Source organism: Neoarius graeffei, chromosome 7 (genome assembly GCF_027579695.1).
Source record: "Neoarius graeffei isolate fNeoGra1 chromosome 7, fNeoGra1.pri, whole genome shotgun sequence".
NCBI classification, from domain to species: domain Eukaryota; kingdom Metazoa; phylum Chordata; class Actinopteri; order Siluriformes; family Ariidae; genus Neoarius; species Neoarius graeffei.
In genome coordinates, this window is record NC_083575.1 from 296,109 (window position 1) to 440,287 (window position 144,179).

General features: G+C 43.3%; 5 protein-coding genes across 5 annotated transcripts; 3 read left to right on the forward strand and 2 right to left on the reverse strand.

Annotated features, from left to right (window-relative positions):
• The first annotated feature begins 7,868 nt into the window (after nucleotides 1–7,868).
• LOC132888987 (zinc finger protein ZFP2-like) lies at nucleotides 7,869–92,399 on the forward strand. Its single transcript, XM_060925084.1, has 6 exons — nucleotides 7,869–8,617; nucleotides 33,693–33,864; nucleotides 37,473–37,744; nucleotides 73,034–73,101; nucleotides 73,272–73,450; nucleotides 88,938–92,399. Exons 1-6 carry the CDS (start codon nucleotides 8,408–8,410, stop codon nucleotides 90,344–90,346), a joined length of 2,310 nt encoding a protein of 769 aa, XP_060781067.1. The 5' UTR covers nucleotides 7,869–8,407; the 3' UTR covers nucleotides 90,347–92,399.
• On the forward strand, nucleotides 28,404–30,204 carry LOC132888515 (zinc finger BED domain-containing protein 4-like). Its single transcript, XM_060924538.1, has 2 exons — nucleotides 28,404–29,064; nucleotides 29,425–30,204. The coding sequence occupies exons 1-2, from the start codon at nucleotides 28,451–28,453 to the stop codon at nucleotides 29,969–29,971; spliced, it is 1,161 nt and encodes a 386-aa protein (XP_060780521.1). The 5' UTR covers nucleotides 28,404–28,450; the 3' UTR covers nucleotides 29,972–30,204.
• Nucleotides 92,400–127,594: 35,195 nt separating the features above from the next.
• LOC132888991 (uncharacterized) lies at nucleotides 127,595–129,302 on the forward strand. The gene is made up of 2 exons (XM_060925087.1): nucleotides 127,595–128,445; nucleotides 128,706–129,302. Exons 1-2 carry the CDS (start codon nucleotides 127,612–127,614, stop codon nucleotides 129,036–129,038), a joined length of 1,167 nt encoding a protein of 388 aa, XP_060781070.1. The 5' UTR covers nucleotides 127,595–127,611; the 3' UTR covers nucleotides 129,039–129,302.
• A 226-nt stretch (nucleotides 129,303–129,528) lies between these two features.
• Nucleotides 129,529–132,124, reverse strand: LOC132888990 (uncharacterized). Its single transcript, XM_060925086.1, has 3 exons — nucleotides 131,710–132,124; nucleotides 131,087–131,182; nucleotides 129,529–130,888 (listed from the first exon to the last, which is right to left on the reverse strand). Exons 1-3 carry the CDS (start codon nucleotides 132,085–132,087, stop codon nucleotides 129,812–129,814), a joined length of 1,551 nt encoding a protein of 516 aa, XP_060781069.1. The 5' UTR covers nucleotides 132,088–132,124; the 3' UTR covers nucleotides 129,529–129,811.
• A 147-nt stretch (nucleotides 132,125–132,271) lies between these two features.
• LOC132888551 (uncharacterized) lies at nucleotides 132,272–137,556 on the reverse strand. Its single transcript, XM_060924596.1, has 3 exons — nucleotides 137,119–137,556; nucleotides 135,507–136,232; nucleotides 132,272–132,322 (listed from the first exon to the last, which is right to left on the reverse strand). Exons 1-3 carry the CDS (start codon nucleotides 137,194–137,196, stop codon nucleotides 132,272–132,274), a joined length of 855 nt encoding a protein of 284 aa, XP_060780579.1. The 5' UTR covers nucleotides 137,197–137,556.
• Between the last annotated feature and the right edge of the window lie 6,623 nt (nucleotides 137,557–144,179).

Genomic DNA, 144,179 nt, shown 5'->3' on the forward strand with positions numbered 1-144,179 from the left:
ACAATGATACCACACACAAGAAAAAAAAACAAAAACAGTCAGGCTACTCAACAACCAACCTGGCAGCAGCAGTCATTGTCATGTAAACACAACACTTCGGATATGCAAATGCTTCCCGTTACACACGATTGCTATGTCAATAAGCATCATTTTGCCAATATTTTAGAGACCCCCCAACATTTCCCAAATCATGTTTTCAAAGGATCTCATGTCTGTTTCAGGGGATCTCGGATCCCCCGAGTAACAAGACAGTGTTGTGAACATAGCCTACTTTGTACTGTTTCAAACTGCTAGGGTCATCCTTCATCAAACTGTTGACTTCTGTCGACAACCTTGGCTCCATACCAAGGCTGGGTACAGTGTTTGTGATAAAAGACAGATCCAATTTAACACGAATCACAGCTTACTTTCTTGTTAAAATGTGCAAAGGTCTCCACCATCTCATACTGCCTTGCACTGAAGGACTTAAGCGTGCCGTCCAAAATGGCTGCATCACGTGACTTGGTCACGTGGGTGAAATACCTCAATTGCATAGCTAGGGTTACAGTGGGGGGCTAGTCATCTGGTAACCACAAGAGTTTAACTCCCCACTTGCATCTGTATTGCAGCGTGCCTTGCCAGATGGTAGTAGGTACCATTTTTATGATGGTCTTTGGTATGACCCGACCATGAATAGAACTCCCGATCTCCCGATCGAGAGGTGGACACACTACCACTAGCCGGTAGTATAAATTGTAGTATGTAATTATTTAATGTAGCCAAACACAGTAAGGTGCAGAGTGTGAGTCCAAGTCCAGATCAAGCCTCCAGCAAAGCTTTTACAGCCCTAGGGAAGAAGCTATTTTGGTGTCTTGCTGTTTGTGACTTTCTAACCCTAAGCCTTCCGGGAAGGGTGTCAAAAAGACATTGTCCGGGGTGAGTGCAGTCAGTCCTAATCTTTGTGCCTCTGTTTCTCAGCCTGGCAGAGTAGATCTGTTCCAGGGATTGGAGAGGGGTACCAATGATTTTAGATGCAGTCCTGATGATCCACTGCAGATCTTTCCTCTCCTCTGAGGTGCAACTGGAGAACCACACTATGCATCCATAGCTCAGAACACTTTGTATGGTGCACTGGTAGAAGTTGGTGAGCACAATCCGGATCTGGGACGGGACTTCCATCTTGCTGGCATTCATCCTGGACCATGTCTACAGCAACATGAGAAATGGCTACAAGGCTGTGCCCCGCCCCCACTTTGGACAGTCTGACCACATCTCTGTGTTCCTCTACCCAGCTTACAAGGCCTTTCTCAAACAAGCCCCCCCAGTGAGTAAAACTGTTAAAGTTTGGAATGAAGAGACTGATCTGGTGCTCGAGGACTGCTTCAGTTCTACAAACTGGGATGTGTTTAAGACTGCTGCTTTGAGAGAAGACTGTTCTGTGGATTTAGAGGAATATGCATCTGTGGTCACCAGTGACATCAATACGTGTATTAATGACATTGTCCCCACTAAGCGCTGCAAAATATATCATAACCAAAAACCTTGGATTAACAGTGAAGTACGCTCCATGCTACATGCACGCTCCACCGCTTTTGCCTCTGGTGATGCAGATGGATATAAAAAGGCCAGATATGACCTACGCAGATCTATCAGGGAAGCCAAGAGGCAGTACAGACTGAAGCTGGAAGGATATTACAACACCTCAGACTCCAGATGCATGTGGCAGGGCCTGCCACACATCACCAACTTCCAGCAGAAGAACAGCAGGGTCACAGCCAACCACAACACATCACCAGATGAGCTGAACGAGTTCTATGCTCGCTTTGACACCCTCAACACCAACCAACACAGAGGGATTCTACCAACAGAGGCAGCACAGAGCTCTTCACCTATTGTGACCATAACCGAGGTGAGCAAGGTCTTCAGGAGGACTAACCCCCGAAAGGCAGCCGGCCCTGACAACATCCCCGGCCGTGCTTTGAGGGCCTGCTCCACACAGTTAGCAGAGGTCTTCACAGACATTTTCAACCTGTCCCTCTCAATGTCTTCTGTGCCCACATACTTCAAGACCACCACCATAGTGCCCCTCCCAAAGAAAAACAATATAACATGCCTGAATGACTATCGCCCAATTGCACTCACTTCAGTTGTAATGAAGTGTTTTGAGAGGACAGTCATGTCATACATCAAAAAGGGCATCCCAGACACAATAGACCCCCTTCAATTTGCATATCGTCAGAACCGTTCAACTGATGATGCCGTCAATGCAGCCATCCACACAGCCTTGTCACACCTGGAACACAGGGACACCTATGTTCGAATGCTGTTTGTGGACTATAGTTCAGCCTTCAACACTGTCATCCCCAAAAGACTGACAGAGAAGCTCTCCACCATTGGACTGACATCCTCCCTCTGCTGCTGGGTCCTGGACTTTCTCACAAACAGACCCCAGGCTGTCAGAGTCGGTACCAGAACATCCAGCACCAAGACAGTGAGCACAGGGACCCCCCAAGGCTGTGTGCTCAGTCCACTCCTGTACATCCTCTTCACCTATGACTGCATCCCCACCCAGAGTAACACTTCCATCATCAAGTTTGCTGACGACACCACTGTCATTGGGCTGATGACCGGCAGAGATGAGATATCCTACAGGGAGGAGGTGGCTCAGCTGGTCTCCTGGTGCCAGGAAAATAACCTCTCCTTGAATGCTGAGAAGACCAAGGAGATGATTATTGACCCGAGGAAGAGGAGGAGAGACCAGCACGCCTCGCTGCACATCAACGGGACACAGGTGGAGAGGGTGAAAACATTTAAATTCCTCGGAACTCACATTAGTGAGGATCTCACCTGGACACACAACCCACAGCAGACCATCAAGAAGGCTCAACAGAGACTCTTCTTCCTGAGGAAGCTGAGGAAATTTGGACTGTCCACCAAACTCCTCAGCAAGTTCTACAGGTGCACAGTGGAGAGTGTCCTGACAAATTCCATCACTGTGTGGTACGGGAACTGCACAACTCAGGACAGAAAGGCTCTGCAGCATGTCATTAAAATGGCACAGTTCATCTGTGGAGCTGTCCTCCCCCCACTACAGGACATTTACAACACCCGGGTCACAAAAAGGGCACAGAGCATCATCAGGGACCAAACACACCCACAACACAGACTATTCACGCTCCTACCATCTGGCAGATGCTACAGGAGTGTGAAAGCAAGGACTACTAGACTGACAAACAGTTTTTACCCCCAGGCCATCAGGCTTTGAACCACGGATTATAATCACCATCTACTTCTATATTTCCATCAGGCTTTGAACCACGGATTATATTAGCAATTTTGCACAAGACATTGCACAGTATATCTACCTCTATGTTTGCACATTTTTTGTTTGCCTCTCCTTTTTTTTAATGTTATCTTCATTTTTCATTCTACTTTTATATTTTGCATTCCATATGCACTTTATATTTTATATTTCATATTTTATATATGGGGCGGCATGGTGGTGTAGTGGTTAGTGCTGTGGCCTCACAGCAAGAAGGTCCGGGTTCGAGCCCCGTGGCTGACGAGGGCCTTTCTAAGCGGAGTTTGCATGTTCTCCCCGTGTCCGTGTGGGTTTCCTCCAGGTGCTCCGGTTTCCCCCACAGTCCAAAGACATGCAGGTTAGGTTAACTGGTGACTCTAAATTGACCGTAGGTGTGAATGTGAGTGTGAATGGTTGTCTGTGTCTGTGTCAGCCCTGTGATGACTTGGTGACTTGTCCAGGGTGTACCCCGCCTTTCGCCCGTAGTCAGCTGGGATAGGCTCCAGCTTGCCTGCGACCCTGTACAACAGGATAAAGTGGCTAGAGATAATGAGATGAGATGAGAGATTTTATATATATATTTCTTTTTATATTGGTAAGCATAGTTTGGTCGGGCAGTTGCAAAATAAGAATTTCATTACCCCATAATAAACCGCTGTGTCTGTTATTGTGTATATGACAAATAAACATCTTGAATCTTGAATCAGGTCCTTGAATATGCAACTGAAACAAAAGACCTTGGTGTTACTGTGTCAAGTGACCAGAAATGGAACAAGCACATCGAGGATAAGTGTGCGAAGGCAAATAAGACCCTAGGACTGGTGAAGGGAACTTGTGGAAGACACATTAAAGAGGTGGCAATGAGGAAGACTTTATATTACTCGCTGGTAAGATGGCAGCTTGAGTACGCCTCCAGTATATGGTCACCATACACTGTGAAACATCTCATCTCATCTCATTATCTCTAGCCGCTTTATCCTTCTACAGGGTCGCAGGCAAGCTGGAGCCTATCCCAGCTGACTACGGGCGAAAGGCGGGGTACACCCTGGACAAGTCGCCAGGTCATCACAGGGCTGACACATAGACACAGACAACCATTCACACTCACATTCACACCTACGGTCAATTTAGAGTCACCAGTTAACCTAACCTGCATGTCTTTGGACTGTGGGGGAAACCGGAGCACCCGGAGGAAACCCACGCGGACACGGGGAGAACATGCAAACTCCACACAGAAAGGCCCTCGCCGGCCCCGGGGCTCGAACCCAGGACCTTCTTGCTGTGAGGCGACAGCGCTAACCACTACACCACCGTGCCGCCCACTGTGAAACATATCAAGCTAATTGAAGATATTCAACGTAGGGCAACAAAGTTTATTCTGAACTATCTAGAAGACATATGCTACACTGAAAGACTCTGTGTACTTGAGCTTCAATCATTGGAGCATAGAAGAAACATCACTGACCTTATTCTCCTATACAAGATAAGAAACAACTTAATTGACACTGACCTCAAACAGCACCTCCTACCTTCTGTATCCTCCTACAACACAAGGAACTTTGACAGAAATAACTATATTCAGCTCAACACCACAAGCAAACCTACTACAGAGCCACCTTCCTCCCAAGAACAGTTGGTCTCTGGAATAAGCTTCCAACTGACGCTAAGTCAACGAAATTGAGACTATCGCAATTTAAGAAACATGCAATTAGCTACTATCATAATCAACTGTCACAGTACAAACCTCATTAACTCTTTACTTGACTATTGAACCCTATTTTATAGCCCATAAACTTTGATAATTTTGAAGAATAAGATCAAATTATATAAAGACTTATATATATATTTTTTTAATTTATAGCAGAAAAGTTTATCAATTGGGACAAAAGTCCTGTAGCTTCCACCTGTCACAAGATTTAGTTTTAGAAGTTTTATCATTTCCTGCTTCTCGTTTCATTTTATTGTAACTGTATTTATATATTGTGACAAATAAATAATAATAAAAAAAAGATGCTGGCTTTATGTGCCTCAGAGGAGTCTTTATTATTCCAGCCCCATAGAATTTTAGCTTCTGGCAGAAAACAAACAAACAAAAAAACCCAATCCAGACATGTTCAGAACAACCAAATGGGTCCAGGCATGCAACATTACACTTTTTAAAATTACATTATAATTGTTATTAGTAGAAGTGTGTGAGGGTTAAGTCAGTATCTCACTGGGCTGCGACACACTGCGACTAGTTGGAGACACAACAATTGTGATAAAATATAGGAATTAGCGACAATTGTCACTTGGAATCACACTGAATTGATATTCACATATTTTATCGCAATTGCTGTGTCTCCAACTAGCCGCAGGCTGTCGCAGCCCAGTGAGATACTGGCTGAAGAACTCGCACTTCCTGTCTCACGGAAACTGACTTGAGAAGGGTTCGTGACAGCTTTGCGACACCAGCAATGCATTTGCGGCTATTTTGAGAGAAATTTTGTCGCACTAATTTTTTGGAACATGTTCAAAATATTAGCGATGAAGGAGCGACACTTTGCGACTCATGCGAGGAAATTGAGAAGCCCCGCGAATGTTTCAAGACACTTTTGAAACTCTCTCGCGCATGACGTTCACAATTTGTCGCAGCCCAGTGAGATACTGGCTTTTGGGTTCGGCTGGGATAGGCGTCCTCCACCCTGAAACTCGGCTCCAGTCCAGGTGGTGGCGGTAACGCGTCCAGTAGCTGCTTCTCCAACCGCCAGAAAACACTGGAGAAGAAAAAACCGCTGCTCGCCTGAGCCGCTTTAGCCCCTCGAGTTATAAAAATAAAAACACGTTACTGTGTCTGGCTCTGAGGATTTAAAACCCTGAGGTAAGTTAAACTGAAGGTGTGGTCAAATCCCAAATATATCTCCACTTTACTGTTTTACGAACTCCGTTCAGTATGAAATAATGCTGTGTGCACCCTAGATAGTGCACTATTTATCCACTCAGGAGAGAGTTGTAGTTTGGCTAACCTGCTTAGTTGTATATTGAAAGTATTTAAATCTTCACTTCAAGTTTATTTCCATCACGGGTTGTTTTTTTTTCTCTTTCTCTAAATTGCGACTTCCTCTCAATTCCAACTTTATATTTCTCAAAATTTCAACTTGATTTCTCACAGACTTTTTTTTTTCCTCGGGGTTTTTATTTATTTTTTAAAATTATTATTATTTATTATTATTATTATTATTATTATTATTATTAAGCTAATCAGGCAGAATCACCCCCTCTGCAGTGTGTTGAGCAGAAAGCTTTACACACTGAAAATGAAAATGGATGAAATCATAGGGGACTGTTTTAGGCATGGTTTCCTGAACCGGGAGGTCTTGCTGTTGGAAGAATCGTATGGTGTTGAGCTCGAAGCCTCTGATCCCTGGAGAGAGAGAACTGTGTCTAACAATTAGCTCTGGCAGCAATGAAACCTCTTACTTTAACTCAGGGCTGGTTTTATACGCAGGGCTTTATTAGGCACTGCAAACTCCTTTTCTTCTGCGTGTTTCTTCTTCTTAAACTTATTCATCTTCCATACAAATTTCGATTTCGAATAACCCAATAACCGTACATCGCACACAAACAATACATCAAAATGTGCGGCTCGATCGGACACGCTGTGCTATTACTTTGTTCAGCATTCTATGATTTTTTTCGCGACATAGTCGTGAAAAAATCACGCAAAATTTCCCATTCATTTCTATGGGAATAAATGTAAAAAAGATCTCATATTTTCAATGTTTTTCAAACATCCGCTGCTCTGGCATGCTTTCACCTAGAGACATGATTCAAACTTTAAAATGGAGACAATCTTCTCCTGTGTGGATCTGGCATTCAACTTTTTTGCTAGGTTCTATACTTTTTGATCAGTCACAGATCAATCACCATGATCGAATCTGGTGAAATTCAGACTTTATAATGGGTGTCTATGCAGTTGAGCTAGAGTGTACACAGCTTTTAAAAAATGCTCTACATTTCTCATTAAAACTGTGTTTTCAGCCACAAATTTCACTCTACCAGAGCATTTTTTAACATTCTCCCAGTGGCCAGATTTGGTCTCCTAGTCAATGCCAAACCAGCTTCACTGGGAGACCAAATTTTAAACCAAGTTATGTCTTATCATTTGGTTAAATCAGTTGCAATTAGGGGCGGCACGGTGGTGTAGTGGTTAGCGCTGTCGCCTCACAGCAAGAAGGTCCTGGGTTCAAGCCCCATGGCCGGCGAGGGCCTTTCTGTGCGGAGTTTGCATGTTCTCCCCGTGTCCGCGTGGGTTTCCTCCGGGTGCTCCGGTTTCCCCCACAGTCCAAAGACATGCAGGTTAGGTTAACTGGTGACTCTAAATTGACCGTAGGTGTGAATGTGAGTGTGAATGGTTGTCTGTGTCTATGTGTCAGCCCTGTGATGACCTGGCGACTTGTCCAGGGTGTACCCCGCCTTTCGCCCGTAGTCAGCTGGGATAGGCTCCAGCTTGCCTGCGACCCTGTAGAAGGATAAAGCGGCTAGAGATAATGAGATGAGATGAGTTGCAATTAATTAACCAAGTACCATGTAAGTATACATTTAACAAGGAAAACGAGGATCTATGTTATAAGATATACACAAGATCATGTTGGTTAAGAAAAACAAAACTAAAATTTGGTTACTGAGATGGCTGATGTCAGAATCCGATGTCATTACTGTGTAACTTTGAGTGTCTTTGACATAACACAAGGGCAAATACAGCCCCAATTACATACCGTATAACGGCGCCCAAATTATGGGCTTGTCAAAAGGCCCAAAATAGAACATACGAAAATCGCCCAAATTGGAAGAAAATATCCTGTTTCATAAGGGTGGAGAACCCAAAATATTTTTAAATTATTGTTAAATGTCTTTTTTTGGCATATATATTTCAATTTGTTGTTCAGTCGCTTCATAACATGAAGTGAACATGAAATGTGTCTAGCGATTACCGTAAACCATTTCTGAGTCTCTGACGTCTGAATGTCGTAAAATATACTTCCTTTGTTTATGTTGTGAAATTCTAAACGATTCATGATAACACGTGGCTGTTGGTTTGTGATACTGTTGATAGTATAGATTGACAAGTGGTCGTCATGCCGGGTCATGGTAGACCTAAGACAACTGGTAAATCACATAAGAACAGCAGTTCATATATTCATGGAAAACGCACAATCGATGGCATTATTAAGTCTACAGGCGGGGGAATGGGGAGGTTTATCACACGACAGAACAGTCAGAAGACATCAGACGATATTGTTGACAAGGTCAAGGTCATTGACTTGTCGTCTGCAACAGCTGCTTTACAGTTGCCAGGTACGCTATGGATTTTTATTACATATTTTATGTGAGACTTTTATGTAATCTGCTTTGTACCAGCTTATTTTTAAACTTGAGTGAAAATTATTTTTATCCCATTTATGCCCAAATTAATTTATACCAAATTATATTGGAAGTTGAAATAGATGTGTGCCCAAATAGATGCTGTGATCATAATTAGGCTTACAAAATATAGCATAAGCTATTATATCTAGTACTTGATTTTTTTACTTTTCATGTTTAAAAACATGGCTTAACTCATACATTTAATTGTAATAATAATTATTCTTTATTATTCTTTAAGGGCTGCACACAATTAAAAATCCAGTTATTAGTTTATTTATTTTTGATATTTTGATTGTTCTAGATCATTATTGTTTCACTGTTTGAGATTTTAAAGTTCTCTGCTGCCCATACTCTTGTGCAAATAGATTGATATTACATATTGTTTCCCATTTTTCATGCATATAAAAAAATTCATGAACTATTTTTATCTTTTTTATTTATTCAGAATGTTGGAGAAAACTTGACTTTTTAGATACAGCACTACTTTATACTTGCACATGATTATGTAATTTCTATTATTTTTATTGCTCGATATATTTATAATTGGTTAAAAAAATTACTAAAAATGTGTAATGGAAATTTCTAATAAACACTTCAGAACGCTTAACAGTTGTCTTTTCAGTCATTTATTATAGTAGATCATATAAAAGATATATAAAAAAGGAAAGAATAGAAGAAGACGACGACATCACTTCTGATGATGCCGAGAGTACGCGCACTCTGAGTTGTGTTTTAGGAATGTTATCTATTATACTCTGAAAGCATTCGCTCACTGCTTGTGTCTTCACGTGATTGGCTCAAGATTTTCTATGAAGCTTTGTTAAAGCGTGCACCTGGCGTGCTCTGGTATGTGCAGGCGGATGCGAGTTAGGGAGAGCTCAAGCTCCCTGCTTATCACCACCGAGGTCAGGAAAGGTGGTTACATCATGAGAAGATGCGTAGTTAGGACAAACTCAAGCACCCTGCTCATTACCACCAAGGCCACAGAAAAGCGATTACAGCATGTGGAAAAACATCTCTTCTCAGTAACTAAGCCACTTTAGTTCAACATACAGAAACACAGAAAATAGGAATGTTCATCCATTAAAATTCCCTCACATTCCCCCCTTTTTTATCCTATAGGATAATAATTGCTAAAAGGAAAGAAAAGAACTGTACACAGTTTCAGTGATAAGAGTTCTCAGAGAGATTTGACTTAACACGTCATTGAGTGTACAGGGATAATGCTAAGGCTGTTTTTATAAGACATAGACATCTTAAATGAATGCTAGCAAGCCATATACATAGATCAGGAATAATAGAACAGGAAACAATCATAATGAAAGTGTTTTAAGTTAGGACTAGTTTCATGTCAACTGTGCTGATGTCATCGAATGGTGGGTTATAGTCTTCATGTGAGTTTGGAGGCCAGTCAGGCAAGTCATCGGAGTCTATTTTCACCATCTGGTAACCGATATTTGTCAGCTGCCTCTGAAACACAGACATACAACATTGACAGAGAACAGGGAGCAAACATAACATCACAATCACTAAGCCCAGGACCGGTATGGTGGATAGAATTAGAGTCTTCCATCCACTGAACTAACACCATCAGCTGTCTTCAACTCCTCCATGTTCATCTGCTCATAATTGTTCAGCAACCATGCGCATCTTGTTCAGTGCCTTAGTGATGTTACCGAGTTAACCCTTGCCCTTCTTGACGTGTATTGGTGCTCAGAGGGCCGGCACGCCCTATCAGCCCTCGTCCCACCTCACCGGGACTTGGAGGAAACTCGAAACCCTAAGACTTGTCTGTCGGCTAGACACTGAAATACTCTTCCCTATTGAGGGTGTGTGCGTGATTGATGTGATACTTGCACTGTTCCATGTAGTGATGCCTTTCTTCCTCACGAGCTTTAGTCAGCGTCTGGGTCACTTAGGCCTTCTTTTCCTCCTGGTCAGCCAGTTCAGGAACCCTCCTGCAGTGGCTAGCGTGGATCCACATCACTCTGCCTGTGACCTTCACTGCCATTGGGGTTGTGAGTAGGACCTGGAATGGGCCATTCCACCGTGGCTTGTTTCACTTGGTTCGTCGGAAGTCCTTCACCACGATCCAATCCCTTGGTTGTAGATCCCTCAGCGGGTTTGGGAAGTGCTTCTTTTACCTGTTTATGGATAGATTTCAAAGCGGAGGACAACGTTGCACAGTAATTCAACATTGCATCAACTTTTGTCCATCCTAGCCCTGTTTCTGCACAAGCTTTGCTTAGTTTATTTTTAAGGGACCCATTTTCCCTCTCTACTGCTCCCGCAATGGCAGGATGGTAGGCACAATGTTGTTTCAGGTCTATCCCTAGGAATGCTCCTATTTTCTTTAGGGCTGCATTAACAAAGGGTGTTCCATTGTCACTTGAGATTTTGCTAGGTATACCCCACCTAGGAATTACATCTCTCAGGAGTGCTTTGACTACCGCCTCTGAGTCTTGTTTAGCTGTGGGGAATACTTCAACCCATTTTGAAAACATGTCAACTATTACCAGGCAATACCTTTTCCCTTCACTAGGTGTCAGTTCAATGAAGTCCATTTGGAGGTGATCAAATGGTTTGTCTGGTATTGGGTGTGCTGCTTGAGTTAGTCTGATACCTTGACCTGCATTATGTTGTGCACATGTCAAGCATTGCTTGCAAAATTTCGCAGCATAATTTGAAAACCCCTTTGTGAACCATCTCTTTGTTACTTCTGCTACCGTCCCCCCTTTTGACACATGGGTGAGCCCATGTGTCAGTTTTGCATAGAAAGGGAACATGTATTTTGGTAGACAGGGATGGCCCGAGGGACAAACCCAGACAGAGTTTGCAAGGATACAGCCTGCCTGTTTCCAGACTCGTCTCTCGTCCTGGGTGGCAGTGCTCTGAAGGTCTGCTAGCTGTAAACAAGGGGTAGAAACCTGAGGAAAAGCAAGGTTAGAGGGTGAACTGGAAGCTGAGGCTGCACACTTAGCTGCTGCGTCCACCCTGGCATTCCCTTGAGACCCAAGATCAGTATTGTTAGTATGGGCAGCACACTTACACACAGCAATGGCTCTAGGGAGTAGAATAGCATCCAACAACTCAGACCAGTTTATGATGTGCAATGGGAGATCCTGTGCTAGTGAGAATTTCTATGTTTCAAATGGTGCCAAAATCGTGCACAATGCCAAATGCATACCTACTGTCTGTAAAAATATGACAGATTGCCCTGCCGCCAATTTGCATGCCTCAATGAGGGCACAGAGCTCTGCAGCCTGCACCGACAGGTTCGAGGACAGACACGACGCCTTGAGGACCTCGTGATCTGAGACTACAGCAAAACCTACTTTCTTCTTTCCTGTCTCTGAGTCTCTGGAGGCTGAACCATCCACATAGAGGGCCATGTCTGGATTTTCCAAAGGGTCGCTCTTTAAGTCTGCTCTGGGGGAACAAAAATCATTAGTGAGAGCAACACAGTCGTGTGGCTCTCCATCGTCCTCTGTAGGGAGAAGAGAGGCAGGATTCAGAACAGTACAACGTTTCACAGTGATGTTAGGCATATCAAGTATGACTGTGTTATACTTCAATCATCTCTGTGCTGACAAATGTGACGTCTTTTTCTCCAACAGAAGCAGGGAGACAGCATGTGGGACCAAAAGGGTGAGGTTAGAATACCCCGCAATATTTCTGGAGGCAGTTACCGCCTTTTCAGCTGCAGCAACTGCACGCAGGCAAACAGGAAGTCCAGCCGCCACTGGATCCAGCCTGCTGGAGAAGTAAGCTACAGGTCTCAGTCTATCCCCGTGTTTCTGCAAAAGAATGGAGGTCATAAAACCCTTTTCATCTACAGTTTGAACAAATGGTTTATTGGGGTCAGGCAGTCCCAGAGTGGGTGTGGTCTGCAGAGCGCTCTTTAGGGACGTCAGGCGCATGGGACAGCCGCAGCATTGACTGCTTGCAGATCTTGGACAAACCTCCACTCATTGGGCTGGGACGGTTTTCTTGCCTTCTTAACTGGAAAAAATAGGAGTGCGCACTGGAAAGTCCTGGCAAGGGACAATTACATCTGCCTTCAACAATGACTCAAAGACTGGTTTTATACCTGCAATTGCTTCTGGTTTGAGTGGGTACTGGGTCTGTTTAGGCCTGAAATCTGATTTGGGGGTGATCACCACTGGTTCAGCATTCTTTATTAGGCCCATATCATGTTTACCCTTTGCCCAAACGGAATTTGGAACTCCCGCCAATTTGGGGTGCACCTCTGCTGGAGTTATGCCTGTGAAAACAGAGACAAACAGGCCACTGTGGCCAGGGTCCCCAGGACCCTGGTCATCAGTGGCTAATATTACGCTGCGCTTAACATGCGCGCGCACACAGCCTGACTTTGCTTGTAGACCCCAAGCCTTTGACAAAACAACACACTAGGGTCCTCTGTTAGGGACCATTCATTGTCATTGGCTGCACACTTCTTGACCCACTTCTCCACGTCTTTCCAATGGGTGGCTTGTGGCCTTGCTAATGAGACATGGGGAATAGAATTAACGATGTCAAAGAAAGTCATGCTGGCAGCAGTCAACCTCAGAGTCCTCTGTCATGAGGCCGTGTATAACATGTTTGAGAACACTGCGATGAGCATTGATGCAGCTGTTTGGACAACGAGTAAAATGGACCTGCACAGCACAATAATGTTTAGACCAATATGTAGTTTTGAGGGTCAGTCTTTCACGTGTGTGGGGGTCTGCAAACCAAGCCTTTTCAAACTCTACCTCTTGCCCTTGGTGAACATGTGCTGTACAATGCAAATCTTCCTCTTTCATATAATCTGTGTCAACTGATGAGGTGTTCAAGTATGCGAGCTGTACAAGGTGTTTGGGAGTTTGGGAGAGTTGATCTGAGCAGAGCTGCCAGATATACACATACAGGGGGCTTCCAAACCCATACTGCACACCGCACATTTCACTTACTTCATTAGTTAGTCCATCTGGAGTGGATGTGAGATTTACTTCTAATTTGCACATTAAATCACATGCTAACAAATTTACTGGACATGTATGTGAGATGAGGAATGAGTGGGATGTAACTATTCCTCCCTCGCTTTTACACGGGAGGTTGACTGAGAAAGTTTCGGTTACAGGTCATCCTGAGATGCCCATTGTCTGAATAGAATTTGAGCTGAGCGGTGGGTCTACTGGAAGTACCCCATGTTGTGTCACTGGGTATCCTGCTCCGGAATCTACTAAAAAGGTTAACGCATGCCCACATACAGTGAGGGGCATACAAGGGAGTTTAGAGAAGGGAGTAGTTGTGTATTTTAACAAACTTAATGCAACTTCAGGTGTATCTATTTGGACTGGTGTATCGGGCGTTTCTGTGTAGTCTTGCTGTTGCATGCAGGTGCTGCTACTAATGTGTTTAACATTATGTGAATGCTCCTGTCCATGTGTATGTGTATCATCAGGTGTGTGTGTGTGTGTTACCTCCCCTGTTCTCTGTGTGGGGCCCATTCCCGGAGTCCGCCCATCAGTCTGCTTTGCTGTACTCCTCACAGGGCTTCTGGCTGCTTCTGTGGAGACAATTTCGAGCAATGTGTCCCTTCTGATTGCAGTTGTAGCAGGTTGCACCCTTTATCCAGGACGAGTAACTCCGGGTCGTCCTGTCTCGGCCCCTACTTCGACCTCTTCCTCCTTGTCCAGGCTGAACAGTCTGTAAAAGAGTGAGAGTGGCGGCGTGTAGGTCTTGGTCTCTTTGTGCAGACTTTGTCTTCTCCTTCTCTTTCAGCAGCTTTTCTGCATGCACAGCGTACTGCTCGATCTTGGTGAGGCTCAGGAGTGCCCTCCACTGCAGCCAGGTTCACGGGTCTGGTCAGGCCACTGTGTTTTTTTTTTTTTTTCCCCCCCTCATGCGTGGCGGTGAGACGGGCGAGAAACGCTGACACCACATCATCTTGCTTACACATACTGATCTTAGTCATGTCTATGTTCAAAGGAAAAGCACTGTCCAGACAAGCACAGAGACCAGTGACGGTATCTCTATACTCACTATTGCCAGCCGCGCTCCAGTCTGGTGTAGTCATTCGCTGGTCAGCTTCCGGCCACTCTTTGGAAACTTTGTTCCAATCTATACCCATCTTGATCATGAGTAGGCGGCAAAGTTCATGGGTGGTCGGTCGGAATTCTCTGCAAAATATCAACAGCTCATTACCAAATGTCTTTCCTCCTACCTCTCTCACATTGGGAAGAGAAGCCATGCTTTCCTTCATGTCAGCTGTCGTCCAGGGTCTGTGAACTAAAAGCACGCTGTCAGCTCCAGCCACTTCCACCATTGGAAGATGAAGGACTTCAGACTTTAGATTATGGCCTTGTGGACCCACTGGTGAGCATGTGGTCAGGTCCAGGAGGGTGTCTCTTCCATCGCCATATGCAAGACCGGATCTCGTGTGTGATGGAGAGGCGCTGATGCTGGAGGCAGCTGGTAGGCTGGGAGAGATTCCAGAGGCTCAGTTTTTTTTCTTCATCTCAACTTCTCCCCTTCTCTGTGGGTGAGGCGCTTGTGGGAATGATGCTCCGCCTTGCTGAGGAGGCAGTGTGTGTCGGGGTGGTGGGGCAGACTCCAGGTCAGGGTCCATCTGAAATTTCAAACACTGAGAAGAGGGTGAGAGCCCTGCCTGTCGTTTCTCTCTTTTGTACTCTCAAGTGTTTCTTCTTTCCATGCAGAAAACGCCCTCCAGTCCCCTAAGAACTTAACATTATCTGCAGACTCTTCTTTTTCCTTCTGTTTCAACTTTTCTTCTAACTGTCCTATCTGCCTGGGACTAAAACTGCCATTCTCAGGGAATTCTAAGTCCTTTACCCATATATCAAACTGTGCCAAATAATCCTCGCCATACGAGGTTTTCATAAACTGGATGTTCGGGTTGTCATAGAAACATCCAATTCTTATTATAGCACATGTAGCTTCACACTTTTGGCCCTTTTCCACTACCCTTTTTCAGCTCACTTCAGCTCACTTCAGCCTGACACAGCTCGCATTTCGACTACCTCAGAGCAGCACGACTCAGCTCGCTTCAGCCCTACTCAGCACCCAAAACTCGCACGGTTTTGGAGTAGGGCTGAAGCGAGCCGAGCTGAGTGGGGCTAGGGGCGTGAGGAGACACTCCCCTGTGCACTGATTGGTGAGGAGGAGTGTCCTCACATGCCCACACACGCCCCGCGAGCACGCTGGGATCTGTAAACACCTTAAACCCGGAAGAATAATAATTTTGAATTACGAGAATTTCTGAAGCCTTATGCGCCTCGCCTCATCTATACGCTCTTGCCAGTATCTGTTGGCGTTGTCGGTGACAACAAGCCACAGCACCAAGACCAGCAACACTAACGACTCCATGTCCTCCATGTTTATTGTTTACTATCCGGGTCGTGAGACTACCGCTTAAAAGGTCACTGATGTCGCTGTTTGCGCCGCCTAACGACATCACATGACATCCACCCACTTTCGCTAACTCCACCCAATGTGTCCACCCACTTCCAGCCAGCACGGTTCAGCGCGGTTGTAGTCGAAATGCAACTCCGACAGCCCCACTCAGCTCGACTCAGCCCAACTCAGCCGCGTTGGTAGTGGAAAAGTGGCATTACTTGCTTTTTCTTTTCTTTCCCTAACTTGCTGTTTCTGTTCCTCATTGTACACTGTTACTGTACTACTGTATATCAATAGGTTATGAAAACAATGGCTGAGTTTTTATTAGGATCACAAGAAGAGCAGGTTGGACTATGTCCAAAAATGCGACACAATAATCCTTTAGGTGTGTTCTTATTAGTAAACAATTTATCTGACATTTGCCTTAAATTAAAGCAGGTATCATTTAGCACAACAACCTCAAAGACAACTCGCGCATATGTACAAAATCTATTTCTCTGTTTCAGAATTTGGAGGAGGACAGTACTCTGTTAATTCATCAATATTTTGCGTGCACACCGGTGTGTCTTTGCGACTTCGTGATCGAACCTCTCTATCCCGTTCCTCCGACAGGCCAGTTGTTCACACAGAACAAAGGGAGCAAGATTCAATACTTTCCCAGTTACGAATCGCTGAACGTGAGTCCGTCGAGACACGCACCCGTACTTCCTTCGCTCAAGTAGGTGAGCCGTTACCCAGTCGTCACTTGGGCGGATAATTCTCTTGCACAACCCAATAAACTACTCACGGTTTATTGTCTCAAAATTGTCTTTATCCGTTTCGGCAAACATATTGATGGTACCACAGCTTAGCAGTCCTCCTGGGCTCGGACAAACTTCTGTCCGTCTCTTATATCAGTCTTCATTGACTAGGACAATTTCTGTCCATTTCTTGTATCATTCTTTAAATACTGTTTCTACTAATTTCTTTACACAAGAATGCAAAGTTATCACTTACTGGTTCGGTGAGCCCTGATGGCCTGGTCTCTCGTCCGAGTTTTCAGCTCCGCACCGTAGCCTTGGGAGTGTTCCGTCGTCCGAGGATCAGACGCATAGGGCCCACCCAGGGACGCCAAATTGTAATGGAAATTTCTAATAAACACTTCAGAACGCTTAACAGTTGTCTCTTCAGTCATTTATTATAGTGGATCATATAAAAGATATATAAAATAGGAAAGGAAAGAATAGAAGAAGACATCACTTCTGATGATGCCGAGAGTACGCACACTCTGAGTTGTGTTTTAGGAATGTTTTCTATTATACTCTGAAAGTATTCGCTCACTGCTTGTGTCTTTACGTGATTGGCTCAAGATTTTCTATGAAGCTTTGTTAAAGCGTGCACCTGGCGTGCTCTGGTATGTGCAGGCGGATGCGAGTTAGGGAGAGCTCAAGCTCTCTGCTTATCACCACCGAGGTCAGGAAAGGTGGTTACATCATGAGAAGATGCGTAGTTAGGACGAACTCAAGCACCCTGCTCATTACCACCAAGGCCACAGAAAAGCGATTACAGCATGTGGAAAAACATCTCTTCTCAGTAATTAAGACACTTTAGTTCAACATACAGAAACACAGAAAATAGGAATGTTCATCCATTAAAATTCCCTCACAAATGATACGTCAAAAATTTTCAGCACGCTACGCACAAAAATAGTAAAAAAAAAATTTTTACGCTCGCTACACTTGCCATGGTGCCCAAATTAAAAACCTGTCTTTGCCCCTGCACCTCTTCCCTGTAGACTCTCTCATCTCCGCAGGTGATCAGCCCAATGACAGTGGTGTCGTCAGCGAACTTGATGATGGAAGTGTTAGGGTTAGGCCCTCAAAGCACGGCCGGGGATGTTGTCAGGGCCGGCTGCCTTTCGGGGGTTAGTCCTCCTGAAGACCTTGCTCACCTTGGTTATGGTCACAATAGGTGAAGAGCTCTGTGCTGCCTCTGTTGGTAGAATCCCTCTGTGTTGGTTGGTGTTGAGGGTGTCGAAGTGAGCATAGAACTCGTTCAGCTCATCTGGTGATGTGTTGTGGTTGGCTGTGACCCTGCTGTTCTTCTGCTGGAAGTTGATGTGTTGCAGGCCCTGCCACATGCATCTGGAGTCTGAGGTGTTGTAATATCCTTCCAGCTTCAGTCTGTACTGCCTCTTGGCTTCCCTGATGGATCTGCGTAGGTCATATCTGGCCTTTTTATATCCATCTGCGTCACCAGAGGCAAAAGCGGTGGAGCGTGCATGTAGCATGGAGCGTACTTCGCTGTTAATCCAAGGTTTTTGGTTATGATATATTTTGCAGCGCTTGGTGGGGACAATGTCATTAATACACGTACTGATGTAGCTGGTGACCACAGATGCATATTCCTCTAAATCCACAGAACAGTCTTCTCTCAAAGCAGCAGTCTTAAACACATCCCAGTTTGTAGAACTGAAGCAGTCCTGGAGCACCAGATCAGTCTCTTCATTCCAAACTTTAACAGTTTTACTCACTAGGGGGGCTTGTTTGAGAGGCCTTGTAAGCTGGGTAGAGGAACACAGAGATGTGGTCAGACTGTCCAAAGTGGGGGCGGGGCACAGCCTTGTAGCCATTTCTCACGTTGTTGTAGACATGGTCCAGGATGATGATGTCCCTTTTTGGAAAGCTCACGTGTTGATGGTACTTTGGTAGCACAGTCCTGAGGTTGCAGTGATTAAAATCCCCAGCCACGATGAACACAGCATCTGGGTGTGTGGTCTCGTATTTGCCGATGATGTCATGTAGTAGTCCTAGCGCTGTAGTGTGGTTGGCCCGCGGTGGGATGTAAACAGCCAGCATAAACACAGCAATGATCTCCTTCGGTAGATAAAAGGGTCTGCACTTCACCATCAGCACTTCAATTTAGGGGTGGGCGATATGGGCAAAAAATAATATCTCTATTTTTTAGGATTTTAACGATAACGATATTTTGACGATATTTAAAAAAAAAAACACTTGCTTAAAGATTACAATAATTACAATGACTAAAAGAATCATTGCAGTGACACAAGTATTTAAGGAAAAGCCATATTTATTTTCTTAAACAACTTTAAATTAATAAAAATTAATAATTCAATTGACAGTTCGTAACGGCAGCAAACATTCTAATCAACCGTCTCTGACGGCAGTACGGGTCTGCAAATATCCCACCTGTTCCGCTGCCAACAACCAATCATATGTCGATCTGAACCAACAGCTTTCCAATCATCTTGCAGCTTCATGCTCCGCTGTCCCTCTCCTGCCGTTATAGAAGTACTGCGCCTGCGCAGTGTCAAAATAATCCACGAGAAAAGTGGATTTTAAAGCTTTTTCTGAGTCATGAGAACCAACCTAACACTCAAGTATAATCAACTTTTCATGGCGATTTCAATCATATGCTCTTCTTGACCGTTAGTTTTCACAGAGTCCAGTATTGATATCTCCCCATTCATGTTCAGAGGGTCTGGTCTCACTAATCCGAAAAAGATGCCTGAAAGTGGCCGGCGAGTGACAGCACTTAGCCTGATAGGAGCCCGTCACAGCTGCTTCTTTGGTTTTTTTTTTTTTCCCCCCTCAAAAAAAAAAAACGTAAACTGCAAGTCAAAGTTTTTCAGTATAACAATAATAAAGAAAATGTGCTCAATTTAAAATGTATTGAAACTATTCAAAATCGGCTGATCGGTTCATTCATTATTATCCGTGAGTACAGAAACACTAGTAATAATTTCTGGATCATTGCTATGAACGTGGACTAATATTTCTTGGGAACCAATGGGTTAATGACATGGAATGAACCAACCGACCAATCGCATTTTTTCTTCAGATGGTATCTGGGTAAATGAGCAGCTGTCTCAGCCAATCACATTTTATTGCTGGACGGGATCATATCACGACATCTTCCGATAGATACCCGAAATCAGCTTTGTGCGTTGTGAGGCCAGCGGAGCAAAAAAAAAAAAACTTTTAATATGCTGAGCAATGTTTGATACATTTTGGAAAGTTGTTTTGGTTGCTTTATAGGTTTCTTAGAATATTTAACTCGTCACATCTGTGCTGCTCTCCTGGGTTGCTAGAAACAGTTGTGTTGCCCTGGCTTGGCGTATAAAATGTGTGCCCCCCCCCCCCCCCCCCCAAGCAATTCAAGGCCCGTCCGTCAGTCCGTGTCTGGCGCCGGGTCTGCTCCGCTCTGTATTGATTTTTGGCGGCTTAATTAAAAAAACTCGATAATGCAAAATTACACATCATCAAAACAACATTCACGATGACATCGCAGACGATACATATCGCCCACCCCTACTTCAATGTCTGCACAACAGTGTTTTTCAACCACATGTACATCTGTACACCATCTGTTGTTAACATAAACACACACACCGCCACCTTTGTTTTTACCGGAAGCAGATGTGTGGTCTCCACGGTGCATGGAGTGGGTCTGTAGTTCAATGGCCGGGTCTGGCAAGCTTGCAGTAGTCCAGGTTTCCGTAAAAATCAGGGCACAACACTCTCTGATCTCACGTTGAGATGTTATCCTGGTTCGCAGCTCATCCATCTCATTCTCGAGCGAGCGAACGTTAGCTAGCAGAAGGCTAGGTAGTGGTGGTCTTGTAGCTCTAGCCTTTAGCCTACCGTGTAGCCCGCCTCTCTTACCGCGCCTCCGTTTTGGGTGTGTGGATCGTCGGCCGTTTCGCCTACTCGAGTCTGGTGATGATGCGGCCCGTCGGATGGTGTCGGTGTAGCTTCGGTCGCTGTCAGCGATGAGAAGTAAGCTACAGTCCAGAAGGACTGGACTGGGCCCGTGGTGAATTTTACCAATGTCCAGAATAGGGGTGTGCGATCTGACGATATAAAATTGTTAAGAATAAGAACGAGTAGAAGATCACAGACGATCTGCCAAAGTGGAGAAATCGTATAGATCGCCTTGGCCAATGAGCGCAATAACTTTTTTTTTTTCCCCCCTTTGGGTACAATAACTTGACGTTCTATGCTGGTTCCTGCTGACGTGGCAGACGTAAGACGTCCTTAACCTGACCGACCAATCATAGCGAAATGTGGGTAGTGACACACTTTCTTACACGCCTCCATGTTATGTGTGGAAAAAGCAGCGTGGAGAGCCATGGCTGACAGCCAAGCCGAGGAGTTGGTCACAAAGAAAAAATGCACCTCCATTATCTGGAATTGGTTTGGCTTTTCTCCTACTGACGAAGCCCAAACATCAGCAATATGCAAAGTGTGCACAGAACCTGTGAAAGCGTCGGATGGCAATACTACAAACTTGTTCAACCACTTGAGACGAAGGCATCCCAAGGAGTATGCCGAAAGCGAAACCATACGGGCAGCGGGGGCAGCCACATCACAACCACCAGTGGCCTCGGGGGCAAAGCAGAAGCAAACAACGGTAGCCCAGGCATTTGAAAGAGGCACCCTGTATGAGAAGTCCAGTAAGCGGTGGAGAGAGGTAACGGATGCTGTTACTTATTATCTCGCTAAGGACATGATTCCTTTCAGGGCAGTGGAAGACGAGGGGTTAAAATGCCTACTGAAAGTAGTTGACCCCCGGTACGAGCTACCCAACAGAAAATTCTTTTCAAACACTGCAATGCCACGTCTCTACACCGAATGCAGAGAGAAGCTGGAACGCCAAATTCAGAAAGTGCAGTTTTTTGCAGCTACTAGTGATCTGTGGTCTAGTCGCACATCAGAGCCGTATTTAAGCCTGACCATCCATTATATTGATAACTGGAAGCTCTGCAGTGCGACTCTGCAAGCAACATACTTCCCAGATGATCACACGGGGGAGATCATAGCGCAAGGGCTGAGAGACGCACTTGAAAGTTGGGGACTGAAAGAGGAAAACATGACCTGCATGACCACAGACAGTGGAACAAACATGGTGAAGGCCCTCGAACTAAACAACTGGACTTGTCTGCCCTGCTTTGGGCATAGGCTGCACCTAGCCATTGGTGAGTAAACTTTAATAAATTAATATAATGCATTTCTGTAAAGATGGTTTGAGGTTTAACTAATCTGGAACAGATTATTTAAAAAAAAAGCAATGGAGTCTATGATTATTAAATAATGTTTCATAATAATAATAATAATAATAATAATATGAACAAATGTAGCATTGTAACACTTGTAATGTTAACAATTAATGACAGATTAAAATGTACATTTTGTTGATGTTGGTTTATTTCTGTCATTGCATCTAGCTAATGAAATATACCATGCTCTTCTTTTATAGAAAACAGTGCCAAAGACCATCGAGTTGTTCGCGTGACCTCGGTCTGCAAAAAAGTGGTCGGTGCATTCTCCTTCAGCTGGAAGAAGAAGAGGGATTTGGCTCAAGCTCAAACAGAGCTGAAACTCCTGCAAAAAAACCTCAAAACGGAGTCGCCAACCAGGTGAGGTTCCAGACTTGCCATGATTGAGTGAGTGTTGGAGCAAGAAAATGCCATCTCACAGGTCCTGAGAGCTGACAAGAAGACAAGGCAGTTGGCACCATCATGGCAAGATATCGAGGTAATGGAGTGCATTAAGAAGGCCCTCTGAGAGATTTCACTGGTGCACTTTCTGGGGAGGACTATGAGTGTCTCATATGTCAAGCCAGTCCTGCACCTGTTGAAAGTCAACCTCCTTGAGCTCAGTGATGAAGATATTGAGCTCACCAACACAATGAGGACAACAATCCTCAACTATCTCACTGAAAAGTACCAGGATCCCACCACTGATGCCCTGCTCGACATGGCTTCGCTTTTGGATCCAAGGTTCAAGAGCCAGTACATTGACAGTGACAAGACAGAGGAAGTACGTGTCTGAGCTGGAGTCCTTCTTGAGCACAGCACAGCATTCACTGCCCCTCCCTCCACTTCAGAGTGATCCTGTGGCAGAATACGAATCCCCACCAAAGAAAGCAAAGAAGAAAACATTAGCCAGCCTTTTGAAAATCTCAGGTGCTGTATCTGCAGCTGGCACAACAGCTTCCATCCCATCTCTAAGAGGGGCAATAGAGGGGGAAATGAAGGCCTATCTTTCCACCCCACATGCAGACAGTGAGATAGATTCTCTGGAATGGTGGAAAGTCCACGAGGGAAACTTTCCATGAGTTAGCCAACTAGCTCAGAAGTATCTGTGCATTCCAGCAACAAGCGCTCCCTCAGAACGAGTCTTCAGCACAGGTGGCAACATAGTAACTTGCCAAAGGGCTACTCTCAAGCCAGATAAGGTGGACAAATTGGTTTTTCTGGCTAAAAATCTGTGATGGGGAACTGTCAATGTCTCCTTTTAAAAGGAGCAGTTTGATATTTCATTGTTAAAAATTGTTGCACTAATACAGGCCCACAGTTACCTCAGTTTGCTCTGGACCATTTTCAAAAAGCTGTTTGGTGTTTTGATACTTAAATCATTTTAAAATAACCGAAGACTGTGTGTTATTCAACATTTCATATTTTACTTTCTTTTTTTATATTCTAAGAATGCACTTTATCAGAGTGATGTTCACTTAGTGTTGTTGTCTTCACAACCAATAGTGCACTTTATCAGTGTTATCAGTGTGTTTACAATGTTTGCACATGCAAAATTGCTACTATTCATTAAAATCTGTTCAGAAAGGTTTGTAGCCCCAAAATGCCTGTTTTTGTTTTTTTGGGTTTTTTTGATGGAAGATTGTGATAAAAAATCAAAATCGAGATTTTATGTTAAAAAATCGTGATGTGACATTTTTGCCATATCGCCCACCCCTAGTCCAGAAGTGTGTCTTTGCTGTAGGTGATCCTAGTGTACAAGCACTGAGCATTTGTCACAATCAAAATTACTAAAACAATAAAGACAATTGGTGTCGGGAGCGTGTCGCAAACACGTTCGCCACGGGGGGCGCCATTGTGCAGCTATGGTGGTGATATTGCGGTCGCGGTAGAGTGTTCCATTAACATAAAGCTTGTCAATAGACAGTGTAGCTCGTTTACCTTCTTGCCCGAGTTGTTTGATTATAGGCAAGAGGGCTCTTCTTTCCTGGATTTCTCGTGGGAATTGGTCGTTTAGTCCATATGATGTGCCTTTCAGTTCTTTTCCTTTGCTTTTAATAAGTTCTTTGTGCTTGTAGTGTTCGAATTTGGCTATTATCGGAGGTGGCTTTTTATTGTCTTTGGAAGTGAGACGGTGGACTCGGATGAAAGGTAATCCTGTTGACTGCCTCTGATGGGATTTTCAGAGACGGCTGCATGAATTCTTTCACAGCTTTCTCAGGATCATCAGGTATAGTTGTTGATAGTGGGATTCCTGAAAAAATGAGGTTGTCGCGCATGCTGCGGCATTGGAGGTCTAGTATTTTTTTTCTTTCATGATTTCTATTTTCGCTAGTGAGATGAGTTACCTGGTTGGATAAGTTTGTGGCATTTCCTTTTAGTTCACTGTTTTCTAATACGAGTGTGTCGATCTGTGATTGAGAGAATGCGAGACTGGCTTTTAATTTGAGGTGACGATGTTACACTGAGTCTATCGCGAGACTTTGGGTGAGATCCAACATGGCGGCGCGCTGAATACCGTTTGTAAACACAGGATTACAGGAATATTATTTTCCTTCTGTTTAAACTGTTTATTACTTCTCAACAAGAACCGGCCAATCTGTTTACCTTTTCCGACGGCCACTTCTTCATTCCGGACACTGACATCTGAACCCAGCAAGAAACACCCAACACGTGACTGGTCAACTGAGACAGACGAGGCTCCAGAGACTAGGGGTGGGCGATACTGGGAATTTGGGTATCGATCCGATACCAAGTAAATACAGGGCTAGCATTGCCGATACCGATAGCGATACTTTTTACTTGAAATGTTATGATCATTGAATAATTTTGTGATTTTGCCTTTTTTTTAGTTGATTGAGTATGATAAAACAGGACAAAGATTTTAGGCAAATAAAAATGTTTTTTATTAACTAACTACAGCAATATAAAACAGTGTAACAGTATATTAATAATAAAATAATTCCCTTATCACCTTCTACTACACAAAATTGTTTAAGAAAAAAGTCACTAGTGCAAAATAACACAAAAGCAACAATGTAACAAATATAAATATAACAATGTCAACAACACCACAAAAAATGCCTTCCATTGCACGCAAATATTTGTGAAAAATAAAGTCAGTAATAAAGTAACAAAGTCAGTAGTGCAAAATAAGTAAGCAAAAGCAACAATGTTATAAATATAACAATATAAACAACACCACCACAACAACAAAAAAACCTTCCATTGCACGCATATCTGTGTGAAAAATACAGTAGTGCAAATCAGGTGTAAACTACAAGTGGCTTGTAACCTTTGGCTCTTACGCACAAAGCCCTCCAAGGAAGTATCCCTTGAGGTGCCCTTTTGGCTCTGTTCCCATGTTGATAACAGATTTAAAGGTTTTTGTTCAGGAACAGTAACATGTTTACATTCTTCCCTTTTATTGCACTTCTCTGAGTTATTAACTGTCCCGCCTTGGAGAAAATCCTTTCTTTCTCAGTCAGTGCTCTGACTCTCCGCTGTCCGACAAAGCAGGGAGGGGGAGGGGCAAGGTGTGAGCGGCAGAGAGAGAGGTGCGCTGTTTACACAGACAGATTTAGAGAGAAACTACGCTCGCATGAACTGAGTAAATTCGGGTAATTTACTGGACGTATTGAAGAGAAACTGTGACGAAAGTATCGATCTCATCATGCTAGTATCGATTCCATTCCGATACTCACCTTGGTATCGCTACTCGGATCGATACGCCCACTCCTGCCAGAGACTTCCCCCGCTATCGGTACCGCCAAGGTCACATCCATCGAGGTCAGTTTACTGGAATCCATAAACAACAAACTTGATATACTTGAACACCTTCATGAGGACATCAAGGAATTCAAAGCCAGTCTCGCATTCTCTCAATCACAGATATGAATACATCCTTAACAAAAGTGAGATTATTGAAGCTAGATATCACTCTCTGGTGATTTTACGGTAGGTTTGTTTCTATACGAGAACATTAAGCCGAGCTAAAAAGCTAACGATGCTAACTGCTTTTAGACGGAGCTAGGCAAACGGCACGAAAAGCCGCCATTGCTCTCACCGACCGCTAGCAGCCTGAACTGTACTGACAAGCAAACAAGCTTAAACAAAATTCAAATCATTGAAGGTAGACATTACTCTCATGATTTGGGGGTAGAGGTTTTTTTTAACTGTTGGTGTATTTCTAAACAAGAAGATTAAAGATGAAAGCTATATATTTATCTATCTATTCAGACTACATTGTTACATTCTCCTTCTGTCCAGGGAAAACCACATTTCTCCATGTTTGTTTGATTGTTTGTGATAAACTGTGATTAAATGTCTCTGTATGGACTTAGAAAGAAATTACATTTAAATGTAATATATGATTTAACAACCTACATTGATTAAATAGAAAAGCTGCATCACTCTCACGATTTCCCACAGGGGAATTGTCTAGTTAAACTTATTCATTCAGGGATGTGTTGTCTCTCCCTTACTTTTTATCCTTTATACAGATATGTGCAAGAGTGTCTATGAAAACAGGCACATTTAAAAATTTGCAGATGATACCGTCATTGTAAGTTTGTTACACAATAATGAATACAGCCGTGGTCCAGTCTTGGAGGATTTTATTAGGTGGTGTGATCTTTCTTTCTTGGTGCTTAATACATCCAAAACAAAGGACATGATTATTGATTTTAGAAATCAGGCTCCAAACCATGATCCCACAGTCATCAAAGGCCAATCTGTTGAACGCATGGATAATTACAAGTATCTTGGGATTGTCATTGATGATAAATTGACTTTTAACAAGAACTGCGAAGCAGTATGCAAGAGGGGGCATCAGCGGTTGTTTTATCTTCGGAAATTGTTCCGTTTTAACATTGATAAAACTATGCTGGCCCTATTTTATCGTGCTTTTACTGAGTCATTGTTATCTTTTGCCTTCGTGTCTTGGTTTGGTAATCTGTCACTACAGGACAAAAACTCCCTGAACCAAATAAATGGGCTGGGTGACTAATTGGGAAGCCTCAACCCACCATGTCTTCTCTTTATGACATACAGTTACAACGTAAAGCTACCTGTATTCTTAAAGATGGCTCACACCCTTTGCATGGGGAGTTCCAGCTCCTTCGCTCTGGTCGTCGTTTTGGGGTCCCTAAGGGAAGGACAAAACGGTACAGAAAGAGTTTTGTACCAACAGCAATTGTATTGCTGAACAGTAAGGCCCAGAGGTGAATAATTTTGTTCATACTGAACAATTGATGATGAAGCACTTTTTAAAGATCACACTTTTAAGGATTGTATATTAGGTTGTCCCGATCCGATATTAGGATCGGATCGGCCGCCGATATCAGCAAAAAATGCGCATCGGGATTGGATTGGCAGGCGCGGAAAAATTCCGATCCAGACTCCCGATCCATTTTTAAAAAAAAGTCCGCTCCGGGTTTTCCAGCGCACCGATTTAGATAATCCATTCCAGTTTTTTGCTCTGGTTTCCTCAAAATCCGGTCTGCATTTTCCAGCACACCTTCAGCACCAGAATTAGCATCTTACAATTTACCTCAGTGGCATCTTCTACATTATCACGGCGATATAAATTTAGCAGTAGTTTAACGGTAAAGATGTCAGCTGTGTGGGATCATTTTACCCTAAAGGACGACAAAGACGAAGAGGTGGAGTGCAACATATGCCACAATAAAGTCAGGCGTGGTGGTAAAGCTGTAAGAAGTTTTAATACAACCAACTTAATAAAGCATTTAGCAAAATACCACCATAAAGAACACGAAGAGTATCTTAAAAAAACTGCAGACAAAAAGAAAGGTCCTACACAACTAACACTAGCAGAAACTTTTGCTCAGCGTGACAAACTGGCACTGAACAGTGCCAAAGCCCAGGGGATAACAAGGGTCATTGCCGAGGAAATCATTCTGGATGACGAGCCATTATCGCTTGTGAGTAAAGTGGGATTTAGACGCACCATCCAACACCTGGAACCACGGTACAACATGCCCAGCCGTCATTACATCCTTGAGAAGACTATCCCCCAGATTCACAAAGATGTTGGAGATAACATTGCCAAACAAGTAGAGAGTACAAATGCTCTTAGTTTCACAACGGACATATGGAGCTGTGATCACTGCCCTTTATCTCTACTAAGTTTAACTGCACACTGGATTGGGCCGGACTTCACCCCAAAGAGCGCTGTTTTACATGCATGTGAGTTTAGAGGCTCACACACAGCGAATGCCATCACAGATGCCATGGAACATATGCTACGAGCTTGGAAGATTGACAAAAATAGGGTCCACGTAATTCTAAGAGATAACGCGGCCAATATGAAAAGGGCAATGGATCAGCTTGGGGTGCCCAGCCTGGGATGTTTTGCGCACACCTTACAGCTCGTTGTCCAACAAGGTCTATTGGCACAGCGAGCTGTAAGCGATGCCATTGCCAACGGGAGAAAAATAGTGACCCACTTCAAACACTCCCCCAAGGCCTGCGCTGAACTCGAAGATGTTGAGGACGAGTTGAATATTGAACCGAAGCGTTTACAACAGGACGTAAAGACCAGATGGAGCAGTACGAAAATGATGATCGACAGCCTGGTGCATTGTAAGCGGGCACTGCAGTCCTATGCATCGGATAGTAACAGCAATCTGCCAGCCACGTTAAATGGAAACCAATGGTCGCTGCTAGAGAAAACGGCGACAGTCCTTAAACCCTTCCAAGAGCTGACAGCCGAGGTCAGTGCAACTTCCGCCACAGCAGCCGATGTTATCCCATCTGTCCGCGTGCTGACACGCTTTCTGGAGAATGAGAGCGAAGAACACAGAGGTATTCAAACCATGAAGGCCACATTACTTGATGCGGTTCACACACGTTTTTACCTTGTGGAAAAGGAACCCCTCTATGCCGTGGCAACAATGCTAGATCCACGCTATAAAGACAAGTAAGTGTTTTATAATTATTTGAGCATGCTATAAGCTTTAGTACAATATTAAAAATATTTTACTCTACAGCTGGCATTTATTTCTTTGTCAGTATTTCAGTAGCCTTTTGTTTTTAGATACAAGATATAATAGATATAATGTATTATTATTATTATTACTATTATCATTATTATTATTATTCTTAATTTTCTTCAGTTATCTGATGGGTGAGGAAATTAAGGTCACTGTTGATCATTTGCTGATCATTTGTGATCTATTTTGTGTGTTACTTGTTGTCATTGAACAGTAATATGTGGAGACTGGCTGAAACAATATAAAATAATAGATACATCTTTATTACATTTTATCCAAATGTTAAGGTTCTTCACCAATGCTACCAACCTGGATCAGGCAAAGGAAGCACTAAAGGTAGAGGTGATGAAAATGGACCAAGAACTGAAAACTATGCCCTCTGGAGAAGGTGTGGCTGAGGCTGAGACAGCAAGACAAACAACAGGAATGGAGGCTGGAAGCTCAACCAGCAGCCTGGGCAGCTTCTTTGACGAGATACTGGAGGAGAGCTGCACAGCAGGTCTGTCTGAGGAGCAGCAGATCACCCCAGGGGCACTGTTTCAGTTGGAGAGCTACCTCAGTGAGCCTCCACTTGGGCGCAAGAGCAATCCTTTTCACTACTGGAGAGACAATCAGGCTCGACTACCCACCCTGGCAGCAACAGCAGCCAAGTTCCTCAGTGCTCCTTGCACCAGCGTTGAGAGTGAGAGGCTTTTTAGCACAGTCTCACTCATCATTGATAAACACAGGAGCAGGCTGACACCTGAGCATCTTGAAATGCTTGTCTTTGTAAAAAAGAATTTCCCCAGCATGCTCGGACTGCAGTCAGGGCAAACAGTTGAAGGGAGTGTGTAGATGAAAATGGAGCAACAAAGTGTGGAGGAGATTGGGGAGTAGAAGGCATTTTTGTTTTTAAATAGTTTACAGTATTATTTGCACTGATTTTTAAAGCCTTGGTTTACACTTGTTCAAGAGAAGAGTACTGATGCTGAGTTAATAGACTATATTATAGATACAGATAAGGTTGTTTATGTGCTTTGCTTTTTTGATACAGTTTGCAGTCTTATTTGCACTTTTTACTGACCACTGATGCCATTTCTGTTTTTTTATTTATAATGCTGTCTATTTTGTGTTTATCCCTGAATAAACAGGTCAGTTTCTTATCAACTATTGTGTATTATTCAAACTCACCTAATTCAGCTGGCTAGCTGTTCTCAAGAGTACTAAAACCCTTTTCAACATGAGTCTGACAACTAGGTAAGGAAGGTGAATAACTTTGAACTTTAATACATGCTCGGATAGGCCGGTATCGTATCGGTATCGGATCGGAAGTGAAAGAAAATATCGGTATCGGATCGGAAGTGCAAAAACCTGGATCGGGACATCTCTATTGTATATGTTAGGATGTGTGTACTGTTGTTGTCTTGTCTGTTACAATGTATTTTACGTAGCTGTTATTTTGTATTGGGATTGCTGAATTCCTGCCTGCACAACGAATTTACCAGTACTACGGTATGGTACAAATAAAGAAACCTTGGACCCGCCCTCCATTCTCAAACTGCCGCTAGGCCATGTCCCCACTGCCACATACCCCCACCGGTCGACTCGGGCCGGGGAGCCATCCATCCTGCAGTGGACTCCCCCTTCAATGGAACAGGAAGTCTGCCACCACCATCTGTGCCCCGGCCTGTGGACCACCTAGAATGTAACCATGTAACCTCCTGGAGGATGAGATACCAATGGGTGATCCGCACATTGGCATCCGTCATGCGGTGGAGTCACTGGAGGGGCACGTGGTCCACACAGAGAGTGAAAGGGCACCCCAGCAGGTAGTATTGGAAGGTGTGGACCGCCCACTTGATGGCCAGACACTCCTTTTTAATGGTGCTGTACATACTTTCGTGCATCGAGAGCTTGCAGCTGATTTACAATTCCTTGCTCTCCACCTTCTGGTACAAAACGGCCTCCAGCCTTCTGTCTGATGCGTCTGTCTGTAAAATGAAGGGGAGAGAGAAATCAGGGGAGTGTAAAAGTCCCCCCCCCCCCCCCCCCCCACACACACACACACACACACACACTGCAGCTTTTACCTTGGTGAAAGCCTGTTGGCACTGCTCCGTCCACTGGACCGGATCTGGTGCTCCCATTTTAGTGAGATCAGTCAGTGGGCTGGTGACATCTGAATAATTAGGTATGAACCTAGGATAGTAGCCAGCCAGCCCCAGGAACTGCCTCACCCCCTTTTTGGTCTTGGGCCTCGGGCAAGCTGCAATCGCAGCAGTCTTGTCAATTTGGGGATACACCTGCCCATGACCCAGATACCGTACTTCCACCCACCCAATTGCACATTTTTTTGGGGGGTTAGCTGTGAGACCCACATGCCTCAGTGACTCTAGGACAGCCCTAAGGTGTTCAAGGTGCCGAGGCCAATCGTTGCTGTATGCGATAATGTCGTCAAGGTACATTGCCACATAGGCAGTGTGGGGATGGAGGATATTCTCCATGAGCTGCTGGAATGTGGCGGGAGCCCCAGATAACCAAGAAAGAAGCGTGACAAACTGGTGTAATCCAAATGGTGTGGAAAAGGCCATTTTCTCTCAGGATAGAGGAGTCAAGGGGATCTGCCAATATCCCTTTGTTAAATCCAGTGTCGAATAAAAGTGAGCAGCATCTAACCAATCAAGCAACTCATCAATGCGAGGCATTGGGTATGTGTCGAATTTAGACACCACGTTGACTTTTTTTCTATAGTTTTCAAAGAACCGGACCGATCTATCAGTCTTGGGTACCAGGACCGCTGGGCTGCTCCAGTCACTGTGTGATTCCTCAATCACAGACGCGGAAGGAGAATACGGGAGGACACCCCTGGTGCGGTGGGCCAGCTGTGGGGAGCCAGCCCCTGTCTCTGTGGTGGGGGAATGGGGTGGGGACGGGAAGAGAAGGGAGAAGAGGCGACCCATCCGCCTGCTGTCGGAACCGGCATCAGATAGCCCTCCACCAACTTGATGGCTTGCTCCAGGGACGCTGAGCGATGACTCTGGACCCAGTCTGCCGTTCCTTCTGGAAGTTGAGTGATAAACTGTTCCAGTGTCACCAGATCGATGATCCTGTTGGTGTCATGGTCTTCCACCCTCAGCCGCTATTGGTCGAATGCGAACGGCCGGCTGACCTCCTCCAATGTCCGTGTCCAGAAGCACTGGCGATGTTGTTCCGGAGAGTGGCCAACACACTGCAGGATGGCTCTCTTCAGGTCGGTGTATGCGAGCTGCTGTATGGCGGGCTGTGCCTCGCCAGTCAGGAGCGGCAGTAGGCATGCTGCGCGCTGCTCGACTGGCCACCCCCACACTTCGGCTGCTGGCTTGAAGTGAGCAATTAAAGCCTTCTGGATCATTGTACGGGCCCATCTTTGTGAGGGTGCTGTGGGGAGGGTCCACTGCGGTCGAGGTCCCCGACAACACAAGCAGATGTCGGAACGCTTGGCGATCTTCCTGCTGGGCCAGTATCAAGGCTTCAAAGCATTGCTCTTGTTCCTTCCGGAGGGCGGTCAGCGCTTGATTCCTGGTTCTGCTGGGCAGTAGCGAGGGTATGGATGAGATCCTTCAATGGGGAAGACTTCATGTGGTGGTTCCCTTCTGTACTCCCGGGTTTCGGCACCACTTTAATACGCCCCTCATGTGGGTGGAGTACAGAAGCATGGCAGGCGAGAGATGACGTTCTCACACACCTTTTTATTTTCATGTTGTTTTTCAGCTTTAATGTGCATTTAGGTACACAGATGTGTACGTACACACAGTTGTTTTGGTCTGGGGAAATCTCTTCTCTCTGCTCTCTCCCTCTATTTCTGTTCTCCACAGTCACTGCAACAAACACACACACAATTAACAACAAGTGCATTGACTTTGCCACTCACCTTCCCTGGCCCCGCCCTACATTCACAAACTGACACTAAGCCACGCCCCCACTGCCACAAATGCGTTTGAAGTTCCTCATACTAACTGTCCAGGTTTTTGTGTCATGCTGAGATAATCATTATAAAGAATCGCGATGCCTCCTCTGCCAGTTAGACGAGGCTGGTGTATATAACTGCAACCAGGAGGACTAGTTTAATTTAATGCTACAGACTCATTTGGTTTAATCCATGTTTCTGTTTAAACAGAGTACATTAAGCTGCTGATCAGTAAAAAGTTCATTAACAGTTCATGCTTCAGACATAAGAGAGAAAATATTTAAAAGTCTTACCTTTTACAGTAGGTCAAAGGTGCTGGCAGCGGCTGTACAGTCAGTATGATGTAATTTTATATTAATTAGATTATTAGAACAAACTCTGAGTATTTCTACTTTTTTGTATAGCTCGGGGAACAGGCACAGTCTCAATGTAATGAAACCTGTGTGATGACTGTGCAGGTAGCAGACAGACAGTTTAGCCTGTCCGTCTGCTCCCTGGCCTTGGCTCTGGATTGTCGTGGATTAACTAGGCCTGTTCTGAGACTATGAGCTATGCTGCGAGAAATGAGAGCAGCATCTTCCCGAGTGGGATGGATACCGTCCCACCCTAACAGATTTGTTTGATCTTTAGCTGTGTGAGGACATGAAAACCGAGACATCCATGGATGGAGAGACCTCAGAAGCCTGTGTGAAGAAAGAGGAGACGCTGGAGCTGAATATCTACAGCTATGGAGACGATCTCGACAACCCACCTGAAGGTCTCTCCGTTAAAGTGGAAGATCCTGACGATAAAGACCATCTCTGTAAGACATTAGGCCACTCTGGTGCTCAGTAACACTCACTGTTTATTCTACCCTGCACACTATCTGGTGCACTAAAAGTGCAATACAGTACATTTGGCATGTAGCCTCAGTCTCTCTTATTTTAATCAACAAATTGACATTGAAATTTAGATTTTTTTATTGATTAAAGTATGAACTTTGTTTATAGAGCATGTAACATGGTAGCGAGGAGTGAGAGAAACTTTGTTTGTTTGTTTGTTTATTTATTTATTTATTTATTTAAAATACTTTAGTCGTTATAAACCAAGGATGCTAACCTGAACAAAAAAAGCATGGAATATCACACAATGGGTGTGTATTAAAAAAATCTATGCTGCGTGGTTTTATTTTCATATTACAACATGGCCCAAAATGTATGATTCCCCTCAAACCATAGTGATTTGCTTGTTATTGCAATTTTGAATTTATTAATGAATGACACATTCAATGTTTAATTTGTTTCTGTTTACATTTAATGTTGCAGAATGTCTGTCATTCTCTCCAGCCACTCCTGTGTTTTATTCTGAGACAAAAAAAAAAAAAAAAAAGTGGGATGTCGTGTGACTGAGAAACCAGAAAGCACAAAGTCCTCGGTCCTGAAGACTCTTCCATCTTGGGATACCTGGGTCTCCTTCCATAAATGTTAAATAAATGTGTCATAACGTCTTCACCACATTAGAAGATTATAGTTTTTTTCCCCCCTCTTTCTTCCACCCATTTGTCGTCCAGTGTGGTCACCTGCTAGTATCCACCCACTAGCCAGGTCTCTCTAACCATGTGAGTGAAGGCTAACACGTACTTCCTCCAAGACATGTAAAGCCATCAAACTCCTCTTTTTCAATTGCAGCTCATGCTGATATCACATGATAGCAAAACACACCTGGAGGACAGTGCTATGTGCTCTGTTCCCCACATGCATAAGCTCGCAGAAGATCCCAACCAGCTGTGACTTAATAGGGGACAGAGAGTATGCCCCTCATTATGCCTCTGGAATGGAATGTTCAATAAGAGACAGTGGGTGTGAGAGACAGGAGTCCAAATATACGGATTTCGGGGCATCACAGTGGCGCAGCTCCGGGGTCCTGGATTCGATTGTAAGCTCGGGTTGCTGTCTGTGTGAAGTTTTGCAAGTTCTCCTCCCCGTTTGACTATTTATTTATTTACTTACTTTCTTACTGTGTGGACAGAAGAAGAAGAAGCTTTTTGTCACATGCACACTTGAAGCACAGTGAAATTCATCCTCTGCATTTAACCCATCTGAAGCAGTGAACGCGCTTGCACACACCCAGAGCAGGGGGCAGCCACACCAGAGTGCCCAGGGCGCAGTCAGGGGTCAGGTACCATGCTCAAAGGCACCTCAGCCCAAGGCCGCCCCACGTTAACCTAACTGCATGTCTTTGGATTGTGGGGGAAACCAGAGCACCCGGAGGAAGCCCACGCAGACACGGGGAGAACATGCAAACTCCACACAGAAAGGCCCTCGCCGGCCGCTGGGTTCGAACCCAGAACCTTCTTGCTGTGAGGCAACCGTGCTAACCACTACACCACCGTGCCACAGTTAATTTTGTTTGTACCTGCATGTGATTTTCATAAATTTGGGAAATTCTGTTCCCCAGAAGATAAGCAAACAAGTAGCTGAATTTAAAACAACCCTGACCAGGCAAGTCCTAAGAGAATACTGTAAATACATCATGCAGTGCCACAGTCATGTTAATGAACCTTCGTTTTATTTTGCCCTGCAAGCTTCGTATCTGACCATTTGTTTACTCCCACAAGGAAGTAAAAAAAAAAAACTCATGCTCGTATCCAATACTGGCACAAAATATGGAAATGCCTAGGAAAAGATCGATTTTGCATACTTAATCCGTGCAAATGACATCAGAATCTGCACTGAAGGCAACTGAAATACATTATGAAGATACAGAGACACCTTTTAACCATAATTTTATACTTTACCCATGAAAATACTAGCAGTTTTGGCCCTCATTGTGTGTTAAACATCATAAAAATATTGGAAATAGTATCTCTTTTTGTTTAGTTTAGCCCCAAAAACCACCTTAATCACTCCTTGTTGGGCAATCCTACCATGATATGCTAATTATTCCACAGGTGAAAACCATTAAATAAATCATGTGGTCTCTACAAATAATTGATTAGAAAAAGTATTTATCCTCTGACTACAGCCAGGCAACAGGCAGAAATGGCATCAGAGAGAGAAACTACAGAAGAGCAACGTATTAGGATGAAAGTTTTGCGGGAGGAGGGCCATTCATAATGAGCCATAGCAAAGAAACTGCATGTGACCCACAGTGCTGTCTGGAAATGCCTCAAGCATCACCAGAAGACTGGGAACTTCAAGAACATTTCAGGCAGAGGAAGGAAGAAAAAGTTGACTAAAGCTGATGTCCAGTACCTCAAGACTACATCTCTACGAGAGAGGAAGAAATCCAGCAAGGAACTGGCACAGGACCTCCAAGATGCTACAGGCAAGGATGTCTCCCCACACCTGGTTAGGAAGACGTTCTCAGCAGAAGGCCTCAAAGGTCATGTGTCAGTGCGCAAAACTTTTGTTGAGAGGTGGAAATAAGCAGAAGAGACTTAACTGGGCAAAAATTCACAGGAGTTGGACTTCTGAGCAGTGGAAAAGGGTAATGTTCTCAGATGAGAAGAAATTTTGAATTATTTGGCAACGCTATGCAACAGTAAGTCAGGTGCAGAAAGGGGAAAAGATACAAGGCAAACTGTATTTCTCCCACAGTAAAACATGGCGGAGGGGTCCTGCAAGTATGGGGAGCCATCACCTACAATGGAGTTGGTCATCTCTACAAAATAGATGGGACCCTCAGTCTTGACAAGTACAGACAAATCCTTATCCATCATGCTGTGCCTTCTGGAAGAGCTCTCATTGGCAACAACTTTTTATCTTCCAGCAAGATAATGACCCAAAACACACAGCTGGGATGGTTGAACAGTATTTACAAAACAAAGAACAAGATGGCAGCTTGGCAATTCTTGATTGGCCAGCCCAAAGTCCTGACATGAATATAATTGAGCAAGTCTGGAACTACATGGAGCGAGAGAAGGTGAAAAGGGCTCCTTCAAACCTGCCACAGCTCTGGGAAGTGTTGCAAGACATATGGAGATCAATTCCACTTGATTTTATTCATAAACTTTATGATAGCATGCCTGATCGTGTCAGTGCACTTCAGTGTCAAGGGGTTCCATACCAAATATTGATAATATTTTAGAATGATTTACTCTGGTTACTTGTAACATTTGTTTGTTATGATGAAAATGTTTAGTTTATTAAGAGAACTTGAAAACAAAAGGTCAAATTGTGGTGTTTTGTCATTTTGGTAGGTGTTTCCAAATTTTTTGCCAATACTGGTACTTGGTTGTGTCCTGTTTTGATCCCAGTCCTGATGGACACCTCTAGTCTCAACCAGATGCTCAGTGAACCTTACTGGCAAGCTTTTTTAGGATAATCTTTATACAGTACTAATGTACCATATATGGTCTTAGATAGACACACACAGATTGCACACACATTTGGGCCTCATTTCTTCCTGTTGTGTTTTCTCTACTCCCAGACTGTGAAGTTTGCAAATCCTTCTTCCTCAACAAATGCGAGGTTCATGGACCACCCCTCTTCATCCCCGATACTCCTGTTCCCATGGGAGTCCCTGACCGAGCCAGACAAACACTTCCTCCTGGGCTAGAAATCCAGAAGTCCAGTATTCCTGATGCAGGCCTGGGAGTGTTTAATAAGGGGGAGACTGTTCCAGTAGGTGCACACTTTGGCCCCTGCCAGGGAGAGCTGGTGAACCGAGAGGAAGCCAAGAACAGTGGCGACTCCTCGGTTGTGAGTTTGTCATAAATTTTATTATAAAGATTGTATATTTTTATGTAACAAAATGTGATGACTAGATGAAGGTAGCTCCAATTAATATCAATTTCTTCTTGCAGATGATATGTGGAGTAGTGGTGTAAATCGCAAGTTTTAGCACAATGCGGTCCGACATTGGTTCTTTTAGCCAGTGTGGTGGAACTTGCCTGTTAATACTAGTAACACCTCAGTGCTCAAGTTGTCTGTGTCTATGCGTCAGCCCTGTGATGACCTGGCGACTTGTCCAGGGTGTACCCCGCCTTTCGCCCTTAGTCAGCTGGGATAGGCTCCAGCTTGCCTGCGACCCTGTAGAACAGGATAACGCAGCTACAGATAATGAGATGAGATGAGACAGTATATACCTGGTGTCCTGTGAGACAAAGTGAAGTGTGCTGTGGAATTTTGAGCAACCCCATGCATTTTCATGCAGGCTCATGAAATAATATTTTTTTAAAATACAACAATGACTGTACTTTTTCATTAAAAATGTTTGTAAGTAGTCACTTTTAACTTTTACTTTTTTTATCTAAATGGCCTGTAATCCCATTTTGAAAATAAATTTGGCTCCAGGGAGGAGGATTATTATTGTAGCGACCAGAAAAGGCAGTCGCTTTAGTTGTTGCCAGTTCCACGGAGCCTTGTCAGAGTGCAAAGGCTCATGGGGCTGTTAATGTTAAAGCTTGGAGAACATTAGGGGCTAAATAGCAATGAGCCACCTTGACCAAGACTCCTGCAGTAATTGACCACCTCTGTCCAGTATTTCTGATAGGCATGTATCTTGTAGTAAAATAAAACATCTAGAACCATGTTATGTACAGAGCATAGGATGTCACATAAGTCAATCAGTCCCTGTCCCAGTCCACCATCCCACCCTGCCTGAAGTCCTCTACCATCTTCCATTGCCAAAAAAAGACCATTAGCAGCCTGAATGACCACTGACCAGTGGCACTTATTCCCATCATCATGAAGCGCTTTGAGCAACTGGTTCAGACTTGCATCATCTCAAGTCCCCCACCCATGTTAGACACCAGTATACTTGTAGAGCTAATGGGTCTACAGAGGACGCCATCGCAACAACTCTCCACACTGCCCTCACTCACCTTGAGCAACAGGAAAGCTATGCTAGGCTGTTCTTTGTGGACTTTAGCTCAGCATTCAACACCATTCTCCCTCACAGACTGGTGTCCAACCTGACAGACCTGGGACTGTCTTAATCCATCTGCCTCTGGATAAAGGACTTCCTGTCTGATTGCCTCAGCAATGGCTCCCCACTCTTCACCCTCTAGTCAAGTCAAGTTTATTTGTATAGCGCTTTTAACAATTGATATTGTCGCAAAGCAGCTTTACAGAATTTGAACGACTTAAAACATAATAATAATAATAATAATAAGTTAAATTTATATAGTGCCTTTCAAGAAACCCAAGGACGCTTTACAATTATAGACAAAATAAAAAATAATAAAAAATAAAAGTAAAAAGTCCACCAAGTAGGGGTCAAGATGTAATTCCAGTGGTGTAGCAGCCACAGTCCCACTAAAAGGCGCATGAAAACGAGTCCCACATCTCCAGCACAGCCGCCGTGACACCATCAGCCACATCGCTCGAACACCACGCCGTGGATCCACAAAGTGAGCAGAGAAGCTCCACCACGCAGAGCGCTGGTGTGTCCCAAGCCGCCTGCACAGCCGCCGCGATGCAACCGAGCAGCATCGCTTGGAACATCACGCCAAGCACTAAAGCGCAGAGCGCTGGACAACCACGAATGTTAAATGAGCAACGAGCTCACTGCAGTCCACAACTGGGAGCGCAGGCATCACCCACAGCGAACCAACGCCTAGAGAGAACCAACGCCCAAAACTGGGTCTGGAGCTACACCACAACATGAACAAACATGAGCTAATTTTATCCCTAATCTATCCCCAATGAGCAAACCTGTGGCAATGGTGGCAAGGAAAAACTCCCTCAGATGACATGAGAAACCCCGAGAGGAACCAGACTCAAAAGGGAACCCATCCTCATTTGGGTGATAGACAATGTGATTCTAACATTTTTAACATGAAATCAGTTTTGTTGATGTTCTAACTCTTCATTGATGGAAACTTGAGTGCAGAACTGTTCATGACAACTGCAGTCCTAAAGTAAGCAAGTCAGCTGTAGTCCTCAGCCATAAAAGCATTACTGTAAGAGTCCAGAGCATCTGCCAAGTGTGACTTTCAACTGTCCATATGGGGCCATCCTCCACAGGAGCGATGTGATGAGACTCCAACCAGATGTAGGGCATCAGAATGGATCAGGCAGGTCTGAGGAGCAGAAGAGGTCAGGATTGCCATGTAACTCAGAGGGACAGATGGGGGAGGGGGAGAGAAAGAGAGAAAACACAGGTTGTTGGGTATGCCCAATGTCACCTGATGAGTAGGAACAGTATACATTTTGCACTGAGTACAAGCAGGGACTCTGGCAACTAACTATGACAGCATAACTAAAAGGGGAGAGCCAGAAGGTAGCACAGGCATGAGGGAGCCCCGGGACATAAAGCAGCAGCCACTACACCGTCAACAAACTCGAGTGAGCAAGTGAGTGGGGAACTGACAGCATCCATACATCCCAGTTTACCAAAACACTCTGTCTGAAGACCCTCCAGATCTACTCCTTTCCCTCAAACACTCTTAACAAAAGGCTTGGCTAAACAGATATGTGTTCAGCCTAGACTTAAACATGGACTGTGTCTGATTCCCGAACACTACTTGGAAGGCTGTTCCATAACTGTGGGGCTTCGTAAGAAAAGGCTCCGCCCCCTGATGTAGCCTTCACTATGGGAGGTACCAGCAGATAGCCTGCACCTTTTGATCTAAGTAAGCGTGGTGGGTCATGGAGCAGAAGTTCACTCAGGTACTGTGGTGTGAGACCATTCAGTGCTTTCAAGGTCAAGAATAGTATTTTACAATCAATGTGAAATTTGATTGTGAGCCAATGCAGTGTGGATAAGACAGGGGTGATGGGGTCATATTTTCTAGTTCTAGTAAGGACTCTTGCTGCTGCATTTTGAACTAACTGGAGCTTGTTTATGCACTTATTGGAACATCCAGACACTAAGGCATTACAATAATCCAACCTGGAGGTAACAAAAGCATGAACTAATTTTTCTGTCGTGGAGTGACATTGAATTTCTTCTCTTAGAAATATTTCTGAGATGAAAGAAAGCTAACCGGGTAATGTTATTGATGTGAGTTTCGAATGAAAGTCCGGGGTCAATAATCACTCCGAGGTCTTTTACTGCTGCACGTGAAGAAATGGAAAGGCCATCCAGAGTTACTGTGGAATCAGAAAACTTACTTCTAGCTGCATGTGGTCCGAGTACAAGTACTTCAGTCCTGTCAGAGTTAAGCAGAAGGAAGTTAATAAGCATCCAGTGTCTAATGTCCTTCACACATTCCTCAATTCTATTCAGCTGGTGTCTCTCATCAGGTTTTGTAGAAACATACAACTATTGCCCTTTTTCCACCAAAACAGTTCCAGGGCTGGTTCGGGGCCAGTGCTTAGTTTGGAACCGGGTTTTCTGTTTCCACTGACAAAGAACTGGCTCTGGGGCCAGAAAAACCGGTTCCAGGCTAGCACCAACTCTCTGCTGGGCCAGAGGAAAGAACCGCTTACGTCAGCGGGGGGGCGGAGTTGTTAAGACGAACAACAATAACAAGACCTCAAAAGATCACCATTTATAAGCGACGAGAAGCAGCAGCTGTACAAACGCGAAGTCATCCATTATTATTATTGTTGTTGCTGTTGCTTCTTCCGTGTTGTTTTTGCTTCGATATTCGCGCCAAGGTTTATGCAAACGTAGCGACGTAACTGACATGTACAGCGACGTAATGACGTGGCTTCCCTTAGCACTGCGAGCTATGGAAAAGCAAACTGGTTCTCAGCTGGCTCGCAAGTTGAACGAGTTGTGAACCAGCACTGGCCCCGAACCAGCCCTGGAACTGCTTTGGTGGAAAAGGGGCATATGTGTCATCAGCATAACAGTGGAAACTAATATCATGTTTATGAATAATATCACCCAGAGGTTGTGTGTGTGTGTGTATATATATATATATATATATATATATATATATATATATATATATATATATATATATATAAATAACAGGGCTTTACATTAACTTTTTTGCTCACCGGCCACTGTGGCTAGTGGTTTTCCTGAGTCACTAGCCATTTAGCCTTTTCACTAGCCACAATTTTGTTGCCAGGAAATCGCAGTTTTTTCTTCACCATGATACGTTCAAGGTCGGAAGATCTAGATTTAATTATGAATGGCCGCGTAAAATGTATCTGTACAGTAGCACTCAAGTATTCGGTGCTGTTAAGGTCGCTCCCTCTATGAAAACATGGAACCAATTCAGACAAAAATATAAGCAGAGTATTCTGTTTATTGAACTCAAATTCAAGCCCCTTACAATATGAAATATCGTATATGAAAAATAACATTCAGTACAACTGAACTGATTCTAATATAAAGTCCAATTCAAAACATTTATCATTGAAAAACATTTGATGTTTTGATACGTATTATGTGTATTATCAAGTATTATGTATTATCTATTAATTTTGTGTGTGTGTGTGTGAACATGTGTAGAGAGAGACATTAAATGTCCTCATTACATTTATCATCAGATGAGTCTGAATGGTCCATGAAAAATGGTCTTCGTGACCTGAGGCTTCCAGCAGGTCATAAGTTGATAGCTGGGGCGGGATCAACTTCTTTACAATCACGTGCAAGTTTCTAAACGGCAGCTCCATCCTCTCCAGCTCAACCGACTTCATGACAGCCAGGGACTGAAAGCAATGCTGCCCTGTAGTGAACCAGCCGTCTTCGTCGGTTTTGATGTTATAGTACCGATGTGTGCATTTGACTTTTTGTGGTCCTTGATAGTTTCGAGTTTAAAATTACTGCTGCCTGTCTTTGCCAGACTTTCTACAATTCTTTGCAGTACATGGTATTTTCGGTTTTGCTATGAACGAGCCAATCTGGGCGGCACGGTGGTGTAGTGGTTAGCGCTGTCGCCTCACAGCAAGAAGGTCCGGGTTCGAGCCCCGTGGCCGGCGAGGGCCTTTCTGTGCGGAGTTTGCATGTTCTCCCCGTGTCTGCGTGGGTTTCCTCCGGGTGCTCCGGTTTCCCCCACAGTCCAAAGACATGCAGGTTAGGTTAACTGGTGACTCTAAATTGACCGTAGGTGTGAATGTGAGTGTGAATGGTTGTCTGTGTCAGCCCTGTGATGACCTGGTGACTTGTCCAGGGTGTACCCTGCCTTTCGCCCGTAGTCAGCTGGGATAGGATCCAGCTTGCCTGTGACCCTGTAGAACAGGATAAAGCGGCTAGAGATGATGAGATCTCTTGTGTGGTGTGTAATTCACCCTCTCATTTAAATATGGCGAACATTTTTCGCCGCGCGCTTTGCGCATCACGGACCTCGGTGATTTTAAAATGCTGCTCTGGCCCTGCTCATTTCTGCCCCTTTTTTCCTGAGCAGCAGGGTTTGAAACTCCAGCTATATGCTGCCACACAGTGCGCGTGTCAGTCGTCAGCAACTTTGTTGCTTTGTTCATTAACCGCAGGTTACCGTATCATTTGATTTTTATCTGAGACGTTAACGAACGTTCTAAACAATTCTAACATGTTGTCAGAATGTTTATGCAGGTGCTCATGGGAGTTGTAGGTGCGTAATATTACATCACAATGTGTTTGTTATATCAGATGCCTTCAGAGAAAACTACAATTAAAATATATTGTCGTACCGCAGAATAAACCACCCGCCAAAGTGGCTAGTGAGACTAAAGTTATTACCCGCCAAAGCCGAATTTTACCCGCATTTGGCGGGTGCTAATGTAAAGCCCTGATATATATAAATGCAGTATGTCTAGGAAAATCACCATTTGCATCAGCATACTGATAGCGATCAGTTAAATAAGAGCTGAGCCAGGAGAGGGCCGTTCCCTTAACTCCCACAACATTTTCTAGTCTATCCAGAAGAATGGAATGATCAATGGTATCAAATGCTGAACTAAGGTCAAGCAACACAAGCAGCGAGACACAGCCCTGATCAGACACCAACAGTAGGTTGTTTACTACTTTAACCAGAGCTGTCTCTGTGCTATGATGAGGTCTAAATCCTGACTGGTACGTTTCATGGATGTTATTCCTATGTAAATATGAGCATAACTGCTGTGCCATGGCTTTATCTAGGATTAAACAAATTGTTCTTCCACACTTACAACTGCACCCTGCTCGCTCCCGTAATGACATCATATTTGCGGATGATACTACCATAGTGGGGCTCATCTCTGGGGGGAAGGAGTCTGCTTATCAGCACAAGGTTGAGCAGCTGTCTGGGTAGTGCTGAGACAACAAACCTGGTCCTCAACCACCAAAACCAAGGAGCTGATCATAGACTTCAGGAAAAAGAAGACTTTCAGCCTATTCTCATCAGTGCGCAATATGTGGAGAGGATCCTGGACTTCTGGTTCCTTGGGGTGCACATAGAGGAGGAGCTGACCTGGAGCTCTAATGCCACACAAGTGATAAAGAACACACAGCAGAGACTTTACTTCCTGATGATCCTCAGGATGAACGACCTCCCTCAAAAACTGCTTGTCCTTCTATTGTTGCTCCATAGCTAACATACTTGCATACATACTGCATCAGTGTGTGGTTTGTCAGCTGCACACGAGCAGAGAGAAAAGTTCTCCAGAGGGTTGTCACCACCACCCAGATGATCATCGGATGCCCTCTTCCCTGCCTGGAAGAGCTTTACGGTTCCTGCTGCCTCAGAAGAACCCTCAGTATGTTAAAAGATCCATCCCACCCCAGAAATTCTCTGTTTGAACTGCTGCCCTTGGGTAGGCAGTTCAGGTCAATTAAGAAATGGACAAATAGACCCCTTGCACATGACGTTACGCATCACATGATAATTGACCCCCAGGTGAAAAGACACCAGTTTTCGTGTAAGCAAGGCTTAACCAGTCTTAAATATGGTTCATTTTTGCGCTGTTTTTGGTTGTTCCAATCATTTAAATCAAGGAATAGATAAAAGATATTACCATTTCCCTGCTATGAAGAAAAATGTTAACAAAGAGAAGCAAATGCTTCAAGAACAATGAAGAAATGAGTGGTTAAAGAGAATACAGCGAGAGGAGCTAACCCTGAAAATTGCAGAGAAATTTGCGACTATTTAAAATGTATTTTTTTAAAAATAGACAGGTGCAACAGAGTATGGAAGAGTTCGTTTAAGAATCTCCTTTTATTTCTGCTCACATTTGAATTAGCTTCTTCATGAAAGTGTTCAGACAAAATCAAATGATTTTCTTCCAGATGAACCAACTTCCTCATTCGACATGAAAAACCCAGATTGGGCACCAAACAAACAACGCTGACATAATTCGTTAAAAAACCCAACAAGGGGCGACATGCTCCTGTTGCATCCTGAAAGAACAGAAAAGATTAAGAGCAAAAAGCGCTGAAGTTTTGCTTCTGTTATCAGAGGAACTCAGTCCTGTGCAAAATGTCAACCTGGAGCCAGAGTGTAGTAATGAACCTACAGTTTGAGTGTGTTCTACACAGACGCACTGAACTTTACAACAGCTGCAGGCATGTGAAATGGAAATAAATCGACTAAGGCAGGAAAAACTATTTTGGATAAAATTGTTACTGTCTGTTGCACACTTATCAACCTGTGTGACTCAGTTGTGCCTTTTGAATAGAGAATAAATGAAGAGGGAACTGAACATGAACAGTTTATTGAAATTATTATTACAAGGGTGATTATAGTTAACTATATGATTATAGTTAGCTATATGACTACAACTGCAACTGGAATGTGCCGATTCTATTTGCATTTATAATTATTGTACCATCCACTATTAGGCAAGGCAAGTTTATTTATATAGCACATTTCATACACAATGGCAGTTCAATGTGCTTTACAGAAGTAAAAACAAAAACAGTAAACAATAGAGAAATAAAATTACATAAAATAATTTTTTTATTCTAAAACAATTAATTAAAAGAATTAAAAGAAAATAATAAGAGTAAAAATAAAATAATAAAATGAAGTAGTAGTTCAAATAGGATGAGAATAAAAAAAAACCCCAGCAGAATAGAATAAAGAATAAAATAGCAAAGTTAAAGTAAATTTAAAACATGCAGAGAAAGTAAAGATTATAAAAAATGTAAAGAAGACAATATTAATTAAAGCCGCAAGCGGCCTCGACGGGCCCTCGCGCCAGCGGCCAAGGGGGGCGGGGGCATGCGTCCCCGCGAAATACATTCCACAGCTTCTTCGGCAAGAGACATTTCCACAAGGTAGTGGTGTGAAGGAAAAGCATTATGGAATTATTTACCAAAAACCCGTGTTGGAGCAATTGCGTCGGACAAAAACAGCGCCCCCCATGGACGAAAATTCCCAAAATGTGGTATACATGACATGGGAGGTAGTAAGAGGGTGGCCGTGAAGTTTGACCAAATTTGAGGAAAGATTGGATTTTTTGCCCAAAAATAGCGCCCCCAGTGGCGAAATATCACAGAAATTGGGTAACAAGTCAGAAGCCCAATGAGTGATTTGCGTGTGAAGTATGAGCAGTTTTGAGCAATTAGAAGATTTGTTATGAATTTTGAAGCATGTAAAATTGTGCAGTGAAAATTGATTGACGTATAACTTCTGAACGGTTTATGCTACGTGAAACGTATTTAGAAACTTTTGTCAGCCATGTCTGTAGATCATGTGTATCAATTTTGGTGACATTCCTATGAACGGTCTAGGAGGAGTTGCGCCGTGTTCGTGGCCATGCATTTCGCACAAAAGTGAAATTACCTCACTTCCTGTTGGGCGTGGCTAATGCATTGGCATTACATTTTTGACCGGCTTAGTGAGATACATATGCGTACCAAATGGCATGCCACTACTACAAACTACATGGCAACCAGGCACCTTAATGCAGGAGGCCAAAATCACAACGAGTTAGGGGGCGCTATAGAGGCCCTGAGGCCCGCCTGGATCTGGGCTTCTGGTTCTCAGTAGGGGTGGCAGTCTAAGAAAAAGGAGCCAAATTTCGTGCGTTGTCGACCATGGCAAGCGCCCCAATAAGGGTCTTGTAAAGAGTTTGCTTGGCAAGTTTGACAGATCAGAAGCTGCAATATCATTTCTGCCATAACCAGCACCCCCAGGGGCGAAAGTGCACAAAATTTGGCGTACATGTCAGGTGAGCTATGAAGAGTTTGCGTATGAAGTTTGATGACAATTGAGTAAATAGAAGATGAGATATAGATTTTTGAAGAATAAATTTTTTGGTTTTTCCCATGTCGGTAGGTGGCGCTATGCTGTACATGAGCGATTATGAGTTGGAAAAATAAGTGTCTACAACAGCAACGTACTATCACAAGGTAGTGGTGTGAAGGAAAAGCATTATGGAATTATTTACCAAAAACCCGTTTTGGAGCAATTGCGTCGGCCAAAAACAGCGCCCCCCATGGACGAAAATCTCCAAAATGTGGTATACATGACATGGGAGGTAGTAAGAGGGTGGCCGTGAAGTTTGACCAAATTTGAGGAAAGATTGGAATTTTTGCCCAAAAATAGCGCCCCCAGTGGCGAAATATCACAGAAATTGGGTAACATGTCAGAAGCCCAATTAGTGATTTGCGTGTGAAGTATGAGCAGTTTTGAGCAATCAGAAGATTTGTTATGAATTTTTAAGCATGTAAAATTTTGCATCGAAAATTGATTGACGTATAACTTCTGAACGGTTAATCCTACGTGAAACGTATTTAGTAACTTTTGTCAGCCATGTCTGTAGATGATGTGTATCAATTTTGGCGACATTCCTATGAACGGTCTAGGAGGAGTTGCGCCGTCTTCGTGGCCATGCATTTCGCACAAAAGTGAAATTACCTCACTTCCTGTTGGGCGTGGCTAATGCATTGGCATTACATTTTTGTCCGGCTTAGTGAGATACATATGCGTACCAAATGGCATGCCACTACCACAAACTACAAGGCACCCAGGCACCTTAATGCGGGAGGCCAAAATCACAACGACTTAGGGGGCGCTATAGAGGCCCGGAGGCCCGGCCAAGTTTGGGCTTCTGGTTCTGAGTAGCGGTGGCAATTCTCGGAACTGGTGCCAAATTTCGTGCGTTTTCGCCCATGGCAAGCGCCCCGAAAATGGCCCAACAGCGGAGAAAAATAAAGAAGAAGAAGAAGACGGAAGAAGAAGACGGAAGAAGAATAATAATAGTGAACTCTTACAAGAACAATAGGGCCTTCGCCCATAGGGCTCGGGCCCTAATTATTTAACAAAAAACATCTGAAAACAGCTTGGTCTTTAACCTAGATTTGAAGCTGCCAACAGCAGGAGCATTTTTAATGTCCTCTGGCAGTTGGTTCCATAGCTGTACTGCATAGTAGCTAAAAGCTGCTTCACCATACTTTGTTTTAACAACTGGTTTTAATAGTAAATTTTTCTGTTTTGATCTGGTAGATCTGATTGGGTTAGGCCGCTGCAACATATCAGAGAGGTAATTGGGCCCTGTACCATTTAGAGATTTGTATACCAGCAGCAATACTTTAAAGTCAATTCTGTAGCTTACTGGAAGCCAGTGAAGGGACCTTAGAATTGGAGTAATGTGCTCTGTTCTTTTTGTTCGTGTGAGAACCCTAGCCGCTGCATTTTGAACCAGCTGAAATCGTTTGATGGTCTTTTTTGGCAGGCCTGTGAAAAGGCCATTGCAGTAATCAACCCTACTAGAGATGAAGGCATGTATTAGTTTTTCCAGATCATTTTTTGACATAAGTCCTCTTAGTTTGGAAATGTTTTTTAGGTGATAAAATGCCGTTTTAGTGATTGCTTTCATGTGACTGTCAAAGTTTAGCTCGCTGTCAATGAAAACACCAAGATTTTTAACCATTTCTTTTGTTTTAATCCCCTTTGTGTCAAGAATAGTGGTAATCCTGAGTCTTTCATCTTTTTTCCCAAATAGAATTACTTCTGTTTTATCTGTGTTCAGCTGAAGAAAATTTTGTGACATCCAGCTATTGATTTGATCGATACACTGGTAGAGACATTCAAGGGGGGCATAATCATTAGGTGATAGAGCAAAATAAATTTGGGTGTCATCTGCATAGCAGTGATACAAAATTGAATTTTTATTGATAATTTGCCCAAGTGGGAGCATATAAAGGTTGAAAAGTAATGGTCCAAGAATCGACCCCTGGGGGACACCACAGGTCAAGGACATTGACGTTGAGGAACAATTTCCCAGGGTAACAAAGAAGCTTCTATCTTTTAAGTATGAATTTAACCAATTGATAACTTTACCAGTCAATCCAACCCAGTGTTCAAGTCGATATAGCACTATGTTGTGATCAACAGTATCAAAAGCTGCACTGAGGTCCAGTAATACCAGGACCGATGTTTTGCCTGCATCAGTATTAAGACGTATGTCATTCATTTATAACTTTAATCAGCACTGTTTCAGTGCTATGATGGGCACGAAATCCTGACTGAAAATGATCAAAACGGCTGTTTGATATCAAGAAGGCAGTTAATTGATTTTAACAGCCGGGTACTGCTTCCATGGTGCTTTCTGCTTATCATTGACTCTTTTGATTTTGAATGGAGCAATATTATCCATAATTTGGGTCATATTTAAATTAAAAAATTCCAGTAAATCATCTACAGAGTCTGACATTTTGGTTGAGTTCTGAGAGAGAGCTTGCTCAAAGAGAGCACATGTGTTGTCTTTTATGACTCTCCTACCTATAGTCGTTGAGCTGTTCTGAATGTGAGGAGACATAGAAACATCAAAGAAAACACAGAAATGATCAGATAAGGCCAGGTCAACAACAGTATTAGAAACAGTAAGACCCTTTGTGATGACGAGGTCAAGAGTATGACCACGAGAGTGGGTCGGCCCCTGTACATGTTGTACTAGGTTGAAGTTGTCAATAATTGCAAGTAGTTCTTTGGCATAAATGTTATCAGTATTATCTACATGCAAGTTAAAATCCCCAGATATAATAAGACAATCAAACTCTAAGCAAATGACTGATAACAGTTCACCAAACTCTTCAAGAAAGACTTTGGCTGAATGTCTCGGAGGCCTATAAATAGTTAATAATAATATGTTAGGAGAGCATGTAACAAGTCCACATAAGTGTTCAAAGGACATAAAATCACCAAGTGAGGATTGTTTACATTGAAAAGAGACTTTGAATATATTTGCGATCCCTCCACCTTTCCCTTGTCGGGTAACATTCAAAAAATTAAAATTTGGGGGAGCTGCTTCAATAAGGGTGGTAGCACTATTTGCTTGGTCCAGCCAGGTTTCAGTTAGAAGCAAAAAATCAAGATTGTGTTTGCAAATAAGATCATTAATTAAAAATGACTTGTTTAAAAGTGATCTAATGTTCAGAAGAGCTAGCTTTACAGAAAGTCTAGAAGTAATATCTGCTTGTGCACTCTGATATTGTTTTAAAACAGGAAGGAGATTAGATTGGTTCACCCCAGGGTTAAATGTGCTCTATGTTTTCTATGTTTTATGAGATAAAATTAAAATAAAATCTTACATTGTTTGAAAGTCTAGAGCAAGATAACGTTATTTTACAAATAATAATACTTCAGAGATTTGTTTCTTTTTTAACAAATCATAAATATCAATGTATAAATGAGTGCAAATAGCTCTGTAACTTGATGTCCTTGAGGTTGTTGAGACATAGCAGGCTGGGAATACCATCTAGCCCACAGTTCAAGTAGTAGTCCTTTGAGAGTAAGTGCTCAGGCTTTTGCAGCATTCTGTTCCCTGAAGCTGATGTCGGTAAAAATTCTTTACACAAAGGTTTTCTTGTTTATGTAGTGGGGTGTGCAGTTTTTTTTTTTTGAACGGTTCTTCCATGTCCGGATTCTTCCAGAAAAGGAAAGTACATTCCAACATGTAGCTAACACTAGGCCACAAATCTGCACCGTCACTCCATTGGTTTTGAGGAATTTTGTACAGATAATAGCCACTAATAAACTCCAATTTCCATGTATCCTTCACTTCTTTATAACTAAGATTATCCAAGTAATCTGTTAGTAGAGCTTTTTTAGCTGTAGTTTTCTTCAGACAGCAGCAACGGACGTCTGACATCTTTGCTTGGCTTCAGTATGTGAACAGTCTTTAAACAAAGTTTACTTGTCCCCCAGGTATAGGGTAGGGTAGTGACCGTTGCTAACGTAAATATGATGTCAGTGTAAGGGGTCTATAGACCGAAGAAGAGCTTCTCCCCAAGAGCCATAACTGCACTAAACAGTGCTTGTTTTAAAGGGACCGTGCAATTAAAAAAAAAAAAAACAGCAGTGTGTGAATGTTTTGTGCATGTATGTCTTTTTAGAGTTTTTGAGTTGTTAATATATATTATATGGATATATTTTTAATAAGCAGATGTTGCACTGGTAGGATGGCATCCGATTTCGTTGTACGATATGCAGTGACACATTTTTATATTCAAAAGTGGAGCTCTCCGTCTCATGATTTCTCCTTCCACACACACTTGCCACATTAGTTCACTACCTGTCAAGTTAAACATGTAAAAACAAAAATGTCCAAGTCTATTGCAATACTTCATAAAACTAAACACATTCTAAGCCAAAAATCATTGCACGCACTTTATAATTCTCTGCTTGTTCCATACATAACTTATTGTGTGGAGGTCTGGGGAAACGCATGTAAAACAATCACAAACCCGATCTTCATATTGCAGAAAAGAGCTATTAGGATCATACACAACGTATGTTATAGTGAACCAACCAGTTGTTTATAAACTTGAATGGCCTTAAATTTCGTGATTTTGTGGATTACAAACTTGCTCAATTTATGTTTAAAATCAAAAACAAAAGTATCCCTGACTGTATTCAGAGTTTTTTTCAAATCAGAGAGAGTCTTTATGAATTGAGAGGAACTCGTATATGTTTGTTAAAACAAAATTCAGAACAAATGTGAAACAGAGGCGTATATCTATAACAGGAGTTTAATTTATGGAATGGTCTTGAAAATGAAATTAAACTGTGTAACATGCTTAAAGGCCTTAAAGCATACAAACGTATAAGATTATCAGTAAATACAAAACTGAGATATGAAATATGTTTGGAAAAAAATGGTTTGATTTAAATTTGATCCAGCTACTTGATATGTAACGCTACAGAATATGAAAACGTCAAAATCCAATATGTATGTTTTGGTGTTCATTTGAAATTGAAAGCTGTAAAATTGTATTGAACAAAATGTAACAGATACTATTGTTACTATTATAATTTTAGGTTTTTTTCCTTTTTCCTTAATTCCTTTGGCATAAAAAAAAAAGATTTATTAATTTATGAAATGTGATGAGGGTAGACGCAATAAGCTTTTGCTTCAGTCTAATCCTTTTCAGTCTTTCTTGCTGATATGTACAGTGGTGCTTGAAAGTTTGTGAACCCTTTAGAATTTTCTATATTTCTGCGTAAATATGACCCAAAACATCATCAGATTTTCACACAAGTCCTAAAAGTAGATGAAGAGAACCCAGTTAAACAAATGAGACAAAAATATTATACTTGGTCATTTATTTATTGAGGAAAATGATCTACTATTACATATCTGTGAGTGGCAAAACTATATGAACCTCTAGGATTAGCAGTTAATTTTAAGGTGACATTAGAGTCAGGTGTTTTCAGTCAATGGGATGACAATCAGGTGTGAGTGGGCACCCTGTTTTATTTAAAGAACAGGGATCTATCAAAGTCTGATCTTCACAACACGTTTGTAGAAGTGTATCATGGCATGAACAAAGGAGATTTCTGAGGACCTCAGAAAAAGCGTTCTTGATGCTCATCAGGCTGGAAAAGATTACAAAACCATCTGTAAAGAGTTTGGACTCCACCAATCCACAGTCAGACAGATTGTGTACAAATGGAGGAAATTCAAGACCATTGTTACCCTCCCCAGGAGTGGTTGACCAACGAAGATCACTCCAAGAGCAAGGCGTGTAATAGTTGGCGAGGTCACAAAGGACCCCAGGGTAACTTCTAAGCAACTGAAGGCCTCTCTCACATTGGCTAATGTTCATGAGTCCACCATCAGGAGAACACTGAACAACAATGGTATGCATGGCAGGGTTGCAAGGAGAAAGCCACTGCTCTCCAAAAAAACCATTGCTGCTCTCTGCAGTTTGCTAAAGATCACGTTGACAAGCCAGAAGGCTATTGGAAAAATGTTTTGTGGATGGATGAGACCAAAATAGAACTTTTTGGTTTAAACGAGAAGCGTTATGTTTGGAGAAAGGAAAACACTGTATTCCAGCATAAGAACCTTATCCCATCTGTGAAACATGGTGGTGGTAGTATCATGGTTTGGGCCTGTTTTGCTGCATCTGGGCCAGGACGGCTTGCCATCATTGATGGAACAATGAATTCTGAATTATACCAGTGAATTCTAAAGGAAAATGTCAGGACATCTGTCCATGAACTGAATCTCAAGAGAAGGTGGGTCATGCAGCAAGACAACGACCCTAAGCACACAAGTTGTTCTATCGAAGAATGGTTAAAGAAGAATAAAGTTAATGTTTTGGAATGGCCAAGTCAAAGTCCTGACCTTAATCCAATGGAAATGTTGTGGAAGGACCTGAAGCGAGCAGTTCATGTGAGGAAACCCACCAACATCCCAGAGTTGAAGCTGTTCTGTATGGAGGAACGGGCTAAAATTCCTCCAAGCCGGTGTGCAGGACTGATCAACAGTTACCGCAAACGTTTAGTTGCAGTTATTGCTGCACAAGGGGGTCACACCAGACGCTGAAAGCAAAGGTTCATATACTTTTGCCACTCACAGATATGTAATATTGGATCATTTTCCTCAATAAATAAATTACCAAGTATAATATTTTTGTCTCATTTGTTTAACTGGGTTCTCTTTATCTACTTTTAGGACTTGTGTGAAAATCTGATGATGTTTTAGGTCATATTTATGCAGAAATACAGAAAATTCTAAAGGGTTCACAAACTTTCAAGCACCACTGTATGTAACCAGTGTGTATGTTATTGAAAGTTGAAATGACCAAAATAAATAATTAAATCTAAAATAAGCAGATGTTGCACTGGTAGGATGGCGTCCAATTTCGTTGTACGATATGCAATGACACACTTTTTGTATTCAAAAGCGGAGCTCTCCGTCTCATGATTTCTCCTTCCACACACACTTGCCACATTAGTTCACTACCCGTCAAGTTTATTTTTGAACATCAACATGCTTCTAGGATATGTTGCATAATCACGGTCACCTACTTCTACATTTGAGTTGAGAGAGATTTCTTTCACAGCTACCCTAACTTGCAAAAGAACAGGTAGCTTTTCCTCTGGCAGTAGTTATTAAAAAAAAAAAGACCGAATAATAGTGTTTCCCTCAGGATTTTGTGAAACTAGGGTCAGTGGCCCTCGCTCTGGGGGCATGCTCTCCTGTGAGATAATTTTGTTTATTTTAAAGTTAAATGTATCAAACTGGTGCACTTTGAGAGCAAAATTAAGAGTTTTAGATCTATGAAGACCTTGCACAAAACAATTTTGTGCTTTAGTAATTTAAGCATAAACACACTGGTTGTGTTGATATGAATGGTGATGCCACAGCAAAAAAGCCACACCCGCAAAGCATGGTTAAGGAGTTTAACAGTTCATAAACGGTTTAAAAAAAAATGACTAGAGCATACACTTCAGCCCTCAAAGAAATGAAGCAGAAGTGGTTACCTGTGTTCAACTGGTTTATTTATTTTTTTAGAAAATTTAAAATATTGAATAGAGAACATGCAGAATAATTTAATTTTAGCCAAAAATAAACCTATTTTGAACTCTGGTTAGAGCATGCACTTGTGTTTTGAATGACGAATACATGCTACCGGATGTGTTAGCAGCTTTTCTGACTCAAATAAGCTAAAACTACAAATTTAACCGTGCACTGTTTTAAAGCGAGGATATGAGATTCGGACATGCTGATGTTAATGTTCTCTAAGCTCAAGTTTGATGAATGCTAATTATCAATGCTAATTTCTCCATTGATGTTATCTGTTTGCTGTTTTAAATTGATAACCATCGTATTGTGTTTGGACTAGTGGATGACTGGAGTGGACACTTAATGTTATCAGTCTCAAATCAAATGGTGTTTGTGTTCTGAAAATGCTTCCATCACTACAGTCTAGGTAACTCATGGAAAACACTGTAATGAGCGTTGCCTCACGTTTTTAATAAATTATACAATTGCCTGTCTGATTTACCTATCTGTTTTAATAATTATTTGACAATCTGCTGTAGTGCAATCTGGGTCAAATTTTGCAAATGACCTTCTAGCCCATCATAATGTGTGTGACATTCTTCATAATCGATAGCCAACTTTTAATTTGGTGTGCCTTGACATTCTGATTTGACCTTTGATGTGCTTTAGCCCCAACAAGCTTGGAAATCTCTGGTACATATGATAGTCAGTTATGGTTGGGCAAGTTACAGCAGTTTTAAGTGAACATGCAGCCTAGCCCATCTCTAAAGTCCTTCCCGCTCCATGCAGTCAGGCACATTGGGCGGCGCTGACCTTCGTTTCCATAGCCCTCGGCCTCTCACCTATACAGCTAGGGTTACAGGGGGGCTAGTCCTCTGGTAACCGCGAGAGGCAACAGCCTAGTCTATAGCTATCTTTTAATGTCCATTTTAAGCTCTTCATTCTGGTCCTTGAAAATGGCATTGCAGGCCAATTCAGGGTGCTGATGCCCAAACAGTTTGTAGATTTTTTTTTTTTTTTTAAACATGTGGAAGCCTATGCCTCTAATGCCTGGTTTGTTTGTTTTTTTTAGCTCCTCCTTTAATTTTTGACCTTTCCATGGCTTTTGTTTCACTGCTGCACACTGCTTTTGCATTAGTGTAGAATGTTAATGTGCATTACTTCTCAAGGGAATTTTTACAGCTAGGGGAAATATCCTGAGCAAAATCCATTCCAGTATGTTGCCTTCCCTCTTTTTCACGTTCCTGACCGTAGTTGGGAAGCGGGAGTGAATCCGGTTTGCTAGACTCGCTCACTTCACTGCTCGCATGGCTTTCATAATGCTCCTGGATTCTAACGGGTATATGAGTCAGGACACACACACACACGGCATTGGTCTGAACAAAGTAACGACTTCATATGAAAATAGCGCTCATCACCATTACAGTCGTGGCTAACTCCATATACAGTGCTCAGCGTAAATGAGTACACCCCCTTTGAAAAGTGACATTTTAAACAATATCTCAATGAACACAATTTCCAAAATGTTGACAAGACAAAGTTTAAAATAACATCTGTAACTTATAACGTGAAAGTAAGGTTAATAATATAACTTGGATTACACATTTTTCAGTTTTACTCAAATTAGGGTGGTGCAAAAATGAGTACACCCCACAACAAAAACTACTACATCTAGTACTTTGTGTGACAGGTATAGAAAATGGCTTGCTTTGTAACACAGTCCCACCCCCACCCTCCTATTTTTTGTTTTATTAGATCTAACCTAATGGTATTAACCACTAATGTATTTATTTTCATGCCACTAGATGGCACTGTTGCACTGTCACACCGTAGTGGGTTGCCATGGAGACGGTAGCTCGAGCACTCAGAAAATAAATGTGGTTTGCTTGAGCAAGACATAATTTCTGTGTATCTGAATTGCATCTAACCCACAGCGCAACCCAGCCTGTGGGCCTTGTACCTGCCCAGATTCCCCTAGGTTTGGCGCCGGTAACAATTGGGAGCTCGTCCGGGATTAAACATCCAAGAGCAGGATGAGCGGTCACTGTGACGGTGAGACCAGTTGCCAGTTCAATTGAAGATGGCAGCGAGAGCACTGAGGGCTTTAGTGAACCAGAGCTGTATGATTTTATCGTGGACTACACCAGGAGCAAGAGGTTGAAAGCAATGGAAGATGAAGGCATGGCTCAACTCCTCTCCCTCCAGGACCTGCTGCATGAACTGACATCGACAGACGCTAGGTCTGGTGAGGTTTGTGTTTCCACCGTTCACATGGACAGCAACACGCGTCTGCCACCCATGGACATTCATGCCCCTGGCACTCCGGAGATGCCAGCCCAGCTGAGTGTTGCTGGTAACGACAGTGTCCACCATGGTAGGTCAAGCCTATCCTCCACTGTAACAGACCAAGTTTTAAGGTTGTCTGATGTTACTGCTCTGCTTCCACGCAGAGAGTGTAAACTGCATGGTGGTCAGATATCCGATACAGGTTCTGACATATATTTTAAGGGTCTTTGTAAGCAGATTGACACTGCTTTACAAGAAGGGTTTAGTGAGGCCGAGATCATTAGAGCAGTTCTTAAAATAATTAAACCAGGTACATTTAGGGATATGTTAACTAACCATGATGACCTAACAGTTAACGGTTTAAAGAGGTTCCTCCGTTCTCACATCAGAGATCAAAGTGTAACCGAGCTCTTCCAAGAATTAAGTAATGCCAGACAGCACGACAGAGAGCCCACAGCAATTTCTGTATAGACTCATGGGATTAAAGCAGAGGGTTATTTTTGAGTCACAGCAGCCAGGCGTAGAGTTTAGCTATGACAGGAGGCTTGTACAAGGTACCTTTCTACACACACACTACCAAGGTCTAAATGAGAGGAATAGGTATGTTAGACATGATATCAAAACATTTCTTGCTGATCAGCAGATTAGTGATGACTTTCTGTTAGAACAGATGACTAAATCCATGACCGAGGAAGAAGGTAGGTTAAAGCGCCTGGGTGCTGTATCTAAGTCCCGACCAGTGACGGTAAGTGTTGCCCAACATGACGGTAATGCACAGACTGACACAACTACACCAACTCTAGTTGATGCCGAGTTACAGGCTAACCGTGATGCTATCAAACAACTGACTGCACAAGTGTCTTCGCTGACCCGACACATGACCCTCGTTGACAGGTCGGCAGAATGCATACAGTTTGGTGGCCCTGGTACCTCCGTCAGTTGTCCACAGCCACTGTCAGTCAACAAAAAGGGTAGATGCAAGGACTGTGTCACAAGCGGAACCATGAGCTGTCCCCATTGTTTTGTCTGTGGCCAGGCAGGACACCGACCCATTGGCTGTTTACAAAGAAGGTCATCGGGAAACGGGAAGAGGTCACAGGAGAAGGGCAGCCAGTGACCATGAACAGTGTTACGCCCACAGTTAAGCTTAAGCCGTCAGTCTCACTATGCCAACCAGATCCAAAGAGATGCATTGCACAGCTCATAGGGAAATGTTGTACCGTGTCCTGCAACATTAACGGTCTACCTATTGAAATGCTTTTAGACTCAGGTGCTCAGGTGATGATGGTCAGCAAAACCTGGATAGACAGTGCATCACCCCATGTCAAAATCCAACCACTTCATTCCCTCTTTGCCGATCAGTCTTTTGAAATATCAGCAGCAAATGGTACACAAGTTCCCCTGGATGGCTGGGCTGAGGTTGACCTGCAGATTTGTAGTGAGCGCCATGGGTCTGTGACTATTAGAGTACCCCTTCTTGTCAGTCCGAGTTGTCACTGTCCCTTGTTAGATAGCAATGTCTTAGCCGAGATATCAAAGAGCATGACAACACCCTTAATGTGACTGCAATCCTGACTGATGCTTTGAGTGTCTCAGAGAACACTGTCGAGGCTTTAGTCTGTGCTCTCCAGATCACCAACACTGACGAGACAGCCTTGTGTACTGTGCGTACTGGCAAGAAAGGTATCACTATCCCTGTTGGTCGAGTCTACGAAATCAGGTGCCGGGTTAGGGAGTTGTCAGGGAATCGTACCATGCTGTTCCAGCCTCTCATGGAAAACACTTGCCCCGAGGGTCTAGAACTGTTTACTGCCCTAGTTGACATTCCTTGTGGGTCATCAAAATGCATTAAAATTCCCATCCAAAATGCAACCCGACATGCCATTTACCTGACCCAGAGAACCACTCTTGGCACTCTTGAGGAGGTGGCTGATGTGAAACGTGTCCTGGGTCCTGAGCACACTCAGCGTGACGGTGTCCAAACCTTTTCAGCTCAGATAAACACAGCGACTTACCTGAACAATGAGTAAGACAAACAGACTTTGCCTAAGATCGAAGACACATGGCATCCCCCTGTTGACGTATCACATCTAGCAGAGGATGAACAGAGAGTAGTGAAGGAAATGTTGTTCGATGAGTCAGACGTGTTTGCCAGAGACAATGCTGACATTGGTTGTATTCCTGACCTACAACTTAGACTCAACCTCACAGATGAAACACCTGTCCAAAAATCTTGCAATGCCATCCCAAAGCCCTTGTATCGAGAGGTAAAAGACTATGTTCAGAACTTGCTTGACCGTGGTTGGATCAGAAAATCCACCTCAGCTTACTCTTCTCCGGTGGTCTGTGTGAGGAAAAAGGACATGAGCCTGCGGCTCTGTGTTGACTTCCGTGGGCTGAACAGCAAGACCATCCCCGACCGTCATCCACTTCCACGCATCCAAGATCTCCTGGACAACTTAGGAGGCAACTCATGGTTCTCCATACTTGACCAGGGCAGTGCCTATCACCAGGGTTTTGTTGAAGAGAGCTGCCATCACCTCACTGCTTTTAGTACACCTTGGGGGTTTTACGAGTGGGTGCGCCTCCCATTTGGCCTCACCAATGCCCCAGCAGCATTCCAGTGCTGTATGGAAGGCATGCTGGCTGGTCTGAGGGATGAATGCTGTTCTTCTTACTTGGATGATGTCCTCTGTTTTTCTAAGACATTTCAGGGGCATGTTGAGGACTTGAGACGAGTGCTGTGTCGCTTATGAGAGCATGGTGTGAAGCTGCGCCCGAAAAAGTGTGAGCTGTTCAAACGCCAAGTGAGGTATGTTGGATGCCTGGTCACAAGTGAAGGTGTTCGGATAGACCAAATGACCTGGAAGCGGTGTTGCAGATGAAGGAGAGACAGCCAAAGAATGTCGGAGAGGTCCGAGCTTTATTGGGTTTCTTGGGCTACTATCGCTCATTCATCCAGGACTTTTCCAGAATAGCCCGACCACTGTTTAAGCTCCAAGAACAGCCTGCTGCATCCAACACGAGTCCGGTTACAGCAAAGTCCACCCAGAAAGGTAAGATCAGTGGCCAGTTACCATTCAGGGCACCAGTTCAGTGGACCCCTGAACACAGTGCTGTTGTGTCCCGCCTTGTGGACATGTTGATCAACCCCCCGATCTTGGCCTATCCCGACTTCAATTTGCCATTTGTCCTGCACACTGATGCATCCAGTGAAGGTTTGGTGGCTGTGCTCTACCAGGAACAGGATAGTAAACTCTGGGTTATTGCTTATGGGTCCAGGTCGCTCACGCCTGCTGCAAAGAATTATCACTTCCTGTAACGGTGCGGCAGCCCGTTTCCCTGGTTCACCACTTATTTTTGCACCACACTACCACTAACAATCACCACACGGACACTGTTTTAAACACAGCCTGTTTATTTATTTATTTATTTATTTTTTTTATTTTTTTTTTTTGCTCCGCAAGCCGTGAACATTCTTCTGGAAATCGCGGAAGGACAGCATCTGCAATACATACACAAACGAACTTTTATCAATAAATTGCCTGAGTGTTTCACATTGTTAACAGAAGGCAAAGGTTTATGGACATGTTTGGACATTTTAACATTTGGGTAAAGCAGTTAATCGAATGAGATGGCAAGAACATGAAGTTTACTTACCGTGCAGTGGCATGTTGACTTCCTGGTGGCGAAAGACCCGACGGCAGCTCCCGAGGGACAATTGTAGTAGGGGGGCGCTGTCGTCACAGATGGGAATGTTTCACTGGTGTATGGGGAAAGGGGTGTTTGCGTGTTTGTGTTTTATAGCGTGTGTGAAGGTTGTGGTGTTTATATTTTGTAATTGGAATATTTGTAATATTTATAGATAGTATTGAGATTTTTTTATCGACTAAGTTTGTAAGACTTGATTGATTTTTGCTTCTGTTTTGGTTTAAGCCATGGGCTAGAAAACCCTTGGGAAACCCAGTGGCAGATCAGTCTTGGTTGAGGTGAGCTAGAGAGAACACCCAACTGTTACCAGAGAATTTGAGCACTAGTTACTTTGTAATTGATTTATTTTGTTCTTAGTTGGAAGACTTAGTTGGTAGTTTATTTTGATTGTTTTGATTTGGATTTTTTTTTCTTTTTTTTTCCCCTCTGGACTGCTTATTGTTGGGAAAGAAAATAAACTTCCTCTCGACTTCATCAACTCTGCTGTCTTGCCTTTTAAGCCGCGAGGTCTAGCTCTACTACACTTGGTGTCAGAAGACTCGGCTACATCAGAGTGCCTGGTATGCCTCCAGGGGGAGCAGTGGAGAAGATGCCATCGAAGACCGGCAAGGGGAAGGAGGCAAGACCCCAGCAAGAGGAGGAGCAGGTGGATGCCTCAACACCAGCGGAAGATGATGACGCCGGTGCAGCAGCTGCAGCACCAGCAGAGAAAGCTGTGGCAGAGTTGTTGAACCTCGTGAAGACCCTGCTGAAAGCGCAAGCATCCCAGAATGAGAAATGGGAGAGGCAGGTGCAGACCCAAGATCAGCGCTGGAAAGCCATGGCGCACCAGTTCAACCTGCTTCAAGGCCAAATGGTGGAGCTTCAAGAGGGCAGTGAAGTTCCAGGTCCACAACATCACAACCGACCATACAACCGACAGTGGTGGAGACACAGCCCCCGTTGACCTTCAAAGAGCCCAAGCTCCACCCACTCACCAAAGATGATGACGACGAGCACTTCCTGTCCACGTTTGAGCATGTCGCAAGGAGACTGAGGACTACACCAAGGTGAAGGAGGCCATCCTGAAGAAATATAACATCAGCGCCAACACCTATCGTGTGAGGTTCCGCTCTGCAACCATCTTGCCTGATGAGACGCCGAAGGAGCTCTATGTTCGTCTCAAGGAGCTGTTCGTGAAGTGGGTGAAGCCAGCGGGGCACACCGTAGATGACATCTGTGAGCTCATGGTTTTGGAGCAGTTCATGGACATGGTGAACCCGGACATGGCAGTGTGGATAAGGGAGCATGACCCCAAGACGGCTGAGGAAGCAGCCAGGCTGGCGGACGTGTTCCAGACAGCTCGGCAGGGAATTGGGGGCCCAAGCACCAACAGATGGCCGGCACGTAAGTCTGATAGGGGTGGAGTGTGTCATGGTCAGTTCCAGTCTAGACCTAGCTTTAGCCGCTACCCAGATAGACAAGGTCAGGAGGTTTGATGTACCTATTGTGGGAAACGGGGTCACACTAAATATCACTGTCAGGCCAGGAACACCCAGAACTCCACAGTCTGTTACATACCTAGGCCGCACACACAACAGACCCATCACACACCGAATGCAGAACAACTGGTGCAGGTGCTTGTTAATGGTGAAGCAGCTAAGGCCCTAATTGATACAGGTAGTTCACAAACACTCGTACATGAGAGCCTTGTTCCTGGAGAGCAGTTTAATGGTCAGCCAGCAGTTAAAGTTTGTTGTGTGCATGGTGATGTTAAGAGTTACCCTACAGCTGAAGTGTTTCTTACGGTCAGCGGCCAGACATTTTTCATGTGTGTTGCTATTGCCCCCACGCTGCCTCGCAAAGTTGTCTTGGGTCACGATCTCCCTATCCTATGGGACCTCGTCCCCAAGGTTGAGCACTGCAATGTGGTCATGAGGGCGCAGAGTGCTAAGGAGTTGGAAGAGCTGCCTTTTGCTGACACAGAATTGGATGTGGTAGACAGTAGGCCTGAGAAGAGGCACTTGTCAAGACAGCAAAAGCGCAGGCAAAAGCTGAGCAGTGTAATGGATCAGGCAGAGCCAGAAGTATGGCCACAACCTGAATTGGCTGATTTGGATATTCCCACTAACACTGCTGTGCTACAGAGGCAAGACGAAACCCTGAAGCCATGGTTTAGCAGAGTTGAGTGCAGTGAACCAGGTAGATTTCGGCAAGACAAACAGTATGTTTTGAAGAATGAGATTCTGTACCAATGTAAGGGGGAGCAAGAGATGTTGGTCGTGCCACAACCATTGAGACAGAGAGTCATGACGTTAGCCCACTCAATTCCATGGTCAGGCCATTTAGGCAAGTACAAAACCCTGGCTAGGCTAGGTAGCCGTTTCACTTGGCCTAATTTGTACACTGACATCACTGACTTCGTACGCACATGCCCAGAATGTCAGCTTACCTCAGTAAAGGCAGTACCGTGGGCACCATTACATCCACTCCCAATCATTGACACACCATTCACCCGCATTGGCATGGATATAGTAGGGCCACTAGAGGGAAGTAAGAGGGGTAACCGCTGTATCCTAGTCATTTGTGATTATGCCACCAGGTATCCAGAGGCATTTCCCTTGAAGAACATTAAAGCTAGGCAGGTGGCCAACTATTTAGTGCAGATGTTTTCACGGGTGGGGGTGCCAAGGGAGATTGTCACAGATCAGGGTAGCAACTTCCTGTCCCTGTTACTGAAGCAGGTCTATAGTCTGTTAGGGGTTAAAGCTATCAAGACCACGCTTTATCACCCCCAGACAGATGGTTTGGTGGAACGGTTTAACCGGACCCTGAAGACCATGCTCCGCCGCTTTGTGTCCCAGACAGGGACAGACTGGGATGAATGGTTACCCTATCTCCTGTTCACCTACAGAGAAGTTCCAGAAGCCTCCACCGGCTTTTCATCATTTGAACTTCTGTATGGTCGGCAGGTGAGGGGGCCATTGGATCTTCTGAAGGAGATGTGGGCAGAGCCAAAAGCTGAGCAACAGAGCGTGGCAGCATTTGTCTTCCAGATGAGGCAAAGGCTGGAAGAAATGTCAGAGCTAGCTCATCAGAACATGGAGCAAGCGCAGAAGAAGCAGAAAACCTGGTATGATCAGAAGGCCAGGGGAAGAACTTTTGTACCAGGTCAGAAAGTGCTGTTGCTGCTGCCAACTGATGAGAGCAAGCTTCTGGCCAAATGGCATGGGCCATACAAGGTCCTCAAAAAGGTGGGAGATGTCACCTATGAGATCTCTATGCCTGAACGGGGCAAGAAGAAACAGACCTTCCACGTGAATCTCTTGAAGGAGTACCACGACAGAGACCGGGTGGAGACTCAGCTGTACGTCCGCGCTGTGGCTGAAGAGGAGGAGCCTGATGAGCAGTTCTTCCCGGTCGAGCCATCGACTGGGACTGTGGATCTGTCTCACCTAGAAGACATTCGGCGAGATCAGCTGAGGGCGTTGCTGGATTCTGAACTGTTCCAGGAGAGACCGGAACGGATGACACTCGTGACTCACATCATCATCCTGAAGCCTGACGTGTCCCCCCAGAGGAGGAGCTATCGGGTGCCGGAGCGTTTGGTTCCAGCAGTAAAGGAGGAACTTGATGTGATGCTGTCGTTTGGTGTCATAGAACCGTCATCCAGTGATTGGTGCAGCCCGGTGGTACTGGTACCAAAGAGGGGCGGCAGCATCAGGTTTTGCATTGACTTCCGGCAGGTGAACTCTCTCAGCAAGGTGGATCCATACCCGATGCCCAGGATTGATGATCTGGTGGAACGCCTGGGAAAGGCGAAGTACATCTCCACCGTCGACCTGTCCAGAGGGTACTGGCAGGAGCCACTGAGTTCACAGGCCAAGGAGATAACAGCTTTCCGCACCCCCTTTGGACTGTATCAGTTCAATATGATGCCTTTTGGACTGCAAGGAGCACCAGCCAGCTTCCAAAGATTGATGGACAAGGTCTTGAGGGGTACCCACCAGTTTGCTGCTGCTTACTTAGATGATGTGTGCATCGGGAGTAACAGCTGGGAGGAACACTGCCATCACCTCAGACAGGTGTTGGACCGCATCCGAGAAGCAGGGCTCACCATCAACCTTAAAAAGTGTGTCCTGGCAAAGTGGGAGGTCCACTACCTGGGCTACGTCATCGGCGGAGGGGTCATACGGCCACAGGTGGAGAAGGTCGAAGCTATCCAAAACTGCACACCGCCCACTACAAAGAAAAAGGTGAGAGCTTTTTTGGGTTTGGTGGGATGGTATAGAACAAGGGTCTTCAATCCTATCCGCAAAGGGCCGGTGTAGCTGCAGGCTTTCATTACAGCCAAATTGGAGGCTCACTTGATTGTTGACTGGAGACGAGGGTGAAATGATTAAACAAGTGAAATCAGGTGTAGCTCCTGCTTGGTTGGAATGAAAGCCTGCAGCCACACTGGCCCTTTGTGGATAGGATTGAAGACCCCTGGTATAGAAGATTCATTCCTGACTTCTCTGCATGTTCCTCTCCCTTGTCTGAGCTGACCAGAGCGGCCGCACTGACCAGAGTGGTCTGGACCGAGCAGTGTGAGGTGGCGTTCCAGGACCTGAAGGGGGCAGTCTGCAGTGACTCTGTTCTTAAGAGCCCGGACTTCAACAAGCCCTTCATTGTGCAGACCAATGCATCTGGAGTGGGCCTGGGTGCAGTCCTGCTACAGGAGGAGGATGGACAGTGCAGACCAGTGGCTTTCATCAGCCGGAAGCTATTTGACCGGGAGAGGTGGTATGCGGCCGTGGAGTTGGAGGCCCTGGCCATCAAGTGGGCTCTGGACTGTCTCCGGTACTACCTCCTGGGCAGGCCGTTCAAACTGGAGACAGACCATCGAGCACTGCAGTGGCTGGAGAAGATGCGAGACACCAACTCCCGTGTCACCAGGTGGTATCTCTCTCTCTCTCCAGCCCTACAACTTTACGGTGGAGTATCGCCTTGGTGCTTCTAACAGGGTGGCTGACTTCCTGTCCCGCATCCCGGAGGATGAGGTGTAGGGAGGTCCCATTGTTCAACCCTGCCTGTAGGGGTCATCCTTTTCCCTCGGACGACAGGCATCGTCTGCAGGGGAGAGGGAAAATGTAATGGTGCGGCAGCCCGTTACCCTGGTTCACCACTTATTTTTGCACCACACTACCGCTAACAATCACCACACGGACACTGTTTTAAACATAGCCTGTTTATTTATTTATTTTATTTTTATTTTTATTTTTTTGCTCCGCGAGCCGTGAACATTCTTCTGGAAATCGCGGAAGGACAGCATCTGCAATACATAGACACAAATGAACTTTTATCAATAAATTGCCTGAGTGTTTCACATTGTTAACAGAAGGCAAAGGTTTATGGACATGTTTGGACATTTTAACATTTGGGTAAAGCAGTTAATCGAATGAGATGGCAAGAACATGAAGTTTACTTACCATGCAGTGGCATGTTGACTTCCTGGTGGCGAAAGACCTGACGGCAGCTCCCGAGGGACAATTGTAGTAGGGGGGCGCTGTCGTCACAGATGGGAATGTTTCACTGGTGTATGGGGAAAGGGATGTTTGCGTGTTTGTGTTTTATAGCATGTGTGAAGGTTGTGGTGTTTTATATTTTGTAATTGGAATATTTGTAATATTTATAGATAGTATTGAGATTTTTTTTATTGATTTTAAGTTTGTAAGACTTGATTGATTTTTGCTTCTGTTTTGGTTTAAGCCATGGGCTAGAAAACCCTTGGGAAACCCAGTGGCAGATCAGTCTTGGTTGAGGTGAGCTAGAGAGAACACCTAACTGTTACCAGAGAATTTGAGCACTAGTTACTTTGTAATTTATTTATTTTATTGGATTTTTGTTCTTAGTTGGAAGACTTAGTTGGTAGTTTATTTTGATTGTTTTGATTTGGAATTTTTTTTCTTTTTTTTTCCCTCTGGATTGCTTATTGTTGGGAAAGAAAATAAACTTCCTCTCGACTTCATCAACTCCGCTGTCCTGCCTTTTAAGCCGCGAGGTCTAGCTCTACTACACTTCCATTCAGGTAAGCTTGAGTTCCTTGCCCTGAAGTGGGCTATCTGCAATAAGTTCCGGGATTATCTGTATTATGCACCAACATTCACTGTGTATACCGACAACAACCCCCTCACCTAAGTTTTGAGCACAGCCAAGTTGAATGCCGTCGGACACCGCTGGGTTGGTGAATTGGCTGACTTCCACTTTACCATCAAGTATCGGCCAGGCAAGGCAAATGTTGACGCTGACACCCTGTCCAGGTATCCAGTGAAGCTCCAAGATGACTTGTTGGAGTACTCTGAGATACTGCTACCTGAGGTTGTGTCTGCCATCTGGCAGGGGAACAAAGCCGAGAGAGATGAGGATGTGCCCTGGGCTGCTGCCCTTCAGATTTCTGCCGGTGACGATGGCCCTTCCCCAGTGAGTATGCCCATGTTCACCCCAGAGGACATCAGAAATGCCCAGAAAGAGGATGAGTCTATTGGCAAAGTGATCCAGTTGAAAAGCAGTGGATGGAATCCAAGAGATAGAGACCAGAGGCCAATACAACCAGGAACACAACGGCTCATGCATGAGTGGAACAGGCTCAAACTGGAAAAAGGAATTCTGTACAGGCAGTCAAGACAAAATCAACAGCTAGTCCTTCCCAAAGCACTCAAGTCAACTGTGCTCAAACACCTGCATGATGAAATGGGACATGTTGGAGCTGACAAAGTCATCCACCTTGCAAGGCAGCGGTTCTACTGGCCTTTTATGCAGCGTGACATTGAAGATTACGTTATTCGCCAGTGCTGATGCATTAAACAAAAGCGACCTACTGTCCATGAGAATGAGCCCATTGGTGCTATCACAACCAGTGCCCCTTTTGAGCTGCTCTCTGTCGACTACATACACCTTGATCCCAGTAAAGGTGGCTATGAGTACATCCTTGTTGTAGTTGACCACTTCACCCGCTTTGCTCAGGCCTATCCAACTCGAAATAAGTCTGGAAAAACAGCAGCTGAGAAGATCTTCTACGATTTCATTCCACGCTTCGGGTACCCTCAAAAGCTTCACCATGACCAGGGCCGGGAGTTCGAGAACACCCTGTTTCAGAGACTCCAGCAGCTGGCAGGAATTTCTCACTTCCGAACTACTCCTTACCATCCACAGGGGAACCCCGTCGACCATTTTAACAGAACACTTCTCCAGATGCTCAGAACGCTCCATGAGGAAAAGAAGGCAGAGTGGAAAGACCATCTCCCCAGCATAGTCCACGCCTACAACTGTACAAGACACGAGGCAACGGGCTACTCACCTTTCTTTCTCCTCTTTGGAAGACATCCACAGCTCCCCATTGACCTGATCTTCAACCTTGACCCAGGTCGGCAAGCACATGCCCAGACCTGGGCTTCACGGATGCAGGAGGCATACTGGATTGCCTCAGAAAACAGCAAGAAGTTCTCTGAGAAAGGAAAAAGGCACTATGACCAGGGTGCCAGGGGAACTGTGTTGCAACCAGGTGATCGTGTGCTTGTCAGGAACCTGTCTGAGAGAGGTGGCCCAGGAAAACTCAGATCTTACTGGGAAGGAAAGATCCACCGTGTCATCGAGAGGCTAGGAAATGGTCCAGTTTATCGTGTCCAAGCAGAAATAGGTGGCCAAACCCTCCGTATTCTTCACTGCAACCTTCTCTTGCCTGTCAGTGACTTGCCAGTCAGCCATGAGGAACGTGATACTGGTGTGAAGAAGAAGCCACAAAGACAGAGACATCATGTGCAGCTAAGAGAAGCTACCAAGTCAGATTCCAGCACCTCCTGTGATGAGGGAGAGTGCTCATACAACTTCAGACTTTTACCTGTGTATGAGAGGAAGGCTGTCAGGCACTGCTCACCTCAACGTGAGCTACACAGCAAGCTGAGGGCTGTGGCTCCAGCATATTAGCCTTTGAACCGAGCACTGGAGTCTGAGGATGTCTGGCAGGCAGAACCATCTGACCCTTTGATGAAACCAGAACCAATGCCCGCACCACAAAGGGTAGATCCGTCCCCAGCTGTGGAGGGACAGGAGCAACATGTGGATGATACTGTGGAGAGTGGAAGCCCTCGGGATCCTGAGACATGTGTTGTGCCTCTTCCTCAGCCAGTGCAAGAGGTGGAACAGCAACTGCGGAGGTCCACCAGACCAGTGAAACCCAGAAGCCTCTTCATGTATGACGAGTCAGGAGAACCTTCCTACCAGCCTTGGAGAATGGGAGCAAGTACCATGTACTGTGTCCCGCATCCCATGCCCACCTACCCAGTGTTTCCTGAGATGTGGTACTACCCTCCCCAAGCTGTGTGGACATACGGAAGAATCGACGGTGGCCAGAACATTGACAGACAGTCTTACTTACTACTTACCGGTCATACTTAAATGTTTACTTCTAGATGTCAGGAGACATCTTTTAAAGTAGGGGAGAGTGTGACAGGTATAGAAAATGGCTTGCTTTGTAAAACAGTTACCCCCCCCCCCCCCACCCTCCTATTTTTTTGTTTTATTAGATCTAACCTAATGGTATTAACCACTAATGTATTTATTTTCATGGCACTGTTGCACTGTCACACCGTAGTGGGTTGCCATGGAGACGGTAGCTCGAGCGCACACAAAATAAATGCCGTTTGCTTGAGCAAGATGTAATTTCTGTGTATCTGAATTGCATCTAACCCACAGCGCAACCCAGCCTGTGGGCCTTGTACCTGCCCAGATTCCCCTAGGTCTTGCGCCGGTAACATTTGTATGACCTCCATGATTTTTAATGACAACACCAAGTCTTCTAGGCATGGAATGAACAAGTTGGTGACATTTTGCAACATCAATCCATTTTCCATTCTTCAACAATGACCTCTTTTAGTGACTGGATGCTGGATGGAGAGTGATGCTCAACTTGTCTCTTCAGAATTCCCCATAGGTGTTCGATTGGGTTCAGATCAGGAGACCTACTTGGCCACTGAATCACTTTTCACCCTGTTGTTCTTCAGAAATCCAACAGTGGCCTTAGATGTGTGTTTAGGATCATTGCCATGTTGGAAAAGTGCACGACGACCAAGGGCACGGAGTGATGGTAGCATCTTCTCTTTCAGTATAGAGCAATACGTCTGTGAATTCATGATGCCATCAATGAAATGCAGCACTCATGCAGCCCCACATAAGGACACTGCCACCACCATGTTTCACTGTAGGCACCATGCATTTTTCTTTGTATTCCTCACCTTTGCGACGCCATAGTTTTGAAGCCATCAGTTCCAAAAACATTTATCTTGGTCTCCTCACTCCAGAGTATAGAGTCCCAGTAGGCTTCATCTTTGTCAGCATAGGCCCTGGCAAACTCGAGGTGGGCTTTTTTGTGCCTGGGCTTTAGGAGAGGCTTCTTTCGTGGACGGCATCCATGCATGCCATTCTTCTGCAGTGTACGCCGTATTGTGTCACTGGAAATGGTCACCCCAGTTTGGCTTTCTACTTCTTTAGGTAACTGCAGTGAACTTGTATGCCAATTTTCTTCAACCCTTCTCATCAGAAGACGCTCCTGTTGAGGTGTTAACTTCCGTGGACGACCTGGACGTCTGTGAGATGGTTGCAGTTCCATCTTTCTTAAATTTTTGTTCCACTTTTGCTATAGTATTCTGACTGATAAGTAAAGCTTTGCTGATCATCTTGTAGCCTTCACCTTTGCGGTGTAAAGAAATTTATTTTCTTTGGGGAATTTTGAAGAGACAAGTTGAGCATCACTCTCCATCCAGCATCCAGTCACTAAAAGAGGTCATTGTTGAAGAATGGGAAAAGATTGATGTTGCAAAATATCGCCAACTTGTTCATTCCATACCTAGAAGACTTGGTGACGTCATTAAAAATAATGGAGGCCATACAAAGTACTAGATGTAGTCATTTTTGTTGTGGGGTGTACTCATTTTTGCACCACCCTAATTTGAGTAAAACTGAAACAAAAACGTGTAATCCAAGTTATATTATTAACCTTACTTTCACGTTATAAGTTAAACAGATGTTATATTAAACTTTGTCTTGTCAACATTTTGGAAATTGTTTGTGTTCATTGAGATTGTTTAAAATGTTACTTTTCAAAGGGGGTGTACTCATTTATGCTGAGCACTGTAACTTCTGCATAGTGACAAAACCAGCCATATGCTGGGGGGGGAATCTGGCTAAACCCCTGCTGCAACAGGCCCTCTTAAAACTGCAGGGCATATTTTACAAGTACCATGCAACTATCTGAGGAAATTATGATTAAAACATTGATAGAATTAGACTAAAATTAAAATTGAGTTCCATTGATGAAATCTTGACCAAAAAAAAGGCTAAAATGTAACTACTATTTTCAGGACACAAGACTAAAAGTAAATTTAAAATCATTTAAATTAAAGATGAACACTGCTACACTGAACTAAAACAACATTGTCACCCAAATAAATATTACTTGTACAGATCAAAAATATTTTAAATAAAACCCATTTAGAAACAGAACTGACTTTTAAAGACCAAAACACAAGGGGCACATATTTATCAGAGAGGTCTGAGTCACAGCACAGCTTTGCCATGTCAGAAGTAAAGCCTTTTATGAGAAACCTTTCCTTTGCCTAAATTATGATAAAGCCTTGCTTGCATTTTCCTACAGTTACTAAATTCATCTCGGAGCTTGTCAGCTGTTTTGTGAATCTTACGATACAGTCAAAAACCTTTAATTCAGCCTTCGTGAGGCTGAATAATATTGGCATGAGCCATTGTTCTTGTTTCTGTAAACCTCATTTAAAGCCATATACAGTGGGGCAAAAAAGTATTTAGTCAGTCACCAATTGTGCAAGTTCTCCCACTTAAAAAGATGAGAGAGGCCTGTAATTTTCATCATAGGTACACCTCAACTATGAGAAACAAAATGAGGGGGAAAAAATCCAGAAAATCACATTGTCTTATTTTTAAAGAATTTATTTGCAAATTATGGTGGAAAATAAGTATTTGGTCAATAACAAAAGTTCATCTCAATACTTTGTTATATACCATTTGTTGGCAATGACAGAGGTCAGACGTTTTCTGTAAGTCTTCACAAGGTTTTCACACACTGTTGCTGGTATTTTGGCCCATTCCTCCATGCAGATCTTCTCTAGAGCAGTGATGTTTTGGGGCTGTCGCTGGGCAACACGGACTTTCAACTCCCTCCAAAGATTTTCTATGGGGTTGAAATCTGGAGACTGGCTAGGCCACTCCAGGACCTTGAAATGCTTCTTACGAAGCCACTCCTTCATTGCCCGGGTGGTGTGTTTGGGATCATTGTCATGCTGAAAGACCCAGCCACATTTCATCTTCAATGCCCTTGCTGATGGAAGGAGGTTTTCACTCAAAATCTCACGATACATGGCCCCATTCATTCTTTCCTTTACACGGATCAGTCGTCCTGGTCCCTTTGCAGAATAACAGCCCCAAAGCATGATGTTTCCACCCCCATGCTTCACAGTAGGTATGGTGTTCTTTGGATGCAACTCAGCATTCTTTCTCCTCCAAACACGACAAGTTGAGTTTTTACCAAAAAGTTCTATTTTGGTTTCATCTGACCATATGACATTCTCCCAATCCTCTTCTGGATCATCCAAATGCTCTCTAGCAAACTTCAGACGGGCCTGGACATGTACTGGCTTAAGCAGGGGGACACGTCTGGCACTGCAGGATTTGAGTCCTTCGCGGCGTAGTGTGTTACTGATGGTAGCCTTTGTTACTTTGGTCCCAGCTCTCTGCAGGTCATTCACTAGGTCCCCCCGTGTGGTTCTGGGATTTTTGCTCATCGTTCTTTATCATTTTTACCCCACCGGGTGAGATCTTGCGTGGAGCCCCAGATCAAGGGAGATTATCAGTGGTCTTGTATGTCTTCCATTTTCTAATAATTGCTCCCACAGTTGATTTCTTCACACCAAGCTGCTTACCTATTCAGTCTTCCCAGCCTGGTGCAGGTCTACAATTTTGTTTCTGGTGTCCTTTGACAGCTCTTTGGTCTTGGCCATAGTGGAGTTTGGAGTGTGACTGAGGTTGTGGACAGGTGTCTTTTATACTGATAACGAGTTCAAACAGGTGCCATTAATACAGGTAACGAGTGGAGGACAAAGGAGCCTCTTAAAGAAGTTACAGGTCTGTGAGAGCCAGAGATCTTGCTTGTTTGTAGGTGACCAAATACTTATTTTACCGAGGAATTTACCAATTAATTCATTAAAAATCCTACAATGTGATTTCCTGGATTCTTTCCCCCCATTCTGTTTCTCATAGTTGAAGTGTACCTATGATGAAAATTACAGGCCTCTCTCATCTTTTTAAATGGGAGAACTTGCACAATTGGTGGCTGACTAAATACTTTTTTGCCCCACTGTATTGATTTCGTGTAAAAAAAAAAAGGAAATGTGGTATTTTCTACAGGTATTCAGGAGCATGCAGTGTGAAGAATACATCGATGCCAAAAGAGAGATGCATGTGAATTGGATGAGGTGAGCAGTACACTAGCTGTTGGGTCATTTTAATGATTTGATTTTACAGCTCCTTATTTGTTGGAAGAACTTTATCTTCATGTCATTGATATCTCCACCATGCTTTCTCCAAGTCTGTAACTCTGATCTGATTTTTTACCTTTTTCTGAAACGTTGCCTCACTCTTTTAGGTATGTGAATTGTGCTCGTAATAAAGAAGAACAGAATCTTGTGGCATTTGAGTATCAAGGGGGAATTCTGTATCGTTGCTGTCGATCCATTAACCCAGGACAGGAGCTCTTGGTGTGGTATGAAGAGGAGTACACCAAAGAACTCAGTCCTGCACCTACAGGAACAACCAGACAGCAAGGTGTTACTTTTGTCTAAGACGTTATAGAGGTTATTTTCTGCATCATTTCATGACGTTCCTGAGCCTACCAGTGTTTCTGGGATGAAAGCTATTGTACAATGCAGTCTGCAATAACTAGAGCATTCTCCAGAGAACTCATTTTGGCCTGTTCCACCAACCAGATAGGTCTTCTCGATCATATGACCGTGACCAACCAGAGAGGGTGAAGTCTATCGGCTTCCTTTGAGACACGTGAAGCCTGCCCACTGCATATCTTGCTATTGCAAAACTGACTACAGTGGTGCTTGAAAGTTTGTGAACCCTTTAGAATTTTCTATATTTCTGCATAAATATGACCTAAAACATCATCATCAGATTTTCACCCAAGTCCTAAAAGTAGATAAAGAGAACCCAGTTAAACAAATGAGACAAAAATATTATACTTGGTCATTTGTTTATTGAGGAAAATGATCCAATATTACATATCTGTAAGTGGCAAAAATATGTGAACCTTTGCTTTCAGTATCTGGTGTGACCCCCTTGTGCAGCAATAACTGCAACTGAACGTTTCCGGTAACTGTTGATCAGTCCTGCACACCGGCTTGGAGGAATTTTAGCCCATTCCTCCGTACAGAACAGCTTCAACTCTGGGATGTTGGTGGGTTTCCTCACATGAACTGCTCGCTTCAGGTCCTTCCACAACATTTCGATTGGATTAAGGTCAGGACTTTGACTTGGCCATTCCAAAACATTAACTTTATTCTTCTTTAACCATTCTTTGGTAGAACGACTTGTGTGCTTAGGGTCGTTGTCTTGCTGCATGACCCACCTTCTCTTGAGATTCAGTTCATGGACAGATGTCCTGACATTTTCCTTTAGAATTCACTGGTATAATTCAGAATTCATTGTTCCATCAATGATGGCAAGCCGTCCTGGCCCAGATGCATCAAAACAGGCCCAAACCATGATAGTATCACCACCATGTTTCACAGATGGGATAAGGTTCTTATGCTGGAATGCAGTGTTTTCCTTTCTCCAAACATAACGCTTCTCATTTAAACCAAAAAGTTCTATTTTGGTCTCATCCGTCCACAGAACATTTTTCCAGTAGCCTTCTGGCTTGTCCATGTGATCTTTAGCAAACTGCAGACAAGCAGCAATGTTCTTTTTGGAGAGCAGTGGCTTTCTCCTTGCAACCCTGCCATGCACACCATTGTTGTTCAGTGTTCTCCTGATGGTGGACTCATGAACATTAACATTAGCCAATGTGAGAGAGGCCTTCAGTTGCTTAGAAGTTACTCTGGGGTCCTTTGTGACTTCCCTGACTATTACACGCTTTGCTCTTGGAGTGATCTCTGTTGGTTGACCACTCCTGAGGAGGGTAACAATGGTCTTGAATTTCCTCTACTGGTACACAATCTGTCTGACTGTGGATTGGTGGAGTCCAAACTCTTTAGAGATGGTTTTGTAACCTTTTCCAGCCTGATGAGCATCAACAACGCTTTTTCTGAGGTCCTCAGAAATCTCCTTTGTTCGTGCCATGATACACTTCCACAAACGTGTTGTGAAGGTCAGACTTTAATATATCCCTGTTTTTTAAATAAAACAGGGTGCCCACTCACACCTGATTGTCATCCCATTGATTGAAAACACCTGACTCTAATTTCACCTTCAAATTAACTGCTAATCCTAGAGGTTCACATACTTTTGCCACTCACAGATATTTAATATTGGATCATTTTCCTCAATAAATAAATGACCAAGTATAATATTGTTGTCACATTTGTTTAACTGGGTTCTCTTTATCTACTTTTAGGACTTGTGTGAAAATCTGATGATGTTTTAGGTCATATTTATGCAGAAATATAGAAAATTCTAAAAGGTTCACAAACTTTCAAGCACCACTGTATATCGTAAATCACAAGATATTGTTGCAGTTTTATTCATCATGCCCAGTTTAACCAGAAGTAGCGTAAAATGCATGCCCTGTGGATCCCGAGTGGCACAGCAGAAAAGTGTTGTCCCCGTCATCCTCCCTATTATCCAGATATTGCCACTTTCAAATCCTGATGACACCACAATCATCTGTGGTTGGGAGCTCAAGACAGCAAAATTGTCTGGGCTCTCTGGGAGGGAGAGATGGCATGCTCTCTCTTCTCTGCCCTGTCAGTTACACTGGCCAGTCATGGGTGTGTGTGAGCACATTTAATAGGAAGTAAGTGGATTGGGTTTTCGTCCGAGTGTGCTTTGCAGCCCCCTGACATTGTATGAGTAAAACATGGTCAACTGGTGTTTCTTGTCTTGGAGGAAGCACATGATAGCCCTCCCTGGTTGGTAGCTGTTATGTGATACTGGAGAGGAGTCTGATGGGTGGGAATTGGCCATGGCTAAATTAGGGAGAAAATTGGGGAGAAATCGGGGGGGAGTGCCCTGTCACAGCAAACACATAATATAGGATAATGTCAGACCTCCCCATATTACAGAAACACTGGGGGGGGCGGCATTATAATACCTTCAGTGCAATATAACCAGCTGGCTGGAAAGAAGTTATTTGAAAACACACATGCAGTGTGTCTGAACCAAGCGACGTTGTTAATTGGATAATGCAGATGTCAGTCAAACCCATCAACCATTATAAAAATCAATTGCAACACATTTGCTTTATTTCAGGAGCATATGTGATGGTTATATTATCAAGCAATTTAACAAGCAATAACAGTTTTAGTATTTTTATGGAATTCAATAATTCCATGAGTCATACCATGGAGAACTTTATCTTTTTAATTATGTTAAATTTTAGCTCCCTAAAGTGCATATCACAGGTAAATTCAGGAGCAAGATCAATGTAATTCTCCTATTTTATATTAAACTTTGGTCAAATATTTATAACATTCTGCATTCTCTGAAATTTTTTTACCTTGCGTAATATCAGAAAAATTCAGTTGAAATCAAGCCATTTGAGGCGAATCAGTCTGCCTCTGGAAAAACTTGGCATTTGAATTTCCCGGCAAACACTGTTTTTCGTGACGTCGTGTGCAGAACGCCTCCCTCTGAATCTTACGTCAGCGCTGGTTTATGAGAAAACGACCTGGTGGTTTTCTACAAATTTCTTCAACGTTATCGCGTAATTATTAAAATGGTTAACAGATGTATTGTAGGAGGGTGTAGCAACACCAATCATGATGGGATTAGTACTCCTCGTTTCCCAAAAGACCGGACAAAGAGAGAAATGGGAGTGCTTGGTCTACACAGGCTGTGCACTTAAACCGTGCAAGCTCTCGCAGCCTGCTGGCGCTTCCGCAGGTGACGTCACGAATCTGGCTCCAGACTCCCTTGGGATTTTTCCAGACGCGTTTTATTTTATTTTTTTCTGCTCTCGACAGATGGTCTTGTGCAAAATTACCCTTTTGGATGAGTGTGTAAAGGGACATACTTTTCATATATATGTAAGGCAGCTGGGCCATAGAAGGTTCACGCTGCATGCTGCACGCTACACGCTACACACGTGTAAAGAAAAGTGGACAAACGTAGCATGACTTGCTCTGGGCCATAGAACGGCGTTCACGTTGCACGCTGCACACTTCACGCGTGAAGCAAGAAATGAACATGCACACTTTTTTCTAGGCGTGAAGATGGAAATTCCAGTCAATGCATGCGGTCACCGCCGCGCCAGCCAATCAGAACGGGTCTAGGGAGATACAGTGGGGCAAAAAAGTATTTAGTCAGTCACCAATTGTGCAAGTTCTCCCACTTAAAAAGATGAGAGAGGCCTGTAATTTTCATCATAGGTATACCTCAACTATGAGAGACAAAATGAGAAAAAAAATCCAGAAAATCACATTGTCTGATTTTTAAAGAACTTATTTGCAAATTATGGTGGAAAATAAGTATTTGGTCAATAACAAAAGTTCATCTCAATACTTTGTTATATACCCTTTGTTGGCAATGACAGAGGTCAAACATTTTCTGTAAGTCTTCACAAGGTTTTCACACACTGTTGCTGGTATTTTGGCCCATTCCTCCATGCAGATCTCCTCTAGAGCAGTGATGTTTTGGGGCTGTCACTGGGCAACATGGACTTTCAACTCCCTCCAAAGATTTTCTATGGGGTTGAGATCTGGAGACTGGCTAGGTCACTCCAGGACCTTGAAATGCTTCTTACGAAGCCACTCCTTTGTTGCCCGGGTGGTGTGTTTGGGATCATTGTCATGCTGAAAGACCCAGCCACGTTTCATCTTCAATGCCCTTGCTGATGGAAGGAGGTTTTCACTCAAAATCTCACGATACATGGCCCCATTCATTCTTTCCTTTACACGGATCAGTCGTCCTGGTCCCTTTGCAGAAAAACAGCCCCAAAGCATGATGTTTCCACCCCCATGCTTCACAGTAGGTATGGTGTTCTTTGGATGCAACTCGGCATTCTTTCTCCTCCAAACATGACAAGTTGAGTTTTTACCAAAAAGTTCTATTTTGGTTTCATCTGACCATATGACATTCTCCCAATCCTCTTCTGGATCATCCAAATGCTCTCTAGCAAACTTCAGATGGGCCTGGACTTAAGCAGGGGGACACGTCTGGCACTGCAGGATTTGAGTCTCTGGCAGCGTAGTGTGTTACTGATGGTAGCCTTTGTTACTTTGGTCCCAGCTCTCTGCAGGTCATTCACTAGGTCCCCCCGTGTGGTTCTGGGATTTTTGCTCACCATTCTTGTGATCATTTTGACCCCACGGGGTGAGATCTTGCGTGGAGCCCCAGATCGAGGGAGATTATCAGTGGTCTTGTATGTCTTCCATTTTCTAATAATTGCTCCCACAGTTGATTTCTTCACACCAAGCTGCTTACCTATTGCAGATTCAGTCTTCCCAGCCTGGTGCAGGTCTAAAATTTTGTTTCTGGTGTCCTTTGACAGCTCTTTGGTCTTGGCCATAGAGGAGTTTGGAGTGTGACTGTTTGAGGTTGTGGACAGGTGTCTTTTCTACTGATAACGAGTTCAAACAGGTGCCATTAATACAGGTAACGAGTGGAGGACAGAGGAGCCTCTTAAAGAAGAAGTTACAGGTCTGTGAGAGCCAGAAATCTTGCTTGTTTGTAGGTGACCAAATACTTATTTTACCGAGGAATTTACCAATTAATTCATTAAAAATCCTACAATGTGATTTCCTGGATTCTTTCCCCCCATTCTGTCTCTCATAGTTGAAGTGTACCTATGATGAAAATTACAGGCCTCTCTCATCTTTTTAAGTGGGAGAACTTGCACAATTGGTGGCTGACTAAATACTTTTTTGCCCCACTGTAACTCTATGCTTTCAGGGGAAAACTTCAGAAAAAATATAATTGAATGGTATAATTGAAAAATAGTTCTTCATCGGGATTGTCAAGCAGATTATAGAATGTTCGGTGAAATTCACCATGGGTTTCTCTCAGAAGGAAGTGTTCTCGGCTCCAAATTCTGTTCCTTTTTCTCTTCCTCTGTCTCAGTAAAAGCAGAGTGAGGCAATCGTCGTCATCCGAAGAGTCCATATTGTTGGTTACTCGGTCAAAGTAGAACAGACGCAACACGTGAACATCCAAGCATGAAGTTTAATGGCCCAGGGTCCGGTTCTTCACGTGCAGCGTGCAGCGTGAACCTTCTATGGCCCAGCTGCCTAAGGTAAGGGTGGCTCTTTAGAAGTTATCAGAGATATTAACTGAGCGCCCTTGGTCTAAGGTTCTTTTCAAGGAGGAGGATAACATAATTATGACAGGTAAGTAAAGTTGAAAAAACACAGCCGGCATTTATTTTAATAAAGAACACAATGAAATTTCTTTGCTTTTCTTTATATAAGCTTAGTCCCTTTAAATTGTCCTTCAAATTGTCCTTTAAATCCTCAAAGAGGAAAGTAGAAGAAATAGAAAAAAAAACCCTCAGAGCTCTAAATCAGAATAAAATAAAATGAATAAACCCAATGTCCATCTACCCGGGTAGTGTGTTTTTATGTGTCCTGAGTGCGGGTGTGTGCAACGAATCTCCTTATCTGGAGCCTTTGGATGGAGACACGGGAGTAGGCGAGTGGCAAGACGCTCCTCTTCTCTCTCTACTGGCCGTGCGTGCATCCAGGGAAGTTCGATGATGAAATCAATCTCTCAAACAAACCAACCTGCATCGCAGGATAACAGTACTGTAAATAACTCTTCTTAATCACTCTTGTCAGATCTGAAACTTATTCTTTGATATTTTAACTCAAAGTGCAGTATTTCAAACGTAATAGTCCATTCAGTCCATAAACTGCACAAAATGAAATTCAGTCGCTAGCTTAGTAGCTCAACAACATGGAAGTGAAACGGTGTTCACGAGCATGGCAGTCCATTAGTTCAGTGTAACTCCAGTTGGTTTTTAGCTTACAGTCAAAATACATCAAAGTTGCTCAAAATAAGCTTACACAACGAAATCATACAACTACATGAACCAAATGCATCTTCATAAGAGAAGTTTTACATGCTCAGTTCGCGTTTCTAACCAAGACCATGAATCAAAACCATGTTAGCTAATCACTCGCCTGGCGAGGAAAAAAATGAAAAAACTCACCGGAATAAAGGAAAGCATAGACACGATAACAATGCTGTCCGGGTCTTTTCTTGCACAAATCTTGCTTCCCAAACGAAGGATTACTCAAAACAAAAGTAGTTTTTAACTTTATCATGAAAATAAAATATGAATTTAACTCTTTTTAATCTTTGCTTCACCGCGGTTCTTTAGTTGATGCAGTCATTTCCTTACGTCTATGATCACGCTCCCTTCCTTACAGTGTTACTACTGCCCCTAGTGGACGGGAATGGAATTTCAAGTAAATAACAAAAGACACATAGGAAATAAAATGAGAAAATGAGGTTAACAGAAGGATTCGAGTGGGTTACATCCTCCCCTCCTTAATCTGCATGCATCCTTGCATGTTCTACACTACACTGAAGGTGTACCCTACACTATGTCAGTGGGTAAAGGTGTTAAGTTGCATATGTAAGGTGCATTATCTAGGGTTTGGGAGAAAGCTTGGTCTAAACCAGCTAAGATGGAGTGCAGTACAGTCACTAAGGGGTTCCCTAGAGTGGAGTACGTAAGCCTTTGGGGGACTGCTCTCTCTCGAGCAGATCTTCTCAATGGCACCTCACTGCCAGGAGCAACTTCAGTGTCTTCTACCTCCATCCGTTCCAGTACATCCCCACTGGTCCTCAGTGCTGATGCATCTTCTTTTCCACTTCCAGGGCTATGACACTCACTGGGATCGGTTGCAGGAACTTCAGGAACACTTTCAGCTGTTACGGACTCAGATTCAGACAGGTTCTGAGACTGACTTGCTTCATTATTCACAGGCTCAAATACTGGAGCTTCAGGGTCAAGCACAGACTTTTCAGAACTCGCGCTACCTTCTTGTTTCTCAGGACTTGGTTCAACTCTGACCTGAGTATCACTTTTGGTTGATTCTTCAGTATCAGGTTTTTCAACTTGTGAAATGTGGCTTTCCTGTTCAACTTGAACATTTCTTGACTCTTCCAAGAGCTGATTATAGAGGGAATAATACTCCTTCTTCCTCGTCAGATTACTCTTCTTCATCCCCAGGTTGATCGGGTTCAGGAGCAGGTAAGTTATCAGGTAAGTTATCAGGTTTCTGTTGGGACTTTTTCTTTTTAGGTTGTTTGTCATTCACAGTGGATGGGAGGAACCCACACGGCAAAAGTAAGTCTCAGTGTAAAACTCTTTCAGGTCCATTTGTGTACTCAGGGACTACGACATAGACAGGGAAGTCTTGAATTTGCTTGACGACCACGTAAATGGTTTCACTCCACCTATCGGCAATTTTATGCTTCCCTCTGATGCCAACATTGCGCACAAGGACTCTGTCTCCGGCTAACAGTGTTGACTCTCTCACCTTACTGTCGAATCTGCATTTGTTTTGTAAAGCATTCTTCAGACTGTGTTCAGTTGCCAGTCTGTAACTTTCTGTTAGACTTTCTGTCAACCTTTCAACGTAGTCTGCATGGGATATCCGAATGCTATGTCAAGTGGAAGCCTTGGTTGGCGACCAAACATCAACTGGTAAGGAGAGTCGCCGGTGGTGTTGTTTTTAGTGCAGTTATATGCATGTACAAGAGGTTGCACAAAGTCCTTCCACCTCACCTTATCTCCTTCTTCCAGCGTTCCAAGCATCTCTAACAGCGTCCTGTTAAAACGCTCAACGGGATTCCCCCGGGGATGGTAAGGGGTTGTCCTCGTCTTTTTGATGCCGAGCAGTGCACAGAGGTCTTTGATCAGAGCTGATTCAAAGTCACGTCCTTGGTCGCTATGCAACCGTTCAGGAAATCCATAATGAATTAAAAAGTTGCTCCAGAGCACTTTAGCCACAGTCTTAGCCTTTTGGTCAGCTGTAGGAACTGCCACTGCGTATTTAGTGAAATGGTCTGTTATCACTAAAATGTTCTTAGTGCCTCTTCCATCTGGCTCTAACGACAGGTAGTCCATACAGACCAGTTCTAAGGGACGACTGGTCTTAATGTTCACTAGGGGAGCACTTCTCTCAGCTTGCGCCTTCCTTCTCATGCATTGCTCACATGTCCTGATCTTCTCACTCACATCAACGGACATACGGGACCAATAGAATCGGGCACGGACTAAGTCCAGTGTTCTATCGATGCCCATGTGTCCAACAGCATCATGTAGGTTTTCCAGAGCAGCTTTTCTGTACTTGACAGGGAGGACAAGTTGATAAGAATGTTCACCCTGGCTCACCCGTCTTCTGTACAGGACATCACTCAAAGACGAACTGGTCCATTGCCCTCAGCATCAACTGGACTTCTTTGTCTTCACGGCACTTCGCTCTGTAGGAGAGTCATTTCCCCGTCTTCACGATGTCGATGACTCTACTGATGGCTGAATCTTGTCTTTGCTCACGGGCCCAATCTTCAAGAGACATCCGTGGCAACGTACAGGATCCGAGCACATCAGTCTGACAGAACTCTTCAGGGATAGCAGAAGCCTCCATTGCCAAACACTCGATGGGCACAGGTGGATGTACGGAGTCTGAGCCATTGTCTGGCGCTGAAGAGTGTTGGTGCCTCTGACACACTGCCTTCACAGCCTCAGATGGCAAATCAGTTCCCTTGTCATCTTGCAGGAACTGCGCAAGGAAGCGCTGGATGCGATTCTCCTCATCGTCGGAAGTGGGATCAGGTTGGCAGTGGTCATGAGGATGGGGTCACCTTGACAAGCCATCTGCATCCTGGTTTTTCTTCCCAGCTCTGTACTGGATGTTAAAGTCAAAACTTGAGAGGGCTGCTAGCCAGCGATGGCCTGCAGCGTCGAGCTTGGCAGATGTCAAAACATACATCAATGGGTTGTTGTCTGTCACAACAGTGAACTTCGCTCCATAAAGATAGTCAAAGAATTTTTCTGTGACGGCCCACTTTAAAGAGAGAAATTCAAGTTTGTGTGCAGGGTATCTTCATTCATAACGGTTCAGTCCTCTGCTTGCATAGGCTATCACTCTCAATTTGCCTTCTTGCTCTTGGTATAATGCGGCACCAAGTCCATGAGTGCTTGCATCTGTGTGTACGACGTAGGGCTTTTTCATGTACGCAAAAGCAAGAATTGGAGCTGAGGTGAGTTTCTGAATGAGAGCTTTAAATGTATCCTCACAGACTGGTGTCCATTTTTCATTAAAGGGCTTTTTTGTAGTCGGCACTCGAGGGGCAATGAGAGCTGCTGTGTGGGGAGACCAGCTTCCTCTTTGGCGGCAGGTACCCAGCAGTCAAGTCATTCAGAGGCCTTGCAATTTTGGAGTAGTCCTTTATGAATCTCTGGTAATACCTGGCAAATCCAAGGAATGATTTCAGCTCTTTGATGTTGTTAGGCCGGGGCCGCGTGGTCAGAGCAGCAATCTTTTGGGGGTCAGTTTCCACTCCATTCGCGGACACATGTCCAAGGTACTTCACAGATGTTCTAAAGAACTGACATTTCTCAGGTGAGAGTTTTAGGCCAAATTCTCTCAACCTCCGAAGAGCTCTCAGTAGACGGTCTTCATGCTCCTCAAGTGTTTCAGAGAACACGATGACGTCGTTGAGAAAGACTAAGACCTCTCTCAGGTTCATTCCACCCATACACTTCTCCATTACTCTCTGAAATGTACTGGGGGCATTGGTGACCCCTTGGGGCATGCGGTTAAACTCTCAGAACCCCATTGGTGTCACAAACGCTGTCTTACACTTAGCGTCCTCATCCATGTCAACTTGATAGTAGCCGGACTTGAGGTCCATGATTGAGAACCACTTTGACCCGGTGAGGACTGAGAAGGCTTCTTCGATGTTGGGTAAAGCGTATGTGTCTTTGATGGTCTGTCTGTTTAATTTCCTGTAATCTACGCACAATCGGATGTCACCGTTCTTTTTCTTTACCACAACGATTGGAGATGCAAAGGGGCTCTCGGACTCACGTATTACACCAACATCTTGAAGTTCCTTCAGGTGTCTCCGAACAGCCTCATAGTCGGAAGGATGGATTGGCCTGGGCCTCTGTTTAAACGGAGTTGGATCTGACAAGCGTATCTTGTGTTTGATTTCAGTTGTATGACCAAAATCAAGGTAATTGAATGCAAAGACATTTGACAATGAATTGAGTTTCTTTGTGATTCTGTACTTCCATTCTGCAGACAGAGGAGAGTCACCGAAGTCAAAAGTAAGTTTGCCACCACCGTACACATGCATGGTGTTGCAAGTTGGGGAGGATGAGCTGAGACGTGGTGATTCGCTCTGGGTGACTTTGTGGCTATGTGCAGGTAAGCATGACACAGCCATGGGGAATGAAAGCTTTCCTATGTCATGGCCTCTGGAAATTCTGATGTCATGTGCGATCTCGTTCTTAACTAAGACAGGCAATTTAAAAGAGGGGACTGAGGGACTTGTCATGACATAGCTACAGAACAGGAGGCCGGCAGGTAGGCTAGACTGAGGGGGCTCAACTAGGAGGATGGCGTTAGTTGACACAGGGACATGTCTGGCGTATCCATTCAAAGCCAACCTTCTTCCTGCAGGAATGATGACACACTTTTTGCTCTGTAACTTCACAGTCCCTACTCGTCCATTCTGTTGATTTATCCTGAATCGGTTGTACAAAGACTTTACAAGTGGGGAACAGTTGCCACTGTCGCTTCTGCGTTTCTCATTCTGGGTGGGTGCACAGTTTTCGTAAAGGGGATCCAGAGTGTTTGTGCCAATTAACAAGGGGACATGCATGTTGGTTCTGTGGTCAGGCACCACAAGTGCAAGGGTGTGGATCTTCACAAGTTTCCCCATGATGTTCTCTGGGAAATCGATGCTAACTTGGATGTAACCAGAGTAGGGCACTTCCTGACCACCAGCACCTTCTATGTCTAACAAATCTTGAATGGGGTAAATGGGCAGGTGCGAGAGGTGTGTCTCATGAAAGGATTGAGAAATTGTGGTGACTTGAGAACCTGAATCTAGGAGGCTATCGCACTGAACTCCTTCGATGACAACAGCAGAGGTACACTTTGGCCCTATTAAGCCTGCTGGAAGAGCACCACCCAGTGGCTGACTTGGGGAACGGCTTTCACATAATGCAGTTTCTCTTGTTCGGTGTTCTGGGGGACGTTTTGGTTTGTGTTGGGGTGCAGTGAGTCCCTCTACTGCAACCCTGTCCAGTTTAAATGTCCATACTGAGTTTGCCATTGATCTTGTTTTGTCTTTAGTTCTCTGTATTTCTGATCCACCAGTGGTTTGTTGGGGGGATTTTCACATTGTCTTGCCAAGTGACCGTCATTGCCACACTTGAAGCAGAACCAAGCTTTCGGTATGGGCTTTGACATTGTCTGCGGGGACTGAACTGTGGCTACAGCACTAGCTGCGGCGGTTACAGTAACTGTAGTCTGGGGAGTTTTCTTAGCATGCTTTGGCTTTCTTTGTTCTCTCTTGTTTGTGAGCTGCATTTTTAGTTCGGCAACCTGCTTGCGTAAAGCCTCGGTTTCGTTAATGTATGTCAGAAGAACATTGGGGTTCGGATCATGGGAGAAAGATGCTTCCTCCACAAGCTGCATGTTCATCGATCTGGGTTTTGTGCTGCCTAGATGGCGGTGCATACGATCTTGCTTGGCCGCTCTGCTGTCTTCCTCCGTTCTCACTTGAAGCAGGAATTCAGAAAAATCTGGGGGTGTCTCTGTTTTCAGGCCTAACTGTAAGGACAGAATGAGAGACTGGTCCCAACATCCACGTCTGAACTGTCGCAGCAGTTGGTTGTTGGCGTCTGCTTTGGCAATACCACCCCTCTTTATGGCTGTAGTGATCAGCACCTGCAGTCGCTGCAGGTACTCTGAAGCTCTCTCTCCTGCGTTCTGATGAGTGCTGAGGAATTTTGCGAAAATCTCTTCCCCATCCTCCACTAGTCCATAAGCTGACTCAAGAAGCTTCACATAGTCAGAGGGGGCTGAATCTGGGCCTAGCTGTCTCACTAAATCAGAGGCTGGGGGAAGAAGGCTTTCTAGGATTTTACGTCGCTGTATGTCATGGGGGGTTCTGTCCTGAATCATGAGTTCCACATGGAGAGACCAAGTTTGAAAATCTGCTTCGTTGGCAGGCTTGGGAAGTTTGCCTGAGAAGGGACGAAGGCATTTGAATCCTTGGCTTGAAGTATCAACTTTGTCATTTTTAATGACATGCTCAACAATGATCTTCTGCACATCTGGTGGGTTGACAATATCATCACTGAGTACTCGTTGGGGAGCTTGGGATGAATGCCCTGCAGTGTACTTACTTTTAGGGGTGTGGTCAAGGGAATTAAGCTGAGGTGGGCATGAACTGCTGTGTCGTTTATGAATCAAGGGGGTACGACTACCATCCGAGTCAGTTTCACTATCCAAGCTTGTGTGGTTGCTTAACTCTATGGGCTCAGCCTTCTTGGGGGGTTTCTGAGGAGTGGGAGTCACTTTATAAGCCTTATCTGCATGCCACAATATCTCAGGATTTCTAGGACTGGAAAAGTACTCAGCTGCGTCAGATAGTAGGTTAGTGACTGATTCCTCTGATTCAAACTCCACAAGGGCTTTAATGCCATTCTCTTGCCCTGTTTGTCTAACTCTTAGCACCTTGTTCACCGTTCCATAATTGGAACAAAATTCAGTAATCTGCTCGTCAGTGTTATGCGAAGTAATACCCTCAACATACACAGCATTTCTTAAGTTAACACCATGTACATTCTCAGTATCCATAGTTACCCAAAACGTGTAAATGCAATTCACAGTTTAACTTCAAAATATTGAAAATGAAAAAAAAATAGTACAGTGTACCTTGTCAGTCAAACCGGCAATCAAAATAGTCAAAAATAAACTTGTACTCCTCCTGGCTGGTGGCTCGCCAAATTATGTAAGGTAAGGGTGGCTCTTTAGAAGTTATCAGAGATGTTAACTGAGCACCCTTGGTCTAAGGTTCTTTTCAAGGAGGAGGATAACACAATTATGACAGGTAAGTAAAGTTGAAAAAACACAGCCGGCATTTATTTTAATAAAGAACACAATGAAATTTCTTTGTCTTTGCTTTTCTTTATATAAGCTTAGTCCCTTTAAATTGTCCTTCAAATTGTCCTTTAAATCCTCAAAGAGGAAAGTAGAAGAAATAGAAAAAAAAAAACCTCAGAGCTCTGAATCAAAATAAAATAAAATGAATAAACCCAATGTCCATCTACCCGGGTAGTGTGTTTTTATGTGTCCCGAGTGCGGGTGTGTGCAACGAATCTCCTTATCTGGAGCCTTTGGATGGAGACACAGGAGTAGGCGAGTGGCAAGACGCTCCTCTTCTCTCTACTGGCCGTGCGTGCATCCAGGGAAGTTCGATGATGAAATCAATCTCTCAAAAAAACCAACCTGCATCTCAGGATAACAGTACTGTAAATAACTCTTCTTAATCGCTCTTGTCAGATCTGAAACTTATTATTTGATATTTTAACTCAAAGTGCAGTATTTCAAACGTAATAGTCCATTCAGTCCATAAACTGCACAAAATGAAATTCAGTCGCTAGCTTAGTAGCTCAACAACATGGAAGTGAAACGGTGTTCACGAGCATGGCAGTCCATTAGTTTAGTGTAACTCCAGTTGGTTTTTATCTTACAGTCAAAATACATCAAAGTTGCTCAAAATAAGCTTACACAACGAAATCATACAACTACATGAACCAAATGCATCTTCATAAGAGAAGTTTTACATGCTCAGTTCGCGTTTCTAACCAAGACCATGAATCAAAACCATGTTAGCTAATCACTCGCCTGGCGAGGAAAAAAAATGAAAAAACTCACCGGAATAAAGGAAAGCATAGACACGATAACAATGCTGTCCGGGTCTTGCACAAATCTTGCTTCCCAAACGAAGGATTACTCAAAACAAAAGTAGTTTTTAACTTTATCATGAAAATAAAATATGAATTTAACTCTTTTTAATCTTTGCTTCACCGCGGTTCTTTAGTTGATGCAGTCATTTCCTCACGTCTATGATCACGCTCCCTTCCTTACAGTGTTACTACTGCCCCTAGTGGACGGAAATGGAATTTCAAGTAAATAACAAAAGACACATAGGAAATAAAATGAGAAATGAGGTTAACAGAAGGATTCGAGTGGGTTACATATAAAAATAAATAAATAAATTGGTCCAGGATATGCACTTTAAACTCTTGCAGCTGAAGAACTTCAACATGTTAAGGAACAAATAGTGTCTGAATTAACGAACAATTAAACACATGGAGGTCTGGTTGCTTTGTTACTACAAATCACACCGTGGCATTCTTCAAATACTGCAGTAAGGAAATTCCTACTGCTGCAGACCTACTTGAATGCCATCTGAACCGATGCAGTGTGTCCCTTTTTTTTTTATACGCCTACATTTACATTAAATGACTATTGTTATGTCTTAATTTATGGATGTTGGCTTGCTTTCATCATTTGTAATTGAAATTAATAAGTGTTTTTAAACTTGACAACTTAATCCATATAAAAAATCCAGATAGAAAATACATATTTGCATGTGTAAATGCTACTAGAAACTATTTGCAAATAAATCTACCCATATCCAGTTTGATAAATAAGGCCCATTTTTGGATCTTTCAGAACCTTGAATGTGAGGGCTGAGTTTCCTTCTCAATCCTGGATGAGATGTAAATAAGGCTAGGCTTGCCATTACCTAGACTTGACATGATGTCCAACAAGAACCAACAACTCCCCTTTGGTCACTCAGACCCACGGGGCTATGGCCAATGCTGTGCATAGCTGCTGTTCCAGGACCTTATTGAATCTCCCAGTATTCCAAGCAAGAGGCTGCTATATCTTAGTCTGCAACCTTTTGTTTTTGTCTCAGTCTTATTTCATGTAGAATCTTGATTAAGTTTCAGTAAAAGCACTCCTTACATTGGGTTAGTGTTGTTATATTTTATAATCTTGTTGCATTTCATGTTCAATTTGTTATTTTTGTCCTTTCATTTCTCCAGAAGTAAAGAACACTCTGCTGCAAGTCTTTTCCTGCTCCACATGCCCTCGTTCCGATGCATCTCCAATTTACCTCGACAAGCATATCCAGAGATGCCACTATGAAGAGTACGTGAGACTGCGAGAATCAGGAGAGATTAAATATAAGCTTCAGATCCCCTCCAAATGCTCCAGTCGTCAACCAACATCAACTGATATTATCCATTCTGATACTTCCCATAATGATATACAGAAGGAAATTCACCACAGCTCAGATTATGGAAAGAGTTTTAGTTATCAGAATGCACTCAAGACACACCAGCGCATTCTCACAGGGGAAAAGCCATATCACTGCTCACAGTGTGGGAAGAGTTTTACTCGTCAGAGTGCTCTCCAAACACACCAGCGCATTCACACAGGAGAGAGGCCGTATCACTGCTCACAGTGTGGGAAGAGTTTTACTTGGCAGAGTTATCTCCAACGACACCAGCGCATTCACACAGGAGAGAGGCCGCATCACTGCTCACAGTGTGGGAAGAGTTTTACTCAGCAGAGTGATCTCCAACGACACCAGCGCATTCACACAGGAGAGAAGCCGTATCACTGCTCACAGTGTGGGAAGAGTTTTACTCAGCAGAGTGATCTCCAACAACACCAGCGCATTCATACAGGAGAGAAGCCGCATCACTGCTCACAGTGTGGGAAGAGTTTTACTCGTCAGAGTGCTCTCCAAACACACCAGCGCATTCACACAGGAGAGAAGCCGTATCACTGCTCACAGTGTGGGAAGAGTTTTACTTGGCAGAGTGATCTCCAACGACACCAGCGCATTCACACAGGAGAGAAGCCGCATCACTGCTCACAGTGTGGGAAGAGTTTTACTCAGCAGAGTGATCTCCAACAACACCAGCGCATTCACACAGGAGAGAAGCCGCATCACTGCTCACAGTGTGGGAAGAGTTTTACTCGTCAGAGTGCTCTCCAAACACACCAGCGCATTCACACAGGAGAGAAGCCGTATCACTGCTCACAGTGTGGGAAGAGTTTTACTTGGCAGAGTGATCTCCAACGACACCAGCGCATTCACACAGGAGAGAAGCTGCATCACTGCTCACAGTGTGGGAAGAGTTTTACTTGGCAGAGTGATCTCCAACGACACCAGCGCATTCACACAGGAGAGAAGCCGCATCACTGCTCACAGTGTGGGAAGAGTTTTACTCGTCAGAGTGGTCTCCAAACACATCAGCGCATTCACACAGGAGAGAAGCCGTATCACTGCTCACAGTGTGGGAAGAGTTTTACTCATCAGAGTGATCTCCAACGACACCAGCGCATTCACACAGGAGAGAAGCCGCATCACTGCTCACAGTGTGGGAAGAGTTTTACTCGTCAGAGTAATCTCCAAACACACCAGCGCATTCACACAGGATAGAAGCCGTATCACTGCTCACAGTGTGGGAAGAGTTTTACTCGTCAGTGTGATCTCCAACAACACCAGCGCATTCACACAGGAGAGAAGCCGTATCACTGCTCACAGTGTGGAAAGATGTTTGCTTGTTTAGTTACATTTAAGACCTTCAAGTGCACTAACTCAGAGACATTGCATGATTTAAAGTTGTCAATTAAATATGGTTCACGGGTGATTGCTCTAAGACAACGAGGGAGGCTCAGCCTCTTCTAAAAATGACGAACATCGTGTAGGATGAATTGCGCTAGGCTTATGTTATAGCCGACCTTATAACATTTGCTATTTCAGATCCAGAATCATAGAAGTGTGCTCAACCCACTACAGTGCGAAATCATTCCCTTATAACTTTAATGTGTGCGTGAGTTTTTCCCCCTTGTGACAGTGCGATGCAGCGCAGCCTCAGTGGACTTCAATGGCATTTGGGAGCTATGCGCTTTTCAATCTTAAAATGCAAGACGATTATTGGACAAATACTGCGAAAACGCCCGCCCACGGAGTCTCACGGACTCCCAGCCTCAGTGGACTTCAATGGCATTTGGGAGCTATGCGCTTTTCAATCTCAAAATGCAAGACGGTTATTGGACAAATACTGTGAAAATGCCCGCCTACGGACTCCCAGCCTCACATGGGAGGGACATGGCAGTTTCCGCGAGGAGACTGGTGATTGGTGAAAGCGGCCGGATATTTTCTTTGATTGACAGCTCGTTTCAAATATAGACAGGCAGCGGTGAATTTCACTTCAGTCCCATGCGGATTCGCAAGTGCTGTGGTGTATTGTAAGAGATCAGCTTACATTTCGATTTCATTCATTATATACGGTTTCTACCAGCTTTTTTAGTTTGTATATATTTTCATTGTAAATAAAGTGTAAATATAGTATTGTCAAGTTTGCTATCTTAGTTCCAGAAATGTCGTTTGAGTGACTGAACTTGAACTTGAGGGGGCTAGTCAGCTAGCAAGAAAGCTGCGCACGGATGCCAAGCATTGCTGATTTAATTTTGGTGAAGCCATTTGCCAGTCTTCCTTTCGAGGAAAAAATTAAAGAGCAGGGTAGACCAGCGCCTCAAATTGACTTGGTGAAAAAGGTAGGGAATAATACTCGTTCCTTTCAGCTCTCCTGGTACGAGAAAGTGAATTGGCTAACAGCAAGTGACCCACATCAACAACAGTAAATAGGCTACTTTAGTAATATGTCATGGATGGACCAAAAATATAGAATCTATTTAAAATGTTTATGCTGAGTATATTATATTGGAATATATATTTTTCTGGATATGAATTAAACACAGCTACAATTTGGGGTTATCAAAAGGGTTATCAAAATTGTCAATAAAACATTTCTCAGTCAAAATAAGTAAAATATAGGGAAAGTGTCATTGAATGAAATGTGTGGCACCCAGCTCTACTGCTGAGGTTCCTGACAAAGAGCTGCTTTTAATAATGATCAATTTTTAAACGACATGCCACAATTTTAAAATATAAAATGTTAAAATATACCCCTCCCCCCCAACACCACCATCATGTATATTGGACAGTAGGCTAATGGGCCAAAAGAACCTGTTATTTCACAGTTTGTGACGCTGCCAACAATCAGCCAGATCAGAGGCAAGAGTATGGGCAAAACTGATGTTTTTTCTTTTAAAATCTGGAAATATCGTAACCGACCAGCCTCCCCTGTTTGAAAGACTACCAGCTGCCACTGATATGGTTATTACAGTTTTGACTGAAAATGACCTGTACTTTGAACTTTATTGTTCATGTTACACTGGTCAACAATTTTTCAGAAGTTGCCTGCTTCAGAGATGAAGTTGGCTATTATGAAATTTGGTGTGTTGAATTAGAAGTGACAGTTAATCAGCTGACTGGCTGTGGCTTCCAAGATATTTAAGATTTTAAATTTTATACTTATGTGCATTGTGTAGATCGTAATGTTTTAAATATAAATTGTAAAACTAGGTCTCTTCATGTGTTTATGGTCGGTTTACATGATATTTCACCTGTTCTCTTTATGTAACACTAGAAAATCAGCAAAAAGTTTATATAAATAAAATGTATTATGAACAAAATTGCAAAAACTAATTATGTATAAGTACTGAATAGGTTTAGTCCTTATTCTGTGTGTGTGCAGTGGGTTTTTATTTGTTTATTGGCAGCTTGTCTCTTGTATTCATGAAACGGAGCATCTCGTCAAGCAAAGACTTGATCTCGAGTGCATAGCACTGTATGAATTTTTTTTTTTTGAGCTGATATAAGACCAGTTTGTTCAGCAGAGTGATGTCAGTTGACTTATGATTGCATCATCAGTGACTTCTAAGAATAACATGATGTCATGTATGATGCAATACCGGCTTCAGATTGCATCATTCATTGTTTTGCCAAAAAAGTAAGTACTATCCAAAGCCACTCATAGATTTATTCATAGAGCCAATCTTGAAAACGAGCCAATGAACAATTTTAAGTTTCATTTTCGTTCTCAGCGATCCAGAATTGGTAAAGTTTGACTATATTTATTTCAGAAGCATTTTGGCTGTAGACCAGTGTTCTATGGCTGTTTTAAAATATGTAACCTTATAGTGATGTTTAAAATGAGACTGTTAATGTTTTCTTTTGCTCTTAAGTTGTCATTAATTACCACCATACAAATAATGATTTAACTGTAACACTTATCAGTGTAGTACTGCAGCATGAGACTAATTGTTCATGGAATTATTACTGATCAGGATTTTAATGTTTAATGGAAATGTCGATCAAACCAAATGAGTACGGAGCACTTAAATGAAGCTCGTCCAACTATATGCATCCACCTCGTCTCACTGGTTGAGGAGAAGGCATCAAAGTTGTTTATAATAATCTAGGAATTGTACAAAAACCTGAACAAAAATTCAGTATGCTTGAAGTTCTTTATCCTAATGTATGTAGCTAAAAAAAAAAATTTACGCAGTTGATTCAACTAATTATTTACAGACCCGTGGTTTAAATTCTGAAGTTGTTTCTGAATTTGCGGAATTTCTCAAACCTGGTTGTATCTTTAGACAACAAATTAAGTGTTAGAGACATTATTTGTTTTGATCACCTGGAAGACTCTGATAACAGCATCCGTGTCCATTCTAGATTCAGTAGGGGTGAATCAGAATGTCATAGGACCTAACCCTATTTTTGTTCAGGTTTTTGTATGATTCCTAGTGGTCACACTCTCGATCTAGCACTTGCATTTGTATTAAATATAGAAAATATAGTCATACTTCCACAGTCTGATGCTCCCTCAGACATTACCTCATCTTTTTTGAAATGTCTTAACAATAATATATGCACCCTGCACACCATCACATCAAAAGTACATTCACAGCAACTACTGCATAAAGTTTTATCAGTAGTTTCCCAGAGTTATCAACTATGATTGGCCCTCACAGAACTTGATCAGACAACTGAATGCTTTGAGTCAACATTCTGCTTTACTTTAGATAATGTAGCTCCACTTAAAAGAAAATAATTCAGGAGAAAAAAAAACCTAGCACCTTGGTATAACAATCACACATGCACCTTAAAACATACAAAATACATGTAAAATTAGAAAATGGTGTCAAACAAAATTGATAGTATTCCAATTAGCATGGAATGAGAGCCACTGGAACTCCAGAGACAAGCTTCTAATGCTGCTTGTTCAATGTTTCTCTCCACCATAATAGAAGATAAAAATAATCTTAAATTTTTATGGAATACTTTTGCAAAATTAACTAGGAATAAGACCACCACAGAAACATGCAAACCTTCAATATGTAGTAGCGATGGCTTAATGAAGTTTTTTTTCAATGGCAAAATTTGAAAATATCAGGCAAAAATATCAAACTATTAATTTGAAACTAGACAATTTGATAGGTATCCAACACTATGAGCAATGATTTGTGTTTTACACTCCTTAAAGAGACCGAACTAATTTCACTTATTCAATCAAAATCTTCAACTTGTGTACTTGTGGGGATTTTTTTCACCCCTTACCTATATGATTCTTTAAACAAATAACACCAGAAGCAATCAAACCTCTTTGAAAAACAATCAGTTATTCTTTTAGCAATGGCTATGTACCTAAATCCTTTTACCTAGCAGTTGTCAGACTCTTGATTAAAGAACCTACCTCAACCCTTGTCAGCTGTCCCATTATAGGCCAATATCAAACCTCCCTTTTATCTCCAAAATCCTAGAAAAAACTGTGGCATTACAGTTATGCTCATATCTACATGGGAATAACATCCATAAAAGGTATCAATCAGGATTTAGATCTCATCATAGCAGAGCCACAGCACTGGTTAAAGTAGTAAATGACCAACTAATGGCTCCTGATCAGGGGTGTGTCTCCTTGCTTGTGCTGCTTAACCTTAGTGCAGCTTTTGACACCACTGATCATTCCATTCTGCTGGATAGACAAGAAAATGTCATTGGAGGTAAAGGAATGGTCCTCTGCTGACTCAGGTCTTATTTAACTGATCATTGTCAGTTTGTATACGTAAATGGTGACTTTCGTATGCATGCTAAAGTAAAGTTTGGTGTTCCAGAAGGTGCTATCTTTGGCCCACTCCCCAAAATAGGCTACCTCTGGTGAGGATTAGGGTAGGGTGAGGGTGAAAGTTTTCCATTGCCCCAGCAAAAGCTGGGGCCTGCGGTTCTGCACGGGCCTGTCCAAAGTCCATCTACTCTCTCACCCCCCACAGCCCAGACACCACACTCCTGAGCAAACAATCTTTCTGTACCTTAATCTGGATGTTGGTCGAAGGGATTGGTGATCAGTCTGATGGTCCTCAACCAGGGTTCAGGAACGGGATGAGGGGAAGGTCTAGATCCAAGATTTGATTTTCATGGTTGAGATTAGGTTTAATGGTTGAGAGGTTAGGGGTTGGGGTTAGGGTTAGGTACTGAGATCACGGTTAAGTTTAGGTGTAGAGGTTGTGGTTAGGTTCGGGGGTTGTGGGGAATAGCCCTTAAAACAAGTCTGATTGACTGGATACCCCCACTAGGCTTAATTGTCTGCTTACACTCAGAGCCTTCTAATTCTTTATACGATACACTTGGCTTAATTGGCTGCTTACACTCGGAGCCTTCTAATTCTGTATACAATACCTTGACCCCTTTACTAGCAATGATTGCTGTTTTAACCTCAAAACCTTCTAATTCTTGACCCATGACCTTAACCACATAACTAGCCATAATTGCGTTCTTAAACTCTAAATGTTCTGCTTCTTCACCCAAAACCTTCACCACTGATCAGCAATGATTGCGATTTTTGACCTCAAAATTCTGTTTCCCAAGCCAACCCCTTGACCAATGACGGATACAATTTAGATAGATGGATGGATGGATGGATGGATGGATGCCCGCCCGCCCCTCTCTCTCTCTCTCTCTGGTGGGTCCAGAGTTGGAATTTGTACTCAAAAGAATAATTCCTGAATCGGGAAAATTCAGTGTCAAAAAATTATGCTCTATAGCAATTTAGTTTCTTGTGACGTTCTTGGGGATTTGTACGCCATCCCCTATGTCGTGGATTGACCATTTCTAAGACAAACCAAGCCTTCTGTTGCAACATAGGCTCCAGCTTGCCTGCGACCCTGTAGAACAGGATAAAGCAGCTCGAGATGATATGAGATGTTGGCCTTGGCTGTAAGTGGAGCCTGGTACATGAAAGGGTTAATTGGTTCACCTGCGCTAATTAGTGGAGCGCGCGAGAGTACTCAAGGGTGTATGGAAAGTTTAGAAGCTTGGAGACGCCAGCATGCACATGGTTTTGGAAGATTGGAAGCTGCGTTGTCACAAGCTTGTGGATTACTTGTCGGGAGTTCGTGGATGTGGATTTACGTGCTTGTAAGATTGACTGACTTTTCTGGTTGGTGAGAATAAGGCTGAACGGGCCGCCGTGCTCGCATTTGAACTTGAGCCGCCGCGCGCGCTTTACAAACTGAACTGGCCTGTGCGCACGCTGCCTTTCGCCTTTCCTACTGCGCTGTGTTCAACGTTTTTAAGTTAGTAACGAACTTTTGTCTTTAAAGCTTTTGAGTTAAGATTCAATATGACTGAGGAAGAGACTGAAGACCAAGATTTCTCAAATGAACGAGAACTGTTTAAGTTAATTGCAACACGCAGAGGGAAGCTTGGTGTTCTAACACATAAACGTAACAAAATCAAGCCTTATTGAATCCGGCCAAGATAAAGAAACTGGAGAAACAAATTAAGTTATTTGAGGGATTTTTCGTTGAGTTTAATAACTTGCAAGCATCAGTACAGAGATTGATAAAAGAGGACTATGAAAGAGAGGCCGATCATACAGACTGGTACGAACCAAAATTTCAGTTTTACAAAGCCTTCTTGGATGGCATTATGAAATGGGTTCAGTGCGAACAAAGTGATGAAAAGGAGGAAGGGGGTGACAAGGAAGAAGAGGGACAGCGTGAACGTGCCTTCAATATTAAACCCCAAGATAGTGCATCTCAAACAGCTCCCAGTGTTCCGCAGAGCTATAAAGCGACACGCGTTCTCATGGTGTGTTTACACGTAGCCGGATATCTATGAAGATGCATATTTATTTATGCAGTTGCACCTCTCATTTACACGTAAACAGAGGTTTCAGTCACAGAAAACGGATATCTTTGAAAATTCCGTTTTCATGCCTGCGTGTAAATAGTGGAAAACGGAGTTTTAGGTTTTCCCGACGTCACGATATGCATCACAGAACAATATTTGCGTCAGGCGCTCAATATTTTTGGTTTGATGGTCTCATGGGTGGTCGTCCTTTTTACATATTTGCAAACGCTTTTGGTTTGTTTGCATTTGCAAATAGGACTACAACTGCTTTATGAGGAGCAGAGGAGAAGAACTGCGAGGAGGGTCGCAGTTTTTCAGGCACTTTTCCTCCCACCAAGACAAAGGCTTGCTGCTTACCAACGTCACCGCCGCTTTTGGATCCGACCCGGGAGAACTGCTGCCTGGTGGCTAAACTTCACAAATGAAGTTGTTCTCCCAGAGGAATGGCACGAGAACTTCCAAATGTCGCAGTCATCGCTCCTCTCGCTTGCGGGGTTACTGCATCTCTACATTGAAGGCCAGACGTCTGTCATGCAGAGCCCAGTCAGTGTATTGACAAAAGTAGCCTGCACCCCATATTATTTAGCTGATGAGGGTAGAATACGGAAAACGGCAAATACATTCGGGCTCTCTAGGTCGATGGTTTCCATAATAATCAGACAAGTGTGTAAAGCAATTACTGTGCATCTTGGTCCTAAGTACATACGACTGCCGACAACAGAAACTGCTGTCCAACAGCTTGTGCACGGATTTCAGCAAGCGCACAGCCTCCCCCAGTGTCGAGGTGCTGTAGATGGTGCGCACACACAGAGATAAAACAACCTTCAGCCAATTCTACAGATTACATTAACAGGAAAGGCAGGTATACTTTAAATATTCATGCTACCTGTGACTACAAATATACATTCATGGACGTGGTGGTGAAAGGTTCAAGGTATTTTTAATGTCCCCTGAGGGCAATTAATTTTGCAGCCAGCAGAAAAAACACGCACCAACAATAAATACAGTCACAATTGAGACATAAACCAACCATAAATAATTAGAACAATAAAAACATTCATCAAGAAGTGTTTAAAAGGACGGTTACAGCAGGTAAAAAATGAGTTTTTGAATCTGTTGGTTCTACAACCTTTTAAAACAAATCTGTGTCCGGATGGTAAAAGGGAGAACTCTGAGAACAGGGGGTGACTGGGGTCAGCTAAAATTGCCTGTGCTTTTTCGAGTGACCTGATTTTATGGAGAGTGGAGATATTGTTCAGGGGAGTATTGGCAATTTTGCTACAGAGACTGCTAATGTTAAAAATATGGTTCTTGTTTTTCTGTCAGCAACCCAAACCAGCAGATAAAAGAAAAAGTAAGAACAGATTCAGTAAAACAACTGTAAAACATTCTCATAAAACTGCTGTCCATGTTAAAATTCCTCAGTTTATAATAAAAATGCATACGTTGGTGAGCTTTCTTGCATACAGTGTCCACATGTTTGTCAAAAGTAAATCTGTAGTCGATTATGGTACCCAAGTATTTATACTCCTCCACAACTTCAACTACCTGATCACTAATATATACACGGGAGATGACATCTTTGTTTTTTCTAAAACCAATGATCATTTCTTTAGTTTTGCTGACATTTATGTCTAAAAAGGATGACTTACACCAGTTAATAAAATCAGACACCACTGAGCCATGATCAGGATCATCTGACTTTAAAAGAGACACAATAACAGAGTTGTCAGCAAACTTTAAAATATGCCGTCCTGTGTGCTGGCGTTGAGACAAATTTGTGTATAAAACAAATAAAAGGGGGGAGAGAACACAACCCTGCAGTGAACCAGTGGAGGAGAGCAGAGCATCAGATAAAACATCATTGACCCTGACACGTTGGGATCTGGTGGTTAAAAAATCCATCAACCAAGAAATAAGACCAGGGTCAATGTTATGTGTATTCTTTAACCTATTAGCTAAAATATGTGGCTGGATACAGTTAAAAGCAGAGGAAAAATCAATAAAAACAAGACGTGCAAAGGTGTTAGCTACCTCAAGGTGTGAGAGCACCAAGTTCAGTAAAGTGCATATGGCATCATCCACCCCTCTACCTGGCCTATAGGCGAATTGCAATGGGTCCAAGCCGGTTTTCACAGTGGATAATAGTGCATTCTTAACTATCTTCTCAAATGACTTCATAACAAGGGATGTAAGGGCAACGGGCCTTTAGTCATTCAGCTGTTTTGGAGCTCTGTTTTTAGGGACAGGAACAATAATGGAATCTTTCCATGAGCAAGGGACCTTATTGAGATGGAGGGAGCGTCTAAAAATATAGCAAAAAATATCAGACAACCGATCTGCACAATTCTTGAGTAAGCGGCCACTGATACCATCAGGGCCTGGACTTTTCCTCTCCTTCACACCCTGGAAAAGTCTCCGGACCATACCCTCCTCAATGTGGACGGGATTTTGGCCCACTGTCACAGCCTTAAAATGGGATTGTTCCACTGCAAAGTTGTGTGTATTAAAACGGTTATAAAAAACATTCAGTTCATGGTCAGACATGTTGCCATGGGAAATAGGACATTTTTTGGTTTTCATACCCATCATGGATTTCACCCCTTCCCATGCAGGGTGGGAGCAACCGGCACAAAGCAGGCTCTTCACTCTATCTTTATAGCTACACTTGGCAAGCTTAAGTTCTTTCTTAACTTGTTTTTGTAGCTCTCTATACTTAGTAGTGTCCCCCTGATAAAAACAAATGTTACGCTGATTTATTAAGTTTTTAACTAATTTTGAAATCCATGGTTTGTTGTTCAGAAAGAAAGAAACCTGTTTGAGTGGAATAACCAAGTCCTCACAGAAGATTACATATGCTGACACAGTCTCTGTGAGATCATCTAGATCAGTACAGACCTCCTTAAGCAAGGCCCAGTCTGTACAGCTGTAGCAGTCCTGTAGACTTTGGATTGATTCCTCCAACCAAACCGGAACCAAACGTTTCACTGGTTTGTGTTCCTTCAGGACCGGTTTATAGGACGGAAGTATATATACAGCGTTGTGATCCGACAAACCAAGTGGGGCTCTGTGCAAGGACTTGTAAGCACCCTTCACAGAACCATAACAGAGGTCCAGACATTTTCCATGGCGAGTCGGATAAGTCACATACTGGTAAAAATTACATAGGGACTTCCCTGGTTTACAATGGTTAAAAATCACCCATGACAAGGACCGGTGCATCCAGGGAAATCCCTTGTAGCCACTGCAGCACCTTGACTATAACCTGGGTTGCTAACTCGGCATTAGCTTTTGGGTGAATGTAGACAAGTGTTACAAATAACTGTGGAAATTCCCTTGGTAAATAAAATGGACGAAGGGACACAGACAACAGTTCAATGTCGGGGGTACATAGTGACTCTCTGATTATCACCGTGCTGCACCAGTTCTTATTAACATAGAGACATAAGCCTCCCCCCAGTGATTTACCTGTCACCGAGGGATCTCTGTCCAAGCGAACAGGCTCCCCAAAGCTGTGGATCCCCAAATTGGACTGGGGGTCATGATCTTTGAGCCATGTCTCAGTCAAGGCAAGGAGACAAGCGTTCTTATACTCAGGTGAAAACTTGACGTTTGCCTGGAGCTCGTCAATCTTGTTGCGAAGTGACTGGATGTTGGCTAAGATGACAGTGGGCAGAGGAATCTGGTGGTGGCCTTGCCTCTTCAGTCTCTGGCGCACACTACCCCGTCTCCCCCTCTTCCTCAATGGCCTGGGACCCCAGCCCTGGTTACCGCTGATGTATACTGGACGGATGATCTCCACGGGGAAGGTGCATGAGGGATCCACACTGCCAGCATTGTTGTCCTGCAGAAGCAGCAGGAAATCACGGCCATATTGGAGAGGCCCTCGGTGGTCACATAATCCACTCAGTAGGTGACAGAAGAAAGTGATGAGAAATAGAAGGCCCAGCATACCACGGTAAGTCATTGTAATTGTTGCAGTAAACAGTAACGATAGTTCGAACTTGTTAGTAATGACGATAAAGACAAAAAACAAGGAGGTTAGAGCTTAAAAAAAGTGCACTGACATTCATACGCTCACAATGCTCACACACCGCTGCTGCTGCCTGTCGCCATTACCAGCGCCACCATCATGTTAAAATAAATGGCTGGGGAGCGTCCATGATGCTCGTGTATTTGCAAATTCTAATCTAAACACATACCTGAAAAATGGAAATATTCCACCCTGTCCCAGGCAAATTATTGATGAAGAAGAGGCCATACCAATTTACCTACTGGGCGACCCCACGTATCCACTGCTCCCATATCTGATCAAAGAATATGCCAATGGGGGGAGCACTGCCCAAGAGCAGTACTTCAGACTGTCTTTGGGCCATACACGGATAGTAATAGAATGTGCGTTTGGTAGGCTAAAAGCCCAGTTTGGAGCCCTGAGAAGGTCAATGGACATCAATCTTGATGACCTCCCTTTTGTCATTTTCCTGGCATTACCTGGCAGGAGAGGTAATCTGTCACCACCACATGTAGCCCCTGGTCTGCAGGCCAAATTGAATTTAAAGTGCTGAAGGGTGATACCCAGAGTGATCCGCGCGGTGGTCCCACTGGTCAGAACAGAGGGTGAACGGGTGTCCGAGCAGGTAGTACTGGAGAGTGAGGACCGCCCACTTGATGGGCAAACACTTTTTGTCCATCGATATTTTCCACTGGTCCAGCATTCAAGAGTGACCTGGAAAAAGCAGTGCTGTCACGCAGATTCGAACTGGAGCTGTTGCGGCCATAGTCCCATAAAAGCGTCTGCTAAATGCCTGTAACGTATTCTAATGTAATCTCAAAACAAAATTTCGGCTTGCTGTATGTATTTGATGAGGGACAAATTTTGTATCCAGCTGTTTGGATAGAGCCGTGACGTAATTGCCCCAGGAGTTGCTGAAATAGCTCAGTTGGGAGTGTGTTAGACTGAAAATCTAAGCATCTTTGGCTCAAGCCCAGATTTCAGCATCAAGGACTGTGGCTTGTGTCCATCTTGGTCTGTGTTTTGTTTTTTTTTTGCCAGGTCGATGCCAGTAATTTGATGGTTAAAACAATCACACTGTTTGACTTTGGTTCCATGGTGTAATGGTTAGCACTCTGAATCCAGTGATCTGAGTTCAAATCTCAGTGGAACCTGTGAATCCTTCATTTGCAGCTTCCAAACTAACATGCACAGACTGTCTCAACACAAGGCTCCTTTTGGCCAAGCCAGCTTTTATGTCCCAAACCCTTTGTGTCCGTCACCATGAAACAACTTCTTTTCAAGATGGGTACGGGCCAGTTCTGCAATTTTGAATCTGGGCTTTATTGCAATATCATTGCAGCTTCAATGGTATTGGCCACTATATGTCTGTATTGGTCTTCCGAAAAGCACAAGTGCTGAATGATTTGGCTCCATGGTGTCATGGTTAGCACTCTGGATGGTGAATCCAGGCATCTGAGTTCAAATGTTGGTGGAACCTGTAAAAGATTGTTCCTTCACTGAATGATGGATAAACAAGACAATTTTGTTTCAGTGAGGAAAATCCCACTTTTTATGCAATGCATGATCAAAATACATGAAAAACAGAAATGTACCCCCTTTTAATTACAAAGTTGTACTGATTGGTCAGCATTTTGTCCAATTTGGACAGAGAAATCCTGTTTGCTGTAACAGAAAGAAACTGTTGCTCCAAGTTGTCATCGTTTCTAGCCAGTGGACCACTGATGACCCATCCCAGCAATGTCCTAATGGCATATGGACCATTCCCACAGCTGTTGATGACCTCCCAAGGTTCCATTATCTTGGGAGCATTGATACCAATTAACAGCACAACATTTGCCTTAATGCTTGGGATGTACACCTTTGACAAATATGGACAATTAGTCAGGTCTTCAGGAGTTACCAGATCATCTATAGTGACAGGCATTTCCTTCTGTGTAAAAACCTTGAGAAGGATGTGAAAATCATTGCTGTCCAGACCAGTTATCTCTTAATCAGTCAAAGAATAGGCTAGAACAATCTTTTCTTACCCATAGTCCGCAACAGGAGGCTAGTTCTTCTGCCTGTAACATTTAATTTCTGTATTAGATGTTTTGAGTAAAATGTAGCCAAGCTACCAGCATCCAGGAAGGCATATGTATGTATAATTTGATTCCCCTTTGTTAATTTCACCTTTCCAGGTACAGTGGTGCTTGAAAGTTTGTGAACCCTTTAGAATTTTCTATATTTCTGCATAAATATGACCTAAAACATCATCAGATTTTCACACAAGTCCTAAAAGTAGATGAAGAGAACCCAGTTAAACAAATGGGACAAAAATATTATACTTGGTAATTTATTTATTGAGGAAAATGATCCAATATTACATATCTGTGAGTGGCAAAAGTATGTGAACCTTTGCTTTCAGTATCTGGTGTGACCCCCTTGTGCAGCAATAACTGCAACTAAACGTTTCCGGTAACTGTTGATCAGTCCTGCACACCGGCTTGGAGGAATTTTAGCCCGTTCCTCCATACAGAACAGCTTCAACTCTGGGATGTTGGTGGGTTTCCTCACATGAACTGCTCGCTTCAGGTCCTTCCACAACATTTCGATTGGATTAAGGTCAGGACTTTGACTTGGCCATTCCAAAACATTAACTTTATTATTCTTTAACCATTCTTTGGTAGAACAACTTGTGTGCTTCGGGTCGTTGTCTTGCTGCATGACCCACCTTCTCTTGAGATTCAGTTCATGGACAGATGTCCTGACATTTTCCTTTAGAATTCGCTGGTATAATTCAGAATTCATTGTTCCATCAATGATGGCAAGCCGTCCTGGCCCAGATGCAGCAAAACAGGCCCAAACCATGATACTACCACCACCATGTTTCACAGATGGGATAAGGTTCTTATGCTGGAATGCAGTGTTTTCCTTTCTCCAGACATAATGCTTCTTATGTAAACCAAAATGTTCTGTTTTGGTGTCATCCTCCACAAAACATTTTCCAATAGCCTTCTGGCTTGTCAACATGATCTTTAGCAAACTACAGATGAGCAGCAATGTTCTTTTTGGAGAGCAGTGGCTTTCTCCTTGCAACCCTGCCATGCACACCATTGTTGTTCAGTGTTCTCCTGATGGTGGACTCATGAACATTAACATTAGCCAATGTGAGCGAGGCCTTCAGTTGCTTAGAAGTTACCTTGGGGTCCTTTGTGACCTCGCCGACTATTACACGCCTTGCTCTTGGAGTGATCTTTGTTGGTCGACCACTCCTGGGGAGGGTAACAATGGTCTTGAATTTCCTCCATTTGTACACAATCTGTCTGACTGTGGATTGGTGGAGTCCAAACTCTTTAGAGATGGTTTTCTAACCTTTTCCAGTCTGATGAGCATCAACAACGCTTTTTCTGAGGTCCTCAGAAATCTCCTTTGTTCGTGCCATGATACACTTCCACAAACATGTGTTGTGAAGATCAGACTTTGATAGATCCCTGTCCTTTAAATAAAGCAGGGTGCCCACTCACACCTGATTGTCATCCCATTGTTTGAAAACACCTGACTCTAATTTCACCTTCAAATTAACTGCTAATCCTAAAGGTTCACATACTTTTGCCACTCATGGATATGTAATATTGGATTATTTTCCTCAATAAATAAATGACCAAGTATAATATTTTTGTCTCATTTGTTTAACTGGGTTCTCTTTATCTACTTTTAGGACTTGTGTGAAAATCTGATAATGTTTTAGGTCATATTTATGCAGAAATATAGAAAATTCTAAAGGGTTCACAAACTTTCAAGCACCACTGTAACTGGTGATCCCAATACAAATGTGTCAACATCTAAAGCTAATTCACTTGTTAACTCTCTAAAATATTTCTGTTCAATGTTTGATCTTCATCAAATGATTACAGAACCAACAAGAGTGTGTGAATCTAGTCAGACTACCATAGATTTGATGCTTGTATCTGATCAGGATAAAATCTGTCAAAGTGGTGTGATAACTTGTGGTATGAGTGATCATATGGCTATTTATTGTACCAGGAAGGTTCTAAGATCAAAAGCAGCAGGTCATAATACGATAAAGGTTCGGTCAATGAAACATTACACTGCTGAGGTATTCTGTGAAAGACTGTCTATGATTGATTGGTCGAGTGTGTTAAACTGTATGAATGTTGATCAAGCTTGGCGTAACTTTACAACCATGTTTATCTGTGTGTTGGATAGTATCGCTCCTGTCAAGTCTATCTCTGTGAAACACCGTACTGAGCCTTGGGTCAGTACTTAGATCCTGGAGGCGATCAACAGAAGAGATCAAGCTTTGAAGGAGTCCAAGAAATCAAATGATCAGTCTGAATTCAAACGTCTTTGGAATAAGGTTAATCGAATGATAGACAAGGCAAAGGTGGACTACTACAAAAATAATCTCCAATCAAACCAAAACAATCCCAAAAAACTTTGGCAGCTGTGTAAACAGCTTGGTTCTTCTAAAAAACAAAAATCCAACTCTTCAACAGGTCTCAAAATTGATGGGATTGTATCTTTTAATCTTACAGCAGTGGTGTCAAAATTTAACTCCTTTTTTACCATCATTGCTACAACTCTTGTAGATTCCCTCCCCACACCTTCTGGTACATTTGGTCAAAATCACATAAACAATTTTTACAAAACTCTCGGAGTTCAGCAGGACGATTTTGCTTTGTCTACCATCGAGGTTCCTGAGGTGTGTAAAATGTTGAGGACTCTGGACTCGTCAAAGGCCACAGGTCTGGATAATATCCCCGCCCGATTTGTGATTGATGCAGCAGAGCTTATCGCTCCAAGCATCACTCATATAATCAATATTTCGATCCAAACGGGCAAGTTTCCCAAATCATTTAAAATAGCTAAAGTAACCCCCTTGTATAAAAAAGGTTCAAAAACAGACTGTGGTAACTATCGGCCAGTCTCTGTCCTCAGTATTTTGTCAAAGGTGCTGGAAAGGGTTGTTTACAACCAGTTGTACGAATACTTACAAAACAACGGTTTATTGTACCATCTTCAATCAGGTTTCCGTCAATCATATTCTACTGATTCATGCTTAATATACCTAACAGACTACCTTAAAGGTGAAATTGATCAAGGCAGATACTGTGGTATGGTTCTTTTAGACCTACAAAAAGCATTTGATACGGTTAATCATGAGATTTTGTTGTACAAACTAAAGGCAATCGGATGTTGTGATAGCGTCGTTGCATGGATGTGTTCATATTTAACTGGTTGAGAACAGAGTGTCTGTAAATGGTGTCTTGTCGGAAACGGCAGTCATAACCTGTGGTGTACCTCAGGGTAGTATCCTCGGTCCATTGTTGTTTTTACTCTATGTCAATGACATGAAATCAGCTGTCAACTGTGAGTTACTTTTATACGCAGATGATTCTGCTCTATTGGTGTCAGACAAAGATGTACAGGTCATCGAACAATCTCTGAGTACCGAGCTATCCAATGTGTACAAGTGGTTAGTCGATAACAAATTGTCTCTCCATCTAGGTAAAACGGAATCAATCCTTTTCGGCTCAAAATCAAAAACCAACAAAATTCAAAATTTAAACATACAATGTAACAGTAAACAAATTATTCCAAAACTCAAAATAAAATATCTTGGAGCAATCATTGATAATCACGTTTCTGGTGAAGATATGGCCCAATCAGTTATTCAAAAGGTCAGCTCCAGGACCAAATATCTGGCTCGTAAATCAAAATACCTGGATGGCGAGACGATGAAGTTATTGGCTACTGCTCTGGCTCAGTGTCATTTCGACTATTCGTGTTCTTCTTGGTACAGTGGTCTTACTAAAAAAACTAAGCACAAACTTCAAACGTGTCAAAATAAGTTAATCCGTGTTGTATTAAAACTCCATCCTCGTACCCACATTACCCCTGCCCACTTTACTCAACTTAACTGGTTAGCAATAGAAAAACGTGTTGTCCAACTAAAGCTAAATCGTGTCCATCAAATTGTAAATAACACCTCCCCTTCTTATCTCTCTTCGTTTTGTACCACTGTCAGCCAAGTCCATAACATCCGAACTCGAGCAAGTGTCGGGTCACTGGCCTTACCCAGATTTAAGACCACACTGGGTAAGAGCACATTCAGGTACATGGGAGCTGCAGACTGGAACAGCCTACCCACAAGTGTTCAAATGCTCACCAACAAACAAACATTCAAGAAACAAGTCAAAAGGTTTTTATTAGAATCATTATAATTTGGACTTTCCCACATACTTTTAATATGTTTGTAAATTGTCATCCAATTTCTGTGTAATAATAAGTCTGTGATAACAATTGTGATATTTTGTGATATATAAAACCTGTGAGTGTTATATTTCTTAAATTTATTTACTATTAATATTATTAATGTTATTCTTATACATTTTGTTTATTTACACATTTTTTGTAACTTTTGTCCTCTATCATATTGTCACCATTTTGTAATTTTTTATGAGGACCACAATGGAAATAAGTCATTTTATTAGACTTTTTTGTGTCATCCTTGGTTTTTTACATGTCTTTATAATAATTAAATGTGTATTTTGTTGTAAATGTACATGTGGAAAAATCAAATCAAATCTTTAGTCCTCCATTGCTCCCTCATCTTAAAAGATAACTTTGAGATGATGGTCCTCATATTCACTGGCATGTCCTGCTCTTGCACATATGGCAGCTCCTCTATTACATTACAGCAACCATGCAAGAATAAGGAGTAGGCTTGAAGTGATTTAACATCCTCAGATTTTATTGTATGCCGTGCCAGAGCTCTTTCCATATAGGCAGTTGCAATTTTCTATGGATTCCCAAAGCATTCCTGTAAAAGATCCCTTGCCACTATATACAGTGCTCAGCATAAATGAGTACACCCCCTTTGAAAAGTAACATTTTAAACAAAACCAATTTCCAAAATGTTGATGACACAAAGTTTTAGATAACATCTGTTTAACTTATAATGTGAAAGTAAGGTTAATAATATAACTTAGATTACACTTTTTTTTTTTCAGTTTTACTCAAATTAGGGTGGTGCAAAAATGAGTACACCCCACAACAAAAACTACTATATCTGTACTTTGTATGGCCTCCATGATTTTTAATGACAGCACCAAGTCTTCTAGGCATGGAATGAACAAGTTGGTGACATTTTGCAACATCAATCTTTTTCCATTCTTCAACAATGACCTCTTTTAGTGACTGGATGCTGGATGGAGAGTGATGCTCAACTTGTCTCTTCAGAATTCCCCAAAGAAAATAATTTCTTTACACCACAAAGGTGAAGGCTACAAGAAGATCAGCAAAGCTTTACTTATCAGTCAGAATACTGTAAAAAAAAGTGGTACAAAAATTTAAGAAAGATGGAACTGCAACCATCTCACAGAGACATCCAGGTCATCCATGGAAGTTAACACCTCGACAGGAGCGTCTTCTGATGAGAAGGGTTGAAGAAAATCGGCATGCAAGTTCACAGTTATCTAAAGAAGTAGAAAGCCAAACTGGGGTGACTATTTCCGGTGACACAATACAGCTTACAGTGCAGAGGAATGGAATGCATGGATGCCGTCCACGAAAGAAGCCTCTCCTAAAGCCCAGCAGAGGTGGAAAAACTGGATTGACAAAGTAAAAGTCCTGCTTAGGTTTTCCTTCTGCCTGTGCTCTCAACACAGGTGATTTCACCAATTAGCTCATCAACCTGGCTTAGGGGATGTGGTAATTAGGATCAGCTGGTTCATTGAATTGGCTGGAGCAAAAATGTGGCAGGGTTTTTACTTTCTGCACCCGGGTTTTTCCACCTCTGAAGCCCAGGCACAAAAAAGCCCGGCTAGAGTTTGCCAGGGCCCATACTGACAATGATGAAGACTACTGGGACTCTATACTCTGGAGTGATGAGAACAAGATAAAAGTTTTTGGAACTGATGGCTTAAAAACTGTATGGTGTCGCAAAGGTGAGGAATACAAAGAAAAATGCATGGTGCCTACAGTGAAACATGGTGGTGGCAGTGTCCTTATGTGGGGCTGCATGAGTGCTGCTGGTGTCGGGGAGCTGTATTTCATTGATGGCATCATGAATTCACAGATGTATTGCTCTATACTGAAAGAGAAGATGCTACCATCACTCCATGCCCTTGGTTGTCATGCACTTTTCCAACATGACTAAACAAACATCTAAGGCCACTGTTGGATTTTGAAGAAGAACAGGGTGAAAGTGATTCAGAGGCCAAGTATGTCTCCTGATCTGAACCCAATCGAACACCTATGGAGAATCCTGAAGAGATAAGTTGAGCATCACTCTCCATCCAGCATCCAGTCACTAAAAGAGGTCGTTGTTGAAGAATGGAAAAAGATTGATGTTGCAAAATGTCGCCAACTTGTTCATTCCATGTCTAGAAGACTTGGTGCTGTCATTAAAAATCATGGAGGCCATACAAAGTACTAGATGTAGTAGTTTTTGTTGTGGGGTGTACTCATTTTTGCACCACCCTAATTTGAGTAAAACTGAAAAATGTGTAATCTAAGTTATATTATTAACCTTACTTTTTCCTGTTAAGTTAAACAGATGTTATACTAAACTTTGTCTTTTCAACATTTTGGAAATTGTGTTCATTGAGATATTGTTTAAAATGTTACTTTTCAAAGGGGGTGTACTCATTTTTGCTGAGCACTGTAGCCTCGCTCAGGAGCTATCTGCTGACAGCTGCGCACTAGTTCTTGTGGTTGTCCTCTTGTAAACTGCTCCAAATGGTACAAGCAGTCTGCCTTTCCTGCCTTTTGCTCCATTCCTTGTTCAAAGGCTTTGATAAATGCCCTTTACTGGAGTGGATTCCTTTCAAATATGGGAATTTCTTGGGGTGGCAGAGACAATATACTGTTGTCACACTTGAGATGCAGTCGTTTTGTTTGTGCATGATGGTAAGGAGGTCACTAGATGAATATTGACCACTTTGCTGATATGAGAATTGCCTCTGCTCACCCTCCATTGGTGCCATTGTTGGCTGGCGACAAATTTGTTATAAAGTTCCCATAGTATTGGTTTCTTGCTGTTGCTCATTGGGATTGTCCCACTGCTTTGAGGCAGCCTCAGACCACTGTTCCATTTCCTTTCTTTGCACATCTGGTAATTGTGGGTCATTAGATGGAAATGATCCCTTCATCGCACTGATTTGTTTTGTTGGCTTCCAAAATCACAGATTGTATTCCTTCACTATAGGATTTAAGATGTTGATGGATTGCCATTTCCATTTTTCCCTTTCGAAATAGGAGTTCATGCCATCTGAGGGTGCTTGAGAAGAACTTTACAGATCTGAGGCCTGCAATACAGCCAGTTTAGCAGTTGATGCAGCCAGTTCAGTCTCATCTCAGTTAATTCTATGATAAATTGGACATAAACATTATCCTTCACAATAAAAGGAAATATTTAAAAAATATCAGCATTTGCCCAGAAGACTTTAAGTTTATCAGTTATTCATTTATTTACTTATTTATTAATTTGTTTGTTTATTTTACTGAGACATGCTCAAGTCCCAGGATGAGACAAAGAATGCAAAGGAAGCCAGTATTAAGTAGAAGGAACTTGGAATTTTGCATTCGTGATCTGCATCCAAGACCCTCCAATTTCCCTCTTCTGGTACATGGCTGAATAGGATTGCTCTTGGAAGGTGCATTTCCTGAAAGTCAAGTCAAGTTTATTTGTATAGCACTTTTAACAATAAACATTGTTGCAAAGCAGCTTTACAGAATTTGAACGACTTAAAATATGAGCTAATTTTATCTCTAATCTATCCCCAATGAGCACACCTGCGGCGATCATGGCAAGGAAAAACTCCCTCAGACGACATGAGGAAGAAAGCTCGAGAGGAACCAGACTCAAAAGGGAACCCATCCCCATCTGGGCAACAACAGACAACATGACTATAACATTAACAGTCCTAACATAAAGTCAGCTTTGTTGATGCTATAAACCCCCCACCGACGGAGACCCGAATGCAAAATCGTTAACAACAACCACAGTCCCAAAGTCAACAAGTCAACTGCAGTCCCCAGCCACAAAAGCACCACTGCAAGAGTCCAGAGTGTCCTCCAGGTGCGACCCCCAACTGTCCACATGGGGCCACTCTCCACAGGAGCGATGCGATGAGACTCCAACCAGACACAGGGCACCAGGATGGATCAGGCAGGTCCGAGGAGCAGAAGAGGTTCAGCATCTCGATCCCAGGACCGACATGTAACTCAGAGGGACAGATTTGGGGGGAGAACTGAGAGAAAAACACAGGTTGTTGGGTATGCCCAATGTCACCTGAATAAGTAGGAACAGTATACATATTGCACTGAGTACAATCAGGGACTCCAGCAACTAACTATGACAGCATAACTAAAAGGGGAGAGCCAGAAGGTAACACAGGCATAAGGGAGTCCCAGAACATAAAGCAGCAGCCACTACACTGTCAACAAACTCGAGTGAGCAAGCGAGTGGGGACTGACAGCATCCACACATCCCAGTTTACCAAAACACCATGTCTGAGGACCCTCCAGATCTACACCTTTACCTCATAAACACCATTAACAAAAGGCTTGACTAAACAGATATGTTTTCAGCCTAGACTTAAACACTGAGACTGTGTCTGATTCCTGAACACTACTTGGAAGGCTGTTCCATAACTGTGGGGTTTGTAAGAAAAAACTCTGCCCCCTGATGTAGCCTTCACTATGGGAGGTACCAGCAGATAGCCTGCACCTTTTGATCTAAGTAGGCGTGGCGGGTCATAGAGGAGCAGAAGTTCACTCAGGTACTGTGATGTGAGACCATTCAGTGCTTTAAAGGTCAATAGTAGTACTTTATAATCAATACGAAATTTGATTGGGAGCCAATGTAGTGTGGATAAGACAGGGGTAATGTGGTCATATTTTCTAGTTCTAGTAAGGACTATTGCTGCTGCATTTTGAACTAAGTGGAAATTGTTTATGCACTTCTTGGAACATCCAGACAGTAAAGCATTACAATAATCCAACCTGGAGGTAACAAAAGCATGAACTAGTTTTTTCCGCGTCATGTAGTAACATTAAATTTCTTATCTTAGCAATATTTCTGAGATGAAAGAAAGCTATCTGGGTAATGTTATCAATGTGAGTTTCGAATGAAAGTCCGGGGTCAATAATCACTCCGAGGTCTTTTACTGCTGCACGTGAAGAAACAGAAAGGCCATCCAGAGTTACTGTGTAATCAGAAAACTTACTTCTAGCTGCATGTGGTCCTAGTACAAGTACTTCAGTCTTGTCAGAGTTAAGCAGAAGGAAGTTAATAAGCATCCAGATGCCAACAGTAGGCCATTTACTACTTTAAAGGAAAAGTCCAGAGTGAAATGCTTTTTAGGTCTATTCTCGCATTATTGGGAGTGCATACGTTAAGTTGCTATCACAATCACATCAATCGGATGTGTTTTGAGAAAATTATTTTTTTGTGATTTCAACCAGAAAGTGCTAACACGGCAGTGGCCGGGGCATGTCTTTTTGCCGATGCAAAATGCTAGTTTTAAAACCATTGCAAAGCTCAAAACAACATGACGGTTCTGTGGAAGTGAGTAGAGGGTTCCTACAAACAAAACGAGGTGTGTCTAGCTCTAAAAGTGCACAAATAGAGTGTGTAGAATAGTAAATATAAAGGCAGTGACCTTACCTGAATTTGGTCTTCCTCAGACGCCATCTTCAGTGGACAGTCCGTAAAAGTCAAGTGCTGAGTGCAGAGCCCATTGTGCATTTCCAGCGGGTTGCAGAAGGAAGTTAATAAGCATCCAGTGTCTAATGTCCTTAACACATTCCTCAATTCTATAAAGCTGGTGTCTCTCATCAGGTTTTGCAGAAACATACAGCTGTGTGTCATCAGCATAACAGTGGAAACTAATACAATGTTTACAAATAATATCACCCAGAGGTAACATATATAAAGAAAAAAGCAGTGCACCCAAGACAGAACCTTGTGGAATACAAAACTTTACCTCAGTAAATCTAGAAATATCACCATTTATATCAACATACTGATAACAATCAGTTAAATAAGACCTGAGCCAGGAGAGGGCCACTCCTCTAACTCCCACAACGTTTTCTAGTCTATCCAGAAGAATGGAATGATCAATGGTATCAAATGCTGCATTAAGGTCAAGCAACACAAGCAGCAAGACACAGCCCTGATCAGACGCCAACAGTAGGTCGTTTGCTACTTTAACCAGTGCTGTCTCTGTGCTATGATGAGGTCTAAATCCTGACTGATACATTTCATGGATGTTATTCCTATGTAAATATGAGCATAACTGCTGTGCCACAGCTTTTTCAAGGATCTTGGAGATAAAGGGGAGGTTTGATGTTGGCCTATAATTGGACAGCTGACAGGGATCAAGGTCAGGTTTTTTAATCAGGGGTTTGATAACTGCTAGTTTAAAGGATTTGGGTACATAGCCAATCGTGAGAGAATAATTTATTATTTTTAGAAGCAGTTCAATTACTTCAGGCATTATCTGTTTGAATAGACGTGTAGTTAATGGATCTAGTACGCAAGTTGAGGCTTTTGATGCCGAGATTAATGAAAGTAATTCATTTTCTTTAAGGGGAGTAAAACATTCTAATTGATGATCTGATACAGTTATATTGTTAACTACAGGGTCACTTACATTGTCTGACCTTAAATTAGTAGTTTGAATTTTTTGTCGGATATTCTCAATTTTGTCATTAAAAAAAATTCATGAAATCATTGCCACTACATACTGCAGGTGTGCATGTGTCTATAGTGGACTTATTCCTGGTTAATTTTGCTACAGTATTAAATAGGAATCTAGGATTATTTTTGTTATCTTCTATTAGGGAGGAGAGATATGTTGATCTCGCAGCACTAAGAGCTTTTCTATACTTCAGGAAGCTCTCCTTCCACACTAATTTGAACACTACCAATTTTGTTTGACACCATTTACGTTCCAATTTTCAAGTGGTCTGTTTTAATGTGCGAGTGTCATCATTATACCAGGGTGCTAATTTTTTGTCTCTGACTATTTTCGTTTTAAGAGGAGCTACATTATCTAAGGTATGGTGGAATGTTGACTCTAAGCATTCAGTTGCCTGATCAAGTTCTGCAGGGGCTGACAGTGACCCAATCAAAGCTGATAACTCTGAGAGATCATTTATAAAGCTCTGTGCAGTAGTTGACGCGAATGTACATTTAATACAGTAGCGTGGTGAGGTGCATACATTATTACTCAGACATATTTTGAATGAGATGAGATAATGATCTAAGATAACTTCAGACTGTGGAAGTATGACTATATTGTCTACATTTAATCTGAATGTTAGTATTAGATCGAGGGTGTGACCACCATTATGGGTCGGTCCTATGACATTCTGATTAATCCCTACTGAATCTAAAAATGACACAAACGCTGTTTTTAAAGGGTCTTCTGGGTTATCAAAGTGAATATTAAAATCTCCAACAACTAAAGCTTTGTCTAAGGAAATAACCAGATCTGAGATAAAATCTGCAAATTCAGAAAGAAACTCAGAATATGGCCCCAGGGGCCTGTAAATAATAAGCAATGGAATTAACTGGGTAGACTTATTTTTCGAGGCTACATACATTATATGAGTATGAAGAACTTCAAATGTATTAAATTTATAACCAGGTTTTTGTGTTACACCTAGATAATCATTATAAATAACCGCAACGCCTCCTCCTCTGCCAGTTTGATGAGGCTGGTGTATATAACTGTATCCAGGAGGACTCGCTTCATTTAATGCTATATATTCATTTGGCTTAATCCATGTTTCAGTTAAACAAAGTACATTAAACTTCTGATCAGTAATGAGTTCATTAACCATTAGCGCTTTAGATGTAAGAGATCTAATATTTAATAGCCCCACCTTTAGATCAAAGGTGCTGGCAGCAGCTGTACAGTCAGTATGATCTAATTTTATATTGATTAGGTTACTGCAGTAAACTCTCTGAAAATTTCTACCTTTTTGTTGAGCTTGGGGAACAGACACCGTTTCAATGTAGTGGACCCTGAGTGATGACTCTGTGCAGCTAGCAGACAGTCAGTTTAGCCTGTCCGTCTGCTCCCTGGCCTTGGCTCTGGATTGTCAGGAATTAACTATGTCTGTCCTGAGACTATGACCTATGCTGCAGGAAATGAGAGCAGCACCTTCCCGAGTGGGATGGATACCATCCCGCCCTAACAGGCCAGCAGTGCCCTCAAAATTAGCCCAATTATCTATAAAGTCCACACTGTTTTCAGAGCACCACCTGGACAGCCAGCAGTTCAGGGATAGATTGGGGACAAAATTAGCTCATGTTTTAAGTCGTTCAAATTCTGTAAAGCTGCTTTGCGACAATGTTTATTATTAAAAGCGCTATACAAATAAACTTGACTTGACTTGACAGTTCAGCGAACATAACCTGCTGTAAGCTATATCGCCACACCGCATTGGGATGGGGCCAGAACATACTACAGCATCGGACATCGCCTTCGCTAATTTAAACACCTCTACAAAGTTACTCTTAGTAACCTCAGACTGATGAAGGCATATATCATTAGCTCCTGCATGTATAACTATCTTTGAGAACCTGTGCTTGCCTAGGACCCTAAGATTACCTGCTATGTCTGGCGCCCTGGCTCCTGGTATACACCTGACTAAAGCTGCTAGTGCCCCTAAAGGCTGAGCTAATTTCACGTGCCGTATGATTCAGTCCCCTATAACCAGAGTTCTTTCAGGTTTCTCAGAGGGTGCATCACTAAGGAGAGCAAACTTGTTCGCCACGTGACACGGAGAGGAGTGGTGCTCCCATGGGCGAGCCTCAGCGGTAGCTTTGGCTCTACACTTATGCTGCCAAGTCGTCACCCATTCACCCCACTGTAAGGGCTCTAATGCCGGAGTTGGGGGATTATTAACTCCACGTAGGGCATCCAGACTTTCCCCTACAGAAACTACACTGTTTTCACGCTCACTGGCCTTCTCTAAAGCCTGGACATGCACTTCTAGCACTATAACCTTCTCCATCAGAGAGCTAACTAATCTGCACTTATCACAAATAAAGCTAATAAAGCTATCACTAGCGACGGAGGAAGAATGACTAAACATCCTGCACTCAGCACACTGAGCAAGCTGAAGGTGTGCCATGATGAGAAGATTCACGTACCTTAATCAAAGATCTGTTGATATTAAAGCAGATCTGATGTAGATGGCCTCCGCTTGTGGTCTTTACACAGGGGGAGAGGAAAAAAAAGAAAAAGAAAGCTTCCAGTCTCGGTGTTCTTTCGAAAAAAGAGAGAAAAAAATGGAAAAAGGAAAGTGGAAAGTACAAAAAGGAAAGCAACAATAAAAATGAAAAGGATACTGGAAAATTATTTGTAGAAAAAAGTTTTTAAAAGATTAGTAATTAACACCAGCACTCGCGGGAAAAAGGACTTGGTGCAAACAACTCAGGAACCAGGAAGTTCCTGAGTTATAATGGGTAAGGCACTAACTTCCTAATCCAGGGATTATGAGTTTGAGTCCCACCTGGGATGTGGGGGGCCCCATAACCCAGAGGTTAATGTGTCAAAACCATCCTCTGCTAGCTCTGAGATCTCTTATACCAATGTTTTCCATGAGCCAGGGATTGTGGGTGCAAGTCCCAGGTAGCACACAAGCTGAGCAGAGTGGTACAGTGGGAGCATGCTGGGCCCAGAAGTTGATGGATTGAAGCCATCCTCTGCTAGTTCTGAGGTCTATTATGCCAATGTATTCCATGAGCCAGGGATTGTGGGTTTGAGTCCCAGGAAGCATGTGAGATGAGCAGAGTGGCACAGTAGGAGCATGCTGGGCCCCTAACCCAGAGGTTGATGGATTGAAGCCATCCTCTGCTCATTCTTTTACACCAACGTTTTCCATAAGCCAGGGATTGTGGGTTCGAGTCCCAGGCTGCACATGAGATGAGCAGAATGGCACAGTGGGAGCATGCTGGGCCCATAACCCAGAGGTCAATGGATGGAAATCATCCTCTGCTGGTTCTGCACTCTTTTACACCAATGTTTTCCATGAGCCAGGGATTGTTGGTTCAAGTCCTATCTCGGGTGTGAGGTGAACAGAGTGCTGCACTGGAAGCGCACTGGGCCCAGAACCCAGAGATCAAAACCATCTGTTGCTTTTTCTATCCAGCTTTCTTCCCAAAATTCCCAGCAGAGGCAAAAAACTTCATCTAACTATCTTCCTATAAATTTATTCGCTGAAGGCAGCTCACTGGCCCACCGTTCCCTGACCTTGAAAATTGTCCATAAGAGGCCTGATTTTCAGTGCTCTGTCACTAGTTTAGCATTGATCAGTCTCTTTCTATCACATAGACAAGCACATACAGTTAGGTCCATATATATTTCGACACTGACACAAATTTTGGTTTTTTACCTGTTTACTGAAACATATTCAAGTTATAGTTATATAATGGACATGGACATAAAGTCCAGACTTTCAGCTTTCATTTGAGACTGTCCACATTAAAATTGGATGAAGGGTTTAGGAGTTTCAGCTCCTTAACATGTGCCACCCTGTTTTTAAAGGGACAAAAAGTAATTGGACAATTGACTCAAAGGCTATTTCATGGGCAGGTGTGGGCAATTCCTTCGTTATGTCATTCTCAATTAAGTAGATAAAAGACCTGGAGTTGATTTGAGGTGTGGTGCTTGCATTTGGAAGATTTTGCTGTGAAGAAAACATGCGGTCAAAGGAGCTCTCCATGCAGGTGAAACAAGCCATCCTTAAGCTGTGGAAACAGAAAAGACCCATCCGAGAAATTGCTACAATATTAGGAGTGGCAAAATCTACAGTTTGGTACATCCTGAGAAAGAAAGAAAGCACTGGTGAACTCATCAATGCAAAAAGACCTGGATGCCCACAGAAGACAACAGTGGTGGATGATCGCAGAATAATTTCCATGGTGAAGAGAAACCCCTTCACAACAGCCAACCAAGTGAACAACACTCTCCAGGAGGTAGGCGTATCAATATCCAAATCTACCATAAAGAGAAGACTGCATGAAAGTAAATACAGAAGGTTCACTGCATGGTGCAAGACACTCATAAGCCTCAAGAATAAAAAGGCTAGATTGGACTTTGCTAAAAAACATCTAAAAAAAAAAAGCCAGCACAGTTCTGGAAGAACATTCTTTGGACAGATGAAACCAAGATCAACCTCTACCAGAATGATGGAAAGAAAAAAGTATGGTGAAGGCATGGCACAGCTCATGATCCAAAGCATACCACATCATCTGTAAAACACGGTGGAGGCAGTGTGATGGCTTGGGCATGCATGGCTGCCAGTGGCACTGGGTCACTAGTGTTTATTGATGATGTGACACAGGACAGAAGCAGCCGGATGAATTCTGAGGTATTCAGAGACATACTGTGTGCTCAAATGCAGCCAAACTGATTGGTCGGCGTTTCATAATACAGATGGGCAGTGACCCAAAACATAAAGCCAAAGCAACCCAGGAGTTTATTCAAGCAAAGAAGTGGAATATTCTTGAATGGCCAAGTCAGTCACCTGATCTCAACCCAATTGAGCATGCATTTCACTTGTTAAAGACTAAACTTCAGACAGAAAGGCCCACAAACAAACAGCAACTGAAAACCGCTGCAGTAAAGGCCTGGCAGAGCATTAAAAAGGAGGGAACACAGCGTCTGGTGATGTCCATGAGTTCAAGACTTCAGGCAGTCATTGCCAACAAAGGGTTTTCAACCAAGTATTAGAAATGAAAATTTTATTTACAATTATTTAATTTGTCCAGTTACTTTTGAGCCCCTGAAATGAAGGGATTGTGTTTAAAAAATGCTTTAGTTCCTCACATTTTTATGCAATCATTTTGTTCAACCCACTGAATTAAAGCTGAAAGTCTGAACTTCAACTGCATCTGAATTGTTTTGTTCAAAATTCATTGTGGTAATGTACAGAACCAAAATTAGAAAAATGTTGCCTCTGTCCAAATATTTATGGACCTAACTTTAGGCATTATGGAAATGAAATGATGCCCACCCTCAGTACCAATTTTGTCATAGTATGTTACTCATGTCTAAGACTCACAACTCAGAGCTGTTTTAGTATCAAAGATCCTGGTAAGTGAATAAGGAAATATCAGAGTTGATTTCATGGTTTTCTAACATTTTTCACCATGTTGTTCTTAAGCACAAGATATAAAAACACATAATATATAATTCACAGAAACATTTCCTGTTGACTCAGGGCAGTTAAAAGCAGAATGTCTGGACTCTTTCAAAAAACATGGAGAGGAAATGAGCATTTTGCTTTGTTGTGTAGCATATTAAAAAAAGGGCACTGGGAGTGATGGCAGTAAAAAAAAAAAAAGGACACTTTGGAGCACTTTATACACTCTGTGCACATTACAGTTGCTGTTTATTTTAAACAAGTAGGTTAATATACAAATATACAAATACAAAACACAGCTCACAACATATATTTGTAATAATGCTGCATTTTTTGGAGAGAAAAATATTGCTATTTAGTGTAAACACACTGCTTACACATGTAAAATGTGCATATAAATAGTTCCCCCTTTTATTTATTATTTCACAGCAGCTAAAAAATTGATTGAAGCTATCAGAAGAGAAAAAATGAGCTAGAGTTATGAAAAAATATGTATATCATAGAATTTTGAAACGTAGTGAGTAAAATCAATAGAAAAATAATTGAAAAGAAATATAGATACTTGAAAACGACACTAAAATACACATATGAGTATTTAAATATTGCAGTAGTGTAACAGCAGCTGTAAGTTCCTTCATATGTTTGTAAAGGACATAACTAGGATATGTATATCATGAAGAATTAAAACTGTGTTTTAGAATTAAAGTATACAATACAGAATTGTAAACTACCTTGGTTAAACTGACAGAAATTATGATGCGCTTTATATAAAATACATTTAAAATACTTGTATCAACTACAAATATACTTGAAGTAGTGACAAGTTGTGAATATACAGCATGAGTGATACAGTGGTGCTTGAAAGTTTGTGAACCCCTTAGAATTTTCTATATTTCTGCATAAATATGACCTAAAACATCATCAGATTTTCACACAAGTCTTAAAAGTAGATAAAGAGAACCCAGTTAAACAAATGAGACAAAAATATTATTCTTGGTCATTTATGTATTGAGGAAAATGATCCAATGTTACATATGTGAGTGGCAAAAGTATGTGAACCTCTAGGATTAGCAGTTAGTTTGAAGGTGAAATTAGAGTCAGGTGTTTTCAATCCATGGGATGACAATCAGGTGTGAGTGGGCACCCTGTTTTATTTAAAGAACAGGGCTCTATCAAAGTCTGATCTTCACAACGCATGTTTGTGGAAGTGTATCATGGCACAAACAAAGGAGATTTCTGAAGACCTCAGAAAAAGCGTTGTTGATGCTTATCAGGCTGGAAAAGGTTACAAAACCATCTCAAAAGAGTTTGGACTCCACCAATCCACAGTCAGACAGATTGTGTACAAATGGGAGGAAATTCGAGACCATTGTTACCCTCGCCAGGGGTAGTTGATCAACAAAGATCACACCAAGAGCAAGACGTGCAATAGTCAGTGAGGTCACAAAGGACCCCAGGGTAACTTCTAAGGAACTGAAGGCCTCTCTCGCATTGGCTAATGTTAATGTTCATGAGTCCACCATCAGGAGAACACTGAACAACAATGGTGTGCATGGCAGGGTTGCAAGGAGAAAGCCACTGCTCTCCAAAAAGAACATTGCTGCTCATCTGCAGTTTGCTAAAGATCACGTGGACAAACCAGAAGGCTATTGGAAAAATGTTTTGTGGACGGATGAGACCAGAATAGAACTTTTTGGTTTAAATGAGAAGCGTTACATTTGGAGAAAGGAAAACACTGCATTCCAGCATAAGACCCTTATCCCATCTGTGAAACATGGTGGTGGTAGTATCATGGTTTGGGCCTGTTTTGCTACATCAGGGCCAGGACGGCTTGTCATCATTGATGGAACAATGAATTCTGAATTATACCAGTGAATTCTAAAGGAAGATGTCAGGACATCTGTCCATGAACTGAATCTCAAGAGAAGGTGGTTCATGCAGCAAGACAACGACCCTAAGCACACAAGTCGTTCTACCAAAGAATGGTTAAAGAAGAATAAAGTTAATGTTTTGGAATGGCCAAGTCAAAGTCCTGACCTTAATCCAATCGAAATGTTGTGGAAGGACCTGAAGTGAGCAGTTCATGTGAGGAAACCCACCAACATCCCAGAGTTGAAGCTGTTCTGTACGGAGGAACGGGCTAAAATTCCTCCAAGCCAGTGTGCAGGACTGATCAACAGTTACCAGAAACATTTAGTTGCAGTTATTGCTGCACAAGGGGGTCACACCAGATACTGAAAGCAAAGGTTCACATACTTTTGCCACTGACAAATATGTAATATTGGATCATTTTCCTCAATAAATTAATGACCAAGTATAATATGTTTGTCTCATTTCTTTAACTGGGTTCTCTTTACCTACTGTTAGAACTTGTGTGAAAATCTGATGATGTTTTAGGTCATATTTCTACAGAAATATAGACAATTCTAAAGGGTTCACAAACTTTCAAGCACCACTGTATGTTTTCAGCCGAGACGTAAGTGCTGAGACTGCATCTGATGCCCAAACTCTATTTGGAAGGCTGTTCCATAACTGTGGGGCTTTGTAAGAAAAGGCTCTGCCCCTTGAGGTAGCCTGCACCTTTTGATCTAAGTAGGCATGGCGGGTCATAAAGGACCAGAATTTAGCTCAGGTACTGTGGCGTGAGACCATTCAGTGATTTAAAGGTCAATAGTAGTATTTTATAAACAATATGGAATTTGACTGGGAGGAATTTTGTATGGATCTTAACCGCTAATAAACTCTACTTTCTGCATATATTTATCCTTCACTTCTTTCTGACTTAGATTATCCAAGTAATCTGATAGTAAAGCTTTTTTAGCTGTAGTTTTCTTAGGACAACAGCAACAGATGTCGGACATCTTTGCTTGGCTTCAGTATGTAAACAAAGTTCACTTGTCCCCCAGGACTAGGGTAGCGACAGTTGCTAACATAAATGTGACATCAGTGCAAGGGGTTTATAGCTGCCCACTACTCTGAGGTGTGTGTGTGTGCTCATTGCTCACTTGTATATGCATGTGTGTATTCACTGCTTTAGATGGGTTAAATGCAGAGGAGGAATTTCATTGTGCTTAAGTGTACATGTGACAAATAAAGGCTTCTTCTTCTTTGGCTTGCAAACCTAATAAAATTAAAATGGCAATAGTTTGGAAACTATTTAAGATTAGTTTAGTGTGGGGGCAGTATTGCCAGTTGGCAAACTGAGGATAGGGGGAAAGGGGGTTTATGAAATTAATAATCTAGGGGAAGTGCTGCTGAAATTTTTTTCACTCATTTGAAAGTAATGCCCACCCGAAAGGGAAAATTAAGTTTTTTTGTTCATGTCCAGTTTAATATCAATTCTTATTGTAATCACATCAAATTTTTAATGCCGATATACAACCCCAATTCCAAAAAAGTTGGGACAAAGTACAAATTGTAAATAAAAACGGAATGCAATAATTTACAAATCTCAAAAACTGATATTGTATTCACAATAAAACACAGACAACATATCAAATGTCGAAAGTGAGACATTTTGAAATTTCATGCCAAATATTGGCTCATTTGAAATTTCATGACAGCAACACATCTCAAAAAAGTTGGGACAGAGGCAATAAGAGGCTGGAAAAGTTAAAGGTACAAAAAAGGAACAGCTGGAGGACCAAATTGCAACTCATTAGGTCAATTGGCAATAGGTCATTAACATGACTGGGTATAAAAAGAGCATCTTGGAGATCTTGGAGAGCAGCAGCTCTCAGAAGTAAAGATGGGAAGAGGATCACCAATCCCCCTAATTCTGCACCGACAAATAGTGAAGCAATATCAGAAAGGAGTTCGACAGTGTAAAATTGCAAAGAGTTTGAACATATCATCATCTACAGTGCATAATATCATCAAAAGATTCAGAGAATCTGGAAGAATCTCTGTGCGTAAGGGTCAAGGCCGGAAAACCATACTGGGTGCCCGTGATCTTCGGGCCCTTAGACAGCACTGCATCACATACAGGCATGCTTCTGTATTGGAAATCACAAAATGGTCTCAGGAATATTTCCAGAGAACATTATCTGTGAAAACAATTCACCGTGCCATCCGCCGTTGCCAGCTAAAACTCTATAGTTCAAAGAAGAAGCCGTATCTAAGCATGATCCAGAAGCGCAGACGTCTTCTCTGGGCCAAGGCTCATTTAAAATGGACTGTGGCAAAGTGGAAAACTGTTCTGTGGTCAGACGAATCAAAATTTAAAGTTCTTTATGGAAATCAGGGACGCCGTGTCATTCACACTAAAGAGGAGAAGGACGACGCAAGTTGTTATCAGTGCTCAGTTCAGAAGCCTTCATCTCTGATGGTATGGGGTTGCATTAGTGCGTGTGGCATGGGCAGCTTAAACATCTGGAAAGACACCATCAATGCTGAAAGGTATATCCAAGTTCTAGAGCAACATATGCTCCCATCCAGACAACATCTCTTTAAGGGAAGACCTTGCATTTTCCAACATGACAATGTCAAACCACATACTGCATCAATTACAGCATCATGGCTGCGTAGAAGAAGGGTCCGGGTACTGAACTGGCCAGCCTGCAGTTCAGATCTTTCACCCATAGAAAACATTTGGCGCATCATAAAACGGAAGATACGACAAAAAAGACCTAAGACAGTTGAGCAACTAGAATCCTACATTAGACAAGAATGGGTTAACATTCCTATCCCTAAACTTGAGCAACTTGTCTCCTCAGTCCCCAGACGTTTACAGACTGTTGTAAAGAGAAAAGGGGATGTCTCACAGTGGGAAACATGGCCTTGTCCCAACTTTTTTGAGATGTGTTGTTGTCATGAAATTTAAAATCACCTATTTTTTCTCTTTAAATGATACATTTTCTCAGTTTAAACATTTGATATGTCATCTAAGTTCTATTCTGAACAAAATATGGATTTTTGAAACTTCCACATCATTGCATTCCGTTTTTATTTACAATTTGTACTTTGTCCCAACTTTTTTGGAATCAGGGTTGTATTTTAGCATGCACAAGAATGTTGCAGGAATAATTTGCTGTAATTAGTATTTTTCTGTGAAGATTGAGAATGCTTTGTGACTGTACTAAATCTTTCGGATGAGCTTTGGTGTACGCATTGCTAACATTTCTTGTTTTAATTAATTATCCTGATACTTTTGGGTGGCACGGTGGTGTAGTGGTTAGCGCTGTCACCTCACAGCAAGAAGGTCCTGGGTTCGAGCCCCGGGGCCAGCGAGGGCCTTTCTGTGTGGAGTTTGCATGTTCTCCCCGTGTCCGCGTGGGTTTCCTCCGGGTGCTCCGGTTTCCCCCAAAGACATGCAGGTTAGGTTAACTGGTAACTCTAAATTGACCGTAGGTGTGAATGTGAGTGTGAATGGTTGTCTGTGTCTATGTGTCAGCCCTGTGATGACCTGGCGACTTGTCCAGGGTGTACCCCGCCTTTCGCCCGTAGTCAGCTGGGATAGGCTCCAGCTTGCCTTCGACCCTGTAGAAGGATAAAGCGGCTAGAGATAATGAGATGAGATGATACTTTTTTAAAACAACCTTCAATACCTGTGGATTGATTCTAAATTTATTCAAAATTTACTAATAAAAATCATTAAGCTGTTTTACTTTTAATCAGGTCAATGGCTTTGCGCCATAGTTCAAGGCTAAGGATCCGTCTTTTAGAGACACACACTCCGCCTTACTCCATCCCCACCTCTCAAAAAAAGGAAAACTGCCGCTGAGGTGACACGCGATTGGAAAGACCAACTGCAACAAAATGAACCTGAGAGATGGGCTGAATACATCCAAAGAGGCAGGGAGGCAACAAAAGCCTACAGAAAAAATTGTTCTGAAGAAAAGATAGTACATTTTTTACAAAAACCTAAATCAAAGTGTGCATTAGACATATTTTGCAAATGGATCTATTGTTGATATATTTGTCAATAAGAATATGTGTATGGCAGTATAAATGAATGAAGCGAAGCATACCTGAATATTGCAATTAGTGCAAGTTTCATTTTTATGTAACAGGGTTATTCATCATAACGTGTTGAAAAGTTGTCAAATACAAAGCTAACTTGTGTGTGTGTGTGTGTGTGTGTGTGTGTGTGTGTGTGTGTGTGTGTGTGTGTGTGTGTGTACAGGCCATTCAGAGAGAACAAAGCAGGCTTCAGATGCAGGCGATGAGAGCCCGAAAAAAAGCAGAGCAGCCAGAGCAACCTAGATTGACTCGATCTGCTAAAGAGGAGCAGAGAGAGAAGTGGAGGCAGGTGAAGGCAAAGTGGTGGGTGAGCTTACATCCCCAGAAACAACGCCGTCAGAGGGAGAAGAGAGCCCAGCCGGAAAGAGAAAAGCGAGCGAACAAAAGAGGTACCATGTATTGTCTAATAATAATAAACTTAAATCTAGTTAAGAAAGTGGGAAGTAAATTCCACTTAGTTATAATGTTTGGTGTAAGTTGTAATTTCTCAGAGCTCTCTATTTTAAGTGACTCTTAAAATATAAAGCTGTAAAAGCCATTTAATCTGAACATCATGGCCACTATTGACATTGTTCAGCTGCTTTCTGGAAATATCTCCCATCTATTTGTGTTTACCGGTAGTGAAAAGAAAGATAATAATATGAACATAATAAAATTTTCTATTTAAAATATTGATTGAATGATTTTTCTTTGAATGTTCTAGTGCATGCAGTCAAAAAAAGATTTTTAAAGATGTTGATGTGAATGATTATCATAATTTTTTTATAAACTGTAGACTGATGGATGTTTTAGAATCGTCACTTTGCGTTATATCCTGGTTATGAAATTAATCATAGCTGTGAAATTCTGCATTAAACATTACAATAGAAATATATTGATGAACATTATATTTAAATAGTATTATTGAAATATATTTTTTACAAGTTACACACTTGTGTATCAAAAATTGTTACAAGTTTATTTAATAATTTTTACTCTTTCAGTATCTGCAGCTGCTGCTTCCCAGCCATCCAGCAGCATACCACAGGCTTCCACTTGCACCCCATTGTCATCATGGAGTCAAGGAGCCAGAAGAAAGGCAAAGGCTCGGGCCTATGCAACTTTTCCACACAGTCCTTGCAGACTCATAGAGACTCTGAATGATATTGTACATTCCCTTGCACCTCGTAAGAAGCAGCTATTCAAAACGCTCCAGCCAGAGTCATTAGAACACAGGATCGGGAAATCTGTGATATTTGAGCTGAAAAAGAACAACACCAGGCGAAATAAAGATCTGCTTCACACTCACCATGTTCTCCTCAATACCTGAATACCTGAATCTTCAAGGATCCAGCAGCATCCGAGCAGTCAGCAAGGGGAGCATTTTCTCACTGGCTGCATCAAAGCACATGAAACGAGAGAAGATGAAAAAAGAGATTGAGGAATATTACAAAAGTGTTTCCTGCCCCATCTCTGACAAAAAGCTTGTCTCATCAAAAACCGGCCAGGCTGCATCACTGTTGACGAAGCCCTTGAGAGATGTCTACGATGACTTTGTTGCCACACAACCAGCAGGGTCAACGAAGGTCAGCTTCTCTCACTTTGCCAAGTGCAAACCCAGGTACATTTATCCACGGCAAGACTGGCAGCTGAGAATGTGTCTGTGTGAGTATTGCACAAACATTGACCTGAAGCTTCGTACCCTAAATGCCATCACTGGAAGGACAGACAATGCTGTTCGCATCAGGCATGGCTACCATGCCATCGATCTCCTGACCTGTGGTCAGGATGACGGAATATGGCAAAAGAAGTGTGCATACAGGGAGTGTGTAGAGTGCCAAGACCAGACACTGAAGCAGCACACAGCGCGGCTCCTACAGCACCAGCGCCCCCTGACCTGGTTGTAATCAAAATATAATTTAACTTTAAGTTGTGAGAATGATTACATTTTAATACAGAGTGTAAATCTGCAACTTGTTCAGATGTGATACAAGTAATGATATCTTCACTGTAAAAAGAAACTAATAAAGAAAAAAAACATGTATTTCCATGTTATGTGAGTGATGAAAAAGCAAATAATTGAATAAATCAATGGGATATTGTGTGACAGTTTCAAACTTTTGTCTGTGTATTACTATTATGCTAATTGATAATTTATTACAAAATAAGGGGTGTATCTACATGATATCCTGCAGGCACAACAAAGTAAAGTTTAATAAAATGTATGATAACTGATGAACATTCGTACGGAGCCCCTAAAGGGACATCGAATAAAAAAAAAAAATCAAATTTAAAAATGGAATAAAAAAAAATCAAAGTTAAAAAAAGGGACATCGAATTAAAAAAAAAATCAAATTTAAAAATGGAATAAAAAAAATCAAAGTTAAAAAAAAAAAAAACTATGTACTTTTGCGAGATCTTGCAAACTTTTTGCGAGATCTCGCAAAACTTTTTGCGAGATCTCGCAAAAGTTAAGCTGATGTACTTCCGGGTCAGCCTGATTTATTTCCGCTGGCTGGTCAGATTGTAAACAATAATGGAGAGTGTTCACCCGTGGGAGACCTGCATGGAGTTTTATTTTGAGATTGGCCTCAAATATAAAGACATAAAATCAGTACTTGCCGATAAACACGGCTTTCATATTAGTGAGAGACATCTGAAGCGACTCCTTAACGAACGAGGACACTTTCGGAGGAAAACGTTCTGTGAGTTGGCGGTCCTGGTTGAATTCATTAGCAACCAACTACGATCATCTGGACAGCTTCATGGTTACCGCTGGATGTTTGCTAAATGCAGAGAACATGGACTACGAGTGAGGAAAGAAGACGTGCGCTTGGTGTTGAAGGAGCTTGATCCGAGAGGAGTGTCGTTAAGGCAGACAAGACGTCTCAGACGACGGAGCTACTTTTCAAAAGGGCCAAACTTCATTTGGCATATTGACTCTTATGATAAACTGAAACCATATGGCATATGCGTCCATGGATGTATTGATGGTTTTTCGAGGAAAATAATGTGGCTTAATGCCTACACAACAAGTAATGACCCAAAGTTAATCGGAGGTTATTACATTGAAGTAGTGCAGCGTTTAGGGGGCTGCCCTCGAATTGTCAGAGGCGATCTTGGTACTGAAAATGTCCACGTCAAAGACTTCCAGCGTTTCCTCGTCCCCACACCCCCAGAGAGCATTGACAGTTACTTGGAAGGAGCCAGCACCGCCAATCAAAGGATTGAATATTGGTGGGGTTTTCTTCGCAGCCAGTGCGTGGAGTTCTGGTTATCCTTGTTCGCCGACCTCAGAGATAACGGCTTCTTTGATGGTGGGTTTCTGGATAAAAGCCTCCTGCAGTTCTGTTGCATGGGACTCATCCAGGTGAATTTATCAATTGTAATGTTTTCATGTATGTGTACCTGTGTATATGAGACTGAGAAGGGGGACAGAGAGGATGAAAGGTGGAGAGACACAGGGAAAGGGGGAAAGGAGAGGAAAAGATAGAAAGGGGAGAGTGAGAGAAGTTGTGTGTGTGTGTGTGTGTGTGTGTGTGTGTGTGTGTGTGTGTGTGTGGTGGGCATGATTTAAGTTGACATGCATGTGCATCCCTCCTAATTACATTTGTGTATTATTTTTAACAGGGTGAGTTGGATGACACTGCACAGGTGTGGAACGCACACACCATCAGGCCCTCGAAGAACACAAACGTCCCCAGTGGTCGGCCTAATGTCATGTATGCCATGCCTGAACTTTACAGGACAAGAGACTTCCTTTCCCCAGTTGAAAATGAAGATATTCAATTGTGCAAAAGCCAGTGCGTCTTTCGCCAGACCATACCATGTGATTTGGATGTATATGAACTGTGCAATATCTTTTTGGCTGAGAGCCATCTGAATCTACCAGCAGATCCATATCAGGCTGTGAACCTGTACATGCGCTTAAGAGAGGCCATCAGTGCATCTCTGTCAGTGTAAGTCCTGAGTTGTGTCCTGTAGAAGCCAGAGTTGAGCTTTTCCTTGCTATCACCATGCTACAATTTCACTGTGTTCTATTGTCATTTTAAATAATTTCAACTTTTTTCTTGAAACGTGTTTGGCTTGACGTATGGGTCACAGTACACAATTGATCTTCACCCGGTGTTGCTTTAGCAAATCAAATCAGTGTCAAACTTTGAAGTACTACTAAAAGTCCATGTATATAATGAAGCTGTCAGTATTGTATGAATTTTAACTGTACAATTAAAATGTCTAATCTCTAAAAGTGAATATTCTGTTTTCTCAACGTTTTATGATAGGATAACATCTTTGGCTTTTGAACTGCTGGTCATGAAAAGCACTATTGTTTTTAAAAACACTTCTTTGTAAACTTGCTGTCTTGGTTAGTAATTCATCTGAAACTGGCCTAGAAATCTGAAATCGGACAACCGACATGTTTAATAACAATGTTTTTAATAACATTTCTGCAGATTTTCCAGAGTAATCAAACTGGTATGACACTAATACAATTAAGATGCACATTTTAAAATTAAATTAAGACAAAGAAATTAAGACAAAAAATAAAATAGAATTGCACATTCCCCTACACACAGTAAAGTGCATCAAATGTTTAGATGTGAAAACAAGAACTTGATCAAGAACATGATCAGCCATATAACAGAGGCCTGTTCCTATGAGGCCTGATCAGGACTGCCCTCTCAGGCAAAAGAGTGTCGCAGGACTGGGTGTCGATCAGGACTGCCCTCTCAGGTTCAGAGGATGTCCATTTGAAAGTAGTTACTGGACAGGATGTTGTCAAATTCTGTACGAAATTCAGGGTAAGAGCTGTACGTGCAGGGTACTTCAAGGGTGGCACCACAGGTATGAGCAACAGGCCTTCTGTTTAGTCCAGTTTCAGCATTAAAGCATACCATGATTTTGTCAACACACATGACAGATGAACCAGTGCAGAAACGCAGGATTTTTTCAGCTTTAGTTTGGTCAGCATTTTTTATGTAACGTTGGAGATGGTTAAAGGTTGCCTGCTCTCTCTGTGACAGCACCATGTTTGTTGTTTCCAAAAGCTGCGACACTCTTTTGCCTGTGGCCTTCTTTGCCTCATAAAGAGACAATACACTTCCTTTTTCTGACAGTTTATGCTGCAAAACTGCCATGGGTGTGGAGAAGCAATCGATTATGTATTTTGGCTCTTGTAGAATAGCCTTGTGAGCCATTGTTTCTATGGCAGTTTGCATGCTGTTCTTTGGAGGTAGGAAATGGGAACCCATCCTCGTAAAGAGGTCAAGCAAATCCTCTTCATCACTTTCCTCCATTGTCCCCTGGAGAGCCTTCTCAACAGCTGATCTCTCAACAGGAGGAAGGAAATTGAAAAATGATGTCATCAGGACGTCTACATCAACTGAGTCAATGCCATGAATACAGGCTAAAATGAAAGCCTTTGAGAGCTTCACGGGCATGACACCGTGGTCTAATAACCCTTTCACCCAGATCCGCCCAACCGCTTGCCATTCAGCCTCACAGAAGTCTGGCCTCAGCCTCGGCACTCGCTCCGTTTCCCCTTCACACTGTTCAAGAAATTGTTCCCAGAATGCAGTGTAAACCTCCCTTGACACTCCAGCATCATCAATAGCATTTTCATTTACAAAGTACATCTTAAGAGTCAAATACATTATGCTACTGTCCATAAATACAGACAAAAGATCTTCAACAACTTTAATCCTACGAATTGACATACGCCGCGTGTTCTCTGGATTCCCTGGGTTGTCAGGTGAGGTTGATAGCGAAGGCTGGCTGCTTGGATCTTGTGGTAAAAGAGTCGGTCCACTGTGCTGTGAGAAGAACAAAACATCCACAAAACTAGTGTTTAATCAATGAAGCAAGGGTGAAAATATTCTAACTTGTAGTAGTATCAATATGACCTCATCACAGTTACTGACCCGTCAGAGCTACTCCAGAGCCTCACAGACATTACAGAAATGTTTTTAAAAGCTGATTCCTAGAGTATCAGATCATTATCAGCATCTTACCTGTGCAGTTTGCACTGCCTCCCCATCTATGGACTCCAGAGCTAGTGTAGGCAGGTCATTAGATGAGGGCACTGGGAGTCCATTCATCTCAGTACTCTGAAGAATGAATAAAATACAATGTATAAATGACAGGAGACACGTTGACCCTAAAGTCTGTGATGTGATTGCAGACTGGAATTTATAAAAGTCTTTCCAAATTAGCTGTCTACATCAGAGGTTAGTCATAAAAAATCCACAGATTTTCAGAAATGGGGGGAAAAAAGCAAACCTCTAAAATTCCCAAAACAGAAAAACATCATTAAGTCACAAAATGCTTATTTGAGCTGCTGCCCAATCCCAGGAATCAATTCAAAGGGACTTTGATGACTTTTCAGTTTTTAAGACACGCTGTGCATGACATAGTACTATACATTAGAAAGACAAGTTCAGGAAAATTTTTTGATATAGAAATTTGATATAAAAATGGAGAATCAATCTGAGCAAATATGCCTGCCTTAAGAGCGTTAAATGATATATATTAGTAGTAGCATGATCTATTCATTAGTGTGCCAGTACAATAATGTGATAAAATAAGTCTATTTCTATACCGCAAAATGTTCCTAATCTCATCACAGAATTATTACCTGTGTGATATCCTCACTGTTGATGTAGTGCAATGTGATTACAACTGCCTCATCTCCATCTGCTCTGCTGTTATCTTCTGGATCCCATAGGACTGTATCTGCATCATCTGCTACCGGTTCCTCATCAAAATTAACTTGACGGATGTGCTCAGGCTCTGTTTGTAGGGAGACATTAGGAGCTGCTCCAGTGAGGTCAACAATATCAATGGAGTCATTGAAATCATTAGAAGGTTGGAGATTATTCCAGTGCACTTCCAAATCATGATTATTTGCATTGGTGTCCTGCCACTGTCCAGTGTGAATGGTTTCAATGTCTTTTGGGGTTGAACGAAAGGGTTGTGATGTTCTTGGACCTTGTGCTGTCACAGTCTCAGGCATTGCTTTTCGTTTGGGTCTTTGTTGCAACTGGAAATGGAGATTCTGCAATAAATAAGAGACACATTTTCACAGTTATTGTCAGCAGTAATTAAAAATCATGGAATAGAGAAACATTTAAGATCAAATGGTGTGCAAAAAATGCATATGGCTCAAAGAAGCTAAAACCTATTAAAACTATTAAACCCTATTTCTTACTGGTGAGAAAATAAGTGTTTCCCGTTGCTGGCATCTCATTCTGTGTTTTATGAAATACATAAGCATTATCTTTGAATGAAGGTACTACCCGAAGTTTAATCTTCAAGCAAAATCTCTTTCAATTTGTCATAACTTGCTGTTGTTACGTCTCGTCTCGTCTTCTTCCGCTTATCCAGGACCGGGTCGCGGAGGCAGCAGTCTAAGCATGGAAGCCCAAACTTCCCTTTCCCCAGACACCTCGGCCAGCTCCTCGGGAAGAACACCGAGGCGTTCCCAGGCCAGCCGAGAGACATAGTCCCTCCAGCGTGTCCTGGGTCTTCCCCGGGGCCTCCTCCCGGGGGGACATGCCTGGAACACCTCCCCAGGGAGGCGTCCAGGAGGCATCCGAAAAAGATGCCCGAGCCACCTCAGCTGGTTCCTCTCGATGTGGAGGAGCAGCGGCTCTACTCCGAGCTCCTCCCGAGTGACTGTGCTTCTCACCCTATCTCTAAGGGAGCGCCCAGCCACCCTGCGAAGGAAACTCATTTCAGCCGCTTGTATCCGCGATCTTGTTCTTTCTGTCATTACCCAAAGCTCATGACCATAGGTGAGAGTCGGAACGTAGATCGACCGGTAAATTGAGAGCTTCGCCTTTTGGCTCAGCTCCTTCTTCACCACGACGGACCGGTAAAGCGACCGCATCACTGCGGAGGCTGCACCGATCCGCCTGTCGATCTCACGCTCCATCCTTCCCTCACTCGTGAACAAGATCCCGAGATACTTAAACTCCTCCACTTGAGGCAGGACTTCTCCACCAACCTGGAGAGGGCAAGCCACCCTTTTCCGGTCGAGAACCATGGCCTCGGACTTGGAGGTGCTGATTCTCATCCCAGCCGCTTCACACTCGACTGCAAACCGCCCCAGTGCATGCTGAAGGTCCTGGTTTGAAGAAGCCAACAGGACAACATCATCCGCAAAAAGCAGAGATGAAATCCTGTGGTTCCCAAACAGGATTCCTTCCGGCCCCTGGCTGCGCCTAGAAATTCTGTCCATAAAAATTATGAACAGAACCGGTGACAAAGGGCAGCCCTGACGGAGTCCAACATGCACTGGGAACAGGTCTGACTTACTGCCGGCAATGCGAACCAGACTCCTGCTCCGTTCGTACAGGGACCGGACAGCCCTTAGCAAAGAGCCCTGAACCCCATACTCCCGAAGCACCCCCCACAGAATACCACGGGGGACACGGTCGAATGCCTTCTCCAGATCCACAAAGCACATGTGGACTGGTTGGGCAAACTCCCATGAACCCTCGAGCACCCTATGAAGGGTATAGAGCTGGTCCAGTGTTCTGCGACCAGGACGAAAACCGCATTGTTCCTCCTGGATCCGAGGTTCGACTATCGGTCGAATTCTCCTCTCCAGTACCCTGGAGTAAACTTTCCCTGGGAGGCTGAGAAGTGTGATTCCCCTATAATTGGAGCACACTCTCCGGTCCCCTTTCTTAAAAAGAGGGACCACCACCCCAGTCTGCCACTCCAGAGGCACTGTCCCCGACCGCCACGCGATGTTGCAGAGGCGTGTCAACCAAGACAGCCCCACAACATCCAGAGACTTGAGATACTCAGGGCGGATCTCATCCACCCCCGGTGCCTTGCCACCGAGGAGCTTGCAAACCACCTCAGTGACTTCGGCTTGGGTAATGGACGAGTCCACCTCTGAGTCATCAGCCTCAGTCTCCTCAGTGGAAGACATGACGGTGGGATTGAGGAGATCCTCAAAGTATTCCTTCCACCGCCCGACAATGTCCCCAGTCGAGGTCAACAGCTCCCCACCCGCACTGTAAACAGTGTTGGCAGAGTACTGCTTCCCCCCCCTGAGGCGCCGGACGGTTTGCCAGAATTTCTTCGAGGCCGACCGATAGTCCTTCTCCATGGCCTCCCCGAACTCCTCCCAGTTCCGAGTTTTTGCCTCCGCAACTGCCCGAGCTGCAGCACGCCTGGCCTGCCGATACCCGTCGGCTGCCTCAGGAGTCCCGGAGGTCAACATGGCCCGATAGGACTCCTTCTTCAGCTTGACGGCATCCCTTACTTCCGGTGTCCACCACCGGGTTCGGGGATTGCCGCCACGACAGGCACCGGAGACCTTGCGGCCACAGCTCCGAACAGCTGCGTCCACAATGGAGGTAGAGAACATGGTCCACTCAGACTCAATGTCCCCCGCCTCCCTCGGAAGCTGGGAAAAGCTCTCCCGGAGGTGGGAGTTAAAGACCTCCCCAACAGAGTGCTCGGCCAGACGTTCCCAGCAGACCCTCACCATACGTTTGGGCCTGCCAGGTCTGTCCAGCTTCCTCCTCCGCCAGCGGATCCAACTCACCACCAGGTGGTGATCAGTTGACAACTCAGCCCCTCTCTTCACCCGAGTGTCCAAGACATAGGGTCGGAGATCAGATGACACGACTACAAAGTCGATCATCGACCTCCGACCTAAGGTGTCCTGGTGCCACGTGCACTTATGGACACCCCTATGCTCGAACATGGTGTTCGTTATGGACAAACTGTGACTAGCACAGAAGTCCAATAACAAAACACCACTCGGGTTCAGATCGGGGAGGCCGTTCCTCCCAACCACGCCCCTCCAGGTGTCACTGTCATCGCCCACGTGAGCATTGAAGTCCCCCAGTAGCACAATGGAGTCCCCAGTCTGAGCACCCCTCAGTACCTCTCCCAGGGACTCCAAGAAGGCCGGATACTCTATACTGCTATTTGGCCCATAGGCACAAACAACAGCAAGAGCCCTCTCCCCAATCCGAAGGCGCAGAGAGGCGACCCTCTCGTTCACTGGGGTAAACTCCAACACATGGCGGCTGAGCTGGGGAGCTATAAGGAAGCCCACACCAGCCCGCCGCCGCTCACCATGGGCGACTCCAGAGAAGTGGAAAGTCCAGCCCCTCTCGAGGAGCTGGGTTCCAGAGCCCAAGCTGTGCGTGGAGGTGAGCCCGACTATCTCTAGCCGGTACCTCTCAACCTCCCGCACAAGCTCAGGCTCCTTCCCCCCCAGCGAAGTGACATTCCATGTCCCAACAGCCAGCCGCTGTGTCCGGGGGTCAGGTCGTCGAGGCCCCTGCCTTCGACTGCCACCCAATCCACACTGCACCAAACCCCTACTGCTACCTCTGTGGGTGGTGAACCCACAGGAGGTGCTGTTGTTACATTATAACAAATGTTATTCCTACTGCCACAGACCTGTTGGCTTATGTCACTGTCAGATGAGTGTCCATGATCCAGTGGATCTGTAATGGAGTCATGTACATCAAGGTGAGATCCATCCTTGGTCAACTGTGAACCTGCTCCCTCAGGGATGCTGACAGATGAAGCTTCACAGTAATCCTCTTCAGTTGAAGACTGATCTGGTGAAGGTCCTTCCTCTTTAGTGCAAATGTAAAATCTAAGCAGCTTCAGTTTTGTTTGTTCGTACAGTCTGCCAACTGTGTCATCTAAAGGAATCTGCTTTCTTTTAAAATCACAGACCTCAAAGGTAAAGTCATCAGTATGCCCTTTGGTTGAGTGCCCATTTGGGAAAAACAGCTCCTTTCCTAGCTCCAAAATCTGAGCAACAGTTGATGTTTTTTCTACAGATACATGTCTTGTTCCTCCACCATTGTTGGTTCTCACTTGATGATATTCATTTTTATCAAAGTGAAGCCATCCAATTTCAATCTTCCTAGAAGACTTTTCTGCTGAGAGGTTTCTCTGTCTTGACATACCCTCTCCTGGGTTTTGCAAACCTTTTCTCCTTGAGCTCATTTTCCGAGTTTCTATTTTATCTCTTATTCTTTGTATAAGAGTCTCTTTATCAGGGCTGGACATTGTTTGCTTGCAGAAGGAAAGGACAGATATTCGGTCACCATATGAACTGATGTATTTGGCCATTTGCTCATCAGTCATAATAGAAATGACTGCTTTGTCCACCTGCAAACAGACAATATTAGGTTAAATACTTGAAATGCTTATTTGAACATAAATTAGAAGTGTAAAGGCAATGGGAAAGGGCAGAGAACTGGTTTACTTTACACAAAGTCCATTATATTAATTTCTTCTGTAGAACAGATATAAAATTAGTCTATAACAGATATAATATTTGTCTTTTAAATTAAATAGGTTCAGCTCAATAGTAAATGAACAGTGACAGCGCATCTGTTCTATTCATATGAATACTTCAGTAAAAAACAATTCAGTGATCTGTTGACTGATTTAACTGCCTCCCTGATATTTTGTAGGGTTTTTTTTTTTTTTTTACATTTGTTTAGGACTCACCAACGTTATGGTGTTAATAAACCAGTAACAAACCTCAGTCACATAATAAATCAGATATTTATTATGTGTTTTATAATCAGTGTTAATAAACCAGTAACAAACGGACGTCTAAATGTGTTTTCTGCTCACTGCTTACGTTTTAGTGCGATGTTCGACTCAAGCCTACCTCTTAACGCCATTTGAGCCGTCACACTGTCACACTACGCACAATACTTTCTTAGTATTTGCAGCCACTGCAATCCTCGGCACGGGATATTTGAGCCTTTCAAAAGTATGGTTTCGTGCTTCGTGCTCAACGACTGTAGCCTCTGTGTAGCTTCTCGTGTGTTTCCTGCCCTAGCATTATGTCACAGATATGTCCACTTTTGTGGCGTGAGAAGAACAACTTAATATACGGCAAAATGATAAGATAATATACTGTATTAGCTAATGGCATAATTCACGTGGAGCACTAACATTACAGCAAACTATTATTGCTAACTCCGTTTTCCTCCAAGTTAGTTTCTAGCGTTATTTGTGACTGAATTAATTCTTTGCCCACCTTGTCTCTTGTCATGCGAATGATGTCTGCTTGAGGGATCCCTCTTGACCGCAGAAACTGCTCCAAATCCTCCTCCATAACTCGTTGGTCTTCCTGACATCCTGTTGATTCCCAAATGACCGGGCTACCACCACCAGTCCATAAGCCTTTAAGATTTTGCGAGATCTCGCAAAAAGTTTTCCGAGATCTCGCAAAAGCACATAGTTTTGGGGGTTTTTTTTACTTATTTTTTTTTTTAATTCCATGTCCCTTTAGTGTCCTCGTTCGTTAAGGAGTCGCTTCAGATGTCTCTCACTAATATGAAAGCCGTGTTTATCGGCAAGTACTGATTTTATGTCTTTATATTTGAGGCCAATCTCAAAATAAAACTCCATGCAGGTCTCCCACGGGTGAACACTCTCCATTATTGTTTACAATCTGACCAGCCAGCGGAAATAAATCAGGCTGACCCGGAAGTACATCAGCTTAACTTTTGCAAGATCTCGCAAAAAGTTTTGCGAGATCTCGCAAAAGTACATAGGTTTTTTGTTTTTTTTTTTACTGTGATTTTTTTTTATTCCATGTCCCTTTAGGGGTTCCGTACATTCGAAACTAAGGAGTAAAATTTTAAAATAATGATAACAAATACGTTTTTGTTTTTCTGTCCAATAATTGCATTTAAAGAAACAAATATATGCATAGAAAAATATATTCCTTGGTTATAAAAGAGGGTTTTTAAATGCATACATTTCCATGTTATGCGAGTGAACTTCAGAACATTGTTAAAATTTTCCACAGTGGAGGCCAGATAAAGCAAGATGCTATCTTTATTCTTATTAAACATGACAAAAGAAACATTGAGTGTTAAGTAAATGCAAATAAATTGTAAAATTAGAAAATGTATTTTTTGACCATAATGTCTCAAATGAGAGACCAGTTTCTGAGACAGACCCATATACAAACTACTTGGCACTAATGTTTCCTTCAGATCATAAGGAACAGGTGCATATAAATTACAACAAAACAAACAAACAAACAAACAAAAGTAAAACACATTTATGAGGCTCAGGCTTTTCTTGTAAATCATGCTCTTCAATTATGTTTAAAAGTTTAATTGCATCTTTCGTTTTCGTGACCTGAATGGCTTTAGTGTAAGAAAGAAACTCATTATGAAATCCACAACACCTGGGTTTCACCTTCATGTCCTTCCACCTGTGGATATAGAATTTACAAAGGATAATAATGACATTCACCAAAAAGTCATTTTTCCTGTTGTCCATAAACAATGTCCTCTTGAGTAAAGTTTTCCAACTGAAAAACCTTCAGGTCAAGCCAGTCATGTCCATCCAGTCATAAGGCTTCTGCAGACATACACTGGAAAAATAAATGATCAGAGGTTTCATTTACAGCCCTGCACTCCCGCGGGACTCGCCGCAAAGCAGTGCGGCGCGGGACAAATTTTGAAAGCTCATTGCGGGCATGGGCGGGACCGGAAGTGCACATATGGAAGTGCGCGAGCGGTGATAAGCTGTAGTCCCGCTAACTAAAAACGCGTTTGAAATAAAATGTATAAATTATTAATTTATGTCTATCATATATAATTTGTGCTGGATATTTTATTTGGCATTAATAAAAACATTTTAAAATGCCTAAATTTGCAGAGAGAGTCAGAGTAAGTGAGGAACAGTATCTTAAATCTGCCACTGATCACTCTAATGACTCGCAGTTCAGATCCAGCTAGCAAAAAACCATGAGTGAAGTGATTTACGGCTTGTGTTAGTCTACAGCTTTAATCAGAGAGACATGCTACACAGTGACGGTAGGCTTGATTCAATGCTATCCCAGAAATCCTTCCTGTAATATGCAAATTTGGCTGTCCAATCAGAGGCGGCCAAATTTGCATATTACAGGAAGGATTTCTGGGATAGCATTGAGTCAAGTGTACCATCACTGTGTAGCATGTCTCTCTTACTAAAGTGGTAGACTAACTCAAGCAATAAATCAATTTACTTCTCTTACTAGCTCTGCTTTGCAATAAAAAAAAAACCACACATATATTGCTACAAAGCAAGCCCATTCACTTTTTTTAAGCTGATCAGAGAATTGCAAAGGTTTCTCATATGATAATGTGTGATTCGTGATTAAATATTTTAATTGTTTGACAGCGTTTATTATTATTACAGACGGTACATGCTGAATTCCGAAACAAGGTAAATAACATGAGCTGTAGATATTTATGCTGAAATCCACTCAAAGTAGGGAGCAAGGCACCATCACAGTGTGTCAAGACAAGAACTTTCCTGAGAAATAACGCGAACGTCTGCATCATGCGGGATTTGCGGGCAGGAGCAGGACTGAAAATCATAATTTTTTTGTGGGTGCGTGCGGGCGGGCGTGCGTGCGTGCGTGCGTGCGGGCGGGCGCGGGACTGAAAATCATAATTCTTTGCGGGCGGGCGGGCGGGCGGGCGGGCGGGCGGGCGCGGGACTGAAAATCATAATTCTTTGCGGGCGGGAGTGGGACTGCACAATGCGGGTGCGGGCGGGAGTGGGACTGAAAAATCCGACCAGCGCAGACCTCTAGTTTCATTATTTTCACAAAAAACACAATTCCTGGTTTCAATAATTAACCACTGTAGCAACAGATCACTGGATGGTACACTCCATTTAGAGTTTGAAAATGTATTTCTCTGGCTTTGGGATTTATCAGAAATTGTACATATTTTCTTTGTAAAATATGAAGTTATTTTTGAGTAAATTTGTAAGATGCAATTTCTATAACAAATGGGGTACAACATTGATTGATTATTGTCATTGCACATTACTATACAACAAAACACTGTTTGAGGGCTCAGATCACAGCAGCATATCAATAAATTATATATATATATATATATATATATATATATATATATATATATATATAACCTTTTAAAAGCTGCATAATGGCATATAAGCAGTAGAATAAATTGTTAAAAGTTAAAGTCCTTCCCGCGCTGTGTGGCGCCGATCTCCGTTTCCACAGCCCTCAGCCTCTCGCCCATTATATAGCTCGGGTTACAGTGGGGGGCTAGTCCTCTGGTAACCACAAGAGTTTAACTCCCCACTCGCATCTGTATTGCAGCGTGCCTTGCCAGATGGTAGTAGGTACCATTTTTATGATGGTCTTTGGTATGGCCCGACCGTGAATAGAACTCACGATCTCCTGATCGAGAGGTGGACACACTACCACTAGCCGGTAGTATAAATTGTAGTATGTAATTATTTAATGTAGCCAAACACAGTAAGGTGCAGAGTGTGAGTCCAAGTCCAGATCAAGCCTCCAGCGAAGCTTTTACAGCCCTGGGGAAGAAGCTATTTTGGTGCCTTGCTGGTTGTGACTTTCTAACCCTAAGCATTCTGGGAAGGGTGTCAAAAAGACATTGTCTGGGGTGAGTGCAGTCAGTCCTAATCTTTGTGCCTCTGTTTCTCAGCCTGGCAGAGTAGATCTGTTCCAGGGATTGGAGAGGGGTACCAATGATTTTAGATGCAGTCCTGATGATCCACTGCAGAGCTTTCCTCTCCTCTGAGGTGCAGCTGGAGAACTACACTATGCATCCATAGCTCAGAACACTTTGTATGATGCTCTGGTAGAAGTTGGTGAGCGCAATCCGGATCTGGGACGGGACTTCCATCTTCCTGGCATTCATCCTGGACCATGTCTACAGCAATGTGAGAAATGGCTACAAGGCTGTGCCCCGCCCCCACTTTGGACAGTCTGACCACATCTCTGTGTTCCTCTACCCAGCTTACAAGGCCTTTCTCAAACAAGCCCCCAAGTGAGTAAAACTGTTAAAGTTTGGAATGAAGAGACTGATCTGGTGCTCCAGGACTGCTTCAGTTCTACAAACTGGGATGTGTTTAAGACTGCTGCTTTGAGAGAAGACTGTTCTGTGGATTTAGAGGAATATGCATCTGTGGTCACCAGCTACATCAATACGTGTATTAATGACATTTTCCCCACCAAGCGCTGCAAAATATATCCTAACCAAAAACCTTGGATTAACAGTGAAGTACGCTCCATGCTACATGCACGCTCCACCGCTTTTGCCTCTGGTGACGCAGATGGATATAAAAAGGCCAGATATGACCTACGCAGATCCATCAGGGAAGCCAAGAGGCAGTACAGACTGAAGCTGGAAGGATATTACAACACCTCAGACTCCAGATGCATGTGGCAGGGCCTGCAACATATCACCAACTTCCAGCAGAAGAACAGCAGGGTCACAGCCAACCACAACACATCACCAGATGAGCTGAATGAGTTCTATGCTCGCTTCGACACCCTCAACACCAACCAACACAGAGGGATTCTACCAACAGAGGCAGCACAGAGCTCTTCACCTATCATGACCATAACCAAGGTGAGCAAGGTCTTCAGGAGGACTAACCCCCAAAAGGCAGCCGGCCCTGACAACATCCCCGGCTGTGCTTTGAGGGCCTGCTTCACACAGTTAGCAGAGTTCTTCACAGACATTTTCAACCTGTCCCTCTCCATGTCTTCTGTGCTCACATGCTTCAAGACCACCACCATAGTGCCCCCCCAAAGAAAAACAATATAACATGCCTGAATGACTATCGCCCAATTGCACTCACTTCAGTTGTAATGAACTGCCAACTATAAAAGTTGGCAAACCCCAGGAACTGCTGCAGTTTCTTACGGCTCTCTGGAACCAGCCACGACGTCACTGCCGACACCTTCGCAGGGTCCATTTGAATGCTGCCCTTGGTCACCACATATCCCAGGAATGAGACAGACTGAGCGTGGAACTCGCACTTCTCTGCTTTCACAAACAGCGAGTTTTCAAGCAGGCGGCGCAGGACCAACTGGACATGGTGGGTGTGTTCTGACAGGGTTTTTGAGAAGATCACAATATCGTCCAAGTAAACGAAAACAAACTTATTGAGCATGTCTCTGAGGATGTCGTTTACCAGCGCCTGGAACACTGCTGGGGCATTGGTGAGACCGAATGGCATGACAGGATATTCATAATGTCCCGTCGGGGTGTTGAACGCAGTCTTCCACTCGTCGCCTTCTCTCACTTGCACCAGATGGTAAGCGTTCCAGAGATCTAGCTTGGTGAACACTGTGGCCCCTTGCAGCAGTTCAAAGGTGGATGAGAGTAGTGGCAGAGGGTAGCGGTTCTTAACCGTAATGTCGTTCAAGCCCCGGTAATCTATGCATGGGCGAAGAGAACCATCCTTCTTTCCCATCTCGTCTCGTCTCGTCTCGTCTTCTTCCACTTATCCAGGACCGGGTCGTGGAGGCAGCAGTCTAAGCATGGAAGCCCAAACTTCCCTTTCCCCAGACACCTCGGCCAGCTCCTCGGGAAGAACACCGAGGCGTTCCCAGGCCAGCCGAGAGACATAGTCCCTCCAGCGTGTCCTGGGTCTTCCCCGGGGCCTCCTCCCGGGGGGACATGCCTGGAACACCTCCCCAGGGAGGCGTCCAGGAGGCATCCGAAAAAGATGCCCGAGCCACCTCAGCTGGTTCCTCTCGATGTGGAGGAGCAGCGGCACTACTCCGAGCTCCTCCCGTGTGACTGTGCTTCTCACCTTACTTCCGGTGTCCACCACCGGGTTCGAGGATTGCCGCCATGACAGGCACCGGAGACCTTGCGGCCACAGCTCCGAACAGCTGCGTCCACAATGGAGGTAGAGAACATGGTCCACTCAGACTCAATGTCCCCCGCCTCCCTCGGAAGCTTGGAAAAGCTCTCCCGGAGGTGGGAGTTAAAGACCTCCCCAACAGAGTGCTCGGCCAGACGTTCCCAGCAGACCCTCACCATACGTTTGGGCCTGCCAGGTCTGTCCAGCTTCCTCCTCCGCCAGCGGATCCAACTCACCACCAGGTGGTGATCAGTTGACAACTCAGCCCCTCTCTTCACCCGAGTGTCCAAGACATAGGGCCGGAGATCAGATGACACGACTACAAAGTCGATCATCGACCTCCGACCTAAGGTGTCCTGGTGCCACGTGCACTTATGGACACCCCTATGCTCGAACATGGTGTTCGTTATGGACAAACTGTGACTAGCAGAGAAGTCCAATAACAAAACACCACTCGGGTTCAGATCGGGGAGGCCGTTCCTCCCAACCACGCCCCTCCAGGTGTCACTGTTGTCGCCCACGTGAGCATTGAAGTCCCCCAGTAGCACAATGGAGTCCCCAGTCTGAGCACCCCTCAGTACCTCTCCCAGGGACTCCAAGAAGGCCGGATACTCTATACTGCTATTTGGCCCATAGGCACAAACAACAGCAAGAGCCCTCTCCCCAATCCAAAGGCGCAGAGAGGCGACCCTCTCGTTCACTGGGGTAAACTCCAACACATGGCGGCTGAGCTGGGGAGCTATAAGCAAGCCCACACCAGCCCGCCGCCGCTCACCACGGGCGACTCCAGAGAAGTGGAAAGTCCAGCCCCTCTCGAGGAGCTGGGTTCCAGAGCCCAAGCTGTGCGTGGAGGTGAGCCCGACTATCTCTAGCCGGTACCTCTCAACCTCCCGCACAAGCTCAGGCTCCTTCCCCCCCAGCGAAGTGACATTCCATGTCCCAACAGCCAGCCGCTGTGTCCGGGGATCAGGTCGTCGAGGCCCCTGCCTTCGACTGCCACCCAATCCACACTGCACCAAACCCCTACTGCTACCTCTGTGGGTGGTGAACCCACAGGAGGTCGGGCCCACGTCACCTCTTCGGGCTGAGCCCGGCCGGGCCCCATGGGCAAAGGCCCGGCCACCAAGCGCTCGCATACGAGCCCCAACCCCGGGCCTGGCTCCAGGGTGGGGCCCCGGCTGCGTCCTACCGGGCAACGTCACGGTCCTGGATTTTTTCTCCATAGGGGTTTTTTGGTGAACTGCTCTTGGTCTGGCCTGTCACCTAGGACCTGTCTGCCTTGGGAAACCCTAACAGGGGCATAATGCCCCCGACAACATAGCTCCTAGGATCATTCAAGCACACAAACCCCTCCACCACAATAAGGTGGCAGTTCTAGGAGGGGATCCTTCTTTCCCACGAAGAAGAATCCAGCTCCGGCAGGAGAGAACGATG

Coding starts and splice junctions, on each gene's coding strand:
- LOC132888987 (XM_060925084.1), top strand. CDS start 8,408: ATGGTAGACCTAAGACAACTGGTAAATCACATAAGAACAGCAGTTCAT. Junction 8,618..33,692: donor AGCTGCTTTACAGTTGCCAG/GTACGCTATGGA, acceptor TTTGATCTTTAG/CTGTGTGAGGACATGAAAAC. Junction 73,451..88,937: donor AGGAACAACCAGACAGCAAG/GTGTTACTTTTG, acceptor TCATTTCTCCAG/AAGTAAAGAACACTCTGCTG.
- LOC132888515 (XM_060924538.1), top strand. CDS start 28,451: ATGAAAAGGGCAATGGATCAGCTTGGGGTGCCCAGCCTGGGATGTTTT. Junction 29,065..29,424: donor GATCCACGCTATAAAGACAA/GTAAGTGTTTTA, acceptor CCAAATGTTAAG/GTTCTTCACCAATGCTACCA.
- LOC132888991 (XM_060925087.1), top strand. CDS start 127,612: ATGGAGAGTGTTCACCCGTGGGAGACCTGCATGGAGTTTTATTTTGAG. Junction 128,446..128,705: donor GTTGCATGGGACTCATCCAG/GTGAATTTATCA, acceptor TATTTTTAACAG/GGTGAGTTGGATGACACTGC.
- LOC132888990 (XM_060925086.1), bottom strand. CDS start 132,087: ATGCCTGAGACTGTGACAGCACAAGGTCCAAGAACATCACAACCCTTT. Junction 131,183..131,709: donor ACAGTGAGGATATCACACAG/GTAATAATTCTG, acceptor TTCATTCTTCAG/AGTACTGAGATGAATGGACT. Junction 130,889..131,086: donor AGGCAGTGCAAACTGCACAG/GTAAGATGCTGA, acceptor TTCTTCTCACAG/CACAGTGGACCGACTCTTTT.
- LOC132888551 (XM_060924596.1), bottom strand. CDS start 137,196: ATGGAGGAGGATTTGGAGCAGTTTCTGCGGTCAAGAGGGATCCCTCAA. Junction 136,233..137,118: donor TTCGCATGACAAGAGACAAG/GTGGGCAAAGAA, acceptor GTCTGTTTGCAG/GTGGACAAAGCAGTCATTTC. Junction 132,323..135,506: donor ACAGTGACATAAGCCAACAG/GTCTGTGGCAGT, acceptor CATAAAACACAG/AATGAGATGCCAGCAACGGG.